The sequence below is a fragment of the Mytilus galloprovincialis genome, chromosome 1, assembly GCF_965363235.1.
Source record: "Mytilus galloprovincialis chromosome 1, xbMytGall1.hap1.1, whole genome shotgun sequence".
Taxonomy (NCBI): domain Eukaryota; kingdom Metazoa; phylum Mollusca; class Bivalvia; order Mytilida; family Mytilidae; genus Mytilus; species Mytilus galloprovincialis.
Window position 1 is genome coordinate 11081396 of NC_134838.1, and position 124949 is coordinate 11206344.

The 124949-nt window shown below is 31.4% G+C and overlaps 4 protein-coding genes across 4 annotated transcripts; 3 read left to right on the forward strand and 1 right to left on the reverse strand.

Moving 5' to 3' along the window:
* Positions 1-10013: 10013 nt before the first annotated feature.
* Positions 10014-84190, forward strand: LOC143061858 (uncharacterized). Its single transcript, XM_076233781.1, has 54 exons — positions 10014-10210; positions 10802-10974; positions 24681-24792; positions 30433-30605; positions 31011-31210; positions 31606-31956; positions 32693-32776; positions 33348-34130; positions 34805-34874; positions 39909-40174; positions 40476-40554; positions 41011-41267; positions 41653-41722; positions 42308-42570; positions 43548-43605; positions 43986-44266; positions 44726-44783; positions 45347-45621; positions 45870-45939; positions 46476-46765; positions 47643-47709; positions 48231-48493; positions 50657-50723; positions 51079-51326; positions 51738-51804; positions 54411-54682; positions 54851-54908; positions 56415-56671; positions 57204-57270; positions 58015-58280; positions 58856-58919; positions 59653-59918; positions 60561-60618; positions 63355-63641; positions 64171-64731; positions 65412-65502; positions 66398-66669; positions 67146-67221; positions 67637-67911; positions 68273-68342; positions 68725-68981; positions 69429-69489; positions 69862-70118; positions 70552-70621; positions 71781-72013; positions 72289-72346; positions 72988-73262; positions 73618-73702; positions 77169-77443; positions 77979-78051; positions 78349-78614; positions 79386-79446; positions 79669-79913; positions 83832-84190. Exons 1-54 carry the CDS (start codon positions 10163-10165, stop codon positions 84188-84190), a joined length of 10188 nt encoding a protein of 3395 aa, XP_076089896.1. The 5' UTR covers positions 10014-10162.
* A 642-nt stretch (positions 84191-84832) lies between these two features.
* LOC143065168 (uncharacterized) lies at positions 84833-98783 on the forward strand. The gene is made up of 11 exons (XM_076238576.1): positions 84833-84904; positions 85417-85658; positions 86135-86189; positions 89387-89604; positions 90030-90126; positions 90584-90822; positions 91458-91524; positions 91766-91919; positions 92259-92347; positions 93551-93591; positions 95664-98783. Exons 2-11 carry the CDS (start codon positions 85643-85645, stop codon positions 95684-95686), a joined length of 999 nt encoding a protein of 332 aa, XP_076094691.1. The 5' UTR covers positions 84833-84904; positions 85417-85642; the 3' UTR covers positions 95687-98783.
* A 4656-nt stretch (positions 98784-103439) lies between these two features.
* On the reverse strand, positions 103440-111862 carry LOC143065173 (2-oxoglutarate and iron-dependent oxygenase domain-containing protein 2-like). The gene is made up of 6 exons (XM_076238590.1): positions 111673-111862; positions 109755-109811; positions 108226-108336; positions 107507-107606; positions 106940-107064; positions 103440-104068 (listed from the first exon to the last, which is right to left on the reverse strand). Exons 1-6 carry the CDS (start codon positions 111784-111786, stop codon positions 103553-103555), a joined length of 1023 nt encoding a protein of 340 aa, XP_076094705.1. The 5' UTR covers positions 111787-111862; the 3' UTR covers positions 103440-103552.
* A 22-nt stretch (positions 111863-111884) lies between these two features.
* Positions 111885-117548, forward strand: LOC143065182 (synaptic plasticity regulator PANTS-like). Its single transcript, XM_076238601.1, has 4 exons — positions 111885-111999; positions 114481-114526; positions 115391-115509; positions 117090-117548. Exons 1-4 carry the CDS (start codon positions 111958-111960, stop codon positions 117300-117302), a joined length of 420 nt encoding a protein of 139 aa, XP_076094716.1. The 5' UTR covers positions 111885-111957; the 3' UTR covers positions 117303-117548.
* The last annotated feature ends 7401 nt before the right edge of the window (positions 117549-124949 follow it).

Below are 124949 nucleotides of genomic sequence, written 5' to 3' on the forward strand. Positions count from 1 at the left end.
TGCAAGTATTGGCTGAAATATGGGTTATTCATTGATAGGACATCATCAATATATCGGAAAGCTAAATTAAAGAATTTCGCAAGGTGCTTTTTCTGTTTGTCTTTTAGAAGGGTTGAATAAATTCTGCTTCATACGAGTACAAAAACAAATCGGCTAGTAGGGTTGCACAATTAGTTCCCATTGGAATACCGATTGTCTGTTGAAATAGGAATCCTCCAAACTCAACAAATATATTGTCGATCAAAAAGTCCAGCATTTTGATAATATCATCTTCAGTATACTTAAAATCACTGACGAGACATGTATTGTCGAAATACGCATCAGGTGCAAGACAATTGGTAACGTTAATTCTATTACTACCACTGGGTCGATACCTCTGCTGGTGGACTATTAGTCCCCGATGGTATCACCAGCCCAGTAGCCAGTACTTTGGTACTGGCATGAAAATACGGATTTTTTGTGTTATTAAAATTTGCTGTTACAAAATGATATAAATTATTATAAATTAAGGAATGTATCTCCCTCATGCAAAGCTCTGATTCCTTTCACGGATTCGGCTATACTTTTTTGGACCTTTTAGATTATAGCTCTTCATCTTTTATATAAGCTTTGGATTTCAAATATTTTGGCCACTAGCATCACTGAAGAGACATGTATTGTCGAAATGCGCATCTGGTGCAAGAACATTGGTACCGTTAATTTTATTACTACCACTGGGTCGATACCTCTGCTGGTGGACTATTAGTCCCCGAGGGTATCACCAGCCCAGTAGCCAGTACTTCGGTACTGGCATGCAAATACGGATTTTTTGTGTTATTAAAATTTGCTGTAACAAAATGATATAAATTATTATAAATTAAGGAATGTATCTCCATCATGCAAAGCTCTGATTCCTTTCACGGATTTGGCTATACTTTTTTGGACCTTTTGGATTATAGCTCTTCATCTTTTATATCAGCTTTGGATTTAAAATTATATGGCCACGAGCATCACTGAAGAGACATGTATTGTCGAAATGCGCATCTGGTGCAAGAAAATTGGTACCGTTAATTTTATTATTCTGGTAGATTCAGTGTGGTTCTTTACAAAATATGAATTATTGTAATCCAAAACAAGAAATTTGTATCTATGATTCCCATTTTTATAGAAATAGCTCTGTTTAATGAGAGGGTGGAGTCGATATTTCAACTGAGCATGGGGAATAGTAGTGTAAAGGGTCGAAAAATCAAAAGTCTTTATGTTGCAGCAAAATTGCAAAGATTGTGATCGAAGATTAAGCAGTAGATCTTTCGAATATTTGAAAATTCACATCTGGTTAACACCACTGATAGAATATATCTCATCACAATATTTTTGAAGCCCATCTTTAACTGTAGAAAGAATAGTAGTCAGTATTTTAGAAAGAGGTTTAGTCGAACATTTTGACGATCCAGCTATGTATCGTTCTTAATATGGAGTTTTGTGTAGACAACTCTCCATCAAAGTCACAATTTATAAAAGTAAACTATTATATGTCAAGGTACGGTCTTCAACACGGAGCCTTAGCTCACACCGAATAGCAAGCTATAAAGGGGCCCAAAAAATTACTAGTGTAAACCATTCAAACGGGAAAACCAACAGTCTAGTCTATATATATATCAAAACGAGAGAAAAGAGAAACGCTTATGAACCACATCAACAAAAATCAATTACTGTGAAAATCAGAACATAAACCTACTTACTGCTTGAAGTATACAACGAATTATCAGAGTCGACAAATGTGATAACTGTTTTCGATAGATGTGAACAGACATCCCTCTGATTTCAAATGTCTGGTTTTGAGCGTTCCTGATGAAGGTAAATCCAGTAAAAGCGCTTCGTTCGCATGAAATAATTAAACGTGCTGTTTTCAATTTTTTATATTACTGGGTCGATACCTCTGCTGGTGGACTATCAGTCACCGAGGGTATTATCAGCTCAGTAGTCAGTACTTCGGTACTGACATGATTTATAACAAACCTTTCTAAACTTGTCTGATTATAAATTTTAAAGAAACTAAGGTTTCAACTCCCTCGGGCAAAGTTGACCTTATATGAATTTGGCTATTGTTTTAGGTATTTTTGTCATATAGCTATTCAACTGTTTCGGTACTTATACATCCCTCGGATTTCAAATGTTTGGCTTTGAGCGTTCCTGATGAAGGTAAATCCAGAAAAGCGCTTCGTACGCATGAAATTATTAAACGTTTTGTTTTCAATTCTTTAACAAATGACTAACCAATTTTCAATTTTTTCCAAGTAGCTCGCATTTTAAATTTATGATTTTTCATGCGTATTAAGTTCGATACATTTACTATAACTTGATATTATAAAATAGTGGACCAGGATCGACGTAATCATTCGTAGCACATGAAATATCACACTGAATTAAAATGATCGTGTTTCTCAGTCTATTGTTTCCTGTGTTAAGTTGCATAAACTGTTGTTTGTCTTTTTGTTTAGCAAGAACACTAGCAATGATATTTTGAAACTTTATCTTTAAGTTCCGTCTCCTGTCGAAGCGTGTTCTGTCATAATTTTTCTAACTTCTTTTGTTTTTGGTTTTGACTCGTTAGAAAAATGTAAACATTACTATTTTGAATTTAAAAGTAGGTGTTCTATAACACAACTTCGTTAACTGACACTTTGATGTTTATAGAATTAACTCAAACACAAGAATCCATTTCTTGTATTCTAGATATACGCTTACAGATTATTGCTATATATATATTGTTATCATGTTGCTGACATGATCGAAACCAGCTTATTTAAAAAGTTCATCATAAAGAGGATGCAAATGGTGTTCAAGGATGCAATCCATGCACGCTCATAACGTATGCAATGTATTGACCTTTTTCTCCATTAGAATGTAGTCCTAGACACGTCAATGAGACGGCATTTATATTTTCCTTTACAACAAAAATTATACATAATAGTACAAAACTTTAATCTAGGACCCTCCAATGTTCAATTCGAAGAAACAGTGCCTTGCATGAAAAAAAAATCGGCGTAATGAATTAATGAAATGTATAGTCTTTTGAGTTGTCATAGGTCAGGATGATAAAAAAAAACGAACAAATATCAAACTACATCATTATTGATATGGGTATTTATTGTGTTTCTCTTTTTTCATATTGTTATGAATCTTCATTTATGAAAACTCTTTTAGAATAATATGTGCAATATGCAGTATGCCAGTATACAAGATGAACAGTTCTGATGATTCCAGTATAAATAACATTTCACAATCAAGTGATCAATAAATTGTATGGATACTTTTGTCGCTGCAAGTAGTCAAAGCCGTTTGAAATATATATTTCTGGACGTGTAAGGGAGAAACTGAGCCAGTTTAGGATAAAATTGAAATGCAGTCGCTATCTGCTCAGTTCAACCTACTATTAGCATTTGATTGCTTGAAGCTAGCCTATAAGGTCTCATTTCCTCAACACTATGTAAATAAATGATTTGGCAAACTGAGTTAGTAATTGTTTCATTCATAATCTTATATGAGTACCACTATTGTTTTTGATAGATAAATAACTTAAAGAAATGAAAACAGTTGACGTTACTTTTTGTGGATTTGTCTTTTTTATTTGCTTGTAACTTTTTAATTATCTTTCATTCATTGTTATGCGTAGGTTGTCAGTTGTGGATACAAACAAAATTACATAAGGTTTACATTAAGGTAGCACAATACAAAGATTTTTTCACTCCCAATCAGGCAACTTTAAACTGATGTAATTCATTTCATTCTTCTTTATATTTTATAAATGAGGTATTAAAAGAAAGAAGAAAGATTAATCTTTCAAATTATGATAATTTCATTATGACATTATCATTACATAATTAATTATTATGTAATTAGTTGATATATTGTGATGTCCACACTTGAATGGGTTTAGCTTCTTTGTTCTTCATAGCATCCCAAAATATTTTATAGATTCTTGTACAACACAGCTTGACCTCCAAAACTGTGTCTCAGATTTCCAAAAACATCAATAGAACAAATTTTATACCCAATTGAATTTGGTGGTCACTTATGAATTGATGTTGCAAACTTCATTGAAGATTTATGAGAGAATGAAATGCAATAGGAAAAATCTGAGACACAGTTTTGGAGGTTAAACTGTGTTGTGCAAGAATCTATAAAATATTTTGGGATGCTATGAATAACAAAGAAGCTAAATTCATTCAAGTATGGACATCACAATATGGCAACTTATTACATAACAATTAATTATGTAATAATTATGTCATAATGAAATTATCATAATTTGAAAGATTAATCCTTCTTCTTTCTTTTGGTACCTCATTTATAAAATTTAAAGAAAGATGAGTGGAATTACATCAGTTTAAAGGTGTCTGATTGGGGATGAAAAATCTTTGTATTGTGCTACCTTAAGCATCACAAATTTGGTGACCGATACGATAGTCAAACTCACTCACGGTCTTAGATCTTAAGATAATATTATAGTCGTCTGATATGTAATGTACCAAGCGTATCCTATTCCCGATTTCAACATTTCGAATGACTGTGAAATCGCATGGCGTATGATTGAAGCATATCAGAAGATAATTACCCAGTCGACGCACCTGTTCTTGACCCTTTTGGTATTCATGTGACTATGTTTAAGTTTGTTACCTTGATTTGTCTTTTCTTAATCGATTTAATAGATATGTTAATCGATCAATTACTGTCACCTTAATTATTGACATGATGCTTGTTGAGTATGGATGAATGATATTTCAACAAACAGTGAGTGCTTGGATGTCATTTATTCCCGTGAACTTGAGAATGAGGATACAACTTAAACAAGGTATTCATCATTTTTCTGTGATATTAACACAGATTGAAGAATTCAAAAGAAAATATACGACAGCCTGTATTTCAACTTTCTAATTGTCAACTTCCCTTTTTATCAGCAGTAACATACACTCTGTCTGCTCCATCGTGTTGTGAATACTGATCTCATTCTAAAATATGTTTAATACAACCGTGTGCATGTTTGCACTATAGTCTATACGGACTTTACTCACATGCCCTCCTGCCACATAAACTGGTTCAAGAGAGTTATCAGGACAAACGCACAGAAATTTATACTGCATAAGGTTAACGTTCACCATCACGAATCAATAAATAATTTTCCTGATTGTGACATTTTGTCTTGATGTAGATTCGCATCGCGAGTGATGGATGGATATTAAGTTCAAAAGACGCTTAATTGCGACCTCGAATCAAAAAACATGAAAACAATCAAAATGTTTCATGTAATTTATTCCAGTCACAGGGACTGATTTTTCAAGAGTTTCATCCGATTAATTTGTTGGTAAATGCCTGTTCCATGTCAGGAATATGACAGCTGTTACCCATTCGTTTGAGGTGATTGAGCTTTTGATTTTGGCATTTGATTATGGACTTTTCGTTATGAATTTTCCTTTGAGTGCGGAATTTTTATTATTTTACTTCTTAGGACACACCTAAGACGGTATATCCAAGCGGTGTCAGATGTCTGAATTTCCCACTGAAATAATGATCCTACACCTGAATGGAAAAGTGGCGATTACTTGTGTATTCTATACATAAACTAGAATTGAAAACAAAAGCTTAACAAATGCGACATTGTGAACTCGCATATAAACTCTATAACGACAACACTGCGGTCCAATCATAATGAAAACATGCATTCCGTGTATATAAAACACTTATATCTGGTAATACCAAATAAGACAAATTATGTTCTCCTTCGCTTGCTCATCCGAACATAAAACTTTTCTGATTACTTTAAAGACAACTAAAGACTTATGTGAATTGAGAGATGCACCAAAGCAGTTTTAATAAACTTTTTTCAACAAAACATTTAATTCATATTCAATATATTAGTCCAAATTGTATTAAATTATTTCAAAGTCCAAATTATCGTCACAATTCTGGAATCACGCAATCTACAAATATAAATAATATGATTAGAACAAGAAAAACAAAAATAATCGTCCATACAAAAACTTTGTAATAAATAATATCTAAATATAACTGTAGAACTCGCTTTGGTGTTTTCTCGATAATTAGAAAAAGGCGCCAAAAAAATTATATAAAGGTCTACTAGAACCGAATTACTTCTTATTACGCAAAGAAAGTAAATACAATTATTTTCTCAAATAAGAAATATTATGAACGTGTACGTCCAGCAGTTACAGATACATGGACATTGATTGGGACATTATAGTTTTATGTGGTCAAATTTGTAAACGACACTATAAAGAAGTAATTTATTTGTGTACGATTTCGTTAGTTTTAATATTTGACTTAAATTGTATTTTATCTTTTGTTAAGTTATGTATGTGCGTATTTTATGTTATTTGTTGGTTTTTTTTTTTTTTTTTGTTTGTTTTTTGTTTTAGACACGTTTTTTTCTAAAAAGTCAGCAGAGTAAAATGCACACCTGTCTTTCCCAAGCCTAAAATGATGACCAATTAAATCAAAGCTTGATAAAGATTGTCCTCAAATAGAGGACACCAATTTGACCAAATTGTTTTATTTTAAATTGAAATGAATGAGATAGAACATCCTTCCTATTTAGTTATCAGTTTAGATATCACAGAAGTATTTCATTTAATTGTGAACTTTGAAATCAATAACTGCCCAATATTAAAATTAAAGTATTTTTATTGTTCATACTCGCTGAACATTGACGACTTATAGTGGTGTCTCTTGGATACAGTAATGCGATTAGATAAAACTGTTCAATAAATTGTGAAGTGTACAAAGAGAGTAAATACTGTTCCACTATAATATACACTGTACAAAATATGTCAGTTAAAAAAGAAGTAATTACCACCCGAAAACTATTTTATCGAAAACAAACTAATTTTGTTTTAGTTTTGAACGTATATGTTAAACCTCATCTGTCCCGTCAAGTAAACACTAAAAGAACACAATAAACGTGTTTTGATTTATTATTTTTTTAACACCAACTATATTTAATGAACATAAAAAATTGACTATTGTAATTGTAAAAATTTGAATTACCTTAGACAAATGTAAATATGAAACGTGTGCTATAATTCTTTTAAAAGATTTTTATAATGATCCCATAAGTACTATGAAGAAAGACAATAGTTATGTTCAAAACTATTCGTAAACTATGCATAGACCTGTAGCATCATTGCTTTCTATGGCTGCAATTTTAAATATGTATAACGTTTTTGAAATAACAGTCAAAAGCGAAAAATGTGCTTGAAGTATACACTTGCTGGTGTCAAAATGAATTCAAACGTGTAGCATAGTTCACTAAATTCATGCAAGTTTTAGATAAGATCTCACATACCACTAACCCCAGCTAATCTCAGTTGACCATTGATGTGACAGGTTTGAGGATGAGATTATACAATTTGTTTTAGTTATGAAGCAATAAAAGGAAGAAATAGTTTTGTCTTTTGTACAGAACTGTGTCACGTTCTTCGTCTATTAATTATACAAATGTCATTTAAATCTCTCAAACAAATAATGGAACTCTTTGCACAAGTCAGACCATAACCAATACCTAAGGCAAAGTTTAAACGTTTTTCTAAATTGACAATTCGGATTTTAATGGTCAAGTATCGGCCAGGTCATGGCATCTTTTTTCCCAACATGAAGCTGCATAGTATATTTGTTTCACAATAATTCGATACATCGAGGTATTTGTTTTACTTCAGTATCTAACTTCTAAATTAGGACATGATAGTGTATGCTTCATATATTTACTAAATATCCTCGCAGAATGGTTTTGGGGTGTGTGCAAATGCAAAATTACGACACAATAAATTGCAAAAAAAGACATGCAAAGATCATATGCAGTCCTCAAATATTGTGCCTCAACAACTGGTTTAGCCAGCGATCAACCCGAGTGTAGATCATTTGTGAATCCTAAGCCTATCTGCCATATTTGGAGGTAAAAATTAATGGGATATGAACAAGGATAACCGCTTGCGAAGTTTGTCTTTTGGGTAAAGCATATGGTCAGTATGGTGTATACATTGTATACTAGTACTAAAATTGGTTTGATTCAGAGCAGTACTATAAGTTTTACCAAAATTTATTGCTCTTAATTCAAAAATGATAGAGACCAAACCAGTTAATACTGTAACGTATAAAATGAGCATCTTTTGATACTCTTATATGACCAATGATATCCAGTAACTCTCACATATACTAATCGCAAACCAAACAAATCCGATTGAATTGATATCCCCAGAACTTGTAAATTTGAGTGAACTGTTTATAAAACAGAGACACCTGAAATATAAACAAACAACATTTTATCAATTAATGTCTTTCATTGTGTACAAATATTGTGTCATTGAGCTTACTAATGGTGATATGATTTCTTCTTTTAATAACTTTTAGATATTCATTAAATCTAAATAAAAAAAATGGTAGTATCACGTTCAGCATCCCCATTATTGTTGTGAACACTTAATTTGAATAAGATATATACCGATTAAAGAGAACAAAGGTATTAACATCATCCTTGGTGTCTGTAATTGAGAAAAACATGTACAGTTATTAATTTTGTTAACCCGATGAAGTGAAAATCATAAGAAACGTAAATGCACACAAAAACGGCAATATGCTTTGTTGAATATCGATTTAGTCTCTTTTGCTAATTTGGCAGTCGCGATGAAAGAGAAAATTCAACATCGATAGAAGAGCTAGAAAAAAAAGTCATAGAACAAACGTGTTAGTTACTTGAAACTGTATTCGACAAATCCACGAATTTTCGAACATTTTGATAGAAAAAAATATACTTAAAAATTCATTTATGGGCATTTATGTATGCTAGAAAATGTGTGACACAAGTGATAAAAATATTAGTTGGAATTGTCATAAAATCATAAGGTAGTTTTATTAACACAGAAATAAACATGTTGAATAAATCGTTACGAAATATCCATATGTGCAGGTATCTATTATTTGTTCCTACCTTAGAAACAGTTGTATGAGTAAGGTGCAGTTCGTGGGTTTATACAACTGTTTTATGGAATTTCTAGCATGCGTAGGTGTCTTTGAAGCATTCTTATGATTAGCTCCAACTGTTAAAGGCGCTACTTGAAGATAAATGAAACGTGATATGTTTTTTTATACATATAATTTATTTTGGTCATAAAATGATTTATTTATGTATTCTGCACCACTTTTAATTCAATAATTGTAAGCCTGTACAACAACATCGTTATGTCAATATTTTCGTGTAATAATAACCTTTCGTCGTCGTAACATGGTAGTTGAAAACGGCGACTTTGCATCTTCAAGCAACAAAATATTTCAAAAAATATTCAAAAGCAAAAGGACACCTAAGCAGAAAATAAACAAACCACAGAAAAAAAAACAAAACAAAAACAAAAGAAAACACTAAAAAGTCAACAACGAAAAACAAGGACTAAGAAGTAAGTATAATTAAAAAAAAAATCAACATCAACGAGAACACAATGAAATATAAGTTATTATTATAATCAAAAAAAAGGTTGCAATATAAATTTTAAAAACCCTTACAAATAAAGAAAAAATAACAAACAGTATACTAACAAAAATAGTAATAATGTGGAAATGTATATATATTCATAACCTTCCACTCCTGAAATAAGTTGCCGAGTGTGGTTGCTTCACATTGTTCTCAACGGAAAATTTTATCAGTCTACCTTAAGCCGTATTGGACATGTAACATGCATGTACATATATATGTCACTTATGTCATTCGTGAAGGTATTGGCAAATTCTTACTATGAACAATCGTTCATGTCAATAACGAAGATTAAGAAATGACCATATATACTACGCATTGATAAAGCAGAATACAAAGTCCAGTGAATAATACATTCTGTCAGGGCGTTTAATAAAAAGCAAACAAACTGACAGAAATAAATTAAAAATTTAATGACCCCTGTAGTTCCGCCCCCGACATCCCTGCCCTACACGCCTTTCTTCTCCTTATCAGCATACCACTGATGTCAGGTAGAAACAATTTCCATTATTGATATCTTAATACAAAAGGAAATAATCATTAGTATTAGCCAGGTTCATATCAGTAGACTTTGGACAATTCTGGTGCTGGATATTTGTTAGATTCAATGTTTGGTGATATTTGTAGTTTTGGATAATTACTAAAATGATTTCGTTAAAATTTGGGATATGGTTATTGCTATTATACGTTCAGGTATTTTATTTTATCATATTTTGGATAGAAAGAAACACTTATAAACCATTCTCTTGTGGAGAGTTATCTCATTGGCAATCATACCATATCTTCTTTTTTCATTTAATTTATTCGGCAATGGTATCGCACAATTACCAGATGAGAGACCTTTTACGTGAAAAAATAGCCAAAATATAAGAGAAAATAAAAAAGAAATAAGAAAAAAAAGAGCATACAAACGACCGAAGAATTAGTAAACAATCTAGCAACATGATCTGGTATATACATGATAAATGTATTGGTTAGATTTCATTCGTCCTCCTGAATTGGGTGTGCACAGATGTACTGTGGTCAACATCTTGCGAGCGCCCCCGATTCTACGAGTCTTCTTCAACTTGTAGTGTTTTCTTAACTTTTGCTCGATTAGTGAATCGTGAGGAGCCTTGCCTTTGAAATGAAAAAAAAAAAAAAAATACAACAACATTAACAGCGCTTTTGATTTTGTCGAAACCATATATCTTAAAATTATTTGATTCTCCCTTTTCATTGTGAAGCTTTTCTCTCCATTTTAAATCCCTTGTTTAATCATGCTTTCTTCTTTTTTGAATGCAGATAAAAGACACATACTGTAAAGGAAAAATAAGTTTGAAGTTATTAGAATATACTAATCCTACAGGAACTGATGCTAAAGGAGACTGTTGTGATTCACCTGTAAATACTCCTGGTTGTACTATAGGAACATGTGATCATTGGTTTAGGATATGTTTATTAGACAATATATCTAAGTAAGTATTTTTTTAAAACAAGAAACAACAACATAGCAATCAAAAGTGTTTTGAAAAAAGCGGCGGGTTTTATCTGTTGTGAAGAGGAGCTTGCAATGTCAAGCATGAATGTCCAGCAATAACTATCTCCTTTTTTTCCAGTTTTTCTGATGGAAAGTAGTCACAATTGAGGAAAATATGCATTGATCTAAAAATAAGTAAATAAAGTTAAAACAAACTGAATACGTGACCGCAATTATCTTATTTGTCTCTGACCACAACAATAACCGTTCTTTTTCTGAGTGACGAGACGATTACCAAGTTATGTGAGGTGTAACTTCAAGTAGTTCTATTATCATACTGTATGAAGATAGATCTTTACGTCTGAAACTATTATAAAATAACTTATAGTAGTCTCAGTTTATTGCTATAAATTCAACAACACATCGTGCTTTTCTGTGGAGCTGGCATGTCAGTAACTGCTAGTCATATGAGTCTGTTGTTATTTATGTATTATTGTCATTTTGTTTATTTTCCTTTGTTACCTCTTCTGACATCGGACTCGGACTTCTATTGAACTGAATTTTACTGTGCGTATTGTTATGCTTTTACTTTTCTACATTGGCTAGAGGTATAGGGGGAGGGTTGAGATCTCAAAAAATATGTTTAACCCAGCCGCATTTTTGTGCCTGTCCCAAGTCAGGAGCCTCTGGCCTTTGTCTAGTAGTCTTAGTTTCTTGTGTATAATTCGGAGTTTAGTATGACGTCCATTATCACTGAACTAGTATAGATATGTGTTAAGGGGCCAGCTGAATGACGCCTCCGGGTGCGGGAGTTTCTCGCTGCATTGAAGACCTATTGTGACCTTCTGCTGTTGTCTAATCTATGGTCGGGTTGTTGTCTCTTCGAAGTATTCCCCATTTCCATTCTCAATTTTATTTCTGTAACTTTTAACGACGTTTGTGGTTTCTATCTTAAAATTAATGCCAGTGGCCGATTTAAAAGTAAAAAATAAGAAGACCTGATTATTTGCCCGAGATAACTCTGACGACTCGCTCTCAGTAACTGAGAAAATTCGTTATTCTGTATTCAAAAGAATTTATTTCTTATAAACATTACTTTGGTCGTCTGTGATACCTTTAAGGTAAACGAAGGGATATGCCTAAGCCAGTTATAAACGATAGAAATTGTTAACGATTTGCAAAAATGACGTTTCTATCATGCTGTTTTCAAAAATATAACAAGAAGTAAGGGTCACGAAGAAGTTTATATCAAGCAACAGAGTGTGCAAAACTGACACATTTTGTTAGATTATACATTACAATACTGCCTCATATTTTTGGTGAAGTGTTTTATTTTCTGATGATAGTTCAGTTCAGTTCAGTTTCTTGTATATTCCTCCATTAAATGTGGAGCACTACCCAAAGGGTATAGTTTGAGCAACTATTTACACCTTAAACCATAGGGAAACAATTTATTATATACAGATGACTGAATTTGGTTATAATGATCACTAAATAATAGATATCATAATTAATTCATAGGATTGTCATCATAAAGTTTTTAAAAAATATATAATGATTTATATGTGCTAGGGTGTAGGAAAATGTTAAAAAAACAACTGCATATACATGTATTTACAAGAATTAAAATGGTCAAAAGTTTAAAATTACTTATAATCATAGCTGAGGGTGCTATACATATATCAGGAATAATAATGAAAATTTCCTGTAAGACTTATGTAAAGTTGTTGGGGTTTGGACATAAAATTAAGGTATAATATATACAAAAATTTTCTTTACAGTTTCATTTCTATATGGAGATCTTGTCATTACTCTTTTTAAATTATAACTGATATCTTACAATTTTAAAGGGAAGATTTATTTTTAAAAACTTATAAGCCGTAAAATAGTTGGATGGTATACTATTTGTAAGTAACAATTTTAAGAAGTTTACTTATACTGTACTTGTGATCAGGTTTTTTATCCTTTTTGTGCGCAGCAAGTGCATCTCATAACACATATTTCTAGCCAGAGTTTCAATGTTTTCATACACAGTTGGGTAACAGTTTATGTCCTTGCTAGTACAGTCTATTATGAGCTGCAGTAAATTCCCTTGTTGTTTGATCTTCTTGTATGTTGACGTATCAATTTCATCCATTGTCTGTTCGATTTTTGAGCAGTATTTAGATCTTATTTGCTCTAGTTCTTTGCAGTGTAGAATAAAATGTTCTAGATCTTCATTTTCCTGTTCGCAAATTGTACACAAAGGGTTAACTTTTGGATCGAACTTAGCTCTTTTGGCTTGGAATATGTACGTTTGAGTACTTATTCTTGCTTTTATTTCTCCTGCCTTTACATCTTTACTATTGTTTTTTACACTTTTCCATATATTGTGAGCTTCATTTAATGGATTGTTCTGTATCTCTATGTATTTAAGTGATGTTTTTTCCATTTTTTCATTATGACATTCATTTTTCCAGTATTCCTTGATCTTTATTCCTACTAGTCTTTTCCATTCCATTTTATTCAGTGGATTTTCTATGTAGTAGCTACTGGATTTCAAATTGTATTTTGATAGAGTTTTTTCTACTCTGTTGATAAAGTCTTTTCCTCTTTGGTCTGAGAATACTATTTGTCGGCGCAGAATTTCACATTCTATGGTTCCTGGATTTCGAACAATATTCATGAAGAAGGTAAGTACATTTTTGTCTAATGTGATGGCAATAGGTTCTGCTCCTACCAGGGTATATACAGCCATATTTGCTGTATTATTTGGAAGTCCTTGAATTTGTCGGAGGATTTTTCTCTCTGCCAGTTCTAGCATATCCTTTTCTTTTGCAAGTAAGTTCATCACCTCAAGTCCGTATATGCTTCTTGGTACTGCATATGTTCTCCATAGCTTGTATGCAACCATGGGTGAGAATCCCCTTCTGACATGTAACCCAGCTCCAAGAAGGCTGTATATTGTTGCCCTTCCGGTTCTTATTCTTTCTGAGATATTTGCACGGTTTTGCTCGTTTCTTTTGATACCTAGATGTTTGGTTTCATTGGTTATATTGATGTCATTGTCTTCAAATTTCAACGTTGATATGTTTGAGCCTTTTGCATTGTATAGAACCGCTTCAGATTTAGTTGGATTGATTTTGACTAGATCTCTGCTCGTATGGTGTTGTACGATGTCTAATATTCCTTGTGCATCTGCAGTACTATTTGCCAGGACAGCAATGTCATCGGCACATGTTGGTGCAGGGACTTGTATATCACCAATACATGCTCCAAGTCCACTTTTTAATATGCTATCAAGTATGACGTTGTTGTAGCATTTATATAGCGTTGTAGATAGTTTTGCACCTTGTTGAATTCCTTGTAGAACCATGACATCTTCTGTACATTGCCCTTCCCATTTAACCTTGATGCTCATTCCTTTATACAAGTTTCTCAGTAATATCCAAAGTTTTCCTTTTATTCCATAATGGTACAGTTTGTTGAATAGTATTTCATGGTTTAGCTTGTCAAATGCCTTTTCTGCGTCAAGAGTTACTAAGATCAGCAGTATCTTTAATTTCTTACTTTCTTCGATTGCTTCTGATGTGAGGAATGCTGCACATAGTGATGATACTCCTTCTGTAAAGCCTCTTTGCAGGGAGTTTTGTATGTTGTTAAATACAGAGTCAACTCTATCCTTCAATATACTTTGTAATATTTTTGCAAAGGTTTTAGTTACAGTTATTCCTCTATAGCTAGATGGTAATGTTTTGTCTTTTTCTTTCTTTAAGATTGGTGTTAGAATCCCTGTCTTTAGGAAGATTGGTACATCCAAATAGGTTAAGATTAAATTTAGCAAATGTACTATAAAGGGAGTTAACTCTTCCATCCCATGTTTGTAGTGTTCTGCCGAAATTCCATCTTCATCGGGTGCTTTTCCTGCTTTAAGTTTTTCTATAGCTTTATTTACTTCCTTTACATTAACAAGATCTATGCCTTGACCTTTTTCCCTTTCTATGGATTCTATTATATTGTTTTGTATCTCTACTAGCTCTAGTTTTTCAGTGTCAAAATTTTCCTCTATTGTTGGAGTAGCTAGTTGTTGGAAATGTTCTTGCCAGATGTTCATTATGCTTGGTCCATCTTCTGCAGTCTTTTCGTTTAGTTTCAGTATCTTGGTATTAATAAGTGGTGTTTTTCTTTGCATGTTGATAAGCTTGTAAAAAAGTTTTGTATCTGAGTTTGAAGCTTTCATAATTTTTCCCGCTGTTGATTCTCTCTGCGAGGCATAAGCTTGTCTTTGTGCTTTTCGAAGTATTCTCTTTGCAGCTGTCATTTTGATTTTGAGCTCATTACTTCTTTCTTGAGGTGCTCCATGTTGCCTCCAAACTTTAAATGCATTTTTTGATTGCTTTGATGCCTTATCTATTTGTTCATTCCATATCGCCTTTCCCTTTGATTTGATTTTGATTTTTCTTCTATACTTTGGGATTGCTGCTTCTCCGGCTTTATGTAGCAGTTTTTCTAGATTTTTTATATCTTTCTCAATAATTCCTTTTGATTTTTGCATGAGTTTTGGTAGTTCTTTATTGATGACTTCCTTATAAATTTGATGGTCGCAGTCAGTCCATTTAGGTTTTGCTATGATAGTTGTTGCTTTTTCCCTGACTTTTTTCAGTTGGCTGTTCAGTGTCAAGATAACAGGTACATGGTCCGAGGTATTCTCTGGGTCATTATCAAGGACATCAATTTGTCTGATTTTGTTAATAATTTCTGAGTTACTTTTGAAGAGGAAGTAATCAATTTGTCCTTTCGACATACCATTCTGGTGATAAAATGTCTCTTTTACTGGGCATTTCTCAGTATTTCCTATACATTTTTCCTTGCAGAAAGTCTTTAGGATTTTATCATGAGGTGTCGAGCTTCTATCCAGGGACCCGTTCATGTCTCCACATACTATAATTTCGTGTGTGTCTTTATATTTCTCTATCATTTCATCAATTTGAGCCAATGTGTCTTTGTATTCGATGTCTGCATTTTTGCTATCTGATGGCATATATACATTTATAAGACATATTGGTTTGTCTCCTTGTTGAATATGTATGGCTTGTATTCTATTTCCACCGTCTATCAGTTCCTTTATATTTTCATTAATTTCTTTTTTCCAGATTATGGCTACTCCACCATATCCCCTTTTCATTGATATGTTGAAATCAGGATCATCATTATCATCAACACTTTTAGCTATGTATCCGCTATTTTCAGAAATTTCAGCTATGATTTTCTTTTCCGCATTGAAAAGCCAGTGTTCTTGAATGCATAGCACATGTACATCCCTTAACAAGTTTTTGATATAGAGGGCATTTGATTTCACATTTTGTACATTGAGTGTACCTATAATGATATCCTCCCTTTTATCTTGTTTGATCGGCCACTGCCTAAAAAATGGTTTGGTTTCTTTCTATTCCCATCTTCTTTTGCTTCTAGATTGTCCGCCTGAACTAGTCCCTTTAGATGCTTAGGACCACCAACATTGGCCCCCCTTTGAGAGGGGAACTTCTGATGGCAGTCCGCTTCCAGCGGGGCGTCCCCACTAGAAGCCGTTGTTATAAGACCAGTTCTGGGCATGACATCTACTTGATGGCTTACTTCTGTATGTGCTTTGGCTTCATTATTTTTGGCGGCAGCTGAATTTGTCAGATTGATGGTCATTCTAGCTTCTTTTGTTGGTTCTTTGTCTATTTGGTTAGTATTATCATCCTGGTTTGTTAGTTGTTGCAATTGATTTTGTCTTTCAAGTTCTTCTGCATGACTTTGTTTAGCTATTACTGGCATGCTTGTTCTTTGGTCATAAACTCTTTTATTGATGTTTCTTTGACTTTGTTCCTTTCTGTTTGTCTGTTGCTGACTATATCCTTGGTGTTGATCTATATTTTGTGGTATAGGTTGTGGAGTCATCCTATATTGCTGTCTGTATAAATGTGCATTTTGTATCATGTTAGTGTTGATACTGCCAGTTGGTACATGTATACTTCTATAGCCAGGATAATGGTGGCTACTTTGGCTATTTACAGGTATAGCCTGTATTCTGTTATTATAGTACATTGGCGCTTGAATATGGCCAGGATTTATTCTGCTCTGCTCTGTTGGTATTTGGCTATAGTGTGGAGGTGCCATAGGTGTCATGAATAGTGGATTGGCTTGGTTAGGAATCCTGGATTGCTGATTTATAAGCTGTGCACCAGAGTGCTGATCACTCATTTGATGTTGGTTTGAGTTCCTAGTATTGTCAATATTCTGATTATAAGGATAATATTCATGACTTCCTGTTCTTTGCCACATTCCTACTTCTTTCTGTAATTCCATTATTTGCAGTTTGTTTCTTAATTCGTTCATCTCCATTTGATGTTTTATTCTTAGGTCTCTATTTTCCATTTCTAACCTGAAGTTGTTCAGCATCATATCGACTTTGTTTATAGTCTGTTCCTGCAAGTTGTTGCTACAGTCACACTTTGGCTGGTAGGTATTTAAGTTACTTTTGTCAATAGTGCTTTCTTCTGATTGCATCCTAAGTAGATTGATTGTGTTTCTATAGTCTCTATTGGTATCTTCCATTATGACTAGTCTTGCTCTGCATTGTGCTAATTGATCTTCAAGCTGTTGGGTAGTTTCATTTACATTTTTGCACTTATATTGCCTTTTCGGTTTTGCCTTGATGTTTTTTGTCTCATCTACATTTTCTATTTGTTCATTCCTGCTGTGCTGAACCATTTGGTTTTGCTGTTTGTATGAAGCCGTTTTGTTCATTTCTACCATGTCTGGTACTTCTGTGTTAGAATTTCTTGTTTCTTCCTTCGTGATCTGCGTTCTAGTTGGACTGTTTTTAGATGTATATTCTGGCATATTTTTAACTATATGGCCTATTTCGCTATAGTCCTCTGTCACGCTTTGTTCATCTAGAAGTAACTTTGGTATTGTTTCTTCTGTATCTATAATTGAGTTATTGCTTCTTGTTGATATATTTACCACGTCCATGTCCATGATAGAGCAACTCCTACATGAATATTGTTCTTCTTCAGTTTGGCTTATTCTTGCAGGATCAATGTTTTCACATGCATAGTGAAACAGTTGACTGCATGCAATACAATCTATGGATGTTTCTGGTTGTGCTGTCTGATTGCATATGGCACAGTAGTTATGTATAGTAGACATGTTGACTGTACTTGTGTCCTGACTGGGTGTTGTTTCATCTTCTGACCATTCAATGGCTCTATTCCAGTTACTTAATAATTCTGTGTCTGTATTTTGTATGCATTCTGTCCCTTTGGATACTTGTATTCTATTTATGTGGTTGATTTTAGGTTGATTATTTGTTGTGAATGATTCATTCACTGTTCCTCTTATTTCTATATCAACTTCATTTCTCTTGATTATGTTTATCTGTTCCTCTATCTGTTTGTTGTAAATCTTATAGTTCCCTCTTGATTTCATTCTTTCTTTTATATCTTCAATGTGTGTCAAGAAGAGTTCCATACCTTGGCCATTAACCTCTACCTTTGATGTAGTATGGAATAGATTGATGCGATAGAGTTGTCTGTTATTACTTCTATTTCTGACCGAATGTGAAGTTCTGATGCATAGCCCTTGATTATCATGCTGGTGTTTGGGCAAGAGCTTGTATGTAGAGTGTTGTTCGAAGTATATGTCTATTTCCCCCTTTAAGACTTCATAAGCAGCTGCTGATAGCTCTAGGATGTAGTTTTGATGTTTCTGCTCAATTTTTATGTCCATTGCTCTATTACATGCTTCTAGTTTTTTGTCCAGGGCCCTGGTTTTATTGATACTAAAGTTTTCATATTTAGCTGGTGTATAGGGCTGAGGCTTGCTCTTGGTTCTTGCTGATGTTCTAGTCTGGATACTCATTTTTCACTTTATATATATTGTTGTTTTCTTTTAACAAAGAAGTTCTATGTAAGTTAATGTGCAATCAGCGGGGCGTCCCCACTGAAAGCTAGCTTAGATTAGAATTTTCCAGTTAACTTTTATATCTTCCGATATCCGGGTTTAATGAGTATGTAGATATATATCTCTATATTTGCAGGTTATACAATATAGACTGGTGTTATATAAAAGCTGCTTATATTTCTATATATGAATGTTATTGTATATGGAATGGATAAATATGGTTTGATATGAAGTTTATATATGTATAGTGTTCTATTCTACTCTATCTATAACATTGATGGAGAATTTTGGTTGCTATTCTTCTCATCCAGAGCTTTGCTAGTAATGAATTTGGATGTACGCCGTCAGTTCTGTATAGATTAAAGTTGTAGTATTCGTCAGTACCGCCTTTTCTTTTAGATGTTTTTCGAATGTCAAGATCAAATTTAGGTGATTTTTCTGTAGATTGATTTATTTCTTGGATGAAGGTATTTAAGAGATATAACTGGTTTTGAAGTGTTTGGTCGTCGTCACTGAAAATGTCCGGGTTTTTGTGGCCTTGAGATCTGTTCCAACGCTGAATAGAGTATGGCGGAATTTCTAAGAAGATGATTTTTGAATTTGGTTTTATTTTGGTGATGAGTTCCTTAAGTTCGATGAATTTTCTTCTTAGATATCTGACGTTTGAATCGTTTTGGTTCACAAGAGAGATGTATCTGGTAGTTCTGTTAAGTTCGGTTAAATTACAAGTTCCTAGCCAAATATAAAAAGTGATGTTTTTGTGTTGATGGCAGATTGATGGTAATTCTTTTTCAGCCCAATCAATAGCTTGCTGTACTTTTTGTCCTTTTTTTGTGATGAATTTGATGTTTAGGAAATCTTCAGTTGTTATAGCTCTTTTTATGTAGTTTCCTTTACTATCCGATATAATAATGGGTTGGCTTTGGGCTGTTTTATCCTGAATATCTCTCTTATTTACTCTGAAGTATCTGCTTGACTTTATAATTTTATTCTCAGACATGTATCAAACTTTTGAGGAACAGAATACTAGGTTTTCTATCAGCTCAAAACAGGATATTAGTTGAAACACAAGTACAGTGTGTTTAAGAAAAAATTTAATTTTAACTATTTTAAGTATTTATCTATGCAGTACAAAAAATTTAAAGATAAAAGGGGGAGGGGTCTTAAACAAAAGACTTTATTGGCGAAATTTAAGGTAGAAAATGGAAAGCAAAAATTTATTTAAATAATCGAAATGATTATCCAAAAGTATGAACAATTTATTTAGAAAATAAAAGGAGGAGGGGTCAAAGTTGTCGAATATGGAATGGAAAAGTTTATTTAAATAATCAAGATGATTGTACAAAAGTATGAATTTATTTAATCTATTTATTTATAAGTCACGGAAAAACTTTGACTTACTGTATGAAAAAATAAAATTTATTTCTCAAAATTCAGAATTCAAAAATGGCGCTGAAAATTTTGATGGCCGTCCAGCAAGGCCAGCAAATTATATTAGTTCAAAAACACCGTGCAATATACAAAAATGCCTGAAATAATTATCTAAACAAGGTATAGTGACCTATAAGATTTAAATGTGAGGAAACAAGTGCAAATAAAGACTTATAAACTCTCCGTATTTGGATCTGTGATCTGTGCAAAAACTTCGTGCTGCTATACAACGTCCATTCATCACCTCGACCTGTCAACTATCGATCAACTATTGATAAAAACTTACCCAATATTATTCAGCGTTTCCCCCGAAATTTGCTGCTATATATTTTAACATCCATATTATGTTATGTTCTATATTTCAACCGAATAAATTCTTTAAAAAATACTAGATGTATACTGTCAGAATATTTGCAGACAATTGTACGTAAATCTACGTGATGAATACTTTAAAAATACAAATTAGCGTAGTTTTCGTAAACATTTCATATTTGTTCCAGCATCGTTTTATTTAGACAAACATTTCCCGCCAAATGTCATCATAAAAAAAGAAAAAATCGTAGCAGCTGATATTTGTTGTCATTATAAAATGCGTAAAGAATGAATTATAAATAACGTATCATTTATTCATCCAGGACCATAGACGAGGTTGATAAATACATGTTGTGATCAAAATCAAGAATTAAAAACATCGCAACTTCCAAGCAAGAACGGAAGCTCATAAACTCGAATTCTATATAGTCAATTGAGCACCTGGCAAATTTGGCACCAAATGTAGTTATTTTGACATCCATGTTAATTGTTATAATTAAATTGTTCTGCAAGAAAACTATTGCTGTACGTTTCGTCAATAGGAATTGAAAAATATGGCCCTACCACTGACCACAGTCTACTATGAGTAATGAAAAACAAGGATTTGTATAGAAAAATAACATCAAAAACTACCAGAAAAAAGTGTAAACATCAAGCTATTTATTGTTTAAAATGGGAAGCAGGACAAATCACCCCAATGGCATATCGGCCCACTTTTTCACGAACTCGCCCACAACCACTTTTTTCTATCCTTTGGAAGAAGTGCCTGTGGTTAAATCCCTTAAATATTACTCCTGCAAACGTATATGTCCCCCATGTACGTAATATGGTGGAGGACTAGGGCCCCATGTACATTGTCCCTTATATATATATATATGTCTCTGGTTATTTGCATAACAAATGAAAAGAAATCTGTTAATTGTATCATAATGCAAATGAAAAAGAAACAAAAAGAAAAGAAATGCAAAAGATGTTTATCTAGGGTTTTCATAGGTATTGATTTTATATATAAGTGGCAGGAACGTATACAAGGGGAAAGCATATTTTTCCATAAGTGGGGCGAGTTGGCATTACTAAATTCATCATGGGTTATCTATTTGTCATGAGTGGGGCGAGTTGGCAGACTTTATTTCAGCAGGATTTTAACTCTTTTCTTAAGTGGGGCAAGTTATCCAACCTATTTTCAATTTGATTTTTTCTCATTTTATAAGTTGAGCGAGTTGGTAAATAAGAGTAGGTCTATTTCTTAGAAAGTGGGACGAGTTGGCTAAAAAGTTGGGCGATTTGCCTGTGGGGCGATTTGTCATGGATTCTTAAATTGAATACCACTTTTTTTTAAATTAAGAAATAATTGATGCAAGCTATACTTTATTGGTTGTTTTAACATGGGTAGGTATTATATTCGTGAATTTTTGCCTGAGCGATAGTGAGGGCTAAAATAACATGAATATAATGCCTACCCATGTTAAAACAACCAATAAAGTATAGCTTGCATCAATTATTCCGATACTGATTAGGACAATTAAGGTCATTTTTATGTCCGATGTGTATAAGGGTAAAGCGATTGTATAGGCTCTTCCATGAACTTCCCTTTTTTGTTTGTAAAGAAGCAAACAGCTGACACTGATTTTTCAGAGGGAGGAGTTTTGGAACAGCCAGCATGAATGGTTGTCATATCTAGGTCAAATATGTCAATTTCGGAATGCAACACATTACAGCCATAATAAATGAATTAGTAACAACATGTGCATCATTTAAGAGTTTGGAAGAGTTTTAAGTTTATAAAATATATTAAATGCATGCTAATTTGATAAAATTCATTATTTTGCTGTAGTCAATATACATGTGCAGAAAAAAATTTATTGGATTTAGAGCATGGGTTTATTCATAAAGCGAAAGAAGCACGTCATATAAGAATTATACGCAATCAAACTAAATGAATAAAATATCAAGAATACTTCAACCTATTTTATTAAAAAAATATATTTAGAAAACAAAAAACCTGTTCTCCCCCTAAAATAAACAAAAGGTATAACTATGTTAATTGGACATGCTTTGATACTATATATGCCCTTGAATTTTTACTAGATAACATTTTTGTTCGCTTTGGGGATTCCGTATATCGTCAGATTATCGGAATTCCAATGGGGACTAACTGTGCACCACTTATTGCGGACCTGTTTTTGTATTGTTATGAGTTACAATTTATGACAAAAATAAGCAAAGACCCATCGAAACAACATCTGATAAACAAATTTAATAATACTTTTAGATATTTGGATGATATTTTGGCTCTCAATAATGTATATTAATGAAATTTATCCTGTTGAACTTACTTTAAATAAAGCTAATACTAACAATAACCACTGCCCTTTTCTCGATCTTGATATCTATATCACTAATGGAAAGCTGAATACTAAAATTTATGATAAAAGGGATGATTTTTCATTTCCTATCGTTAATTATCCGTTTTTAGATGGTGACGTTCCCTTGTCACCATCTTACGGTGTTTATATATCTCAACTTGTACGATTCGCTCGTGTATGTAACAATGTTTTAGATTTTAACGAGAGAAATTTATGTATTACTGAAAAATTATTACACCAGGGTTTTCGATATCACAAACTAGTCAAAACATTTACTAAATTTTATCATCGGTATAAAGACATCATTCGTAAATATAGCTCAACATGCAGACTTCTAATACGTTCAGGTATTTCACATCCAATTTTTTATGGTAATATTCTTTATAAAGCACAAAGGTGTCAGTATTCACCTCAGAAACTTACAAAACCTTTGAATAGACTTATTAAGAAGGGATATAATTACGATACTGTTGTCAAGTCATTAAAGATTGCATATTTTGGCGTTAATATTGAGTCACTGATAAGGTCTTTGCATCGGAACTAAACACATTTATTCTAAAAACAGTTGTTGGCATGACACGGGTTATGTTCTTCTCATATATGTTATGATAGTATGATACTAAACCCCTAACGGGAAGGATTGTGCCTGATGTTCATATGATGAAATCATAATCTCTCAGTCAGTTTAGTTGAAGTCTGGAGCTGGCATGTCAGTTAACTGCTAGTAGTCTGTTGTTATTTATGTATTATTGTCATTTTGTTTATTTTCTTTGGTTACATCTTCTGACATCAGACTCGGATTTCTCTTGAACTGAATTTTAATGTGCGTATTGTTATGCGTTTACTTTACTACATTGGTTAGAGGTATAGGGGGAGGGTTGAGATCTCACAAACATGTTTAACCCCGCCGCATTTTTGCGCCTGTCCCAAGTCAGGAGCCTCTGGCCTTTGTTAGTCTTGTATTATTTTAATTTTAGTTTCTTGTGTACAATTTGGAAATTAGTATGGCGTTCATTATCACTGGACTAGTATATATTTGTTTAGGGGCCAGCTGAAGGACGCCTCCAGGTGCGGGAATTTCTCGCTACATTGAAGACCTGTTGGTGACCCTCTGCTGTTGTTTTTTATTTGGGCGGGTTGTTGTCTCTTTGACACATTCCCCATTTCCATTCTCAATTTTAAGAACAAGTATTAAACAATATTTAGTGCCAAATTGACTAACCAAATGCTCAAATGACTTTAGATAGATACTGATTTGACTGGATGCCTATTTGACTAAGTGCAGACTTTTAATTAGGCCATTAGTTTTCTTGTTTGAACTGTTTTACATTTGTCATTTTGGGGTCTTTCATATAGTTGACTTATATGTCTTATGGAATTTGCTGAAGACTGTACAATGACCTTTAGTTGTTAGTTTCTGTGTCATTTGGTCTCTTGTCAAGAGTTGTCCCATTTGCAAACAAACCACATCTTTCTTCTAGAAGTGTCAAATTGACCAGGTGACGATAGCACTCTTACCCATTCAATATTGCAATGAGATAAGTTTGATATACATGTATTATAGTTCTAAACTATGCCCAGAAAAATTGGGAGTCTGCATTTACAAAATGTATATAATAGCTTTTTATTTATGATGTACATATTGTATTATTTTTTTATATTTCAGTTCAAATACCAGTAATTGTTTACAGTCTACTGAAGTTACAACTTCAGATAAAAATGTTGTCAAGTTTGACCAGAATCAACAAAATGTTCAGTTTGTGTTTGACACTTGGAAGGTAGGACGTTTTTAATATTCTTTAAAAAAGTTAAGTTGTCTGAAGACTGCAAATGATTTTGCACATCTGCACAATTTGAAAATATGAAACATCTTTACATGCATGCCTTTTACAATACAGTGGACATTACAAGATCACATTGCAAATGATGTTTCATGACATCAATTATTTGTGCCCCACCAAGGGGCATTAGGTTTTTATACGACCGGTGCATGCATTTGTTTGTCCGTCTGTCTATCTGTCCCACTTCAGGTTTAAGTTTTTGGTTACAGTTTTTTGGTCAAGGTAGTTTTTAATGAATTTCTAATTTTAATGCGAAACCAGAGTTTTGACCCCAACTTTACGGTCCACACATGTATACATGTAGCTGAAGACTTTGATCTATAATGGTTTACTGTAACAAATCTTGACTTGGATGGAGAGTTGTCTTATTGGCACTCAAAGCAGATCTTCTATATCTATATTAACCTACAACAGGATTTTTTAGGAAAAATAAACACGATGTTCTTGACAGTTCTTCCTGTGATGATCTTAATGTGTGTTCTTTTATCACTAAAAAATAATTGCACAACTATTTAAAATAGATTAATGTATTTTTTTCTTTAAATAGTTTTTATTGCCTAAAACTTTTGGATAAAAAAGACTTTTTACAAGTCTTTGGATATATTCAAAATTTGTCTCTCTTTAATGGTCTTGACAATTTAAAATTATGTGTTCATTTTTGGTTGTTGAAAAGAGTTATAGTCTGAATGGATATATCAGTATAAAATTGAATAAACAAAAATATATATTAAAACTTTGAAAATTATCTATTAGTTTTAACAATAGACGTCAAATGAATATTGACAAATGTTTTTGATATGGTGATATCATCATGTATCATGGGTATTTGTAACATTTATAATAATGATATGACAAAATATAGAAACACTCCTCACAAAGTACTAAGGACCAGGAAAATCCTAAGAATTTGTCAAGTTCTGACAGTAATTGATTCTTTGAACTTTTATTAAGAAAGAAAGATTAGAATTTCAAAACTTAAGTAAACACTGCATGAACCATTTAAACCACACCTAAATCAATTTTGATTTTTTTCTTATTGAAAGATTTCTTATCAATTCCTTTTAAATCCAAGTCCTGCATTTTGTTGGACAGTAGTTTAATGTAATATTCCTAATAGTTTGACATCATAAATTCTTTGGTAACGTAAGAATAACAGATCGTCACGAGTGGAATACATTATCTTAGTTATCTTTATAGGTTCTTTGTAGGAGGTAATATCCTTGTATTGTTTCTATATTGACAAAAGTTCATTTTATTTTTTTCATTCAATTGTATTTGTCATCAAAATTCCACCCTCATTCACAGTAGGACTAATTACTTACAGAAAAAATATACTTTTGAAACACAATAAAAAGTGTATTTGTCTTTCCCAACGTGAAGCTTTCTTTCTTGTTTTAAATGAATTCCTGTAAGGAAATTACGTTACAAAGTATTAATTCTCCTATTTACTTAGATGACTCAATGTTCATTTTAGTCTAAATTGCTTGCTCATGTCAGTTATAGATTTTCAAAAAAATATAACCATGAGGCACATTAAACAAACCTTCATTATTCATAAGACACAAAGTTATAGTATTATTAAGAACCAGTTACGAATCTAATAAAGTTTTATAACAGGTGTTTTCTAATGCATGTTATGAAAGCTTTTACATGTGTTTAGAATTTAATATATTCTAAGTACAAACATATTTTAGTATTGTATATGGTCCTTCAATGGTTTTGAAATAATAAAGCATAAAGTTAAGGAGGGTATTCTTTGAGGGTATTAGTTTAAAATATTTCAAAATTTGATTTTATGCCAAATTATTCAAAATATCGACTCAAGTCTTGTATTTTCTGAATTTTGAAGGTACATTTCAGTTTTCATTCGTGAATTAGATGAAAAATTAAACACCATGTATATAATAAGAGCTGTTCTGAGCATTAAGACAAACACTATCATACATGTACATTATTAAGTTAGTTCTTGCATGCTATACATCTGAATGAATCTCAAATATTTCAATGCTGTACAAAATACTCTAAAGAAAGGTTATTTTATGTTGTGTGTTTATATACATGATATAAAAAAGAAGATATGGTACGATTGCCAATGAGACAACTTTCTACAAGAGACCAAACGACACAGAAATAAACAACTTTAGGTCAATGAAAGGCCTTCAACAATGAACAAGGCCTGTACAACATAGTCAGCTATAATTGTAAAACAATTCAAATGAGAAAACTAGCGGCATGATTTTTATACAAAATAATAATTACATTAGATGTATGTTTCATTGTAACACTTTATTCTGACTGGCTAACTGCACATCACGTGTTATTCCGTAAGCAGTTACATTGCTCAATACAACTTTTCATTCATGATAACACGTGGTCCAACAATAAAGTGCACAGGTGAATTAAATAAAAAAATTTATAAATACGTGTTTACATGATCATAGCTAAAAAATGTAATTATAAGTATTGAATGCTTCTTTTTGTAACTTTATAGGGTTGTAAAAGCGTTGACCATGCGCACATTTTTAGAATGAAGCGCTTCCGCGCTTCATACAAAATGTACTTCGGTCAACGCTTTTACACCCCAATAAATTTACAAAAGAAGCATTCAATTCTTAAATGAATGAAAAAAACAATTATGTAACACATCAAAAAACATCAAACACTGAATTACAGGCTCCTGACTTGGGACAGGCACATACAAAATGTGGGAAGGTTAAACTAGTATGAAGTCACAAACTCTCCCCCTAACTTGGGACAGTGGTGTGACAGTATAACATAAAAAAAAAACTTTTATAAATATATGCATTTATTTTGATTTTATGGCTCCTAAGGAATTTGCGTTTATTTATTAGTAGTTTTAAAGAATTTCAACTTTAATACAGACATTGATAAAAAGACCAAATCATGGAAAACTAAACAGCTTAATCGCACCTTGTCCTTCATAACTTATCCCAAAATGTTTATTTGGAGATATATATGATAGAACAAGATGTCCATATATTAACATTAAAATGAACTGTCATTGAACCTAGCTTTATGATGTTCAAAAAGATGCATGTATTGATTTTTTACAGACTTGAGCCTAACACATGAATGAATTAATTATTTGTTTCTCTCTTATCTGACTTCAAGTTTGTTTTACATGGTTAATCAAATATACCAAAAAGTATTCAGTAAATAGCAATAAATTGAAAAGTTTGACGTCAGTTTATCTTGAAAACTGTATACATTTAAAATGCATATATATATTTACACAATGTGCATTGTCATTTTACAAAAATCTGACTAAAAGTTTTTATACCAGTACATTAAACTTTTTGAAGTAAATTGATTATTTTTCACAAAAAAATTGCATAAACCAGTAACACATGTTTCATTGTTTTAAAGAGAAATAAAGTCAGAGTTTATTTTGCCATACCTGACTTTTGGTAACTCTCTCCTTTATGTTACAAAAATATTTTAAAACAGAGATGTTCTTAAAAACATTTAAAAAAGATGCAAATTTCCTGCATTTTCTTTGTTGAGCCTGCTACTTTTGTCGCAGAAAGCGCGACAGAGGGATAGTGATCAGTCGGCGGCTTCGGCGGTGGCGTTGGCTAACTTCTTAAAAGCTTTATATTTTAGAAGGTTGAAGACCTGGATGCTTTATACTTTGTATATAGATGCCTCATGTAACGAAGATTCCGTCAGTCACATGTCTAATTTCCTTGACCTCATTTTCATGGTTCAGTGACTACTTAAAAAAAAAGTTAAGATTTTTTGTAATGTTAAATTCTCTCTTATTATAAGTAATAGGGTAACTATGCCTGTCAGACAGTTTTCACTTGACCTAGACCTCATTTCATGGATCAGTGAACAAGGTTAAGTTTTGGTGGTCAGGTCCATATCTCAGATACTATAAGCAATAGGTCTAGTATATTTGGTGTTTGGAAGGACTGTAAGGTGTACATGTACAACTGGCAGGTGTCATCTGACCTTGATCTCATTTTCATGGTTCAGTGGTTATAGTTAAATTTTCTTATACTGTATGCAATAGGTCTACTACATTTGGTGTATGAAATGATTGTAAGGTGTACATGTGCAGTTGGCAGGTGTCATTTGACCTTGACCTCATTTTCATGGTTCAGTGGTCAAAGTTGAAGGTTTTTAGTTTTGGTCTTTTTTTCTAATACTATATGCAATAGGTCAACTATATTTGGTGTATGGAAATATTTTATGATCTGTATGTCCGTCGCACAGGTTTTATTTGACCTTGACCTCATTTTCACAGTTCATTGCTCAGTGTTGAATTTTTGTGTTTTGGTCTGTTTTTCTAATACTTTATGCTATAGGTCAACTATATTTGTTGTATTGAAAAATTGTTAGCTGTACTTGCCTGACTGGCATGGTTCAACTGACCTTTATTTTATTTTGACTGGTCTTAGACCAATAATTTTTATAATGCCACTACCAGACCAATCACCTAGCAGTCAATTCTAATATGACGTTCTTCAAAAGCTTTGCGTACAAAGCCATGTTCTAATTTGAATAGAACATAGGCTGCATGTGATTGACGTCACAATTGAAATTGCAACGTCAGATGAATTTTGAACAACGCCAGAGATCAAAATGGACATTTTTGTTGGTGTTGCTCGCTAGGAAATTAATTAAAAACATTCTAAAAGTAAGTTTAAATGTTTCTGTTCTTTTTTATAGATAAACTGCTGATTTTTGTAAGACGTTTTTGTTCATCAAATGAAAATGGTGGCATTTCGAGCGTCTGCTATAGGTCCACTTCGAAATACAAAAGTTCAAAATATTCTTATTAGAATCAAAATAATTCTATCATGCCATGCTCTATGCTCATTTTAACATGGGTAGGCATTAATTTGTAAACATTTAATACCTCGCTAACGCTAGGTATTCAGATATTAACAAATTTAATGCCTACCCATGTTAAAATGAGCATAGAGCATGGCATGAAAGAATTATTTCTTAAACATAATCGTAAACCTATGCTATATTCTGCTCTTTGGTCCAGTTTTTGTCCTATCCAATATTCCCCACTTTTTGGATTTTTATTATCGTAGGTGGGGCATTGGCATTATGTTTTCTGGTCTGTGGGTCCGTCTGTCTGTTTGTTTTCGTTCGTCCGTCCGTTTGTCCTGCTTCAGGTTAAAGTTTTTGGTCAAGGAAGTTTTTGATGAAGTTGAAGTCCAATCAACTTGAAACTTAGTACACATGTTCCCTATGGTTTAATCTTTTTAATTTTAATGCCAAATTAGATTTTTTACCCAATTTTACGGTCCATTGAACATGGAAAATGATAGTGCGAGTGGGGCATCCGTGTACTTTTGACACTTTCTTGTTAGTTCCTGTCTTCTTTTTATTTCCAAAGAGTTGATCTGATAAGTTCCCAATGAATCACACGATAAAAAAAAGAAATTAAATATGCCTATGCTATAGTATGGTTATGTCTCAGATTGGAAGGCATAACAAAAAGGAACTTTTTTAGTGTAATGAACTCCTACAGTTTACAACCAAGATCCCTGAAAAATAACAGACAGATTACAAGCATGTTGAATTATTTTTTTTCAGGGAGAAGCACCTATCAAGATTGAGGTATTTGACTCCAATACAGATGATAAGCAGAATGTCTTAATTGATCAGTTCCTTAATATATACAATTCAACAAAGGCAGGGTTCAACCAAACCAGCATTACAGCAGTTAATCTCAATCTTATTGGTACAAGAAGTAAAAATCCTACAAGGTAACTGTAGACCTGTAAACTCATGTCTTTCCTTTGGAACCTAAGTGATTTAGGCTCTTGCCATGAGAAGCCTGTTGTTCAAACAGCATTCTCCCTTTTAATTATTTAACTATTGCTTGGCTAAAGTCTAAACTGGAATATACAGTCACATGTATATATGTCTTTGACACATTAGTCCGCAATCATCAGAAAAAGTACTTTACTTGAACAGATATATACAGTATTTAGCCGTGTATATAAAACCCCTTTTCAATCCTCAAAAATCGTTAAAAAAAATAGTTTTTGAAAAAAGAAAAAAAAAGACAGTTAATATAAAAAAAAAGATATTGGTTATTGTGACAGTTATTAAAAAGCTCCCAAGTAAAAGGGCATCTGTCATGTCTGTATATATGTTTTATTTTTCAGTTTGAGATTTTCCCTGTCTGTTTATTGTGATCCACAGTACTATGGAGGTGATTGTTCCATCAAATGTGTTCCTACAAATAAATGTGATGGCCATTATACTTGTGATCATCAGGGAAACAAGGTCTGTCTGACTGGATGGAGGGGAACAGACTGTACAGAACAGGTTCCAGGCAGTGATGTCGACTGCAGTGTATACACAAGTAAGTTGACCTTAAGTTTAATTTGACCTTGCTGTAAGGTGTTAGCTTTTAGACTTTCTAGCGACTGTCAATATTTAGAAAGCAGAAAGTAAAAGCACTGTTTTATTTATACGTTTGTGATTTTCAGTACAATAGCAACTAATTAAACTTTATTTTAAAAAGCTTTTTCATAGATATAGGAAGATGTGGTTTGAGTGCCAAAGAGACAACTCTCCATCCAAATAACAATTTATAAAAGGAACAGCTTATTTTGCCCCAAATCTGTCAAATTTCACTTCTGACATCACTTTCAAATTTGTCACTAATGCTTAGCTGATGCTCACATTTCCTGACAAGCCTATCTTTTTGATGCTTCAAGAATTGATATTAAGTCAATTATTTCTTTTACTTTTCAGATAAAACAGAATTTTCCACAAGTGAATGGGAAGGAATGTATTCCTGCGACAATAAACAACACAGTTACCAAATTTTCTTGAATGCCACGAAACCTAAAGATACATTGAATATTGATGCAACTGTTTCTTTTAGAAACAACACAGTCAAAGTTTCTGGGACATATTCAAGTTGGAGTAAGGCATTAGCTTTGCAAGTGGACACATCACTTTTATATGAAGGTCATAATTTAACTAAGATTTCCTTAGAAACCAGAGAAATTAGTACATCGGGTATGATTGGACAGTTATCATTATATAAAGCAGATGGCGGAAAATTGACCTGTTTTGTTGATCCTCTGAATTTAAAAAAAGGTATGATAATATAATATTTAGCATGGAAATGGGAAATATGTCAAAGAGCCAACAACCCGACCAAAGAGCAGACAATAGCCACCAATGGGTATTCAACGCAGCAAAACAATCCTGCACCCAGAGGTGGTCCTCAACTGGTCGCTCAATACAATTGTGTACTAGTTCAGTGAAAATTACCGTCACACTAAACCCCAAAACATTTAAATGAACTAAAATTAATAGACATACAAGAATTAAAAAGGCCAGACTCCTGACTTGTGACAGAAGCAAAAGTGCAGCAGCAGGGTTAAACATGCTATGTGAGATCTCAACCCCCCCCCCCCTCTATAGCTTTTTTTTTACCAATTACTGATTTGATTCTATTATATCAATCTTTAACAAAAGTTGTTTCCCTTTGCTAATTGTAGACTGGTATCTGATTGGAAAAACTTTGTTGCTTCGTTGCAAAACATGATAAGTTGATAGTTATATTTAGGTGTTTATAAAAGATTTCACATATTATGAAGAGATGAATCCCTTATTCATTGGCAATGACAATTTATGTTCCTGCTTTAGGAAACAGCTCATATAAATGGATCTCTAATTACAGAATATACATATTATTGTTTCCATTTTTGTTAAAAAAAAGATATTCTATAACTAATTTTCAGTATTTCAAAGATTGGAAATTCATCTGATACCATATGATTAAAAAAATGTAAAGTTTGTGAACAATGCTTATTTTTTTTCATTTCAGCGTATTTTGACGGATGTGATTTTAAAGGAACATGTGTGAGATATGGAAAGAGTAAACAAAACTATTATTGCTGTTGTAATGATGGTAATGTATTATATTCACAAAACCAATATTTTAGTTTACATCCAAACAAGTTAGTTAAATTCATAAAAGATTTTCTTAATTTAACAGATGGTTTTCCTAAATCATGTATCATTCTTGTGCAATACTGTGGATTCATTCATTTTCGTGATTACCAATTTTTTTGTGGATTGAATAACATTTTCTTTTTTGTCTATATTTGATTTCGTGGTTTTGCCAAAGTCTGCATACATTTAAATATAAAATTTGTACTTCGTTAGACATTGAAATTTGTAACCATGAAATCAACGAAAACTGCTATCCAACCAATAATAATTAATCCACGGTATAACATGCAACACAACTTTTGATTGATATATTTGCAGTCAATTCAATGGTAGACATTATGAGTCATTGAGGACAAGCTTAATTACATTTGATATTTCTGGGATATTTTCAGTTTTATTTTAAACATTTTATTTCATTAAAAGTACAACTTTCGAAGAGTTTCAACATCTATTGCTTCAATTATCTGCTTCACATCTTAGACTGTATTAACAGAACATAGTGTCATAAATATATTTTGTTTTTGCAGGAACCATTGGTACAAGTTGTACAAAGACAACAACTCCAGTGGCAACAACAACACATACCATATTAACAACAAAATCTACTCAAAGACCAACCACAACTTCAATTGAATCAACAACTACAGAAGATACTACTCCAATTCAAACAACGATAGCTTCAACTTCAACTCCAAAACCAACCACGCAAATACCAACAACTGAACCTACTACATCACCAACAACTACACAGACAACTACTCTGCCAACGACTAAACCTACCACCATACAGACAACTACACCAAAACTAAACACCACTCCAACAACTACTGTTACTACGACTGAAACAACCACACAGACTGAAACTACATCAGAACCATCTACTACCTCTGAACCTAGAACTACACATGAACCAACAACTCCTTCTGAACCAACAACTACCTCTGAACCTAGCACTACACCAGAACAAACAACAGAACCACCAACAATGATGCCTACAACTACCCCAACAACTACTACTGCATCTACTACAGTTACAACTCGGCCAACAACTGTGAGGACAACTTTAAGACCAACTACACCAAAAACAACAACTCCAACAACAACTACTCCAAAGCCAACAACTGTGTTGACAACTACACAAAAACCAACAACTTTAATGACAACAACACCAACTACACTGAAACCAACAACTCCTGTTACAGTGTCCTTGTCAGATCCTTTTACGTTAAACTTGCTCATGGTTTCAGTTGAGTTAGATGGTTTAACTGTGGTGAATACACTACTGAACTCATGGATCATTGAAAATAAAGGTAAATGAATCTTCAAACTTTCTTCGTTATTTTCTGTATTTTTACTCTCATTTACTTAGATCATTGATAATTCTAGTTTCATTTAGTACTTACTGTATAACATTTTTTTTCTTAGACTTTCAACATAGATTCAAATATACCGGTCATATCTAGTTTTGTTTTCTTGGAATTTGGAGATACCAGTGTTAATACATATATAAGTGTAAATGTGCTGTAATATTTCAATGCTTTTATTTTAATGAAAAACAATTATGGTTAATTTGAAGTCTCTAACACAACAGGGAGATAACTCTGTAAAGTCAGCTAAACGTGTTAAGGGAATATTAAGCTTCTCAATGATGAAAATTCATGTTTGTCAAACTGCTATATAACCAGTGTAATTTTTCTGATAAATTGGTTGGTTCAAATTTTTTGAAATTTTTATAATTTTGTCAAAGGGTCAAAGAAAATACTTTGCTAAAATTTTATAAAAATTAAACGAGCCAAATTAATTTTAGTAAAGGTGTTTGGTGCCACCTTTTAATAGATCTCCAAATTTGTCAAATTTATAAACTTTGTGATTTTTAAAATCTTTATGGCCAAAAATATACCCTTTTTATACCTTCTTACTTAAACGTCTACTTACATTGGTGTTTATAGGTATCTTATTTAATGATTTTAACTTGATATTCCAGGACTGCTGAATTTAACAAAAAACAACACAGAAATAGACATTGGAGACTATGATGAAACCATTGCTGAAGGGTAAGTTATACTGGAGGTATTTTTTGCAGACTTAACTTTTATTTTCAAAAATATTTGCTGTGTTGCAGGTGATAACATTAACTTGAATGAGGCCAAAATCCTTCACAATCAATATACCTTTTATGAAGGATTTTGCATGCTTTAAGTGGACATTCTGTATGTAAGTGCCTGTCCCAGGACAGGCTATCGTTTCACAAAGAATCGTACGACAATCTTAGATCGTCAAATCGTAAGTTTTTGACCGTTTCATAAACAATCGTAAATCGAAATTTATCGCAAGTTTGATCGTAAACTTACGATTCTTAACAGGCAGTCGTAAGTCAAATCGTAGGGATTTTACCTGTCGAAAATTTGTTAAAATCAACAACATTACATTATCTTAAAGAAAAATAAGTATCATTGGATCATTAGAATACATGTATTTATGTAATATTGTCCAATCATAAGTAACTGAAACTTTAAATTTCTGAAATAATCGTATTTCTCAGATCATTTGTCCAAATATTTGACCATAAAAACATAGAAGTGAGTGAGCTAGCACAGCACTATATTTAAGTCTAACAATATAAGGAGGGGATCGGTACGTCATGCCACGGTGCATGTACATAACTGTGTACTAAAGTACAGCAAAAAAAAAAAAAAAAATAATTATAAAAGCTTATTTACTAGTTCTACAGCATTTATCACTCATGTTTTACACGGACTTTATGAAGATAACAATAAATACATATGTCAAGCTTTTTAATTACAATCCAAATTAAGACCCTCTCTAGTCTTTAATCCCCCATTTTCTCATCTATCAATGCATGTCCTGTGGTTATACACTACAGAGGAGGACGATGCTCTTTATTGATAGACAAATAATAGTCCAAAAATTGAGAAAACAATCATTTATAAGTACATGAATGTATTGGTATGAATCCATAGTTTCAATGTTATTTACTAATTACACCAGTTGCCATGCGCTCTATCAGGTTCGCGTTTTTTTTAGGTATAAAATGTATGCTTCAACCCCATACTCAATACCAGCTTGGAATTTTCTAATAATTGTAGGTTTGAAAACTATGATAATTCACTTTACCATTATGGGATTGTTTATGTCTATAAATATACTTATCAAATTTCATTTTCAAATTAAGAATATTGTAGGAATCCTAAATTTTCAAATCCTAAATATGTTTAATTTATTCATTTTCAATTTTATTTTTTTTAGGTGACGAGATTCTTATTTTTAAGTATTAAAGTGGATGGAAGGAAACATTAGAATTTCTTTGATTTTTCAAGTTCCCACCTTGATGAAAGAAAATATATTCAACTATCTTTCAAATACAAAATAAAATTCCTTCACTCCATTTCAGCTTCAGAAAAATATACTCTCCACGAAGTCAAGATCTTGTTGAAAGTTAGAATTTGGGGTCTTAAAGTCATAATAAACGAGTGACCGGGGAAAAATAATGGTATTCCAATTTTTGAACCAATGCATACAACCGTCATAAACTTAGTCTTCTGTGCACGATTTTATCATTTTTTTCGCATAAATTTCGTATAATCGTCATTTTTTTTCAATCGGTCAGTGTTGTTGTGAAAATATGGCAGTTAATTAAAGTTCGTGTTTTGAAGCTGAAGTTTAGCGATTGTCCCCTGTTTGTCAACAATCAACAACAAGCATGAATATTGAGCATGTGTTTAACATGTACGATCAGATAATAGTTTATTTTAAGAACATTCATGCGTATTGCAATCACCGGATTTTTACGAGATGGGTCACACTGAGGTTACTTTGCATACGGAAAATATGTCGGGCATTTGCTGAAAGAATTGTTTTAAGAAAAAAGTATATGTACATAAGTTTTATAATGAAAACTATCCATTGAGTTATAAAAAAAAGCATATGCATTATTTTTTTTTTAATTTGAGGTTTCTTATGACTTTAAGAAATGAGCCTGAGCGAAATTATTTTCTCTGTGTCAAAATATTACAATTTTTTATTGTATAGGCAGCGCACGGTATGTTGTCTCTTGAGTATGCATCTCCACGTAAACAATAGTGTGTTCATTGTATACAGAATTGCTAAAATATTTTGAAAACATTTCATTGCCCCTTCCCCCTCCCGCTGAAAAGAATTAAATACAAGTTTGATAGTCCTCCTTAATTCCCAAAATTTTACAAAGCCCCTTGATTTCCTTCCACTCGCACTTCGGTTACAGATCACGGGTGTCATTCGAATTATTATTGAGAGAAATGATCGTGAAAGAATACCCAACGGTGGTCAAGAATTTTGGTTCGGGATTGTGAATGTATCTAATTGAAATTTTACTTTTAAATCTGTGAAAAATCTTTTGTTTTTTTCTAAATACGGAATAAATTCGGGAAAAAAATATGTCTGTAATAATAAACTTTCTCAATGACACTGTGCAATTGGATAAATAAAATATGCAGTACTTTAGGAGAAAAAACAAAAGGCGCAACACAGGTCTATGGGATTTATTTAAATATGAACACATTTTGAGCCTATAATGACTACATTTCAAAATATAGTTATATACTTGAAACTGAATCTTTAGTGTGACCGATTAAACAATGAAATAAAAGTTGTTTTCCCTTGAAACCGTTTATTGTGTCTTTAAAAACACTGAATTTTGTTGATTTTTTATAAAAATTGACAGTGAAAGATTGGGTAACGTTTTATCTCGTTTGTGAAAGACAATGCGTGACCAGAAAAACGCAGGACGTGTGTGGGTCTGTGTGTGTGTTTTTTTTTTATACCGGTGATATATAGCCATTCTCCCCCCATGCATGGGAGATAAGTATACACATTACGTTAAGGAAAGCAACGACAACCTACATTTTTTTAGACTAAAAAATACTCTCCGAATATTATATCTGTAATTATAACAAGTTTTCGTTAAAATAATCAACTTTCTAGTCTGTATCTCGAAAAAGGCTATCATTGTCGTCTATGAGGAAATTAAATTATTTATTATAATCTATAGTTGCTCACATTCGACAAATGTTACGACATAAGTGTTAAAGTACAAATTAAAGTACACTCGTCATGTATGAACAAAACTTTTGAAGGTCTCCACCTGTATACAAGGATTTACTTACTATAAAAATCCTTGACCGAGACAAAATGCGTAATTATCATTTTTTAAAAGAATTAATATATGGCGAAGATGTATGGGATTATAAGACAAATATAATGATGAAATAGTTCTCAATACAACAAATGATATATCTCGTATTCCACAAAAGATTGTCGATGATCTTTATGATATAGTTAGTATTGATATTGATTTATTGCTGATGTTTAACGCCACGTTTCTCTATCTTTGACAGTTTTCTTCTAGTTTAGTATATTTACCACATGTATCTGCTAGCATCCGTATAATTCGAAAATGCTCAAATTAGAATATAAAAACAATTGCTAAAAAGTTTGCACTAGCTTAAGTGTGTGTAATACTTAAAGAGCATATGGTCCGAGAACACAGTTATTTCGTAAAGTATTTCTTTTAGAAAATAAATGAAAATTAAATAATTGACCCCTGCGCTTTCTCAATTATAATTTACAGTGTGTTTTACTATGTTTGAGACAAATTATATCAAAACTATAGAAACTTCATCGACTCTTACCCCAAATATGGACAATTTTATGTTAAGGGGGTCTTGAAAACTTTTCGCAGCTTCCGAAATGCTAATTTTAAACCTTTTTCAGCTGAACAAAATCTCTTCTTTACTTCAGGACTTAATTTTTGTTTACAGTGTAATTGCTATTTGAGGCATAAAACATGAAGAAATAAATTTGGAAGGAGTATAAAAATAAATGGCAACCAACACACAGTCCACACTAGGGACTATGTCATTGTTCCCGTACCATATTGATGTATAAATGTTCTATTCACCTTTATCATCCCCATTATACATGTTACGAACAAAATAACATTTCCAGTTTTAATTGTATATGCAACAAATACAAAGGTGTCATGATTTCCGACAGTTATAACATGAAAAATTAAATGAAAATGGCGACGGGTCTGAAAAAAACACCCGACCCTTAGCGCAACTTGTGGTTTTACCAAGATTTCCATACTAGTAATCAGTGTTCAATGAAATGTCTGTTTCAAGTGTGTGTGATGTTAAATTATTGGTTTTAGAAGTGCGAGCAGGGATTGGATATGGATACATATGCATAAACCGGTTCTTGTTAATGCATCGATTTATTAATTCAACATTAATGATTGGAAACAAATTGCTGACTGGTCCTGAAATTATTATTAGGATAAAAAATATATGAAGGTCTAAATGGAGTTTATAGAATAGAGAAATAAGGGGCTAACATTAAAGAAAATGGATAATAAAAATTAAAAAAACGAGAAAAAAGCCAAATTATAATAAGGATAGCGAATAACGTGCAGAATAGAGAATAATGAGCAAAATTTATAAAGTCTTAAAAGATTATAGAAAAATTATTTAACAAATTAAATAATACATATTACAAGAAAACCACAACCCTGTTATGTTCTTGATAACTCATTTTAGAGTAACACTGAATTCACGATCAAAGCGCAATCGTAAAGAAATTGAGACAAAGGGGTGTGCATCAGCAGGATTTAATTACGATTCGTCCTTTACATATACACAAATAAAAAAAAAGCATGACCCAAATGAATTACTATTTCAAAATACGATGGTATGAATGTTCTTCCTGGTTTTGAAAGAACTATTCTTTTTATAGACATGAACGCGGCTGTCAAAGAGAGCACCCCTTTTCCATTAAAATCGTAAGTCTACGTTACGTTTACGTTACGTTTGCGATCACCTTTGTGAAACACTCGTAGGTAAAATCTTACGCTTAACGTAAGTTTAATCGTAAACGTAAGTCGTACGAATCTTTGTGAAACCATAGCCAGGAGCCTGTAATTTCAGTGTTGGAATATTAGTGATAATAGAATTGGAATAATTTTAAAATGTTTTCATATATGATGTCCAATCTTTTATTCTGAAATCAAATTTTTACATGCTTATATTTTGTAGATTGCCAGTTACAGTCATTAGATATAAAGTGAAAGTAAAATCATCTGTTATAAACACTGTATCAGCAAGACGACCCAATGACAACACTTTAATACAACAGCTTAAGATCCAGTACAGTACAAACCAAATATTACTGTATACAGGATCAGGGCCTTTCTTTCAATTGAAAGATAGTCTAAAGTTTTATGTAAAGGGTCCAGGGCCAGTTGAAAGTCAGATAAAACACATGGAGGAGGCTATTGTGTCAGCTCATAACAATACTTGTGGTAAGAATGGTAGATCATCTGGTATTGAATTAAGATTTTCAAATGGTTTAAATCTATCTAACCATCTAAACAGACTTGTTTCTAGAAGAGTAACTATTTTCTGGATAGTTTCAATAGCTGCATTATACAGTTATACTTTAAATGACAACTTATGATTTAATATCCAAGGTGCCATTTCCAGAACAGTATTAGTACAACAAATTACAAAAGTTTTTATATTAATTATTAAGAGTCTGCTGCTTACTTTTACATTTGATAAAGTATCATTTAATGATGAATTCAAGGAATTTTATTATTTTAGAGAGTAATGGGAAATGTGAAGTTACTAAAGAAACCAGAGCTGTTATTAGAATGAGAGAAGAATATGTTGGAGATGATGGGTAAATATATTATACTGACAAGACCATGCTCTAATGATTAAGGGATGGCATTATAGTTATACTTAACAATATTTTAATCTGGAACTTTATATTAAACAGATGTATTTAAGTTGTGCCTCTGTTATTATGGAAAATATTCATATTTTTCATCATTGTCCTCGAACATAAGCAATTTTTCAAGATATATTTTTACATGCTGTACACCTATGATATTAGGGGGAGTCACATTGCCTTGTGGTCTGTACATTCATTAGTTTCTATGTCCATCTCTTTATCCATCAGGTTAAAGTTTTTATAGGTATGCAACCTTGACAAATAAAATTTTATGCTCTATAAGTCTTTATTCAAGACAGTTACATTTGATAAGAAAAAAGGATACATCTGTCTATGACCAAACTAACCTTATACAGTTGCTTATTATTATGCAAACTAATGACAAGTTAATCTTATTAACAGGTTGGAAATAACAGAAATCACCTACTACATTGAGATCTTTGGTGCAGTAGTTCTCCCTACAAACTACAGTGATGTTTCATCAGATAATTATACAGAGGCTTTTAAAGCAGCTGGTATACATACTGTTGTTTACAGAGGACTTAAAACACTTAGATACAGGTTCCACTATACACTTTATATTGATGGTAAAGTGAGACCTGAAGATGAGAAGGACTTTAAGGCTGCAATAGAAAATACTTGGTTCACAACATTCCCAGGTTCGCAACTTAGTTATTGAATGTACTTTACTTATAGTCAGTTTTACTGTACCACAACCCTAGGTAGCAACTGGATGTTTCTTTTATGCCATGTCCTTTACATAAAGTCAGCTTTAACATCTCCAATAAATGTATAGTCATAATTTGTTAAATATTTGAATTGCAGAAAATGCTGTCGATTCACAAAAAAAAATTCAACAAGTTTTTGAATATAGGTTTTAACAGTTTTTGTGTGCATGCCTTGGAAATTTATATTGTGACACACTAGAATTCATGATTCACATTTACTTTTAAAAGAAACCAACAAAAATGTGAACCCGACAAATGATAATGAATACACAATATTTCATGGACTTTAATTAAATGTGATTTTATTTATCTACAGGATATTACACTGGATGTAAAGACTGTTTTGTCCAGATTGTAAGACAAGAAAAGTATCTAACAGATAAAGGGTGAGGTTTGATTCAAAATTAAGGTCCCATACTTTTCTTTAGAAGTTTATAATTAGATATTTAAAAAATAATATCTTCATTTGTAGTTACAAGGAAAATGTATGTTGATTTAAAAAATATCCTTATCAAGTCTGCCTTTTGATTTTCAGAGTTTTTTTTTAATCTTTAAAGGATACATGAATATTTATTTTGCAGGAATCAAATTAATCTTTTTGTTTCATATTTAATAATAATGAGAGAAGTTGAATTATAAATGTTACATTCTAAATACATTCTCAGTTGCTAAAAAGTGTAAAGTTGCTGTTTCAGCTTATGTAATATAACAAAAGGCATTGGTTTAAATGTGTAAAAATATTTGGGTAAATCCAATGAAAAAACAACTCAACAAATCAACCAAAATAGGTATGTAAGTTTTATGAGGTAACTGCACAAAGTTAGATTCACCATAGTCACAGTTCAGATTGATTGGTTGATGGCTTCTTGTTTGTTTATGTCCAGTGAGTTTCATTTGATTTTGTTTTATGCATTCAATACATCTGAAAAGCAAAGAATATTCTAAAAAAATATATGATAATTCTTTTTTAGAAATGAAGTAACAGCCTTGATATACTACTTTTACTTCCATTCAATTCTTCAAGTACCACTAGATTTCATCCCTCCCAACAACACACTAATGGTAGATAATACACATGTGAGAGGGGTAGACAACAGTACATACATCCTATACACATCAGATGTGTATTCTAGATATAGAAACAGCTTCAGTTTGTTATTAGAAGGAGAAGAGGACATCCCTACTACATCTATAACAGATAATCTACAGGCAGCTTTCTTAAATTATAGTGATTGTAAGTATGCTTCATTTAATAGGAGTATTGATCATAATAAATGGTAAAAGGACAAAGAAAAAGAAATAAAGTTTTTTTTCAAAATACTTTCAGTTTGGTGGAAGTAGAAACATTCAATGCTTATACCTACTGAATTCTTGTACCTACTGAATTATTTAAAATGGATAAATAAGAAGGTCTAATTTTGACATGGAAACTTCTATCATAAATAGATTTTAGAAATAATTAGTTGAAAACATTGTTTTGTAAGTCTATAATTAATAGCTCTGTTTTCCAACAACAAGTTAGTGCACAATAACTTTGTCTTAGAAGACAAAGCTATAAAATATACATCTACAAAACAATGGTTTGAACTATTTATTTATAAAATCTATTTATGATAGAAGTTAGCATGTCAAAATTAGACCTTCTTATTCAGTGACTCATATTATAGTAAGTCATTTTTGTGTTTGAAACAAATGACAAAGATATCAACTAACTGGATCTGGATGGTAAGTATTACTTTTGATTTCACAGTACTCACTTCATACTAACAACATTTCACTTAAGCAATCTGCTAAAACATTTTACCAGTTGATCAGTTAGTTGGAGAAGAAATCTAACTGCAATTTGGTAAACTGTTTTGGCCATTGCTATTGTGATACCCCAAAGGTCACTGGATAAGCACTGTAACAGTTTGTCAACCTGTAAAAGAATTTTATATACTGATGCGTACCCGGTATATATACAAAATAAGAGATGTCCAAGAAATCAATGTGTATGTGTGGAATAGAGTCAAAATATACTTCTTTATACCAAAGACATAAATAATAATATTTATAAAATATATATGATACTTAAAGCTGCTGTCCAAAACCACAATTACCCATGCAATTTATATATTAAGGCCTCTCAGCCCTGGCATTCACACAAGCAAATGTTAATAATGGTACAGTCATAATAAAGATACTAAATTTCATAATTCCTCTCCTTTACAGCTTCAAAGACTATTAAAGTTGTTCTGAAAACTACAGAAAACCTTATTGATGACCAAGGGTAAGCTTTATTATGATTTTTATACATGCATTCCGCTTTTAAATGGAAGAAAAAATGGGATCAGCTAATTATTGTATACAGCAGAATGTCCACACTGCTTTCAATATACCATTTTTAATTGTTCCCATATGGACTAACTTATATTACACCATCCTGAAAATCTGTTTTGAGAAATTATAATGGAAAAAAATAGTTTATACAAGGAATTTATAAAAAAAGAAGAAGAAAAAAACCCCAGTAATGTGAATAATCCTTCCCTTCAAAATGTATTTGAACTTTTGCATTCTATAGTCAAAATCTTCATTAGATTTAATGACTGTCTGCACTTGAAAGCAACAGTTTAATATGAAGAGCATAACATTGATTTGTATTTCTTTCAGTGATCTAATAACAGATTTAGTATTTTTCCTGATGAGAGATGGAGAAATAATTGATGCTAGAATAACTGACACGCCATCATTAACCTGGCTTCGCGACTGGTTTGTAATGCAAAAAGTACTGAAGGAGAGTGGAAAGCACTACATGGTTTATAATAAGAAAGGCAGGGACATATTTAGGATGGACCAAAGCTGGCGTATAAATGTTGAAGGCTTTGTTATGATGTCAGACATGAAGACCATTGAACTGTTACTGATAGATTCAGTTAATGTTACTATTGAGAGTAAGTAGGATAATGTAGGAAAACATATGATTCATAAGGGCATTGTCAAATGTGTATGGAAAGATATTTGGTCTTTGGAATCAAAGTTGTCTAATATATCAATTCTTGTCACTAGTCCATAGTTTAGTTTTATCAAATCCTACTCCACAGTTGTTTCCAACCAACAAAACTTTGGATAAGTTCTATAAGAAAAAACATTTGAAATGGGAGTTACCATTTTCATTAGGTGAACTTTTAAAAGTATAGCACCCTTAATTCTTATGGCTTGTAAGAAATATCACTCTCTAAAATCACAAAGGAATAGAATCATACCTTAAAATAAGCAAAAAAACAATGCCATCAGTTCACTTTGAGCACGTCCCTTTTAACGTGTGTTGAAGGATATATGAGCTTGCTAACGTAATAGATCTTTCTTTATCAAATTGCTTATACCTTGATATCATATTTTTGTTTTATTAGCAGCCAATGTTGAGGTACAGATATTAAAGGCCAGAATATTCATGGAAAAGAATAGCAGGTAAATAACTTATTTAAATGGTTTGTGATTAAAAACTAAGGGCTGTGAGTTCTCTGCACTACATTAAATTTAACGCCACCAACCAAGTTACCTGATTTAACTTTAACAACAATTAACATTTAGCACAACAAAATTGATCATCATTTAGTACCTACCACTAACTACATACCAATGAGGCTAATTTATCAACTAGTCAGCAGATTAGCTGCAGTGGAGAGGGCATTAAGTATTACCTTTGTCTGTCCGTCTGAACATCTTTCTGTACATCCGTTTGTACGTCAGTCTACGTACATCCCAAAATTTGTTTCCGTTCTCTAACTTCAACCAAATGTTATACACAATGCTTATTACCCTGTTCAAATTTTGGTGGAGTCACTTTTACGTTCTTGAGTTATACCCCATTATAATGTTATATGGAAGCAAGGTCATCATCTGTGTCCCTTGAAAACTTTCTCCATTTATTTATATATCAATCACTGTATTTTAACCCTATGCTATCCCTGCTTGGTTGATAATACTCACATATCATATGATATTATTTAACATTTTTACTTTTTTAACAGGAAACTAATGACAGCTTTTTACTATGTATGGAGAGTTAATGATGCTGTACAGGAAGAATCACTGACCAGCACGCTAATCAGAGAGAACAGCATTGTTTACATAAGGAAACACCTTTCTATGTTGAATTACACATTGTATGACTCGAACACATCAGAGTCTACACTGTTTATGGACTATCACTTTGAGTTATACTTCAAGATGGAATTATCATCGATCGAATTGTTGGCAAATTTTTCATCACAGCTTATAACTGCCTTACAGGCAAAATGGAAGGGTATGACCATAATTTTATGTTAAGTTTTTACATAAAAACTGAAATTTTATTATCTTTTGTTGATGCTAATGTATCTTATTAAATGAAAACATTTTTGATATAGACTTATAAGGTTCTAGAAAAAGAACATGGTCAAAAAATTCAAAATTTAGAAACAATGAAAACAGATAGTTGATGTAGATGTATTATTCATAAGCATAAAGACACACATTTACCTAATTGTTCCACATTTATTGTTTCATATTCAGGTTATACAGGACAAGGTTTAGAAGTACATGTAGCATTCCAGGAGAAAGTCTACATTGACAGTAATCAAACGTAAGTATAGTAGACAAAAACCATGTGGTCAGATGTCTTCATGTATCATTAATTATTGTTTGTTAGTTACATAATGTCCAGAATCCACAAAGCATGCACAGTGACAAGTTTGCATTAAATCAGTAAGTAGTATTTGATAAGTGGGTTACTAGCAGTAAAATCTTTGGGAGAATGCTTGACTGTCATTGGATGACAGGGTTCAAAAACCCCCAGATTACAATTTTTCTTTATATTGAAAGTGGCCCATTCTTCATGTTATACCCTCAATCTAAAATTGCTAGAACTGTTTGGATCTTTGTGATACATACTTCTTGTTTATGGTTACTTTAAATTTTTCCACATATAGACCAATTATTTTTGTCTCTCTTTTCTTAAACTATTTAATGGACAGAATTACTTCATATTTGGTCAGCAGCTTGACTGATGAGTTCGGCTCTTATTTGCTCTGTCTGAGACGTACTTCCAGTTTGCAGAAACTTTGAATTAAGTGTTGGGGTTAGCTAAGCACAAGATCATGAATATTCTTTTTTTTTCAGAGAAGCATGGCGAGTGGTATTTTTCTTGACTGACACTGATGTAACTAATGGAAACAGAACAGTAGTAATTAAATCAGAGTTTTCCAAACCAATAACCGAGTTGTTATTGTACCAGACGTTACCATGGACTGGTTTGAATGAATTGAAGTATAAACTTTACACTGAAGCCAGATCACAGAGGATCCTGTATAAAAATCAACATTTTAATATGCTATTATCAAGAGAGGTGTCCGTGTTTGATTGGAAACATATTGAAACTGATCTCAGAGTGATATGGTGCAAACATCTAGGTATAGTTAACTAAGATTAAATTTTGTAACACATAGGTTTTAACTTTATTTCATGTTTTTTTATCGAAATGGTTTACTTGTTATTCCTAAAAACAATCTCTAATGACTGAAACACTTCTTCTTTAAATGTGATTAAATCATGAAAATTGAAATATCTAAGATGTTTACCTGAAAATTATTACTAGATTTATTTCACTTGACTGGGCGGGATTTAAGAAGTTTGCTTATTTAAGACCAGTCCATCTATAGATAGGAGTTTTGGGATAAACTCATCAATGAAGTGTCAAGTTGTTCGTCCAATATCATACACTCAAATGTTTTATATAACGATTGGTGACACTGATAGGTGATTAGATTTCAATAACAGTTATAACAGCAATCATCCTTATCACACACATCTTCAAATAGACTGTCCTTATGCAAATCAAAACATAAGCTCCACCCAATCTGTTGAAATAACATTGGTGATACAAGACCCATAGGAAAAAAGCAGACATTTAATTATATATATTTATTTTAAGAATGCTTTATTCCTATTCAAACTGATAGCAGATAAAATTGTTCTATCAAAAGTATAGAGTGAATTTCATTCTTTGGATATTGACAGGAAAAAAGGACTCGCGTCTTAATCCCAAAAACAAAAAATTTAATAGCGAGAAAATTATTTAAAAATATGGAAACTCCTAGCTAGTATAAAAATGTATTGTTGAAGCAGGTGTTAATATGGAATTTAGCAGTATGGGCTGTTATATAACTTAATCCCTGTTACTTTGATGTATATACTCATGTATCCCAACTACCTCAGTTTACTTCAAATAAATATGTCTAATGAATTAAAAGTGTCCATTTTATTTTATTTTTATTTTTTACATTGCAGGATGTAAAGATAACACTAGTATTTCTATTACAATAACAGAGCAGGAGAAATATGTGGACATTTCTGGGTAAAATTATATTTTGTTATTATATTCAAATATGCAACTACCAGAATTATAGTACTGTGGATTCATTTATTTTCGTGGGTACCAATTTTCGTGGATTAAGAAAAACTTGCATATTCGTGGATATTTAATTTCGTGGTTTTGCTGAAGTCTGCATACAAACCTATAGAAAAATTATCATTCGTTGAATATTTAATTTCGTGGTTTGACTGTGCCCACGAAATCCACGAAAATTGGTATCCAACGAATAATAATGAATCCACAGTAACAATTGAAGAATACTTTTAAGTAAAAACCATTTTGAATCCCTGAGAATATAGAGTTAGAAGTTATATTAGTACATGTAATGCATAGTAGCAAATGTTGATTACATAAGTTTAGCCTGTTGTAAATGATATTTTCAAAATAATGTCTGCTATAAAAAAACATCCATATACTATATATATTTACTACAGTAAACTATATATATTCTATAGTATTTGCATCTTGAATTTCCAGATGTAATTTGTGAATCTATTTTTCAGAAACTTTTACTGGAATCTTGTATACTTTGTGATGGAACATGGCAGTGTTATAGATTCTAGACGTTATCATAAAATATCTGTAACCAAGGATATGTTTAAATGGACCAATCAATATGGAGGATTGTATGAGGTTGTTGTTCACAGGCCTGTTACTATGTGGAAGTTTTCATATGGCTTTCATCTCTACACTGACTACCCAGTAACAAGCAATATCAATTATCTAAAAGAAGCTTTACGCAGAGTCTGGTATCTTAAAGGAATAGGTAAACTTGCTTTCAAATGCACCTTATCACTATTTGTCCACCATTACTGGATATCACACAGGTTCCTGTAAAATTTTGACGTCATAAAACAAAATATCTGACGCCACAATGGAAAAGTTATTGTTGTATGTGTCAAAAGTTCAAGCAGTTGGGTCAGCCAGGATTAGCGATAAAGTGTATTACAATGTTTCTTGTAAAAAAATCATTAGGGTGCTACCTCCTTTAACCTAGACTAATAGTTCAACACTAATTGTACTAAAAGATGAGTACTAGTTTACATTCATCATTGACCCTTGACACTTGCTTTTTGAGCTCTGTTGGGTCTAGCTGTTTTGTATTGCTATGTTTTTATACTTCCTTCATACACAGATTTAGTAATTAAGGAAATATTTTCTCTATTCTTCATGTTTAAGGGAAGATAATTTGAAATAATTCCTTCAATATTGCTACATGTTTATGGGATAATAAGTTGCAAACAGGACAGAAATGATATTGGTGAAATTATACAGTTGTGGAACACTAAACTGAGGATGTGCAAACAGGAAAATGATCCCACATGTTAAAGGGAAGAAATTATACTTACTTCAATTTTGCAATTTGCGATAATAATGTATCACAATCACAACTCATTAACATCTAGATGGATATTGATGAAACTAACAAAAAATTTAGCATATAAGAATACTATTTCTGTACATATATTACAAAAGCATCTGTCTTGAAGAAGTCTGAAAACTTGTGTTTTGCTCCATTTTTAGCTCACCTGGCCCGAAGGGCCAAGTGAGCTTTTCTCATCACTTGGCGTCCAGCGTCCGGCGTCCGGCGTCGTCGTCCGTCGTCGTTAACTTTTACAAAAATCTTCTCCTCTGAAACTACTGGTCCAAATTAAACCAAACTTGGCCACAATCATCATTGGGGTATCTAGTTTAAAAAATGTGTGGCGTGACCCGGCCAACCAACCAAGATGGCCGCCATGGCTAAAAATAGAACATAGGGGTAAAATGCTGTTTTTGGCTTATAACTCAAAAACCAAAGCATTTAGAGCAAATCTGACATGGGAGTAAAATTGTTTATCAGGTCAAGATCTATCTGCCCTGAAATTTTCAGATGAATCGAACAACCCATTGTTGGGTTGCTGCCCCTGAATTGGTAATTTTAAGGAAATTTTGCTGTGTTTGGTTATTATCTTGAATATTATTATAGATATAGATAAACTGTAAACAGCAATAATGTTCAGCAAAGTAAGATCTACAAATAAGTCAACATGACCGAAATGGTCAGTTGACCCCTTTAGGAGTTATTGCCCTTTATAGTCAATTTTTAACCATTTTTCGTAAATCTTAGTTATCTTTTACAAAAATCTTCTCCTCTGAAACTACTGGGCCAAATTAAACCAAGCTTGGCCACAATCATCATTGGGGTATCTAGTTAAAAAAATGTGTGGCGTGACCCAGCCAACCAACCAAGATGGCCACCACAGCTAAAAATAGAACATAGGGGTAAAATTCAGTTTTTGGCTTATAACTCAAAAACCAAAGCATTTAAAGTAAATCTGACAGGAAGTAAAATTGTTTATCAGGTCAAGATCTATCTGCCCTGAAATTTTCAGATGAATCGGACAACCCATTGTTGGGTTGCTGCCCCTGAATTGGTAATTTTAAGGAAATTTTGCTGTTTTTGGTTATTATCTTGAATATTATTATAGATAGAGATAAACTGTAAAAAGCAATAAATGTCGGCAAAGTAAGATCTACAAATAAGTCAACATGACCGAAATGGTCAGTTGACCCCTTCAGGAGTTATTGCCCTTTATAGTCAATTTTTAACCATTTTTCGTAAATCTTAGTTATCTTTTACAAAAATCTCCTCTGAAACTAATACTGGGCCAAGTTCATTATAGATAGAGATAATTGTAAGCAGTAAGAATGTTTAGTAAAGTAAGATATACAAACACATCACCATCACCAAAACATAATTTTGTCATGAATCCATCTTCGTCCTAAAGTTTAATATTGACATAGACCAAGGTGAGCGACACAGGCTCTTTAGAGCCTCTAGTTGTGTGTGTTAAATTGTTTATAAAAATATAATTCCACATTTCTTACATGCATATTTAAAAAAAAAAGAATTTTATGATGTTAGATATTTGTTTTAATTTTTCAGTTTCTGAAAATTGCAAGTGTTTACAGATTGACACAGTCCATCAGCGACTTGTTACTGATATTACAGGGTAAGTATGATGTAGGGATCAAATTCAATGTATTATTCAAATGGGGCTGCTCTGTAAATTATTTTTAAGTGTGTTCCAGATAGGTTTGGTAACTCATCATGACATGTTAATTTATTGGACCAAGCATTTGACATTTGTATGTTTTGGTTGGCTAGTTCATAGGTTAAAAGCAGCACAGCTAGCTGAATGCCTCACATACTTAAATAAGCAGTTGTTGTAACTTGAAAAGTTGTAAATTGAGAGGGGTACAATTGGCTGTATTCCTCACATATCTGAAAGTCATTTCCATTTTCCATATTACATGTTGTTCATGTTGTTTAATCAATTGATCTGAGTTCACTTCTTTTTATTACAGGAAAACAATGTGGGAACTGACCTACTTTATCCGCATCAATGGCCGCTTGGTTCACTCTACCACATGGCCTCGTATTGATCCAGCGTTGATTGACATCACTTCACAGAAAACATTTAAGTTCCTAACAAACATCGATACCAAACTGTTTGTCAACCTGATGTCATTCTACTCTAACTACAAGTTGTCTAAGAAAGATATAACCAAAGTGGAAAGGGAGTTAACTACCAAGTTTGTAGATAAAAATGTTGGTAGGTAATGGCTAATGATAAGTTCTGTGATATTGAACAACTTTTATAGATTTCACATTTAAGCCAAATGAAATGTGAGCAATTTTTGATCTGAGAGAATTCCTGAAATAAAATGTATCTTGTTCAGCCATTATACCTTTTAATTTTGCTGATGTATAGTATATTTTTAGTTGATAACTGTTTACTGTACACCAATTTATTTTCGGGGATACTTTATTTCACGTCAAGCCCTTTCTAGCCCATTTTGCCACATATAAGTTTTGCAATTTTTAAATTTGTTTGATGTAGACAACAAGGAAAGATCCAAATTTCACATATTTATGAAGATTATATTCGCAAAAATTTTCTATACATTGATCACTCGTGAAAATTAGTTGGTACAGTAATTAACTTTTGAATATCTTTTTTCAGAATACAAGACATGCAGATGTGTATCGGTAAAAATAACATCTCAAGAACAAGTTGTGAACAGTAAAGGGTAAGGCTCACCTTTTTTATTATTTAGAAAGCAAGGAGTTGCTGTTATTGTTAAAAGAAAAATAAGTCAAAATTATTTTCTAAAAGAAGTCCTGGTAAGGTAGTCACACCATTGTTACATTGAGTTTTTTTTTAACTGAAATAACAATAAAAGAAACATGTTTGAAAAAAGTTTATGCTCATTACCAAGAAAGAATACAGAATTCAAACTAACAACCAATTGCAAGTATACTTTCAAATCTCTATACATTCTGATAAAATGGTAAAACCCTTTCTTTTTAATTTTAAGCTTTTCTCATCACTTGGTGTCCGGCGTCCGTCATTGTCCGGCATTGTTACTTTTTACAAAAATCTTCTCCTCTGAAACTACTGGGCCAAATTTAACCAAACTTGGCCACAATCATTTTTTGGTGTCTCGTTTAAAAAATGTGTCCGGTGACCTGGCCAACCAACCAAGATGGCCGCCATGGCTAAAAATAGAACATAGGGGTAAAATGTAGATTTTGGCTTATAACTCGGAAACCAAAGCATTTAGAGCAAATCTGACATGGGGGTTTAATTGTTTATCAGGTCAATTTCTATCTGCCCTGAAATTTTCAGATGAATCGGACAACTAGTTGTTGGGTTGCTGCCCCTGAATTGGTAATTTTTAAGGAAATTTTGCTGTTTTTGGTTATTATCGTGAATATTATTTTAGATAGAGATAAACTGTAAACAGCAATAATGTTCAGCAAAGTAAGATTTACAAATAAGTCAACATGATCGAAATGGTCAGTTGACCCCTTAAGGAGTTATTGCCCTTTATAGTCAATTTTTAACAATTTTCATAAATTTTGTAAATTTTCGTAAATTTTAACAAAATATCTTCCTCAGTGACAGTTACTAATGGTTTAAGTTCATTATAGATAGAGATAATTGTAAGCAGCAAGAATGTTCAGTAAAGTAAGATCTACAAACATCACCATTACCAAAACACAATTTTGTCATTAATCCATCGGTGTCCTTTGTTTAATATGCAGATAGACCAAGGTGAGCGACACAGGCTCTTAAGAGCCTCTAGTTAGTCTTGTCGCCCCTGTTTTAAAAATATGCTATGGATTTATTACCCTCTGTGTAGCAACATCATCAAACAAACAGTGATTACTGTAGGAGTAATACCATAAGCATTGTGACACAGGATATGTACAGGAAAAACTTCAAAAATTCAGAAGTCATCTTTCGAAACTACCATAGTTTTAAATCATTATACAGTCGATTCCACTTAATTGCATACCGCTTAATAGCATAATTCGGTTAATTGCATAGTTTTCTTCTGCACAAAACCATTTCCCATTCATCTAATGTTAATTTGTCCGGTTATATGCATAGCTCTACAAGTGGCCTTTCGGTTTATTGCATAGAAAATTATTGCCGTCTAGATATGCTTAGTTAAAACTGACGAGATTTTTGACCGGAAACGGCAATTTGGTAAGTATAATTTTCTTGAATGCATCCTTATTTTCGTTATTATTTCATATTTACTTTTGTGTTATTAAAATAAAGTTTTAAAACAGTTTCTTTCATGTTTATATTATGGGAATTTGATTTAAAAATAAACCTCGATGTCTACACAGGTAAAGTTTCCCATGTTCTATTTTAAGCCTCGAGGTCATAAAAATGTCAAACAGATAATTGTTGTAAAAACACTGACCATTCTATCTCAAACTTGAAAGGGTGTTAATAATTGATTGGATTTAAACAATTGTCCATAGATTACATTTGGGGTTAATTTTAAAAACAATAACTCCTGCTAATTATCGATCATGACATAACCAATGTGAACTCTAGTAATTGGGCTTGGGGTGATCTGTATATTGATGTTAAATATTGTAGGGCATTTATATATGGTTAAAAAATTTTATACATCAATCATTTATTTTTGATATTTTATGAAAAGAGCATTCACTTTTAATTATTATATTTTCTCACTTTCAACACTTGTGTCCAGCAAATAACCCGTACAGGGCCCCATTTACTGCTTTGCATATACGAAACTAACGAGGTGTTACTTCACTGTCCAACTGCATATCAAAGGCAATTCATTACACATCTATTGATAAAATAGTTATAAACTGTGAAGGATTGTTTAAAAGTTCATTTTAATCAAAGCATAGTAATGTACATTGTACATATGGGTCATAGAAACAAATCTATTTTTAGAACAGTTTATTTTCGTATCCAAGGTAAAGGAAAAGTCGGAACGCAAATAAACTAAAACAAAATGTGTTTATAATCTTTAAAGAAACAAAATAAAATAACACATATGACACTAGACATATAAATTTTATTAGAATAAATCAACATTCAGTATGTTGTATTTGGATTACAGGCATTCATCTTTCTTCAGGGGTTTCCTGATCTGTTCTATCAATGTTATTTTACTCTGTCATTTGGCATTTCGGATATAAGCATACTCCGCTTTATTGCATAATTTTGTCTGACAAATAGGCTATGCAAATAACCGGAATCTACTGTATCATAATTTTGAAATTTCAGGGGCCAGAAACTGATTTTATCATAGTTTTTATCTTAGATTAATGCTAAAAGAAAACTACATTTTTATTGCAGGGAGATTGTTTGGAAGATAAATTACCAAGTGTTGAAAAATAAGAAGACCATTAAGCCGTCAAGCATCAAACCAATCAACTGGTCTTCATTTAATTTGAACATGACAAACATACACGGACATAAGTATCACTTCTCTTGGGGCTGGACAGACTGGCAGAAATACTTCCATTATAGTTACCTTGGGGGATTATATGTAGGGTCATGGATACAACCAACTGATTATACCAAGTTTTACAGCGCACTGATTGAATATTACAAACAGCATTACAAAGGTATGTTAGATTTTACAATCTTATCTAGACCCGAATAGTGTTTTGACAAAATTGTTTTTGAATATATAACTGGTTTTAACTGTATTATGATATGATAAATTATTCTTCTCAGGGTCTGTCTGTGTTGAAAAACCAATTGAGAATTACTTCTTTTCTTTACAATTTCAGGGCAGAAAATTCATATTGAAGGATTAAATAAAACAAAGGAATATTATACTTCAACTGGGTGAGTAATATTTATAACTGGTAAAGTGATGTTAAATAGTAATTAATATTTAACTGGGTTGATGATGATTAATTGATGTTGAATTTGGTAATTGATGTTTAACTGGGTAATTGATGTTTAACTGGGTAATTGATGTTTAATTGGGTAATTGATGTTTTATTGGGTAATTGACGTTTAACTGGGTAATTGATGTTTAACTGGGTAATTGATGTTTAACTGGGATATTGATGTTTAATTGGGTAATTGATGTTTTATTGGGTAATTGACGTTTAACTGGGTAATTGATGTTTAATTGGGTATTTGATGTTTAATTGGGTAATAGATATTTCATTTGGTAAGTGATGTTGTACTTGGCAATTGGTGTTTAACTGAGTAATTGATGTTTAACTGGGATATTGATGTTTAATTGGGTAATTGCTGTTTAATTGGGTAATTGATGTTTTATTGGGTAATTGACGTTTAACTGGGTAATTGATGTTTAATTGGGTATTTGATGTTTAATTGGGTAATAGATATTTAATTTGGTAAGTATATATCTTTATTCTCATAAACCAAAGTACAATGGTACAGAGACATATACAAATAAATTAACATAGTATAAATTTTAAATACAAATGTAAAATAGAGACATAAAGTGATTACCCAGGAGATTCTAGGCATTTAATAATAATTCTTATAAACTTGCACAGATTGTTTAGTTCAGACGGGCTGCTACTATTCATTAGACCTTGAAATTTTAAAATATTTGGTCTGTTTATAAAATGATGCTTTAGTAGCAGTAGTCTACTATCGTCTATTGCCGAGCATTCTAAAATATAATGGAACTCGTCGCCAATGTCACCGGAATTGCACAAAGTACAAATACGATTTTCTCTCTGAATGTTTTGCCATCTACCAATTTCGATAGGAATTTTTGTGTTCAACGTTCTAAATCTACAAAAAAAGCAATATTTTAAGTAAGTGATGTTGTACTTGGCAATTGGTGTTTAACTGGGTAATTGATGTTTAGCTGGGAAATTGATGTTTAACTTGGTAATTGATGTTTAACTGAAAAATTGATGTTTGATTGGGTAATTGATGTTTAATTGGGTAACTGATGTTTAACTGGGAAATTGATGTTTAATTTGGCAAACGATGTTTAATTAGGTAATTGATGGTTTACTGGGTAATTGGTGCTTAACTGGGTTAGTGCTGTTTTACTGGGTAATTGATGTTTCACTGAGTAATGGATGTTTAATTGAGTAAGGGATGTTTTACTGTGTATAGCTTTTTACTCAACAAGTGATCTTTATGATAAACACTTTTATCATTGGTATTACAAAAAGTGGTATTAAAAATGGCATGATTCTCCTATGCATTATAAAGCTTATAAAACTATTTGACAACTGTGATTTTAACAAGAAAATAAAAGGAGAAAGAAAAAGAAGAAAATCAAAAGCTTTGAATAAGTGCATAAATATAATGACAAATTTGTAGAAAATTATTATTTTTTATACATATTTTTAGAGAGAAAACTTGGAGGCTCCCTTTCATTCTTACAGTAGATGGTAAAACAGTAAACCCACCAGCACTCAACACAACAGAGTTTGAAGCAATGTTAACTTTTAACTCTACCAATGGGAAATCTTATAAACTAAAGACTGGGAGACACACAATAGATGCTACTCATATCTTCTCCTTCAACTTAAACCACAAAGTATCAACAACTGATCATGATAAAATGAAAGGTGCTGTCATTACTGCCTGGTGCACAGAACATCCTGGTTAGTATATATGTCTGCAATCAATATGTCTTGTTGCACTCAGATTGCATTTCAATGAAAAATTATGATTCAATAACTATTATAGGGAACGACTCGAACACATTTGAATAGAAAGTTTTAAAAAAAGATGTTTTTCAAAGCAAAGATGGGTTAGGATTGTTTTCTCCCTGGTTAGTATGATGTCTGCAATCCATTTGTCTCTTTGTACCTAGCATGTATCTGAATCACAGTTTAAGCTGTTATAATCATTCTAAAACTTTTATGGAATAATTTTCGGAGAAGAAAAGAAATTCATAGTAATATTTTAGTGTTCACGGTTTTTACCTGGGAAAAATATAAGTCTGAATAAGTGCACAGAAAAAACAGTAACTCAAAACAGCTAGGGTGAACTCAGGTGTTTGCAAGGAAAAGAAGTTTGAAAAAGTATTCTTGTTATGCATACACATTGAAGAAAAGAACCTATATTTTCTTTAGAATTTTATTATTCTTTTATTATACATACTTTGAACTGTTATAATATGGTATTTTCCAGGGGTAGATCCCTCCACAGTAACTGTAGACATTACAGGGCAAGAAGAACTGGTAGACAAAACAACAGGGTAAGACATGGGATTAAAAGTTAAATAGTCTTGGCTGAAGCATGAATCTGCAACCTTTCATTCTAACCCTGTATTCCTCCACATGACCTGAGAGGCTATAAAAATATGTATTGAAGAATATGGGAAAACACACAATACTCAAAACATTGCCCTTGTAATGCAAAGCTGAGTGAAGAATTATCCTTCATCAATATGTTGAGTCAAGATATTGATTATATTTTGTGGAGGATTGCTCTCTTACAATTGTTAAAAAAAATGAAACTTTGGATTTATTCTAATCTAGAGGATGTTTTCCAAAAATTAGCACATAATATGCCATGTTGAGAATGATTATGAGTTCTCATGTAGTTAACGAACACATGTATAAAAAACAACAAAAACCTTTATTGTTTTATCATTTTGACTAACATTATTCAGACATCTTGCCCTATAGGTTGCTTGTGTTTAAAGTAATTTTTTATATTTTGTGATGGTTTATAATCTTTTGTAAACATAGATAACTGTTACTTATTTTTTCTGACATCATCAAATTAAAGAAATCAATTTGAAGTTTTGACCTGTTTTGAAATACCTTCACTAGAATTTACAGTTATAATATTTTTAACAGATCCATATTTTTGTTTATTATTAAATAACTTTAATCTGCCCGTTAATGAGACAAATTTGAGTATGGTTAGAAATGAATATTGTCTCTAATAAAAAGAAAAATTTGCAATTTTCGTAAGATTATGGCTTCTTTTGTAGGAAATCGTCATGGAAACTGCTGTATACTTTGTCTGTAAATGGAACTAAGACTGACAAGTGGACTTCTTTAAGTCTAACTAATTCCCATCTTTCTTCACACCTCAACTTTACCTCTGTGACAGGTGTCCCTTATAGTACAGTAGATCTCAAAAGTTACATATCTACCAGCAGTCTTCATCATTTATACTTTAAATCATTTGTGGCCACAACTGACTTCAAGATGGTTGCCAAAAAATTGAAAACTTCATGGACTGCTAAATTGAAAGGTAACACTATTTGCATTAGTAACAACTCTTATTTTTAACCTTGAAATTCTTGATATGTAAATTGAAAACATTGGACTTTGAAAGGAATAAACAATGTTATACAGGTGGAAATGAAGTTGTTTAAAACCAAAGTGCATGTATATAACATTGATATACTTATTTCCTATGACAGATGTGGGATTTACTCACTGCATTGAAGACCCACTGGTGGCCTTTGGCTGTTATCTGCTCTTTGGTCAGATTGTTGTCTCTTTGACATATTCCCCATTTCCATTCTCAATTTTATTTAAACCCTACACGAAGATTTTGAGAAGTAGGTGGTATGAGAACATTTAATGCAATATGCAATTCTACTAATGAGGAAAGCTATAAGCCTGAAAACAAAATGAATAGCATATGTACTTTGTCTCACTCAAAGTCTAATTGCTTTCATACCCATGCCTACTTTGTCTCACTCAAAGTCTAATTGCTTTCATACCCATGCCTACTTTGTCTCACTCAAAGTCTAATTGCTTTCATACCCATGCCTGTTTTTACTGAATAAATTGAACTTAAATGAGCACCTGTTTTTGCAGGAATGGGACTAGACAACATAGATATAAAATTTATCAGACAGAGACCTATGGTTACAGAAACAGGGTAAGTCATTGGTAATTGATGGTAAGTGAAGTGAAAACCAAAAGATTTTTTCATGCATTTGACTAATTTGATACTTATAATAATGTAAAAATATAAGTCTCATCTCAGAAGAAACGGAAAGTCCCTAATTAAATGGCAAAATCAAAAGATAAAACACATCAAACAAATAGATAACAACTGTCATATTCTTCCTGACTTGATACAGGCATTTTCTTATGTAGAAAATGTTTTATTGAACCTAGCTAAACTTCTCACTTGTATGACAGTCACATAAAATTTCATTATATTAACAAAGAAATTGTAAAAACCCACCAGGGAGTGTTTAGCTGCACATGAGAAAAAAGTCAATCTGAGCTGCATTTATTCTACACTGATATTTTAAATTTTCATCTGAGATCAGATATCGTTGAAGAATTCCTTTTGAGTTTTACAGAAAAGTTCCACTTGAGTTTTACAGAGATTATACTTATGTATAAGTGACATATAATCATATGACTTGGTGGAAGGATGTATCTTAGGTAGTATATCATTGTTTTGCATACCAGTCTATGTTTCAATTGTCAGAATGCGAGTTCAAATATTATGGCAATACTCACCCAGTCACTTTATTCGCATTTATAAAAACTTTGTAATAATTTCTGAACTTACAGTACTCTTGTTTCATACTATTGTGTCATTTTACAATACTATTATGTTCCTGAAATATTAATTTTCATTTATACGTTTATTTTAGAGAGAAAATCTGGAGTTGGGAGTATGTGATAAACATGAACAACAGTGTACCTATAAATATACCTTTACCTGAGCTTTCACACACATCTTTAGTAGCAGCTTTTAAGAATGTGACATCCACCCTTGGGGCCTCACTGATATTAGTGAAACCATCTACATCTAATATTGAATACAACAGTCACTTTTCTGTGTATCTATCCAGTAAAGTAACACATAACTCATATGAGGAGTTCAAGAAAAGAATTATTCAGGCCTGGAAAACAAAAGGTAAAGTATTTGTTTCACAGCAATTTGTAAATTTACCTTTTGAAAAATATTCATTTGTTTAGAGAAAAGGGGAAAAAATCAAAGCTTAAAGACAATAACATTCAGATTCAATTTCAAATTATGATTTTGTATGGAATTGCCTTTAATGTGTAATAGCTGAATATATCAAGCAACCAAGTTAATTTATCAGCTTGAAACAAGGAAACATAGAGGAATGTTCATAATTTATTAGTTAATACATCAGCTTAGTTATGAAGGTCACCTTTACTTCCACTGTATGCACAAATGACTTTAGTTTATTGAGTTTAGGTAAAAAGGTGCAGATGGACATTTTGCAGAACATCATCATTAGGCCTTTTATTTTTGTGGGAATTGAGGATAGGACCTTTTTATTTTTTTTGTGGAAATTTGTGATTTACTTTTACAGGGACTCATTACTTTTATAGGGATCCAATCTCTATACCAATGTAATTTGGTTTGTTGAGAAATAAAGATATATATAGTAAAAAATGCTTAATTTTTTAGTGAATGTTTGATAAAATCCCTTTCTACTGCGCTGCCCCTTATCTAAGTTAGAAAAAATCTTTTTTTAGTTGATGCATCAGGTTAGTGACCTTTTTATTCTTTATTTATAAATTTCAGGAATGAATGTTACTATTGACCATATGACACAAGAAGAACTGGTGGATAAAGTTGATGGGTAAGATTTTTATATTATATAAGTTATAAATGATGTAAGTAAAGGAAGACACAAATTACAATATAACAAATATATATTTGATATAAAATCGGAAGGGAGCACATATCAAAGTTTTTTTATAACTTTTTATCCGCTTATTTTGCTTTTGATGATTTTTTTTTTAAAAGCCTTAATTTATTCATCTTTTAAAATAATTCATAGACAAGACAGTTACAGTTTAACATGTGTAATTTGATAAAATAGCTATAGACAAGTGTCCTTTCTTTATGTAAAAGATGTAACTTTATGTTTAACTACAAATTGTAACCAACTGCCTAATTAACAAAAAAAAAAATGAAAATAAGGAAAAATTAATTAAGTATAGTTTTATTGTCTGGTGGGACATAATTGACACATCCATCAATGTTTTTACAGGTGTTAATCACTACTTCCATTTTTTTAAACAAACAATGGGTGGGCTTGGGTATTAACATTTTATTGTCTTAATAACAATATAAATAAAGTTAAAAGTGGTTCATTGTCATTATTTGTTTGAAAATTTTTAATACTTGATCTAATTGAAATTAATAGAATTATTGTCAGGTGAAAACACAAAACAGTTTTGTAACTTAGGAAAGATTATACATTTCTCTTTATATTAAGGTGGTACCTAACACTACAGGGAGATAACTCTGTAAAATCAGCTAAACGTTTTAATCAGGTTGTGTTGTTAAGGGAATATTAAGCTTCTCAATGATCAAAATCAGTGTTTGTCAAACTGCTATATAACCAGTGTAATTTTTCTGATAAAAAGGTTGGTTCAAATTTTTTGAAATTTTTATATTTTTGTCACAGGGTCAAAGTAAATACTTTGTCAAAATTTCATGAAAATTAAACGAGCCAAATTAATTTTAGTGAAGGTGTTGGGTACCACCTTAAGCAACAGTTTATTGTATTGATGAAACTTCTGACGTCACCTATTGTTTACTATGCAAATTGTTTGCAATATTTATGCCATATGTATATGTTCCAGACCGTATGAGTATTTGGACCGTACGCGTACGGTCTGACTAATATAAAGAAGTTGGTGAAGTTTATTAAATACAAATGCACATAACAGATCAACATAACGTAACTCTCAAATTGTTATAAAAAAGTGCAATTGTAATTGAAATAAAAACTTTATATTTCAACTATTTAACAGATTCACGCTATTTAAATCTGTTAATCTCTTGTATAAAGTATGTCGATCAGTAATAGTTAACATGAATTGAATAAGATCACTGAAATTGAAGATATCGGAAGTAAACATAATGTGAGAGAACAACCGTTTTCGAATATTTAGCAACTTTACCAAAAAATGTAAATGCAAAGGAAAATGCATAAACTGCAAACATTTAAATGTAACACAATTTACGTTACTTGTGGAAGCAAGCGTCACCTTGGGTGAGAGTCCCAAAATATATAGGATTCAGATATACAATTAAAAAACTATTTAATTTCAATTGTTCGTTTGTTCATTTAATCCATCTAATTGTAATAATAACAATTTGTAAAACTAAAAAAAAGAGATTGTGATAAACGTTTGTTTAAATTTAACCCATATGATGACATGTATGGTTAGCTCGTACTGGACCATACGCGTATATGGTCCGGACCATACGCGTACGGTCCAAATACTCATATGGTCTGGAACATATACACTGTACATGTACAAAATGTACTTGTGTATACTGGTGAGCCTTAAGGCTAATAAAGTTAATAAAGAATAAAAATAAGAAAGTACATATTATACACGAATTTATGGAAAATAAAATTCATTCAATTTTGTCAATAAATGAAACCTGGTGTTAACTTCCATTCTGAATTAAGTGGGCTTATATATATTTATGCCGACCATCAAAATCAAATAGGAACTAAATGTTTTCTGCATTTGAATTTCAATGTATTTATGTAAAAATATTGGGTAAACTAATATGAAATTGGAGTTAATATCAGAAGTTTTCAATCAAGGAAAACAAATGCTTTCAAGGCATATTCATGTATCATAAGAGCTCAATTTCACAAAGAAATATTGGACAGTAAATTTCTTTTTGTAAACTGTTAAAACAAAATAAAACACTTGGTTATGCAAATTTGTTATATAGATGATCACATTAAACAAGGTCCCATCATTGTGATTACTAGTTTCATGATTTTTCATTCAAGCTTTACATTTTCTTATTTTCATCTTGTCTATCAAAAAGTATTTTCATATTTATACAAGATTTGTAATCATCTAGTAATCTTATGAATGTAATCTTTAAGTAATCTAAAAGTAATCATGATTACACCTGTTTTTTGCCATGTAATAGATTACATTACGATTACTTGTAATCAGAAATGGCATGATTACTGATTACATAGGATTACACTGCAAAATGTAATCGATTACAGCTGATTACGATTACCCCATGCCTGGAAGGGAGAAGTATTAGAAACCCTATTCTTGACTGGATCTTCAATATATTCTCTGCTTATTTGTCATGCCTCTGACTAAAGTCATGGAAGCAAGACATATCAATCCTATATTCCCTGGTTGGCATCAGTCTGTGATTTATTTTTTAAGGCATCCGATTCTCCTGGAATGTTACAAAACTAGCAGAGAAGATTCTTCAGGGTCAAGAAATAGCGTTTGAAGAAAATGTTTGATTTTTTTTTTATGTTTTTCAATATTTCCCTGATAAAGTGACATAAAATATTGTGTTATCTTTGCAGCCATTCTGTGTGGAGATTAGTTTACTTTGTGAAGAAAGAAGGAAAAGTGGTAGATTCCAGGACAGCTGTCAGATTAAACACTACAATATTCCATGGTATCACAGGACCTAGAGGGATATATAGAGTGTTAAACAAAGTAGATCAGGTTGACAAGTCATTCTTACCATATAAATGGACGTCTTCTGTGTTCGTCAATCATAGATTTGGATCAGAGGCTACCAAGAAAATGAGTTTACTCCTGAAACAAATGGTGGAAGAAAAATTACATCTAATTGAAGAAAACACAGGTGATTTTAAAAACCTATTTTGTATCCATTGACTTTTTAAAACTTGTGCAGATTTAGAAAAAATTCATTTTATGATAAGATTTCTAAATAATGCAAAGTTACTATATAAACTTTAATATGGATGACATATTCATACTTTATAAAGATAAGGAGAATTGATATGATTGCAATTGAGACAATCTCCACCAGAGCAAATGGCATAGAAGTTAGGAAAATGTGAGATATATTTAAACTTGCAGTGTTGAGGAATTTCAACTCATGTTTTATCTTTAAGGACAATCAGAATCATGGACTATAAAAATATAAAACACTAATCCTTGAAATAAAGAAATTTATCGCTGTGCACACCTTCTGTAATGCTGTTGTGGTTTTTCAACCTTTATATTTAATTCAAGTAATTTTTGTTTGATAAACATTTCAATTTGTGGTTAAGCAATGAAAACTTGTATACAACAAATAACATTGAAATCACAGTATCACAATTAGCTATTGACTGAAATATTAACGAATGATATTGTATTTGTTTCAGTTTGTAATGAGGTTCCAGCAGATATACAGTTTCTTTTAGATGCATCAGGAAGTGTTGGAAGTCCAAATTTTAAGAAACAAAAAGATTTTGTAGCAAGCTTCGCAGAATCTTTTACAATTGGACCTGACAATACTCAGATTGGTGTAACCACTTTCTCTAATGTTATTAAAAATAAGTTTAACATGAATAAATACTTAGTGAAAGGTGATTTACTGGCAGCAATAAAGAACATTTCATATAGTGGTGGCAAAACCTTCACTGATGTTGCATTGCAATATGTTGGAAATCATTCATTTACAAAATCTGCTGGTGATCGGGACAATGCAGCTAATGTCGTTATAGTCATGACTGACGGCAAATCAAGGGATTTTAATAAAACAAAATTGGAGGCAAGCAAACTTTATCATGCTGGCATTCAGGTGTTTGCTATTGGTATTGGTAAAGGAATTCAAGATAATGAGTTGAAGGTTATCGCCTCTGATAACGACAATGTATTCACTGTGGACGGTTTTGATGCCCTGGATACCATACAGGCAAAGCTAAAAGCAACTACTTGTAAAGGTAAGAATTTTAGTATTATAAAAATATGATCACTTTGTAAAGGAATATTTGTGGTGCTTTCTACAATTTGAATATTTTTGTTATCTTGTGTTTATACTGGTCTGAGAACACAGTTATTTTGTAGTGCAATTCTTTTAGACAATAAATGAAAATTTAAAAAATCCCACCTGCTCTTTCTCAATGATATTTCACAGTGTTTTGTACTACTTTTGGGACAAATTATATCTAAGTTATAGAAAACTTCATAAGCTCAAACTCAAAATATGGACAATATTATGCTAAGGGGGTCTTAAAGTGTTTTGACAGCTTTTAAAATGCTAATTTTAACCTTTTACAGCTTGAGCTAAATACGCTTTACTTTAAAATTCATAACCCAAATTCTTTAGTGTAATTTCGTTCCCCTTCTTGCTATTTGAGACATAAAACATGGAGAAATAAATTAGGAAGGGGTATAAAAAAAAATGGCAAGTAACACACTGTCCATACTAGGGACTTTATTCATGGACAAAAATCAAAGGACGATAACTGTGTTCCCTGACCTACTGTTATTTGTTCTGTCATTAAAAAAATAAACACCTTAGGGTATAAGTAAATATAATAGATTTTTTATATTACATAAAATACTTTTAATATTAATAAAAACAACTCTATCATAAATATTGAATTTTTTTTTTTTTTAGTATTTGTGGTAAACAAGACTGTCACAGAACAAACAGTTACAAATGTATCAGTAGAAGTTAAAAGGCAGGAAGAATATATTACATCTACAGGGTATGAAAAATATGTATATTACTTTTTCATAAATATAATTTTCAGTAATATTATGCTCCTTATTTATTAGTTTAAACATATTTATTCATCATCAATACAAATATATCATCATACAAAATACACAATAATAATAGGATTCGGAAACAAGCTATATCCTTATTTATTACACTATTTCGCAATGCATTTCTATTCATGTTCCTTCCTTTATAGTGGTGTTTTCTCTATGAAAAACACATGACTAATGCTGCAAAACAACTTATTTTTGTGAGCCATTTATTTTCACCCCTTTCATGAGTAAAAAAATGAATTGAAATCGTCTTGAATATGTAAAACTTGGATCTTAGTATATAAATTCAGCAAGAAAATTAGAAAATCTTAAAAACAATTGATTGAAAGTAGTCTAGAAAGGGCCAAAAGCAAACGGTATCCATGAAAATATACAGTATGAAATTTGCAGTACTTCAAATATATATTTTTATATCAACTCAGCATTGTCAACATAACAAAGAAAAAAAAAAAGTTAAAATTGTGCTGCTTTTCTTTCAACATTTTACTTTAAGTAATTCTATATAAAATTCATAAATTAGTTGTAGTAGGTGATCAATGGACAAGAAACAAGATTGATTGTTGGGATGTCTGGAGATGCAAAATAATATGATCAGAATTTATAATATTGAGTAGATGATGGTAGCTTACTGTACGTTGGTTTAACTTATTGTACTATTTTACATACAAAAATATATTGAAAAACAAACATGGGAAAGTTATAAGTACAATTGAGGAAAAGTTTGTAAGCTGCTATATGATTCTATTAGACTAATATATCAACCAAAAGCTTTATCATTGGTCAGGTATTTATGTTTCATGTTAATATTGACTTATGTGACTTTTACAGGGAAAGAGTATGGAAACTTGTATATTTTGTAAAAGTGAATGGTCAGTTTGTGCCAGCTACTTCTGTGCCTGGTCTAGACATTAACCAGTTGATATCCAGGTTAAACATCACTGGACCACGTGGACAAAAATACCAGATTGTTAAGACCGATAGATCCATGATATATAACTACAGAAATAGGTTTTCTGTCTTCTTCACTGGTAAAGTGTCAGAAACATCTCTCACAGCTATACAGACAGCACTGTTAGAAACTTGGAACTCAACTAGTAAAGGTACGATATATATCTTTGATCGGAACAATCTTGTAAATTAATAAAAAATTGTGTTCATTCAAAGCATCTTATAAATTCATAACAGGTTGTGTCAGAAATCAATGAAAAGTGCAATTGATAAGAAAGTTGTCTTGCATAAGACTGGTGAATATAGCATTCCATTTCCAGCATTGCCAGCATTTATTAAAGTTAATGATTTGGACTGAATATGAAATGAATATGAATTGGTTAACAAAACTACTTGTGTACAAAACGTGATTATTTTTTTTTCGGTTGTATAAATGAAGTCTCATGCATGTAATTAATGAATTGATTGGATGGTCATGAACAGGCAACATTGCTGCACTGATTTGTGAAGTCATTGCCAAATATTTTCAAGTATCTAGTCATGTCCATAATCTTGGCATATATTAAGATCGACCAAAAAATATACTAATTGCTGATAAACACATATTTAGGCTATTTTATTTTTTCAGAATATTCCTTATGTGGTTGTCTTTCCATAGCCAATATATCGAAAGAAAACATTGAAGAATTTGTTGATAAGAATGGGTAGGTATTTATTAGCTGGAGTTAAAGAAAATAATGAAAATATGAACAAGTTCCAATATCAAAATACAAAGGTCTATGCAATAAAACTGACAGATCTTGTCTTTACTAACATTGAAAAATAAGTTTTCTTACAACTTTCATATTGTTTGAGGATTGATAGGACATTAATTAACCAATTATATACAATATGTGTTGATAGTATATATTAAACTACACACACTTGTAAATATTAATCTACACATACTTAAAAGTACATTTTGCAAGTTATGACAAATAAAATGTTAGCTTTAATAGTTATTATACCTTTTTAATCATTTGCCTGTTTCTATAGCTTTAAGATATGAGTATAGATTTATTTAATAAGTATAAGAGATGATATTATTAATTCATATATTTGCATGTAATTTATTTACAGAAAATCTTATTGGAGAGTAATGTATTTCCTTAAAAAGAACCACACAGTGGTGGAGTCCATGACACATACTGGAATTGACCTTGACATTTTAAAACAAAAGGTCAAGGGCATTGTCAATCTAAGAAAGGAACAGTATGTCGTTGCCAATGTAACAGAATCAGAATTAATCAGAGCAAAATTGGCTTTCTCATTTTATCTATCTAAAGAGATGGGATATAAACAGAAAACAAAATTTGAACAAAACATTAAATCATCTTGGATAAAGAAAATGAAAGGTACTCTTTTGATATGCTATAAAACACAATTATCTAGCTTTGTCAATCATAATATAAATATTTTAGATATATTCAACTTTCTCTTTTGAATTGTTTTACATTTGTGATTAGGGGCCTTTTATAGGTGACGATGCTGTATAGGCATTTCTCATTTCTGAAGACAGTACATTGACCTATAGCTGTTTATTTCTGTGTTATTTTGTCTGTTGTGGAAAATTTCTCATGAACAATCATACCACATTTTCTATTATATTTGATTTTTATTTTTTGAAAAAGTTTATTGTATTTGTTGTAATTTGAATTTCCATTTTTACATGATGAAAAAAATGACTTACATTTGATATTTGTAATTATTCCACAGGTTCCTTAACATATAACAACACAGAAGTTACAGTTAACAGATATACCAAGTACATAGACATAGCAACAAAGTAAGTTTGAAATAAAAAAAATACTGTCCACTTGTGTAACCCTTGTCAAAATGTAAACACATTTGATCCATTGACAGATCTGGTTGCCAATCAGTTGTTGACATTAAAGGCTTTCTTAACAGCTGTGACTACCAGAATTTCTACCATCAACATTAAAATGCTTTTCCATCTACACTAAAATGTTCATCCATACACTTTAAAATGTTCTACCATCCACAGCAAAATTCTGTAGCAACAGCACCAGATAATCTACCATTCAAAATAAAAACTTTCCTAGATTCATTTCAAATTATTATATCAAATTTGCAGTTTATTTAAAAAAAGTTTTATTTTTTCCAAAATGGACATACTATAACATTTAAGGATATTTTTACATTTGCAGGAAGACAGTTTGGAAAGTTGATTATTATTTGAAAAAAGATGGCTCTCTAGTTGACCCTTCAGTGACATCTATGTTAACTGACCTTCATTTGAACTTGACTGATGCCAGTGGTCATAGCTACACCATTCTTCAACCGACTAATGTTGTTGATAGCAAAATGGGATACAAGATCTTTATAAATAGAGAAGTTAGAACAAAAGACAGAGACAAAATGAAATCTGTTCTTGTGAAATGGTGGAAGTCTACAAATAACATTGGTTAGAATTTGTGTTCTCTTATTTTATCTTTTAACAACTTCTTTTAGTAAACAGGATTCTAATTTTACGAATAAAAAAAATAATTTAAAAATCTTAAGATAAACAGTATTAAACTTGATGATACTTAATGTTCTTTCTTAAATTGACAGGTGACAAAACTTAGTAGTAGAAAAAATGCTGTTTAGAAGTAACTTCAATACTAACTTTGTTGATTGATACTACATAAGTTAAAATTTTAATTCAAAGGCTGTTTTATAGATAGATATGTATGTATTACTAAACACATGATTACTACAAGGTCTGCTTTACTGAATATTGTACTCAAATGAAACAGAAACCCAACAGAACAAATAAACACCAGGAACAAACAGGAAGTCAGCTCCATGTGAGAATTGCATCTCTAACCTTTTTCAGTCTAGGTTATTTGTGATTGACTTTTTATTTCAGATAATAAAACAGTTGTACATGTAGATATTCCTGAACAGACACAAGTTTTAAGTGGGAACAAGTAAGTGAATATGGGATATTATAAGTTTATCAAAGATATAAATCTTTTAAATGACATTCATTTTTATAATTCTATTTTTTTACCATCACCTTTGGTATTGGTGAACATTAAGTTTTCCAGTCTTTTATTCCATATCAGGTTAAAAGTTTAGTATAAAGGTAGCTTGTCATAAAGGTAGCTTGTCATAAAGTTGTAGTCACATTAACTTGATGTTAAGATTCATATTTTCAGCAAATGAATTCCTTTGAATACATATTCTTGTTTTTCTTATAATTTGGACTGATCATACTGAATATATCGCGTTTATATATATCATCTAAGTGCAGTATATAATCTCCTCAATCTTTTTATATGGAAATATGTTATTTGCAGGAAATACAACATGTTAAGCATATTTGTCAAGAAAGAAAAAACTTATGTTGATTCTAGAGAGACTAAGGACTTGAATACAACAAAGATACAATCTATGATTAATTTTAATGGTGTTAACAATGACAAATATACAGTAAATACAGTGACAAGCTACAAGAGATTAGATACTGCTTTCTCTATGTACCTCAGCAGAGCCATCAAAAGAACTGAAGTTACCTCAGTCATAAATGAGATCAAAAAGACATGGAAGGAAAAAGGTCAGTGGATATCATAGGGCCATGTTAAATGTTTTCGATTTATAGAACTTTATACCTTAAATTCTCTGTATTGCTTTTGTAGAAAATTCAAACAATACATACAATAAAATGATAGAAAATGGTTATTATAAAAACTGACTGACAAAAAAATATTTTAAAAACTAACAGATATCAACCATTTAGCCAACAATCAGTCAATCAATCATTCAAATCTTGTAGCATAACTTAGCAGAGAATTAAAAGTTAACATGGGTGTTACAAAATTAAAACTGTGTAAATGAATTATAAAGTAGATTTATGATGGACAGATATGCTGATGTAAAATAGATATTAAATCCAACAAACAATACCTGTTAAATATCTAAATGTTTTTACTTCGTGAAATTGATCTCATTTGGCATCAATATTTTCAAAAATATTTTATTATTTTCAGTTTTTATTGATTCCAAGTCGAATGTTAGTGTCACGATTGGAAGTCAGGATTGGTATTTGTACAAATCAATGTAAGTAGTACATTTCATTTTACTGTTATGGCCCATTACTTATGTCACTGGTCTTTACTGTTAGGGACGACATCAAAAAATCAATGAAGGATAAAAAATTTAATTCAAATAGTTTAGGGGTGGGGTGTCAAATTGCTGCAAGTTTTGTATAAATTGACATCAATTTTACATATATCCTTATTGGTCAATCAATTTTTCCCAAATAAAGTTAAGAGAGGGGTAGGAGAGTCGGTGAAAAAACTAGATGAACAAAGTTTTTTATCCTTCATTGAACTTTTGATGTTGTCCCTTATGGTGCATTACAAATGTGACTTGTCTTTTCTGTTATGGCGCATTACAAATGTGACTTGTCTTTTCTGTTATGGTGCATTACAAATGTGACTCGTCTTTTTTGTTATGGTGCATTACAAATGTGACTTGTCTTTTCTGTTATTGCGCATTACAAATGTGACTTGTCTTTTCTGTTATGGCGCATTACAAATGTGACTTGTCTTTTCTGTTATGGTGCATTACAAATGTGACTTGTCTTTTCTGTTATGGCGCATTACAAATGTGACTTGTCCTATCTGTTATGGTGCATTACAAATGTGACTTGTCTTTTCTGTTATGGTGCATTACAAATGTGACTCGTCTTTTCTGTTATGGTGCATTACAAATGTGACTTGTCTTTTCTGTTATGGCGCATAACAAATGTGACTTGTCTTTACTGTTATGGCGCATTACAAATGTGACTTGTCTTTTCTGGTATGGCGCATTACAAATGTGAGTTGTCTTTTCTGTAATGGTGCATTACAAATGTGACTTGTCTTTTCTGTAATGGCGCATTACAAATGTGACTTGTCTTTTCTGTTATGGTGCATTACAAATGTGACTTGTCTTTACTGTTATGGTGCAGTACAAATGTGAGTTGGCAAGTTGTATAAGTAAACTTTAATACCTACTTTTTTTTCCAATAAAAATATAAAATATAAGTATAAAGATGGCTTTAGACAAAATCTTGGAAATCGAGTTTGGATTTTTGGTGTGTTATTTCCTTCAACAGAAATGGTACATGTTGCAGAAAATACTTGTATCAAATTTTAACATTTGTTTGTACGATGAAATTGCTTGGGAGCTCTTTTTTTTTTCATTAAAAGTTTAATGTATTGAATATTTCAAGGTCTAAGAAGAAAGTAAGCAAATTAAGCTATTATCTTACTGTTGATGGAAAAGCAATTCATCCTGACCAGGTACCAGAACAAGACATTAAGGTCCCAGGTAGAATATCTCCTGGACCAGGATTATACAGCTACAAAAGTCTTTTCCATGTAGATTTTACATTACCAGTACTCAAAACAGATATTGTCAATATGGAAATAGGACTAAAGGCAGCTTGGGCAGCGTTTAGAACAGGTAAGTGATTCCACAAATAGTCAGTCAAGTTGAAGGGAAAGTAATTATGATCTGCAGATCTTTATTATTCATGTACTGTGGTTTCATTCATTTTCATGGGTACTCATTTCAAAGATTCATAGAGAATTGTCTTTTTTGTTGATACTTGATTTTGTTGTTTTGACCAAAGTCTGCATTCATTCATTTAGAAAATGTGCACTTCATTCAAAATTTTTATTCATGGGTTTCTTACAAATTCAACGAAACTTATCATATCTATACACTATACATTTCAGATTTGAAACAAACTAAAACAGTAATTGTTCATCAAGAAGAAATGGTTTCAAGTTCCAGGTATGTAATGCAAGTTAGTCTTAAATGGGAAGATACATTAGAGATAGAAATTCACCACCATTCCCAATAGATAAAATGTTCCATGTTCTTCAAAATTGGCTTTAAAATTCCCAAGGACATTAAGTTGGTGAATATCTATAATGATTCATTAATTTCTGATGTTTTTTGGTAATTTTCTGATACAGAATTTTGTTTTTCATAGTCCATTCTTCTTGGTGCTTATAGAAAACCATTTTACAATGTTTCTAGTGTCATAAAATCTTGATATTGGAAACACTTTGCCAAAAAATACTAAGATATGACAGACAGGGGTCTCAGCAAATGGAATAAAAAAAACAAGAAAAAAAAGTTTATGGCAGCCTGTAAGATCTAGTCAAATATGCATATGTTTACACTTAACATCTGAAGATTGTTATTCTCTAACTGCAGACATGTTTTTTTTTCAGCTGAAAAAATGTGGAATTTGAAACTTCAAACCTCATAATTTTTTTTTACAAATCTCCATTATACATATGTCACCATTTCTTGTCATAAAAACACTCTTTTATGTTTCACCAGCCTCTTTTTCAGGGCAGAATTTAAACTTATACTGGAGTTAAATGTTGCTTAACTTTGAACTTTTACATGTTAATTATTTTTAGATTATCATCGTGGAGATTATGGTATAGAATTACAGCCAACAATACAGCAGTGAGTCCAGTTCAAGAAGATAGTGTTAAAAGTAGCACTTTACAAACACACTTAAACGTAACCAGAAGAGGAAGTAATATGCTTTATGGGAAATTAGTCAAATCCACAACAGAGGCTGTTTTTGAATATGATAATTTGTTGAGCATACATTTTGCTCAGAGAGTTGCAGACTCTGATTTCAATAAAGTGCAAGATAAGCTTCTTGTGTTATGGAAGAAAAAAATAGGTAATAGTTTGGTATTTGTAGAGATATCTTTGTTTGATACAAAGAAGAAATCTCAAGAAACTATCATTCATTGGAAGTTTTTTGCAATATCTTAATAGTTTTCTGGTTTACAAATTAAATGTGTTATGGCAGAACAATAATAACTTGTCAATATTTAGGTTTTCAATTTGAATATCCAAGTTTATAGACACCTGATTCAGCATGAATCAGTAAAACTGGATTTTTACATTAACAATAAGATAACTTTGATATTGATGTTAAGATTGAACATAGAATCTTATTAAATTCTAATTAATAAGAGTGGCCAACTGAATTCTTATCGATAAGAGTGGACAACTGAATTCTTATCAATAAGAGGGGTCATTCTATTATATTCCAGGTATAAAGGTAAAACATGTTACAGTTTTGAAGCAAGAAGAAACAATTCAAAAATCCTACAGGTAAATTATGACATTTTTACAAAATTATTATCATCCAACTGTTGTTTCAATGTTGAAAAACCACTCATTGAGTTTGCTTTTTTTTTATGGGAAATTTACTTCCATCAGTAGATATAGATATACAATGTTTAGGTGAGATAGAGTAAAACTAAATGGTAAGGACAATTTGATCATACATGTGTGTTAGTTTTTCCCATACATGTTAATTTTAAATGTTTGTTATAGAGTAAAAGAAAAAAAAGAAAGAAAAAAAAAACTGATTTTGGTGCTTGTTAGTTAAAAGTGTTTTAAGTGAATGACCCTTTGAAACAGTTTTTGAAAGGATTTTACCTATTAAGTATTAATTGTAACTGCATTTTACATAACTAAATAAAAACAAGTAGTGTATGTACTAACTTAGGTGTGATATACATAATGATTCTATTCAAGATTTCAATACTGATAAAATTGAGAAAGGAAATGGTGAATATGTCAAAGCGACAACCACCCGACCATAGAGCAAACAACAGCCGAAGGCAACCAATGGGTCTTCAATGTAGCGAGAATTCCCGCACCCGTAGGTGTCCTTCAGCTGGCCCCTAAAATATGCATAATAGTACAGTGATAATGGACGTCATACTAAACTCCGAATTATACACAAGAAACTAAAATTTAAAATCATACAAGACTAACAAAGGCCAGAGGCTCCTGACTTGGGACAGGCGCAAAATTGCGGCGGGGTTAAACATGTTTATGAGATCTCAACCCTACCCCTATACCTCTAGCCAATGTAGAAAAGTAAAAGAATAACAATACGCACATTAAAATTCAGTTCAAGAGAAGTCCGAGTCTGATGTCAAAAGATGTAACAAAAGAAAATAAATAAAATGACAATAATACATAAATAACAACAGACTACTAGCAGTTAACTGACATGCCAGCTCCAGACCTCAATTAAACTGATTGAAAGATTATGTCTTCATCATATGAATATCAGGTACAATCCCTCCCGTTAGGGGTTTAGTATCATACTATCATAAAATATATGAGAAGAACATAACCCGTGTCATGCCAACAACTGTTTTTTTAGAAGTAAATGTGTTTAGTTCCGATGCAAAGACCCTATCAGTGAATCAATGTTAAAGCCAAAATATGCAATCTTTAATGACCTGACAACAGTATCGTAACTATATCCCCTTTTAATAAGTCTATTTAAAGGTTTTGTTAGTTTCTGAGGAGAATACTGACATTTTTGTGCTTTATAAAGAATATTTCCATAAAATTTTGGATGTGAAATACCTGAACGTATAAGATGTCTGCATGTTGAGTTATATTTACGAATTATTTCCTTATACCGGTGATAAAATTTAGTAAATGTTTTGACCAGTTTGTGATATCGAAAACATACATTTAACATAAATGGATAAAAATTTGCATTGCTGCCAATAGAGCAGTCTCCCTTAAACTTTTAGTTTTACTAGAACACACCGGAGAAATCTCGGGCATTCAGAGCGTAGTTTAAAGTATGTAAAGTGTTGTTGGAAGAATTTTGTAAAATATTGAATGACGCAGAATTTCAGCAAAAGTATCATAAGTCATAGGTTATTGGGGACAGGAAAATGTTTTTTTTATCCCTCCTCTTTTATTTTCAAAATTCCCAATTTTTGGTTTTCTATCAGTTTCAATATGAACATACATTTAGTACGTTATGGACATTTTAAGTAAGGAGCCTGTACTTCAGTGGTTGTCGTTTGTTTATGTGTTATATATTTGTTTTTCGTTCATGTTTTGTACATAAATAAGGCTGTTAGTTTTCTGGTTTGAATTATTTTACATTGTCAGTTCGGGGCCTTTTAAAGCTGAGTATGCAGTATGGGCTTTGCTCGTTGTTGAAGGTCGTACGGTGACCTATAGTTGTTAATTTCTGTGTCATATTGGTCTCTCGTGGAGAGTTGTCTCAACATGGCAATCATACCACATCTTCTTTCTTTTTGTAATCAATGAATTTTGTAAAAGATTTAATGACTGGAGAATTTCAGAAAAGGTATCAAAAGTTCACATGAATATTGTTAGCGCTTATCTGTATATTATGAACATTCATTACTATATAAATATAGTGTATTTACTTTCAATTCTAAGTTTACTAATCGATCCATGGTGGTCATTGATATGATATTATTACGTAAGTATTTCTGTATTGGCCTTGTTATTGGTCCTCGTCCAGCTGTATTGGCCTAAGGCTAAGTATTGGCCTTGTTATTGGTCCGAGGCCTGCTGTATTGGCCTAAGGCTAAGCCGAAGGCCAATACAGCTGGACGAGGACCAATAACAAGGCCAATACAGAAATACACATAATAATATCTTTATTAATTAAATACAGTGTTGCAATATTTTTTTAATTTCATTTCAAAAGATGTAATTACCTTGAAGTGGAACTATCTAAATCTCAGTTTGTTTCTTTTTATTAGATGCAATACATAATGATCTGGTGCTGTTTCCAGGTGTCTTCAGCATTTTCTCATCTGATGAGTTTTTCTACCCTTTTCAGTCACTATAAAGTGTTACAACTTAAATTTAGATGCAACACATAAATAGTAATTGGAAAGGTACTGCCATTGCATGTGTTATGCAGAAACTATGTGCAAATTATTGTGAAATTATGAGGTCGTCAAGAAATGAACTTTGTGATAATCTACTCCTTCTCCAAACCTGAAATAGTTCTATCGTCTGCTTTCAAAATACCTTTTAAATGAATGTGACCGTCTTTTGCCTGAAATGTATGCCATACTGACATTTTCAGCATGTTTAAGATAACTCAATCCTCAACTAAATGACAACTGCGTCTTCAAAACAACTGTTTACTTTCAGTTTGTGTTTATCGTGACTTTCAATGTAAAATCTAGAGACGTTCCGAAATCTTGCACTTATGTCAACTCAGCCAATATAGAATAACTCGGCCAATACAGAAAAAAAAATATATATTGGCCGAGTTATTCTGTATTGGACTAGTTTACACATTATATTGCATACGCAGTTTTCATTATATTAAGTCCAATAACAGTGTAGTTAATTAATAATATAGCTATACAGACTCTGTTTAATAAGCTCTGTGACCACCGTGGATAGTAAACTTGAAAATGTTAGCAGATAGAATTCTGAAAATACGCTTTATTCTTTGTATATGTATGTTCAAAGTATACAGAAAAACGCAAACCGGGGAAGTCTAATCTGACCTAAAATTTCGTCCAATGACGGGACAATATCCGGATGCCTTTTTTCTTGTTTTTCTCCCAAAATAACTCAATATGAATAATCATATGAATGGATGACAAATGCGACTCTGCACTGTACCTAAAGGACACAGAGGCGTGTTGATTAATTTATTGTGGAAAGAAGAGAAGCGACACACAAAATGAGGTCTTCTCGTTTAATAGTATAGATAAATTTTGGATAAAGGTCTTTTAATTTATTGTATAAATTATTGCAGTGAAACAGTTTGGAAGCTTTCATACCATATAACAACAACGGATGGTACAACAGTAAACAGCCAGCTTGATGCTACTCCATCATATAAGGAATACACAGCCATGGGCGTTGTCTCTAATCCATTATTAGAGCCATATTTTATGACGGATGTGGATGCCTTTCAAACTTACAGATTAACCCAGGCTTTTAAAGTGATGCTCAACAGAAGAATTTATAATGTGGATAAAAAGAAATTTGATAGTGTTGTGAAACAAACTTTAGCCAAGAAAGTTAAAGGTAATTTAGCAGAAATAATATTTCATTGTATTTGACATGTGACTTTGATTTACATTTATAAATGCATCTTATTTCTCCTATCAGTGGACAATATATTTGTTATTCATATTTGCTTCATAAAGGTTTTTTAAAATGGAAACCAGTTGGTAATTTAGATGCCAATTATTTTCGAAAGTACACAGCTTGAAAGGTGTGGATAATTGTAATAGTGAAAAAGATGCAGTAAATGTGGATTTTTTTTTGCTAAAATGTTAAACTTTTTTCATTATTTTTTTGTTTAGATTATAGATGGTCATGACTTTAAGTGAACACAAATTTTGAAAATCAAACTTACTGTTACTAGACAATGATACTGGAGTGTAAATTTCGAGAGAAAAAGTTATGATGATACTTTCTATTATATATTTTTTAAGAAGAGAACTTTTTAACTTTCAGTCTAGATTTGTGTGTTGACTGTTCTTCCTTTCAGTATATGGACTAGAGATCTACGCAAATATAAAAATGATTATATCATGTTTAAATGATTTATTTACAGCTTCCAATGTTAGTGATGTTAAACTAATAGTGTTCAACGAACAGGAAGTTGTTACAACAGTATCAAATTCAAGGTAGATAGATACACATACTTGAAATAAGTAGTACAATGTTGACTCAATAAATAAGTAGTTCAACTTTTACAGAAAATTTTAACAATTATATATGTTCGTACAAGCTTAGATTCCAAATCTTTATTCATAGACAAAAATTTTGAATGATTTCTTTGTTGTAATTTAAAAATTACTTATATTTCAAACTATTATTATTTTTTTTTAATTTTTAAATCATTTGAAAAAATATCAGTGTATCTTATAACATTTCGTATTAGTGATTTCAAACTATAAAATTTTATTGTTATTTATTTTAAGCAAAACAGTATGGAGATATAATTACATTGTGGATGTCAGTGGAAATATATTGAATGCTGCTGAGGAAGGGGGCATAACTCAGGAAGATCTACAGCAGGAAATCAACTTTACTTCACCAAGGCAACAAAAGTACACAGTTATTAAATCGGACATCAGTACTGTGGCATACTCAGATTTGTTTCAAGTTCATTTCTTTGGAATCATTCCAAACGATAAAAAGTTATCATTGATGAACCATGTAAAGTTATACTGGGAAAATGTAACAGGTAAAGATGTGTATTGTTATTTGTCATATATATATGATATCCTAATATATTTATAGAAATCTATTGGGTTTACCCCTACTTTAAAAAAATGAGGGTATTCTGTTTTTCCTCTGTCTGTCCATTGGTCAGTCTATCCATCCATTCATCAGTCCGTCCTTCTGACCCATGAATATTTTTGTCACAGTTTTCTCAGTAACTACAATACAAGGATTTCTGAAATTTTGTTTCAAGGTTTATATAAGTCAGCTATACCGTGTGATTGGTTTCCAGATTCATCCATCAACAACTTCCTATTAAACAAAATATTTTGGCAGGGTGTCATCAGTGAGCCTTTTCCATCTCCTTGATTCATGTATATATTGTCAGTTGGTTACAGATTTTATCCTGCATGCAGAATGCAAATTTTACTGGAAGAAAAAAGTTTGGTAAACAGTTTTACCTTATTGTTTGTCAAGCAAAATATTTAAAATTTGTCTCCAAGGCCCAATATTTCCCATATAAATTTGAGTAGCAATGAATTTAGGCACAATCTATGAAAACAGCATTTTAAACAGTAAACACTGAAATGTTTTCTTAATATTCTGAAAGAATGAATACAAATATATTGTAGATATATTTGTTATTTATTATATATAATTCTGAAGGGACTGGTTCACTGTTCATATAAAGCAGAATGGTATTTGTGTGGCAGGAATTTTTATAATAATTTTGTGGAAGGTTTTTCATAGATAGGAGATATAGTTATTAATTTTATTTATTTTTTATTTGCAGCTTATAGCAGTGTAGAATTATCTTCAGTATCGAGAGAAGATACCTTCGAGGATATTACTGGGTAAGTTTATTTACTTTCCTTGGGAAATAAACTTCTTGGCAAAACTCGGACTTCTGGTCTGATGAGTTTTTAAAGAATTAACTATGAATAATTGATTCAGAAAATTTATTGTCCAAAGAAAAAAAATGTCTATCAATATGAATTGGTATTGGTAAAATTGTCTTATCTTGCTTTATTTTGATAACATATGACAGATTTAGAAATTTTATTTTATGTTTTTAGAAAATCATTGACAACCTTCACCTTTATCCTTACTGCCAATGGGAAAATGATGTACCCTTCTCTGACAGAAGGTGTCAATTACACTAAGATGGTGGTACCTGAGGTACAGGTGTTCCCAGGGAAGACACTCAATGTGACTAGGTACAGTTGGTGTTTCAAGTTGGTACTACAGTCTCAACATAAACCTATCAACAAGACAATTATAAAGACACTACTGGAGAATGTGTGGAATGCCTCAAAACAGGGTAATACTCTTATTATTGGCCAAAAATATATAAATTTGAAAATTAAGGGAGTGGATCATTTCTATCTGTTTAAAAACCTTGTGAACAAAAAAAATTAGGTCAAAGTTGTGTTTTTTGTCGAGCCTGCGACTTTTGTCACAGAAAGCTTGACATAGGGATAGTGATCCTGCAGCGGCGTTAGCTAACTTCTTAATAGATTTATATATTAGAAGGTGGAAGACCTGGATGCTTCATACTTTGTATATAGATGCCTCATATTAAGAAGTTTCCGTCAGTTACATGTCCAATGTCCTTGACCTCATTTTCATGGTTCAGTGGCAACTTGAAAAAAAGGTTTAGATTTGTTTTTAGCTCACCTGGCCCAAAGGGCCAAGTGAGCTTTTCTCATCACTTTGCGTCCGGCGTCCGGCGTTAGCTTTTACAAAAATCTTCTCCTCTGAAACTACTGGGCCAAATCAAACCAAACTTGGCCACAAGCATCATTGGGGTATCTAGTTTAAAAAATGTGTGGCGTGACCCGGTCAACCAACAAAGATGGCCGCCACGGCTAAAAATAGAACATAGGGGTAAAATGCAGTTTTTGGCTTATAACTCAAAAACCAAAGCATTTAGAGCAAATCTGACATGTTTATCAGGTCAAGATCTATCTGCCCTGAAATTTTCAGATGAATCGGTCAATCGGTTGTTGGGTTGCTGCCCCTGAATTGGTAATTTTGAGGAAATTTTGCTGTTTTTGGTTATTATCTTGAATATTATTATAGATAGAGATAAACTGTAAACAGCAATAATGTTCAGCAAAGTAAGATCTACAAATAAGTCAACATGATCAAAATGGTCAGTTGACCCGTTTAGGAGTTATTGCCCTTTATAGTCAATTTTTAACCATTTTTCATTAATTAAATTTATCTTTTACAAAAATCTTCTCCTCTGAAACTACTGGGCCAAATTAATCCAAACTTGGCCACAATCATCTTTGGGGTATCTAGTTTGAAAATGTGTGGTGTGACCTGGTCAACCAACCAATATGGCCGCCACGGCTAAAAATAGAACAAAGGGGTAAAATGCAGTTTTTGGCTTATAACTCAAAAACCAAAGCATTTTGAGGAAATCTGACATGGGATAAAAATGTTTATCAGGTCAAGATCTATCTGCCCTGAAATTTTCAGATGAATCGGTCAATCGGTTGTTGGGTTGCTGCCCCTGAATTGGTAATTTTTAGGAAAGTTTGCTGTTTTTGGTTATTATCTTGAATATTATTATAGATAGAAATAAGTTGTAAACAGCAATAATGTTCAGCAAAGTAAGATCTACAAATAAGTCAACATGACCAAAATGGTCAGTTGACCCACTTAGGAGTTATTGCCCTTTATAGTCAATTTTTAACCATTTTTCGTAAATTAAAGTAATCTTTTACAAAAATCTTCTCCTCTGAAACTACTGGGCCAAATTAATCCAAACTTGGCCACAATCATCTTTGGGGTATCTAGTTTAAAAAATGTGTGGCGTGACCTGGTCAACCAACCAAGATGGCTGCCACCGCTAAAAATAGAACATAGGGGTAAAATGCAGTTTTTGGCTTATAACTCAAAAACCAAAGCATTTTGAGGAAATCTGACAGGGATAAAAATGTTTATCAGGTCAAGATCTATCTGCCCTGAAATTTTCAGATGAATCGGTCAATCGGTTGTTGGGTTGCTGCCCCTGAATTGGTAATTTTGAGGAAATTTTGCTGTTTTTGGTTATTATCTTGAATATTATTATAGATAGAGATAAATTGTAAACAGCAATAATGTTCAGCAAAGTAAGATCTACAAATAAGTCAACATGACCAAAATGGTCAGTTGACCCCTTTAGGAGTTATTGCCCTTTATAGTCAATCTTTAACCATTTTTCATAAATCTAAGTAATCTTTTACAAAATCTCCACTGAAACTACTAGGCCACAATCATCTTTGGGGTGTCTAGTTTGAAAAATGTGTCCGATGACCTGACCATTCAACCAAGATGGCCGCCACGGCTAAAAATAGAACATAGGGGTAAAATGCAGTTTTTGGCTTATAACTATGAAACCAAAGCATCTAGAGCAAATCTGACAAGAAGTTAAATTGTTAATCAAGTCAATATCTATCTGCCCTGAATTTTTCAGATGAATTGGGCAACTGGCTGTTGGGTTGCTGCCCTCCAATTGGTAATTTTTAAAGAAATTTTGCCGATTTTGGTTATCTTGAATACTATTATAGATAGCGATAAACTGTAAACAGCAATAATGTTCAGCAAAGTAAGATCTACAAATAAGTCAACATGACCTAAATGGTCAATTGACCCCTTAAGGAGTTATTGCCCTTTATAGTAAATTTTTAACAATTTTCATTAATTTGGTAAATTTATGTAAATTTTTACCAAATATAGTTCTCTGTTACTAATGGGCAAAGTTCATTATAGATATAATTGTAAGAAGCAAAATCGTTCAGTAAAGTAAGAACTTCAAACACATCACCATCACCAAAATACAATTTTGTCATGAATCCATTTGTGTCCTTTGTTTAATATGCACATAGACCAAGGTGAGCGACACAGGCTCTTTAGAGCCTCTAGTTTAATGTTAAATTTTCTCTTATTATAAGTAACAGGATACCTATATTTAGTATGTGTGTACCTTGCAAGGTCCTCATACCCATCAGACAGTTTTCACTTGACCTCAACCTCATTTCATGGATCAGTGAACAAGGTTAAGTTTTGGTGGTCAAGTCCATATCTCAGATACTATTTTTAATTAAGCTTTATATTTAGAACTATTAACATAATATCAATGATTTGTAAAGAAGGAGAGACATTTCAGCATGAACTCTTGTTTTTCTTTTTCACCAGCTTGATGGTAGTTTTTAATGATTTAAGGTAAAAGAAACAATTGCAAGTAAAATTTCAGATGCTCTTTTGAATATGAAAAAATATGATTATTAAGGGGATATTTAAACTCCTGTGTTATGTGTGTCCCAAAATGTCTACTTTTGATTTTTCTTTAAAATGTGTACTGATAGGTAGTCTGTTAGATCATATTTAACAAGAATATTATTTTTTATCTGAAATTTCGCATCTAATACTGAGTTCACACGTAATTCGAATTTGATTTGCATTAACTAATTCGAATTAGTTTAATTCGTATTCGAAACGTTTTACGTCCTAACGTCACTTTTAATTCGAATTGGAATGCGCGTTGAATATGCTTTACTTGTCCTAACGACGTTAACTTTTAATTCGTATTAACAAAAAGCGTATTTCTAATGGGAATTGGTTAATTCGAATTAGCCAATTCGAATCAATTTGAATTAAAAAAGAAGAGTGTGTGATCGCAATTAGCGAATTCGATTCGCATTCGATTCGAATTCAATTCGAATTAAATGTACCTGTGAATGAGGCATTATTGTAGCAAATTAAATTCTATAAATGATAATCAGCACTGCTTTAAATAGAAAAATGTGATTAATACCTACGCTACAAACATTATTATTAGCTTATCCTGTATAATGATGATCATGAAGACACTTGATGAACTTCAATAGTGCAGGGATACAGGTGGTCCCCTCTACCTGGTAAATGACATCTCAAAGGCACACATAATTGACAAACTTTTCCTGTGAAGGACAAAACTCAAAAGTGGTCTATTGGATCAAACAAAACTAGTTTTAGTAATATGTGTATGAAAATAAATAGCAATACCTGTATTTACACATAAGAAAGGTAACTTGTAACTAACAATATCTGGTCCTCAACCAGTATGTATGATGAAATGGATATCTATATTTGTTTTGTGTTTATCTTCATTCCTAGCTGGTAAGTTTAGAAAATTTGATTTGACACAAAACAGAATACAAACACAGCCATACATCTTTAATATAATGAAAATCATTTTATCTTTCAGGATACAGTTTACGTGTAATATCAACAGAACCATCTGTAGGTGACCTTGGTATTCATTTGACCTCTGTCCTATATGATCAGAAAATAGGAGAGGAGGCAGTAGTAACTCCTGACATGGAGATGGAACCAGATACCAAAGTAATGAAGAAAGAGGCAGAAAAACTGAAAATTCAGGGAAAACCATATTCTGCAGCAGAATATAGAATTAATACATTGTTCACTGCCAGTGTCAGATATGAGAACACAATGACAGTTACTGATAATCAGAATGTTGAGAATGTGCTGAATCTTGCCGTAGCTAATGCAACAAAATGTGAGCTATTTAAAGTTTTTTCTCTTCATCATTATGTTTGCACATGAATAGGTATATTGCTTTGCATTGATGAAGTGTGAGATGATGCACAAACGAATTATCAGTGTAGATTCATATAATTTACTCACACATAACTCAATAATCTTGAAGCACAACTTTTTGTGCAGAAAATAGTTTTTAATCTGATATAGCTTTCAAAATACACCCACAGACCTGGGAAAATCAATGAAGAAGGTTATATCTCTGAAACTTACATTTTTTTTAAGTCAGACATTTTTCTGTAAATAGAATAGCAGTTTTGTAAAAAAACAAACAAAACAAGACTGTGTCCTCAGTACATGGATCTGCACTATTATTTGCTATGGTCAGTGGGCCGTGAAAATGGTGTAATAACTCTAATTTGGTTTTAAAATTAGAAAGATCATATCATAGGGAACATGTATACTAAGTTTCAAGTTGATTGAACTTCAACTTCATCAAACTACCTCGACCAAAAACTTTAATCTGAAGAGGGATAGACGGACGAAAGGACGGAGGAACAAACAGACTGACGCACAGACCAGAAAACACAATGCCCACAAATGGGGCATAAAAAATCTTATACATTAAATTTTACTGTGTTCTGTCAAATAAAAGGTAGTTTTCACAAATAATAATATAAAAATAGTAAAATTTTGATTTTATTTTTTTTCAGATCAACTAAAGAGTATTAAAACACATGTATTACTGAAAAAGGACTATGTATCCTCTTCAAACACCAGGTAAGAAATGTATTATAATTGACTAAATATAGAGTTTCATTCTTTTGTGTATATTTGTTAGCTTTCTTTGATATTCTATGACTGTTGTGTAAGTTGGCGCTTGATAAACCTTTCTTTAATCACTTTCAAATTTTATGAACTTTGTTATTTTCTTAGAAGTTCAAACAAGTGTATGGGATTTTGTCAATACAAGAATGAATGTCCTATATTTTACAAATAATGTCTTATCATTGAAGCTTACACTATACAGTTGGTTGCATAGAACTCACTTTTATACTTTCTTTCAAAATATTTTTGACATATAAAACAAAATGCCATCATTTAAACTTTATTAGACATTTTGATTGTAACTCTTAAAAACTCTCAGAAATGCCTAACTGATTAATTTGATTTCTTCATTTGAATTTACCAATTAAATTGTGAGTTTTATTTATGGCAATGGTCATCTGGCATTGATAAAATATTGCATTGATTTCTGAACTAACAATTTATTTATGCATGTCTAATTTCAGTGTAAAGATTGCAAAGCTATACTTTAAGCTAGAAATAAATAACACCACTAGAAAACTATGGGAGACATCATTAGCTACACTGAAATATAAGCTGGACAATCAACTAGACCCTAAGGTACAGACAGATACCACAAGTATTCCACAGAGGAAGGTTTATGTCTTATACCTCAAGGGGAAGGTCCAGAAAACTGACAAACTTCTGCTATCTGCTTTGAAAATTAATTGGATGGCTGTTGCACCAAGTAAGTTATGATATTATTTATACAAATGAAATTATATGCTTTGTTATTAACAAGATTTAAAATGAATAAGTTATCAATCAGTTTTCAGATTAAATTGAAATGACTGGAATGAGACCAACAGCAAATACTGCTGAAGGTACAAAACAGGACAGATTATAACTGAATTCGAAGTATTTTAAAACTCTGAGGTTTAATCCGTTAAAGATAACCTTACTCAAGGGAAGCAAGTCTTAGAAAAAGAATTTTATATAATGTTCTGTTGAAATAGATTTATTAAAAATTCAACTAATCAAATGCACTTATTCCATTTAATAATTCTTTGAAAGGATAGCAGACAAAACAATTCAGCAGTGAAATGCAATTCTTCACCTACACATAAATTCACTTGCCACACACAATCACTTTTAACCTATGAATTTCATGAATAGCTGGAAGTTGTGATTCTTTTTTTTTTATACTGTTTTGTTTTTCTTCAGATAAAACAGTTATAGTTAAAATTATTGATACCAGCATATATGTAGATGTCAGTTGGTAAGTTATTTAAATCATTTCATTCTTTAATTTTAATGTTAGTAGTAGTTCATTGTCTTTTACTAAGTGTCACTACATTTTTATGGCCCCGCAACAAAGTTGTCCAGGCCATATAGTTTTTGTCATTCTGTCGTTCCACAACAAACCATTATACAGACTTTTTAGCTCACCTTGCCCGAAGCGCCAAGTGAGCTTTTCTCAATACTTGGCGTCCATTGACTGTCGTCGTCGTTAACATTTATTTTGAACTTCTTCTAGAGAACCACTGAATGGAGTGAAACCAAACATGGCATGAATGTTCCTTATGAGGTGCTGACCAAGTGTTTTTACTTTCTAGCCGATCCATCATCCAAGATGGCCTCTAGCAGGGGACTTAGTTTAACATAGGACCCTATGGGAAATGCATACAAATGACTTCTTTTAGAGAACCACCAAATCGAATGAAACCAAACATGGCATGAATATATCTTATGAGGTGCTGACCAAGTGTTGTTACTTTGTAGCTGATCCATCATCCAAGATGGCCCTCAGCGGGGGGTTTAGTTTAACATAGGACCCTATGGGAAAACCATACAAAAGTCTTCTTTTAGGGAACCACTGAATAGAATGAAACCCAACATAGCATGAATGTTCCTTCGTTATGTGGTGCTGACCAAGTTTTGTAACTTTGTAGCCAAATTTTATCTTTTTTTATATGATTTCAAAAACCCAAGTAGAGTCAGGTGAGCGATACAGTCTCTTGAGAGCCTCTAGTTTTCTTAACGCCTTCAGAAATTGGGCTGATTTTTGGTATGTGAGTTAACTATGATGAGTTACAGATCAAGTTTAAATTTGGTTCCTCTCCGCTCTGCTAATTTTTGCCAAATTTACGGGCTTTGGACTTTGATAAATTGTTAAAAATCACAGTTATACATACTTTTTTTCTAAACGCCTGCAGATATTGAGCTGATATTGGTATGTGAGTTAACCATGATGAGTTACAGATCAAGTTTATGTATGTTTCAGTCCGCTTCGCTAATTTTTGCCAAAAATGTCTTTGGACTTTGAAAATCACAGTTACTGTTATACAGATTTTTTTCTGTACGCCTTCTGATTTTTATTACTTTTTATATGTGAGACTACCATCATATTTGTGTCCACATGTGTTGTTGAAATTGCAGATTTTTCAACTTTAAGACGGGGCCATTCGTGTCATTCAGACACATCTAGTTGATTTTAGGACCACTCCACTCATAATTGTAAATTGCATAATACAATTATCCAATACACATAATACTGGTGCAGAAAAGGAAGCTTTTTCTTATTTTGTTGTTATTCGAATGTATGATACTACATGTGATTTAAATGAAACAGTTGAGATAATCAAGATCAAGCACCTGAACAGAATAGCCAATACCATATAAGGGAAAGTTTTTGGGGAAAGACGGCTTCAAGCCGTCAATTCCCTAATGGGGTTGGCCAGAGTATCATTCCCTCACGTCAATCATTTTGTTTTGATAGTTTGGAAACCCCCTCAAAATGTCATACTGAAATTAATGACAAGAAGAACAGATTGACTTTAAATACATTTTTCAAACATTTCTCTTCTGTTTCTCATGAAATTATCGTATATTGAGCTTTCCCTTACACTATATACGTTTCTTTTACAGTCCGGATAAATCAGTATTACGAAATATTCTAAATATATCTAACCTAGTGACGTCATTGTTGGAATGCCACACTACACAGGGATATCCTTTATTCATTATAAAAATCATTCACACTACTTGTATACTAATTTAAAATCCGTATTTGTTAAATATAAACCTAATGATGTTTGCTGTAGTGTAGATGATTCACACACCAACATGAAATGCTTGAATCTGAGACTATAATCAGATAATATGTAGGTCAACTTTCGCGGTAAACAATGTCAATGGGGATACATAAGATTGGGGAGAGAAACGGCAGTTTTCATTGTTTCTGTAAAGTTCTGTTTTTAGAATCTTCCTCCAATTCAGGAGCACCTCAATTGATGAGTAATTTTACACTAAAATCAAAGTAAATGTTTCTGAACATTTAAAATGTGACATTTAGTATATGATAAGTAGTCTTCTATATAAAAAAAAATGTGTACCAACATAATTATTGAAATGGTTACTTTTTGTAGTTTATACCTATTGAGATTGGAGAGAGCAACTGCAGTTTTCATTCTTTCTGTAAAGTTATGTTTTTAGAATCTTTCTCCAATTAAGGAGCACCTCAATTGATGAGTAATTACCCACTAAAATGAAAGTTAATGTATATGAACACTAAAAATGTCACATTAAGTATATATATGATAAGTAGTCATCAATTAAAAAATAATTTTGCGTACCAACATAATTATTGTAGTGGCCATTTTTTTTTCTCATTTTTTTTTAAATATTGCTTTTTGTAGTTTAAAGCTATTTATTCATGAATTTTACAGATATATCAAAATGTGGGATCTGGAAACAAACTTCACACATGATATCAATCATATTTGATTTTATAAGTACATGTATCCCTGTGATGAGAGTTGTAACTGGGAACTTTATCAATGGGAAATTAAAACTGAATAGATATTTCAGTCCTCACTTTTTTGAGAATATTGTCACAAAAAATTGAGAATAGTCTTAGCCTGCCTTGCAGTTGTACATAATTAAAATTTTAAAATATAATGTAGTAGTTGTTAAATTCAATTGAATTTTAGATAATTAACTCCCAACTTAAATCAAATGTTTTGATTTAGAAGGTGCAGATCTCATTGGTCCAAATTGTCTCTATGATGAATTCTTGACTAAGGAAATGAAATAACAATAAACAACAATTAGTTTCATTATTGTCAGCCTTTCTATATGTTCTAGCTGTTCTTTTGCTCATTCTTTGTATGTAGACTATCAAAAGATACACCCTAAAAATTGGAACAATGGCCGTCTTTTCCCTTCAGAGCTCTTCAGCTCTTAGATTTTAGGAGGGAGGGAGTGAGGGGGGAGTTGCATTTTTCTTCTTTTTAGAGATATGAAAATTTAGTCAAGCATCTATTCAAGCATGCAAAATTCCTAATGGCATGAAAATTGTTCAAGTGTGAAAGAATTTCAACTTATTTAGTAATCTGATTTCAAATTTCAAGAATATTGATTAGAAAATATGTAAATTGTGTTTAATCTAAAAACTGTTTCTAAATTCTTTTATAGGAAGTTAGTGACTAAAGTGAGATACATAGTTAGCATCAATGATACAGACCCAGAATCAAAGGGCATTAACCCTCCAAAATATACTGCTCTAAATGCTAACCTGTCACAGTGTGGCTGTAGTGCTACTAGTCCAAAGAAACATTATGTATACTCTAAAACTATCAACTCAACACGAGTTAGAACTGCTATTAGTACAGTGTGGAATGGTGCCAACAAAGGTAAGTAAATGTTTATGGTGGTCAAGATACTTAGAACTATTTGTAAGGGGGAGGTGTTATAAATTTGGGTTTCTGTTTGTGCTGTAGCTCTTTGTTGATAACTAAAAATATAAATTGATGTTAAAACAACTGCTGTTAAAACATACAAAAGTGTGAATAAAAAATGGTGTCAGTGATACAGAAACCTAAGAACACTAAATACTAAAACACATCTAGAGATTAACATATTACATGGGTATGTACGATTATATTCATTACAAAATAAATTATTTATTTTTTATTTTCATTATTAAGCAGCATTCGAAAAAGTTTTTCAACTTTTTTCTAATGTTTATGTCTAAAGACATGAAGTTATCATGCAAAAGAAGTTTCAATCATATCAAAAGTACAAAATAGCACTTAATGCATAATTTGTATATTTTCAGGGCTGTCCAGTACAGCATTATCTGTTAGAGTAAAGCAACAGTCCAGGAGACAGAAGAGAGATACTCATACATCACATAAACTGGTGGATGGAAATGGGTATTAACTTTATTTAATGATATGCTTTGTCTTGAGTGATGTTCTACATTTTGTCTTTAAAACATGAAATCTCCCAATTTCAAATCCAAATACATATTTAAGAACATTTTCTGCCGATTGTGTGTGCTTTCTATACAAGTGAACACCTATTTTGAAAAAAATAAACAATGATATTTCAGAAAATAAAACAGATAGATGCAAACTTATATTTTGGATTTTCAGTTATAATAAGTTAAAGTTGTATGAAAATTTTACCAAAATCCGAGACATACCCCATTTACTGTAACTCAACCTTAATCAGAATTCCAGTAATTTATCTTTGATTGATTGATTGTTTGTTGCTTTACGCCGCATTAGCACAATTTATCTTTAAAAGGATACCTATAAAGTAGGATTTCACTGTCTGAAACATTTGAAATATAACTGACGACTAAACTATAGTTTAATAATTTTACAGAAGGGAAGTAACTCCTATGGAGTATACAGTGGCAGTTGAAGATGAAGAACCACAACCATTATTTGTGAATATACCAAGTAATAATGATATAAAAGCACCATTAAAACAGGCAGGATCAGAACCTTGTCTATGTAAACCAAAACTGGCAGGATCTCTACAACTGGACGGTCAAACACAGGATGCAGATAAACCTAAAATTGTAGATGCCATCAAAGATGCATTTGTCAAAGAAAATCCTGGTAAATATTTTAAAAGACATTTTTTTTGTTTAGAGTGTTAAAATTACTAAAGGCTTTGCTTGAATATATTTTAAAACAGTTTTTCTTATCCTCCAAAATATTGACACAGTATTGTGTTCATTTGACTGTTAGTCTAATTGTTCTGCAACTCTGTCTATATACTGGAGACTGGATTTTCAATGAAAATTGAACAGAATATTTAGTATCTTGGAAATATTTCATCTCTTTTATTTCCAACCCAAAAGATGTGAAAAAGTTTCTCGTAGCAATAAACATGCAAAAGGGTAGACGTCTTGTACTTAAAACTCCTCCTGAAATGGTTACCTTATTTCAATGAAACTTTGATAGAATATGTATTACAAATGACATTGGGCATCTTCTATTCAGTCTATTCAGAACAATTTTTGCAGTTTTACACAGCAAAGCATACAATTTTTACCATTAATAAATAAGTAGCAGGAACTTGACTGTTAGCAGAGTTAAGCTCACAGATCTTTTAGTTTTATATTTGATATGTTTGTAATTACTTATAAATTTTCATTAGACATTGTTTTTTAAAAGGCTGATGGTTGGAAACTATTCTTTTGGGACATAAAAATAAATGGTTTCTCTAAATTCTTCTCTCCTTCTTTCAGATGTGACCAAACCAGACTTAGATGTGACTGTCACTGGTATTAACAATAAAGCTAAAGACAAAGATGGGTAAGGAATTGCTTACAGATGAGAAAATGACATTACAAACCACATTATCTGTTTTCTTAGTTTAGCAACTCATAAAAAGTTAAATAATGATAACAAAATGGATAACTTTATAATCTTAAAAGGCAGAAAGAGTTATGTTTTCCTGATATTATTCCTTGTTTTCGTCTTTACATTTTTCATTGGGCACATTTATCATATAATGATAAAATGTAGTCATGCTGTAATTTATATTTGATTATAGAAATCCTGTGTCAGAAGTAAATTATAGAGTGGGACGTAAGAGTGAGGATGTCGAGGACTTAAAATCTCCCTCTACAGCACATCTACAACAGTCTCTAGCAACAGCAGGGAAAACATTACATTCTAGAGCACCAAAAGATGAGGACAATGATAAGGTATAGTGTAGGCACTTTTGAGTATCCCTCTTATAAACAAAGAAAATGATTATATCCATTTAACTTTTGTAAACAAAAAAATGAAATATACTTTAGATTGCAAGAGATGATTTAATTTTTTTGAATTACAAAATCTATTGGTCAAACATCATTAATTACTATTCATACATTTTTCAATTGAAATGGTTTTAAATTGTGTACATGTATATCTATGATTAATTAAGTTAATAAACTACAGTAGTTCTCAATAATGTTTGGTACACCATATTTTGTTCTTCACAGACTGAAGGATCAGATATATGATAGATACTTGGAAGATTTTTTTTAATTTATTTACAGAAATGGACGTTACCACTAGCTATAGCTTTGGGAATATTGGCTGCTGTCATAGTGATTGCCATAATTTGCTGTTGTATACACAAAAGAAGGTCAGTATTAAATCACTTTGTTTATACCTTTGAGTAAGTGAAGGTTTGAAGATAGTCTATATATATATAATGCTCCTATTCCCATTTTTGCAATCACTGCTTTATCTGTTAACACTCATAATCACTGTGTTTAAATGGTGGGACATATGTGTGTATATTTCTCTATATTGATAAACCAATGGCAAAGAAGGATAATATCAGCACAGAATTGTAGCTCCCAATACCATTTTACCCATCATCTTTCTAATAATAATTTTTAAAATCATTTCTGTTGAAGAGGACAGTTTGCTTTGATTGATATTTGATATACAAATTTTCGAAGGCCAAATATTGTACACAACTTTTTAATGGACTTTGATGTGCTTAAGGTGGTACCCAACACTTTAACTAAAATTAATTTGGCTCGTTTAATTTTCTTAAAATTTTGACAAAGTATTTACTTTGACCCTTTTACAAAAATATAAAAATTTCAAAAAATTGGAACCAACCGTTTTATCAGAAAAATTACACTGGTTATATAGCAATTTGACAAACACCAATTTTAATCATTGAGAAGCTTAATATTCCCTTTACAACACAACGTAATTAAAACGTTTAGCTGACTTTACAGAGTTATCTCCCTGTAGTGTTAGGTACCACCTTAACATTGTTAAAGTTACTCACATGATTTAATATTTCTGAAACACCACAAGTCTGTCTGCAAGTCAAAAGTAAATACTTTCATTTTGCTCACTATGAAATTTCATCTTTGCTGCATTTTGATTACCATTGTTTTATAATTGTAATAAGATGTACACAACAAATTATGTACCCCATTGAAGCACAGTGATGATTATTTCACAACACAATGTTTTTAAGCACTGTTTTCAGATTTGTTGTCATGTCTTGATTATAATATATTCTATATCTGGATTGCTAAGTTAGATATCATTTTGCACAAAGAGTTTGCAAATTGCACCTAGTGATTTTCAAAAATATTATAGGAGTGAGGTGCTTTTTTTTTTAGTATAAAGATTTATCATCATAATTTGCAAATTAGTAGGTTCTTTTAATGCAACAACTGTATGATATAAAAGGAATCAGGGCAGAATTTATTTTTCTAGGATTTAAAAACTGCTTTCAAATGGTACTTTTAATACATGTACTGAAATAAAACCAAGATTTTACATTGTACAAGAATCAAGAGGTTACATTTTCTTGTAGGTTGGAAAAGAAATATGAAGTTGAAAAGTTACAAATATCAAGTAAAAAGCATTTATCATTGAAATATATTTGATATCTTATGTGTAGCGCATTTTATCAGCATATGATTTTAGCATGTAGTTGCATGAATTTTACTCAATGAATGGCTGTATTGCATTTTGGTTGTTTCCAAAGATTGTAGTTAGTGAGAAAAAATAAACAATAAATGTAAATTTTTCATGCCCAGGTAATAAAAAAAAAAGCTACTGTCTCCACATCATTTGCAATCTGGTGGATAAGTTAACTGTTTTTAAAATTTCAACAAATTTAACAAAATGTTTCAAAATTCAACAAATTTAACAAAATGTTTCAAGATCTTCTTTTGAGAACTTGAAAATTGTTTTAATATGTTTTTAAAAAAATTATATTTTGAAATTTATTATATTTGGCATGCAGAATGATGATAATCAAAAAGATTTATAATTTGTTAATATGACATATTTTCTAAAGCAATATAGTCATTTATGTTTGTTTTTTTTTTTTTTTTTGTTGTTGTTTTTTTTTTTTTTCTTTCCAAACAGTGGATTTTAAGTTATATTAGAAAGTCACCTGAGATGAGTTTCCTGTAGTGTCGCAGTTAAGACTTGCATGCTTGTCTGTATTCATGCTAATCTTTCTGCTTGTGATGAGGAATTATAGATTGTAGTGTTGTCAGTTGTATTTCAAAATTAAAAAAAAAAAGTTAGTAACATCCATCTGACAAAATTAAGGAATAATGTTAAAAAAAATCCTGTTATATTTGTTAGTTGTCTAATTGTAAGCTAAATTGTTTTAGGTGTCAAAAAGTTTTAATTATTTGCTAGATATTTGTAATTGAACAGTTGAAGCTAAATGTTGGTCTCTCCAGTTGTATTTACATTCCCTTGTCCTAAAACATTTCATGTTCTTGGTCTACAAATCAGTTTGTGATCCCACTGGCGGTTGAAGTTAGGGGACAATATACATATTCTTCTTTTAGTATATCATGTATATAGATACATTCAAGTTTGCATAAATGTTGAGAAAAGATAAAAAGTGAGATGTAATAAAAGGTTCATCTTCAATTAGGTCACTTTGACCTTCATAAATTGCATGACATACAGTGGTGGAAGTTCTGTTTAATATCTTAATTTGCAACAACTTTATACAGATATAGAATTTGAGTTTTCAATATGATGTCATTATTTTGTTGCACTAGATCCTGATGGAATCTGTTTCAGATTTACCAGAAAATGTGCTGAACTTTAAACAGAATTTACACTTTATGATATGAAATCAAATGCTATTTTAGAATTGGTCATAATAAAAGTAAACTGTACTCAAGTCTCAACATGCTAAAATTGAATGCTATTTTATCAAAATTATATTCCATAAATAATGCTTTAATTATTATACCAGCTGTGATTCTACATAATCAGATCATATGAAACACACTTCAAAGAATATATTTAAAATACTTTGATTAAATGATATATTTTTAGGTACTTCTATTTATTGTAATATTCCTTGATTTTGTATTTTATATGAAAAGTATTTTTACTCAACAATGCCTTAACTGTTATGCCCCTCCACAAATTGACCTATGTAATAATGATACTTCATCCTTCTGTGTAAATAGTTCCAGTTAAGTTTCTTATAATGTAGTACTGATATTCTCCTGCTATGTTACATCTGTTCAACAAAACTAGGTCACTATGATTTATGTATAATGTCAGATTATTAATGTTTATGTCCATCTTCAGGCTCATGTGCTAAAATTAATGATGATATAACTAGTCTTCTTATACAAAACACAGAAAAAGAAACAGCCATGATAGCTGAAAGTGGTGCTAATCCAGAACAATCAATCAGAAACCTTCAATAATTATTGGTAGATTGTTTATTATTTTGAATCTGTACTTTTAGATTTGTATTTTTTCTCCAGAATGGCCTATATAATTTATATGCTTGTCAAATGTACTCCTTTGTATAGATGTTAAATAATTTTAAAAATCAGAAGATACTACATGATCAAAGCATAGGTAATATAATCTTGAGGTGACATGTTTAATTTAGTCAAAGAAGTTAAATATATGTTGTTTAACTTATATTTCAGACACAGAAAGAGAGAGGATTTAGTTAAAAGAGAACACAATGTGAAGAAAAACAATTTGTATGATCAGGAACATTTCAGTGATCCAGCTGCTTATGATAATAATACCTATGAAGGACATGATTTCCAAAAGGTCTCTTTGTAATAGGCACACAAACATGTAAAGGATATACATGTATCATTCAGTTCCATCATTGTTATACACACATTGATTAAGATGTATTGGATATACATTTCTCATTCAGTTCCATCATTGATCATAGTATAGACTTCATTTATTACATTGAGAGTTTGTTTAGAGATTTGGAATAAGACATGATTGTTGTTGCATGGTTTCATGTTTCTGTTAAACCATTTTATGAATGGTCTGATAGACATTTTTGATCTTATAATTATATCATTTTGTGATGGCCAACTATATTTAAAGCATACTGGCTCATCTGACCTGTATATGTCCAGCTCATGTTGGCACCAGTTCTTCTGCAAATGTCTAGCTCTTGTCCGTCTATCTGTCCTAAAGTATGTACCATTGGACATTTTTTTTTAAAAGAAAAAAAAGAATCTCAGAAAACACAGGTCCAATTTAGACCAAAGTTTGAACTTAAGGATGTACTTAGATGAGGTTTTGGAAATTGGTGTCAGATGTTCGGACTACTTGGTTTTTTTCCATCAATACAGGGTAAAATATTTTGCCCCATAACGCCCATTTTTCTTTTCATAAAAGACTTCAATATCTCATAAAAGGCCATTTTTCAAATTTTTGGCAGATTCTTGATTTTTGTTCTTACTATTTGAGACCCAAATAATACCAATGCAAATGTAAGGTTAAAAGTCAGAGTCGGCCTTTTCCAACCATTTTTTAGAACTCAAATATCTTGATTGGAGCTTCATGACCTATCAATATTTTAAGCTTATTTCCTTCCTTTACTGGTGCTCTTTTTACATGTAATATCAATTTTAATTTCTTGATTTTTTAAATTTCACCTAAGTACATCCTTCAGCTGAATCATCTTTAGAGCTTCTCTTTTATATAATTGTCCAACCAATATGGCTACCAATATTATTATCATCGTTTACCTTTTATTTAGTAAATGTTTCAGTTATGAGCAGAAATGACTCATTGTGTCCTTAAAGTGTAGAACTGCAATATTAGTATGGTGGTTTTGCTTAAAGTTTTACCCTGGGGTATGCTTAGAAAGACCTGTGCATTTTGTAAATCTTTATTTGTCACTTGTTTGATTTTATGTGGTAGAAAGATATATTTAATACCTCCAATGTTTGACTAGTGCTGATACACTTTCGCTTTATTTTTTATTAAGTAATGATGTAAATATTTGTTAATTATGACCCCCATTTGTTAAGAGTTCTTCAGGAATCTTGACTGGAAAATTTACTGAATTAACTTATATTGTCCTATGAATTTATGCAATACATTTGATGTTCTATTTTTCATATCTCTAAAAGATATAGGTCAAATTTTGAAATAATTTTGACCACAAAATTCTGTTTGATAATCTAACGTTTAAAATTTGTCCTTGATGGTTTTACAGTGGTTTGATGGGTATCTTATGAATACAATCTTCCTTAATATCAAAAAGTCAAGATTTATACAGCATACAAAATATTGTTTCAAAACTTGAGACACGATATACATGTACTGATATGTGATATTATACTTTTTATTTTTTAAACAGGGTGATAATTTTTACATGTTTTACTCAATTCTATTTTTAATGACTAGGGTCATTTCATTAATTGTTTTAATTTATAATTTTCTAAATTTCATGATTTACCTAAGTTTTTTTCCAAATCAAATAAAGTATGATAAAAAAATAAAAATTAAAAAAAATGTATGCATAAAGATCTAAAGTATTTGGGTTGATATTGATAGAATGTTGTATAATCATACTTTGGACATGTACTAAATACTTTAAAATGAATGCCATAATCACAAGCTATAAACCTACTAAATTACTAATGATTTGGGGCACAGGACGTTTGCGCTTTTTTACCTGTAAAACAATAGGACATTTGCGCTTCAAATACTATGGACATTTGCGCTTTTAATTTTGATTCACCTGTATTAATTTGACCGGACATTTGCACTTTTTACCTATGGTAGTTGTACTCGAATCATCCTGCTATATTTTTATCTTTTTGAAGAGTATCATAGACAATCAGTCGGTGACTTACATTAAGATTCGTTATATTGATGAACAGCACCCCAGTAAAGAATTGAGAAAGAGAAACTTGATTATTTATTTGAAATGAGGGCGAAATACCAGTCTGAACAGATAACAATAGCTAAATTTGTTCACTCCTTGGGCTTCAGTTATCAAGCTAAACTGACATGTGATGACTTTTAGCTTTATATGAACTTTAAAACATGTATCAATGTGCTATGAAATTAGGAGATAACTGTATTGTATTTTAAGCTCCGACGGCATCAATTGGGGATTTGATGGTCGCAAATTAAGTTTACTGGCGACGCGTTAGCAGAGACAGTAAACGGGTATTTGCAACCATCAAATCCCAAATTGATGCCGTCTGAGCTTAAAATACAATATAGTTATCTCCATTCTAATGAAACTGACAGAAAACAACGTTAAAACATGTATTTAAAATCTGTCATATGCCGTCTGCACTTGCGCGTACGTCCAATAGCATCAATTGTCAATTCATGTAAGAAAGTGACGTTATCCAATCAAAATGAACGTTACAAACGTTGTTGCATTAGAATGTGCTATGAAACTATTGTTTTTAACTTTTTGACATAAAGAACAATATGACTTTAACTCTTCAAGGTCAAACCTGCTGGTCCCAAGCCCTGATAAAAGGGGAGGGTAGTCATAACAATCAAATATTGCAAAAGCGCAAATGTCCTATGTAAAAAGCAGAAATGTCCTTTTTTAAAAAGCGCAAGTGTCCAAAATAAAAAGCGCAAATGTCCTATGAAAAAGCGCAAACGTCCTGCACCGTGATTTATTTAGTAACATCATTAAATTTTGTTTAAAAAAAAATGTATATATATTCATCTGTTACAGAAAATACTGTATATAAATGTATTTATTTGAAATTATTTTTATACAAATATTTGTAGTACTAATAAATACTTATTTTTAATATGTCTTTTTATTTTGTTAGATATTTGCACATATTGGTTAAGGTGGCTCGGGCCTATTCAAAGTTTCTATCAGAAGTGCCATATTTTTTGTTATTTCATTCTTTACAGAAAGTGAATCAAATTGGTCCAAAAAAAATAGGGGGTCACGGATCATTTAAGCTCAAAATTTTAGTTTTAAATGGGTATGTAAAAGGGACCATTTTTCAATGAAATGATAGGGAAAATAGAGGTGTTGACATATTTTTATCGGAATATCAAAAAAACGTTCTATGACATTGGGTCCAAAACTGTAATATAAAAAGCTGAAATATATCTTCAAAGAATGAGCCAATAAAAAACATAGGTCACCCATAAGGAAAAAAAATTATTTTGCTTAAAACCCAAATTTTGACGGGGAAATGGTGAAATTGGGTGAAATGTCATTTTGAGCCTTTCACAGATACACATAATAATTATACCCCCGCTTTAAAAAAGGGGGGGTATACTGTTTTACCTCTGTCTGTCAGTCCGTCCGTCCGTCAGTCAGTCAGTCCGTCAGTCAGTCCGTCCCATGAAACTTTCGTCACATTTTTCTCAGGAACTACACATCCACCCTTTCTGTAATTTGGTATCAACATTTATATATGTCAGCCATACTGTGTGATGCATTTTCAGATTCATCACTTGACAACTTCCTGTTTACCGAACACTTGTCTGATTTTACACATGATAGCCAAGTTGAAAATTTTCGTCACATTTTTCTCAGGAACTACAATACAAGGATTTCTGAAATTTGGTTTCAGGATTTATATAAGTCAGCTATACCGTGTGATGCGTTTTCAGATTCATCACTTGACAACTTCCTGTTTACCGAACACTTGTATGATTTTACACATGATAGCCAAGTTGAAAATTTTCGTCACATTTTTCTCAGGAACTACCATACAAGGATTTCTGAAATTTGGTTTCAGGATTTATATAAGTCAGCTATACCGTGTGATGCGTTTTCAGATTCATCACTCGACTACTTCCTGTTTACCGAACACTTGTATGATTTTACACATGATAACCAAGTTAAAAATTTTCGTCACATTTTTCTCAGGAACTACAATACAAGGATTTCTGAAATTTGGTTTCAGGATTTTTATAAGTCAGCTATACCGTGTGATGCGTTTTCAGATTCATCGCTCGACAACTTCCTGTTTACCGAACACTTGCATATTTTTACACTATTAATATTATCCACTTGCGGCGGGGGTATCATCAGTGAGCAGTAGCTCGCAGTTTCACTTGTTTAACATTCTTTTAGTGACATAACTACAATGATTTAACATTTCTAATCAATCAAAATATTTTAAAAAATAATATTGATTTACGACACATACTTTTCGTGTGTATTGTAATTCATGCGTGAAATTATGTGCAGTCGAATAGTCCCGATCCAACTTAAATCCAGCTGCATGATTATTTACCTGATCCAAGTCGGTTGTTATCTTTGTTGTATCTTAATAATTTCGTTGGAGAATTTGGTGTTGATGCAGTTAGCAGATCTTCGGTATACTGTGGTCTGTGGATTCATTTATTTTTGTTGGCACAACATGAATTTAGGAAAAATTATATTTCGGGGATATTTGATTTCCTGGTGTGGCCAAAGTCTGCATAAAATATCATAGAAAAAAATGTATCCAAATTTCTGGCTCACCTTAACCAATGAAATCCACGAAAAAAGTATCACACAAATAATAATGAACCCACGTTAGCATTTTCTGTGTAAGAAGATCTGTAACTCAACAACACAAATATATAACCTACAGTGTCACAAGTGCACACACTGAAGTATCTCGCCTCATTTACTTATTCTCTGATTGAACTTATGTTGAAGGTAAGTATCTTGCCTCATTTACTTATTCTCTGATTGAACTTATGGTGAAGGTCTGTAATATGAAGGTTAAACTTCAAATTTCACGTAAACTTAACATTATCAGTGATCCTTTTAAATGAGGTAAAGGTCAGATGGATCCAACCAGACAGACATATTCACCTTGCAGTCTTTCCATACATCATATATAGTTAGCCTATTGCATACATAATATATGGTTAGCCTATTGCATACATAATATACAGTTAGCCTATTTCTAATAGTATCTAAGAAACAGACCTAATTACTCATACTGAACATTGACCAATGAAGCATGAAAATAAGGCCTAGGTCATATAAACCCTGCCAGACAGACATGTACACCTTTCAATCATTCAAAACACTAAATATGGTTGACCTTATGTAGATAGTTTTGGATAAACTGACAAAACCTTGAGAAATTAACAACCACTTAACCATGAAAATGAGGTCACGGTCAGATGAAATTTGAGACGTGTTCACCCCACTATCATTCCATACATAAAATATATTTAGTTAGACTTAGAAATGGGTGGAATCTCAGACTTAAAATTGACCACTGAATCAAGAAAATTAGGTAAAGATTGAATGGTAGCTGCCAGTCTGACAGACATGTACACCTTACAACCATTCCATACCCAAATATGATTAACTTATTGCTTATAGAACCTTAATACATACTAGATCACAAAATCTTGACCTTGATCCCAGATCCATAACGAGGTTGAGGTTAGGTAAACTATGTCTGACGGACATGTAGACCTTGCAAAGATCCCATAACCAAATATAGTTGTCCCATAATGGCCATTACTCATAACATGGAAGTACTATATGGACAGGAACTACAACGATTAATTAGCATTTATTTATAACCCGGGTAGCCCTGTAGAAAAGATATGGAACATTGAAAATTGTTTGTTAATTCAAAGTCACTGGGACATGATTTAGGGGCAGGGGCTCAAAATAGTCGTCAAATTTATATGCACTGATAATAATGCAACTTCACATTATATTTCAATGATCTATCACAAGTAGTTCTTTTCATCTAACTCAAGCAGAAAACATAACTATTGATGACGCCACTGTCAGAAAAGCAATCCAAACGTCTGTTTCAGTTACTTTGGTCAATGGAGGAGACTTTTCATTTAGTTACTGAACCATGAAAATGAGGTCAAGGACAAAAAACATATGAGACAAAAAAGTTCATAAAATAGGCATCTGCATTCAAAGTATGAAACATCTAGTTCTACTTTCTGAAAGTTAAAACTTTTTATAAATATTCTATGATGTTGCTGCTGGATTGCAATCACTACATTTTGCAATCTGCATATTTTGCCACAGGCAAGACAAAAATGTGCCATAACAGTTATAACACATCAGAATTTTTATTCAAAATATTTAGCATACAAAATCACCAGGTAATATCACAGATAATTGATAACATTGAAATTTGTCAGCATCATGTAGACATTTAAAACAAATTTAACATTCAATTCATTACAAACAAATTATGTAAGAATATTGACTTAAAATACATCACTATTAAAAGTACCCCTAAACTTTACTAGTTGGTAGTTTCTAAATAACACACTGATCAGGGTAAATAATTTGAAGAAAAATGTAATGGAAAACTGGGATTCATTATGCTCCCTGAAAAAAAAACTAAGAGGATATGATATTTTTCTAAATATACTTTTTTTTATAAGTATATCACAGACGACACAAAGGTGAACAACCTGATAAAATTTCTAAACAATTTTAAGATGTACCTATCAATTACTAATGTACATTTCCTTAGGAACTATCATTTGCTTTTTTTTTTAATTTTCCTATTACATGTACCTTCTGTTATGTGTTTTTTGTTATCTCTACACATAAATACTTCTTAGTAAGTCAGTCAACCATGTTTATCAAAGTTTCATATAATTACTCGCAGAAACCTAATACTAAAAATAAATTAAGGACTGAAAGTGTATATACATAATATTTATGTTATACGGATTTAAGGCGCAATTACAGCATAACGGTAAGTCACCTACCAAAACCAATAACAACAACATCCAATTCATTATAAACAAATCATGTAAGAATACTGACTATAATAAGTACACCCCTTAATTTTACCAGTTGGTAGTTCCTAAATAACAAACTGATTAAAGTAAATAATTTGAAGAAAATGTAACAAAAAACTGGGATTCACTATGCTCCCTGAAAAAAAAACTATAAGGATAAGATAGTCTCCACTTTGTGATTTACCATGCCAGAGTTGTGCAATAATTTATCTCAAAACTGAAAAAGATTTCTATATTATTAATTGAAATTTGCTTTGCCGGAGGACCATGATATTTTTTGAAACATTCCATCTAGCTCAAAATGTATATTTAAATTAGAATCTTTTAATAATTAATCCCAGAGGTAATGATTTATAATTTGAAGGCTGAAAAATCAGCTATATCATCATGTACCACAATTCTTAATTCTTTTTAAATTAAACTTTGACAAGAATAAAATACAAAACTTAAGATAATTATCAAAAAGGTTTAACCAATAAATATAAATGATTGAATGAAACATACAATAATAAATCTTGAATACAAATAACTTCTGCATTGAATACATTTGTGAAAATTACCTCACTTGGCCAAATCACTAATTAAAATTGAAGTTTTCAATTTAGGAATGTCACAAATATAAAAACAAGTGCATTTCCAGGAAAAAATTTATAATTTTTCTTTGTAAATTTTAACTTTTTAAATTAGTTTTAAATTCGATCAGATAAATACACTATGGTCCAAATTAACAACACCAATTGATATTGTCATTAATCATCTAAACATCAATCCTAGCACCATTTCACCCATAACAATTGAATAATGTTTAACAAAGTAAAGGTCATATTGCACAAATATTAATAACTTCTTCCTGTTTGGTGAAACCATCACCAAAGCCTACAGTTTCATCAAGTTCTGGTTCATTGTCACACATTGGGCATAGTTTATTTCTTATTTTTGAGGACCTCATCCAAATAATCAGATTATAGCGTTCTCCAGATTGTATTGGTTTAGCCCCATGCATATGTTGCCCTCTGTGAAGTAACCCTGTATATTTGACATGTTGATATTCTTTGTATTGTGATTGGGCATTGTGTTTTGTTCTCATGTCACCAAAATACAGGTCACCACCTGTAAAACCCTTGCCTAGTGCTACATTTATTGTGACTTCAGCATTGTCATAGTGAAAATTGAGGTCAAGGTCTTCTCCCATCTTGTACTTGACAACAAAGGCTTTATGTGAGTCAAGGTCATCACCACCACATTCAGGAAACAGATGAGCTGTTATTGGTTGAAGATACTTTTCTCGTAATGGTATCAAAAACTCTTCATCAAATCCAATTTCATTCAATAGTAGCTATTAAAAAAAACACATTTTACTAGATTTTAATCAAATTAAGAAAATATTAAGGTAAAAGTTGATTTCACAATCAATGGGCAAATGATGTATACATGGTAGCTATTAACTCATTGACCTATAAATATAGTTTACGATATGTCTTTTATGATGTAAGTCTTTATAGTATCCAATAGCTTTTCAATTTTTGGTAGCTATATGCTGTTGGATGGCTGTTTTAATGACAATTTTTAAAGGCAGTGCTTTAAGGCCTGACTTTCAAGTCATGAGGTTCATCTTTCCTTACGCAAATCTTTGCTGGGGGTCATTTTGCAAGAAATAGATCCGGAAATGTTTAAATTTCTCCTCTACTTTTTGTGGTATGTATTGGTTTTTGTTCCTTTCATTTACATTGGGAAATAAAGAAACGATCAGTGTGTATTGTTCGTTTTAAAAATCAGTTTATTAATGTGTCTTTTGCATTATAAGCAGTCAATCTGATTACAAACTATCATTATTCGAATTCCGTGTGGAAAGAGGTCCGTTCAATTTCGAGTACTATTTGCGATCTAAAGATATTTTAAAATCATTTCACTCGTTGATATAACATGATATTATAATTAAAAGTCGACTGACCGTGAATTATATTGCATAATATACAATTTAAAGTATTTCTGTACGTGAAGCCGTATGACGTTATAGTTATTTTGGTCTCAGTTATGTAAAATATGAAATTATAGTTCCTGAATAGGGTTCCACTAATTAAAGACAAGAAGCGTCAAAAAGTGATAACAATATAATTAATTTAGCGAGAAGAAGCGTCAAGAAGACTATATAGCGACTATACATAAATAAAAAAAATGTCATTGCAACAACTTATTCCCCATAGATATTAAAAAAAACATGCATTATTTTTTATTATAGGGGCGGTTATAAAACATTTTTTATATTACTGTACATTGATAGATAAAAATATGTTTTTATTAAGAAGAAAGGGATTAGTTTTTATTAGATATAAAAAAAAATATATTTTATGCACACGCTAAAAATTGGCCATCAAAACAAAAAAATTTCAATTTCCTTTTAAAGAATTTATTGAATCAAAACCATGCAATATCATTTCCTTTCTAACAGTGAAATTCTTCTTCTTCATAGGGACATATTTGATAGGTGTAGCTTCACCCTATCACATCAAATGAGAATAGCCTCGTGAGAGAATTACGATTCGCTTGTCCCTTGTTAGTTATTGTCGCTTCGTCACTAAATTAAACTTCTTGTCGCTGTTTGTCTCTAAAATTCTTCTTGTCTCTTATTAGTGAGACCAGTCAGTTCCGTCCTTAACTTCCGTTTTTGCACTGCAAAACAATCACACAATTAACGATGCCTAGTCCTTGTTGGTGTGTACCTGAGTGTCATTTAAGAGGAGGACTTGCATTTCTAAATGACTTAATAAGAAGGAAAAGTTGGATCAACGCCATGGCTCAAACGTAGATTGTCATGTGCGATGCAATCGTAGAACCCATATCAATCAGCTGTTGTTTGCAAGGCACATTTTACTGAAAACGACTACGTTCAGGAAACTATTCATGGTAAAACTTTATTTTCTTTAAGAAATATATACTGTTATTTATATAATCGCCATGCAAGTAAACCAAAGTCTGTTTGCAACCGCAATTATCGTTTTAGAATAAAAAGGGGGTGAATTCAAGACGTCATAACTTTTGGGATTACGATTCAATATCATCTGTTTGACATTTTTTGGTTAATACTACAATTGTATGGTTTTTCTACAAGAGATATATTATACTGATAATTATTTTAGCAGTAATTCTGTAAATTTCGGTTGTAATGACAAGAATTCATGAGCTATGCCTCGGGCTTTCTTGAAAAATATCAATGACAATGTAAACAGGAACAAAACATTGACATGAATGATGCTCTCCACCTATGTTATAGTTATTAAGGTATGTGTGTTGCACAAGTCTTTCACAAGTTTCAAAAAAGCTAATGTTATAAAACTTTTTTCAGGGCACATACCCACTTTATAGAGACTTGTCTACTGCCATGCATTCCCATCCTATTTTCATGCACCATTTGTAAGCAAGAGACTGAATGGTTTACAAAATTAAAAATCAGGACGGTGTCCCGTTGGTATATATTGAGTTTGTTAACAGTAAAATTAATCAAACTTAACATCATTTTTATATACATATGCACAGTCAAGGTTCTACAATCTGTCAATAACTGTATCTTGGCATTGCACTAAGTCATTTTTTTTTTTAATTTTTGTAAATGATTCAAACAAATAAATACACATTTTAACATTTGAAATTTTTGAATGTATGAAAAACTTAATTCAAATGTGTTTAAAAGAAAAGAAACATCCAATTCCAATATTTTCACTGAGAATATTAGTGATGACAAATGTTTAGTGATAATTTTGTAAGACTTATTATCTCCCCTACCAGATTTTAGCAATTTAGTTTTGATTATCTCCCCTTAAATTTTTTATCACCAAACCATCAAACAATTATTGTTACCAGTCTTGTATTACAACTCCAGTTTCCGGTGCATGTCAAAACATGGAAGGAAACAAAATAGTCCATTTTTTTCTGATTTTTTTTGTTTGATTATAGGTTTATGCTGAATTGAAACATATATATAGATGTAAAAAATATCTTGCATTTTTTTGGGGATATCAATCCAGGAAAGTGGATCCTTTTTCAAAGATCAGCTGTTTTGCATGTAAGCCTATGGAGCAGTCAATTACAAGACTGCAACCCAAATAGGTTTCAATAGGTCTTGTGCTTACAAGATAGATATATTTAAAAACAAATTATTCCCTTTATAGATCTATAATTTTTATAAAATTTGTATTATAATTACAGTTACCCCATAGTTATTCATGGTGTTTGGTCTGGCTTTTGGACAATCACTGTCTTCAAAATGCTCAAGTTCTTCCATCATAAGTTTACAGTATTCTTCAGTAAAGACAGGTAATGTATAACATTTCTCAGCTAAAATCATACATGTTATATGTAAAAACTTGTAAGCAATACACATACTTGGTAGTAAAGGTGAAAGAGAGAGACTACCAGCTTTAAACCTAAGGAATTAAATTATGTGATGAAATGAATCCTTTTTATATGAGATATAGTCTCATTATCTGTAAACATGATCTTCCTGAATATGCATGAAAAATTTGCCACTGAACTTTAAAATTGCAATTGTTACCAATTATGATGTATTATAATGATGACATTGTATTTATATCTTACATGTATGTTATGTATATATGTTTTAATTTTTTGAAAAAAAAATTAAAAAAAATAAAAATTGTAATTTATCAATATATACCATGTTTACCTTATCATGTCATGCACTCCTTATCATCCAAGTAAAATATCTAAAAAAATTAAAGTTATACTCCATAAATTCTGCAAAGCATTTTGTTCTCACCTGGTCCATTCTGGATCTTTTCAATAACATCAGGACAAGTAGTTTTGGATTCCTTACAAAACTTCACTAAGCTGATAAAATCTTGAGATAAAAATTCTTCCTAGAAAATAATGATTTAATTAATAATATGGAACATATGTAACAGTGAATCTTTTCAATGGAAAAAAAACTAGAATGAAGAAGGAATACACTAGTGTATTTCATATTATGGAAATATTACACTACAGATTGAAAGTACACTTACATATAAACAGTAAAACCTTTGAATTCAAAAAGAATTTGAGAAGTTTATTCATAATTAAAAACATTGATTTGCATTCACAATTTTAGGTTTAAACTAAAAGTAAATGAATTGTGTAAAACAAATTTTATAGTCTAGTCTACAGACCATAATTATATTGACCCCTAGATGTCTATAGGTTTCTCTATCTTTAAACTTCTAAACATCTGTTAAATTTCCTATTCTTAATACTTTTGCTCCTTCTTATGTAGAATACATGTTACTTTACAAATCAAAGCACTGAAACACATACTCTGGATGAAATGCATAGTTTCTTATGCAACAGTATATCAAATACCAATAACAAGCAAAATTTCCTCGTTATGAACACACCTTGTAAAAGAAAACATGATTCAACAGTAAAAAAAATATTGTGGAAGAATTCATTGAAGCAGAAATTTTGACAATTTTAAATAGCAATTCCAAATATATCTCATACCTTTAACTTAAATATCTGAGGATGCTTGGGAATATATTTTTCTTGTATAAGTTTCCTTCTTTCCAAGTAAGCTTGACCAAGAGTTTCTCTTCTATGCAATTCTTTCTTAACCTACAAGAGCAAACAGTAAAGAATACTGTCTAAACATTATTGTTGAGAGATCAATTATAAATGTATTAATCTGCCAAGGTAGCAGTGTATAGTTTTTATACAGCCATGATTAAAGGCATGCAATAACAAGAATGTGTCCATAGTACACAGATGTCCCGCTCACACTATTATTTTCTATGTTCAATGGAATTGTGAAATTGGGATCAAAACTCTAATTTGGCATTATAATATATATAATATAAATTTGTTTATTAAAGTGTCACATATTGATTGCCATAAAACATATACAACAATTATAATATTTACACATAAAACAATCAATATCCAGCCATAAATACTGACTTATGAGACACTAACATTATAAAACTTTATACAATTACTGATCAATAGTTAAAACAACTAAACATTACTCATTAAAATTGTTTCTTATACTTATAAAATTTTCCTATATCGTAGTTCTTATACTTGTAAAATTTTCTTATATTAAAGTTTTTAAAAACAAATTAAAAATCTGAATATATAATAATTTCTTGACTATGATTAAAATTGACGTAAACAATGTAATATAAAGCTTAAAAATTATTGCCTGTATTAAAATTTTCTACTGGTAAAAATACAATTAGAGAGATCATATCATAGGGAACATGTGTACTATGTTTCAATTTGATTGGATTTCAACTTAATTAAAAACAGGAATGATCAAACAAACAGATGCACAGAATTAAAATCATTATACCCTAGTAGGTGGTGCATAAAATACTCTAATGAACATTAGTATTCTCATGATTCAATATGAGGATTAAAATGCTTGACATATATATGGAGTGCCAATAGAAATGCAACTCTGTATTTATCTTAGGAAATTTAGACCATATTAATATTATAAAATTCCACTTTTAAAAAAACAAATTTCAACTTCCCACTGCAAATTCCCACCAAAATGAACCCCTGTGAGTACAGCAAAGATTATCTTTTTTAAGTTAATGAACTTATACTATAACTTTACCTTGGAATTTGTTTAATACTGATTTTGACCCCTTAAGAGACTAATCTCAAGATTCTGGACCGTAAAGAAAGTTGATACAAGACCAAACTGTTACACATGTGGAATGCCTTGAAAGAACATTGTAGTTTTTTAAATAATAAAAGAAACCAAAGGGGGCATGGAATAATCAATATGAAGTGTTGCATTTCTACAAACACTTAGTATGTATGATAGCCTTGGATATATAGATAAATGTTTTAACGGTCTAGAAAAAAATCATTTTGATTTTCATTAAACAATTATTTAAATCATTCAAACAAGGATTGTAATGATGTCAGCTGATAGCAGATGTTTTTTTTTTATTTTAATTGTTAGATTTCTAAGCTCTCTTCTTTTGTTACAAAATTCATTTATATATTACTGATAACAATACCTCACTCAAAACTTCCTTGATCTGATCTTCTGTCACACATCCTTTATTTTTTAATGTCTAAAAAAAAAAATCAGTTACAACATTCAAAATTGAATAAAAATGTCACATTTATGTATCAAAACATGCTTTTTTCCATACCAGCTATTTCATGCAAAGTTAAACTCTATGTAAATGATGTATATTGCCAAATTGATGTTGAGGTAGAGCCAACAACACAAATGTACAGGAAAATGCAAAATATATGATATTCACTTATATTTGGAAGTCAATTGGATCCAACATATCACTGGTCCCCTTATGAATGGGGTTATAACAGTGCAAAAAAAAAGGTTTTCATATAAAAGGATAAGAATCCTCATATCGGGCACAGGACGTTTGCGCTTTTTTACCTGTAAAACGATAGGACATTTGCGCTTCAAATACTATGGACATTTGCGCTTTTAATTTTGATTCACCTGTATTAAATTCACCAGACATTTGCGCTTTTTACCTATAGTCGACTACCTGTAATCTTAATGAGAAGTAAATCATTACATAAATAAATTTAACTTATATTTGTCATTAGTTAGTTCACATTTACACAGTGAACATGGATTTTAAAGTTATAGTGACTAGTAAAGAAAAAAAATGAATATGTCTTGATGGATTTTTATATCGTTTCGACCAAGCCCTAAAAATTGGAGACCTTTCAAGGAGATGTACCGTTGAAAAGGAGAAACTCGATCATTTATTTGAGATGTGGGCTAAGTACCAATCAGGACAGTTAACAAGAGCAAATTTGTTCACTCATTGGGCTTCAAATATCAAGCTAAAACTGACCTGTAATTGTGATGACAGTACTTGATTTTATTTCTGTACATACACTTTAAACATATATCAACAATGTGCTATGACATATGAAGGTGCTATGAATTTTAAACTTTTAACCATAAAGAATGACTTTAACTCTGCCAGGTCAAACCTACCGGTCCCAAGCCCGGATAAAAGAGGAGGCTGGGAAGTTATAGATATATATATATAAAAAAAGCGCAAATGTCCTATGTAAAAAGCGCAAATGTCCATTTTTAAAAAGCGCAAATGTCCTATGTTTTGAAGCGCAAGTGTCCACAAAAAAAAGCGCAAATGTCCTATGAAAAAGCGCAAACGTCCCGTGCCGCTCATATCATGGGTTTTAAATCTATTAATACATTGTGACGTCAAAATGTTGTTCAACATATATATTTGAACCGCCTAACAGAAGTTATAATAATGTCATAATATCTGTTCCTGTTGGAATAAATATTCCATACAATGTATTACGTTAGGAACATTTACTGTAATACTTATTCCAGTGGAAATAATATTCCAGAATATTTTTTTCCATTTAGAACTATTTTGTGACAACAATTTCCATTAAACATGGGTACGAATACACATGAGGTATAAACACATATAATCTGACATCTATGATCTGACAAAGCCATCTTTCCATATACTCATAGAAACCTGAAGGTCCTTATATTAGGGTTGTAAATTAAGTAATGCCCTTTACTGTTAGGCATCAAACAGCCATTTTCGACTACTGTTAGCGTCAAATCGATTTAAAATTTTTTATGGTGATTCGTCAAAATATCCTTGTCGTGATACAGGTCTCAAATAATTGTTGTATTGTTGTCACCGTTATTTTTGGAAAAAAATTAACATGATTCGTCAAAATCTTGCATATTTTATCGTCATGCACCAAAAATTACCGTTAAGTTCGTCACTTGGCAAGAAATTTTAACGGTATTTGTCATTCCCCCATAACCACCCTCTTTTAAGTTATAAATATTTCATTATTGCAAGGATTTGTATACAAATTCTTCATTTCTTGATATCTCTGTTAAAATTTGATACAATCAAAAATAAGTGTGTAAACGATTACGGTGTGCATTTTTACTTTTAAATATTGGTCCAAAAGCTGTTGTTCTGATGTAAACACTACGTGGGTGTTGTATTTCTTTAAGAAAAAGTTGTGAGAGTAAAAGCAACTGCAGACGAAAAATCTCTTCATTGCAGAAGATGCTTTTTTATTCAATGCAATGTTTGGCCTTGTAATGAAAATATTCTGTGGGACAAAACGTTTGAAAGATTTTGTAATTCTTCCTTCTCTAGACTTTCCGTTACTTATACCGACGAGTGCCGGTATCACGAATGGAAATAAAATGTCTGCGCCCATGTAAAAATGACACAAAACTCTGAAAATTTACCTGATGATGTTTGGCTGGTAAACAATTACAATTGAACAATAAGATTTAGTAACCTGAAACATAAAGTTCTCCATGACATGTTTTTGTTGTCATTCTTTTAGTTCATTCAAAAGGATCCTATGATTTTTTTATCTTCATGACATTGACAGATTTGACTCTTAGAAACACACCAAATAATCTGTCTCTTGACCAATGAGTTGGTGCATGTGGCAGTTGCTATCGAATCCAATCTCAATTCACTAAGATTGTCAGTTTTACTGCTGAATGTTGGTGGTTTTCTCAAGGCGCTGCAGCTTCCTCCACAAGTAAAAACTGACAGCCACAAAAAAGCTGAAAGTGGTGTTAAACACCAATTAGCCAATCAGAAGTGGGTGTAAGCTAGCATCTAACTATAATGTATACTTGTATAGGGAAATAGATGTGGCACTAAAATCTTAAACATACACATACAAATGAACCAACATTACCAAAACTAAGACAAAAAAGGTTAGAGGTTCCTTATTTGGGACAGGTACGAAAATGGGCATGGTTCAACTTATTTTGTGAGATGTCAACTCTCCCCTATAACTGTATTTAAGTGGAATAAACACACACATGTATATATAGTATCATGATTAATAATTGTAAATGCCTCCTATTGGACCCTGATTGGAAATATAAAATATTTGATTTGATTTGATATAGTAATGATACCAATCAATGTTAGTCCATTTGTAAACATTTTGTATAATTACTCAAATTTTCTAAAACCAATCTCATGTACAGTAATTTTAACACAACCTCTAAGGATTGATGGACGGAAGCTCCCATTTTACAAAAAAAAAACATGTGTTTGTTGTCCATAGATACAGGTAATTGAAAATTTGAATGAAAACAATTTTCGCAGGATGTCTTGATTGGTTTCCTCAGAACTCTGTAGTATTGGTAGGATGTCTACAAAGTTTACTTTCATTTCTTTGTTTATTTTTTTGGAAAGATTGGAACTTGTTCTAAATCTTTCTTAAGGCACTGGCCTCCCTAACAACACGACAGGTTAGCTACTAAATGTATTCACTGCACTGAAATATAGTTCCCTATAGTTCTCATGTATTTGCACATAATACACATATAAACTGTGAAAAAATGGTATATTTTTGGAGCAGTTCATTCAAGAATGTATGTCATTAAGATGTGTGCATGTGCAGGCTTTTTTAATGAGTTTGATTGAGTATTGATAAAATACTAGTATGATTGACAACTGTCATTATCACCAAACAATCAGAGACAAGGTGGACCTTTAATTACAATGCCCCACCTCCTTAACTGCCAATCAAATTGACCACATTACTTATCAATCTCAGTCTTACATAATTATACAGACCAATATACAAATATTTGACTTCATAATTGAATACACAAATGCATGTATATATATTAGGTGTTTGTATACATATAAGGATGATAGATTTATCCATTGCCCATTACTTTTGATCTACACTACATAAAGTGAATTTACAAAAGTGACTCTGTAAACTATGTCTGAAAGATAAATGATTAATTTAGAATTAACAAGATCTTTAAAAAAAATGTAAAGGTATTCAAGTAACGTCTATAATTTACTTGATAAATTTCCAATAATCATCTGTAATCAACAATTTAGGTTAGTTCACTTATATTTTTTTTTTATCAGTAATTGGCTTGAAACAGTTAGTAAAATTTGAAAAGTTTTAATTTATACATGTATAACAAAAAATTTATTTTTTAAATTTTATTCCCCTTGACAAATGTCTATTAACAATTTTAGTCAGATGAATATATAGAAGAAGTGAATATATAATTTTGCAATCACGAAAGATTTAATCCACATTTCAATAGAATAAGTTTTTTTAATTTGTTTACGTTGAAAAGTACATAAATAAATGTAATTTTCAGTATTAGTGCTTTATTTAAATGTTCTTTTTTTGTCCCCACCATACCTTGATATGAAATTATTCAAACTACTCTTCCAATCTTTCCATGAGTGATATCCATCACTTTGATTTCATCTGTTTCTCAGAGTTGCATGATTTTAAATAACCATTTGAATTAAGGCAATTTTTTACATATTGCACATAATGACATTAACTCTAGTATGCCTTTCATGTTGTTGGGATTGATTAAAGGAAATTCTGATTTGATATAAATATATGTATAGAAATTCTTAATTTTATTAATATAAATGCAGCGGAATTAAAGTTTTATAGGATTGTAGATCTGCTTTGTTTAATCACCTTAGTCCTTTCAAAACTAAACTATATTGTTTTCAATAGCAGTTGGTTAAAATTTCTGACCAGTTGTACAGCTTGTTTTGATAAAAAAAATTGTAATTTATTCAAAATTTTGATAAAAGGCTATAGGTGGAGAGCAACACTTACATCAAGTCACAGACACTGTAAAATTTTCAAAATGTTCCAAATTACAATTTTAACAGTTTAGTATAAATCAAGCTATATTATAATCATGGTATTTCTGTTTTACAGATAAGGGAATGTGACATCTATAAAGAAGAATTTGACACTTGTAAAAGTAAGTAAATAAGGGGGCCTGGAACTAAACAGAGGTAAATGGATACTCAATACATTTGGTTTAAGTGTTCAAAAACCATTCCAAAATTGTCATGTATGCTGTCTAAAATGGGAGGTAGGATGGAACAGGAATAGCTTAGTCAATAGTAAATATAACTACATAATTAACAAACAAGTTAAGTAACACACCATAAAATTATGCATTCATTCATAATTCAGTCAGATCTATTTAATGTATGAACAGAAGTTTGGTATGGTTTCTTAAAATTCATGGTATTTTAAAAGATATTCAATTAACTACTTCTTGTACTATAGCTATACTGAGATCATCAGAATGGATAGCAATGCATACTTAGAATTGAAGACAAGGAAAAGGACATCCTAAATATAAAAAAAGAAGATGTAGTATGATTGCCAATATAAAGACAACTCACAAGAGACCAAATGACACAGTTATTAACAACTACAGGTCGACCTTCAACAATGAGCAAAGCCCATATCACATATTCAGCTATAAAAGGCACAGAAATGATAAATGATAAATGTAAAATAATTGAAACAATAAATATAACGGTCTAATTATTAAAATGAACAAAAAAAAATAATGAAAAATATGTAACACAGCATAATACAAGAACCACTGAATTACAAAATCCTGACTTAGTACAGGCAAATACAGAATATGGCTGGGTTAAAGTCTAATGTCTGTCTTTCATGTCTACCCTGGCACTCTTACTGTCTTACATGTTTTTAAGGCTTGAAAGCACTCTTTATAGACGATCATATATCTAAATTTTAACTTAAAAGTCCCATGATATTTCTTATTAGTATTAGTTAGTTATTTGAATTTTTTATTTTATTACAGGTCGTAAAGGTAGGAGACACCAATGGTATACATTAGGATGTAAATTAGATTGTTCAAAATGGGAAGATGATTACAAGAACTGTTTACTGTATACAAAGTCCAATGATGTTGAAGCTGCTGTAAGTTTATTATTCTGGTTTGATTGACTGGTTGATTTGTATTATGTTTACCATGTGACGATGTCTACTGGCAACTACCTCATAGATATAAGAAGATGTGGTATGAGTACAAATGAGACAACTCTCCATCCAAGTCACAATTTGTAAATATCATTATATAATTCATTATAGTTAAAAGAATGGTCTTCAACATGCAGGGTTGGCAAAAACCCGGGTTTTATGAGTATCGCCCAGCCCAGTGGGAAATACTGGGAAAACCCAGGTTTTACTGGGTTTTAGTGGGTAATACTGGGCAATACTGGGTAATAAAAAATTGGTCTGAATTTTAAAGAGGATTCAGTGATAAACACAAATGCAATACATTTAATAAATATTTATACCCTATTTTGTTTCTTTAGCATTTGCCTAGATTGGCAAACTGTAAATAGAAAGCAAATAAATCATTTTTTTCAAATGAATATAGCTCCTATTAAGAATTAACAATTACATGTATTAAAGAAATATCACATTTAAATAATGAATATGTACTGTCACTAATTAATAAGTAATTATTCAGATTAGAACACAGGTTTGTTTATGTAACAATAATCAGTCCTTTCAATTTTATAAGTGTTAATGGCATGACCCTGTAGGGTGTTTATTTAGCAATATGAATGTATAACAATTAAAATTAACAATTCACTTAAACACTGCAATAAAATGCATTTTTCAAAGTTTGGATTATTGAAACAATACTTAGTAATTAAAAGGTATCTTTAAATGTTCAAATCTTGCATTCTGCCTACATATAAAATTAATAGAGAAGAGAATGAAATTGAATTTTTCATTCTTCAGAAATGACTGTCAATGGTTATCTGTATAAAAAGTATATATTTAGCTGTTATACTATGAAACTATAACAAGTCTTTACTATTATGTGTTAAAATAAGCTTAAAAAATCATATTGCCCAGTAATGCCCACTATAACCTATTTCTGGGAGTATTGCCCAGCCCGGGAAAACCCGGGAATTCCCGGGTGGGTAATACTTTGCCAACCCTGTCAACATGGAGCCTAGGCCCACACTGAACAAACTATAAAAAGGCAGGTTATTTAGACTGTCACTAGAAAATAAGGATATGTGTGATAGGGTCCAAAATTTTGCCAAGCAACATGTCACTTCAGGACCTCTCAGATGGTTGTTTCAGGGTTTCTTTAAGCTAGAATTTCACTATCTCTTCACAAAGGCATAGGATTTAATGTCATATCCCTGATGAGAAGAGGCTGCATATTTATATATTCCACACTGCAAAACAAATGTGCCACTTTAGGAAAGGTTGAACTGCAGAAACATAAGAAGACAAATGATGACTTAATTCTATACAATTGGGTTTTATTCTTGGTGTTTATTCTTGTTATGAACTAAATTGTTGTAATATATGTTCCCTTTGAAAAAGTAATACCCATAGTAGTGTAAATCATGCTAAAGCAAGAAAAACTCAACAAATTATAGTTGAACATTGTATGCTATATCTCTTTTTATATATGTATCTGTAGGTATAATATTTCTTACACTTTAACATCTTCTATTTATTCATTTCAGAATAAGATAATTGAAAATGAAAAAGAAAGGTATTTTGCAAGAAGAAAAGCATCATTAGCAAACAATATGTGGGAATATAGAGACAGTCCACCTGAAGATTGGAACAAACCAGTACCAGGCTGGGAGAACAAAGTTTCATTGTTTAAAGCTTATAATATGGGCAAAAAACCTATACCTCAAGAGGAAGAGACGTCTTCATGTACAATATTATGATAGAGGATATGATTAGGATTTTAAAATTGTATAGCAGTTGTTTTGTGGATTTGTTTACCAAAAGTGAAACTTGATAGTTGTGTGTTTTTTAAACTGTGAAATTCATGTAGTCTGAAGGAAGACTTATTTTTTAAAACGGTTGTCACATACCAGTACCTGGCTGATCAGCTCATTATAACATCTTTCCAGTTGACATCTATGTAATATAGAACAAATATTATACAAATTACAGGAGAGATAAATTTATTGTGGTTTATTTTGTACATATTTATTGCCATCATTGCTTTGCTGACAGATGAAATGCATTTTCACCGCATCTCCAAAGACACACAAGATTCACTGTAGATTGAGCTTTTGATTTTGCCATTTGATTAGGGACTTTCCACTTTGAATTTTCCAAGGAGTTCAGTAATTTTGTTATTTTACTTTTGGCCTGACTTATTTTCCAACCATTTTTATTTGATTTGCTGAAGTTTTATTGTATTTTTTTGTCAGTTATAACTGAATTGCATTATGATCTTGTAACATCAAATCAAAATGTTCAGCATTATGAAATTTTATCAATTAGCCTGAAATGATCCATCAAGTTCTCCATGTTCATAGTGCAAGACAGAGCGCACAATGTTTGAAATCTTCTGTCTGTATGAATTCTTCATTACAGTAAAAACTCAAAACAGCAGTGAATCCAAAATCATACATTTTCTATTTTCTCCTTCAAATATGCACAATAATCCTTTCAGGGTTTTTGGGATATGATTGCTTTTAAGCAATCTGTAGACTTATACAATTGACTCAGGGCACTCACGTCAACCGTTTTATTCTAAACATCAAGGAACATCTCAGATTCTTGAGATTGTCTTGCTTTAAATGGTATAAAAACAAAAGGATTGAATTTAAACAACTGTCCTCATATCCTTCATGTTTCGATATTTCCCTTGACTTGTATGCATGTTTTTTACAACACAGAAAATCAGAATTAAGAAGTATTTATATTTAGTGTTTTTATAAATTTAGAAACATGTCCAAGGGAATTCCCCAGATTTGATAACATGTGAGAGTTCTCCGCATTCCAATCGATAAATCTATTTCTGTCATATAAGAACTGAAGTGGAGTTTTCTTATATGTCACCGTTATAAAACTGATATTTGATATTGTACTTCCATAAAGAAATGAAGGTCTTTTAATTAACATTTAATATACATCCTTGCTACAAATCACAAGTCTAGGGTCTACATTGGCTAGAGGTATAGGGGGAGGGTTGAGTTGAGATCTCATAAACATGTTTAACCCCGCCGCATTTTTGCGCCTGTCCCAAGTCAGGAGCCTCTGGCCTTTGTTAGTCTTGTATTATTTCAATTTTAGTGTCTTGTGTACAATTTGGAAATTAGTATGGCCTTAATTATCACTGAACTAGTATATATTTGTTTAGGGGCCAGCTGAGGGACGCCTCCAGGTGCAGGAATTTCTCACTACATTGAAGACCTGTTGGTGACCTTCCGCTGTTGTTTTTTCTATGGTCGAGTTGTTGTCTCTTTGACACATTCCCCATTTCCATTCTTAATTTTATTTATTTAGGTTATTATGCGCATGCGTATAGTTTTCTTGACTTGAAGGGGTCAGACTTGGGGTAATTGTAATTGTAATCGTTAATCAGCTGTAATTGATTACAATTTTTCAAGTAATCACTGTAATCATTAATCAGCCAAATATCTGATTACATGTAATTTAATTTAATCAATTACTTTTCAAAATACCCTGTAATCCTGATTACTATTTGATAACATTCTGATTACAATGAAAAAAATCTAAAATTGTGTTTTTGGTCATTAAATGAACCTCTTTGTTATTCATATTTGATAAATATTTAACATGCTAAAATGGTTTGGTTTACTGTAAGCATGTTTTCTTCAGTAAAAAAATAAACTGTCACAGTATTGAAAAGTCATCATTAGCCTAAGCAGAGACATGTAATACAATTATGTACCTTTTGTCTTAGTAAAAGATATTGTAGATATTATATTCATCATTTAATGATCTTCATATTAATATTTGATAATAACTGTTATATATTCAAGTAATACTTTTCTTTAACACTAAATTATAATCTTTTGTTAATTTTTGTGATTTTTGTCAACTTTGAATTGACAGGTAGGAGACTAATTAAGGTTTGTTTTTATTGCAATTACCAATTGAGTATAGCTGTAGGGAAATATATATGATAAAAGATAAATCAGACATGAAAATTTGTCTAATTAGCACAAACTAAATTAAAAGTTGGACAAATATGTTGTTTAAATTTTTTTTTAAATGTATTTGGACTGGACATGTAAAATGCAATGATTTTTAGTACTTATATATTGTTTAAAATTTGATTAGACATTTCTATTAAAATTTAACAAAGTTTTAACTGGTAACTTTATTTCATCCATATTTTAACTTCCATAAACTGCACCTTGGAATACATATAAACAGAGACATATAATACAAGAGATTGGCAACTCGGCGAAATCCCGTAATATCACACGGCCACATTTAAACCTCGCAAGATCTCTTTGGGTAATAGAGTTATTATCAAAGTATTAAAAGTACTCGAGGTAATGGTGAATGTTTAAGCATAAATTAACTGTTTCAGTGTTAAATTTAACATAATTAATTAAATAATTTGAGTTCATACATTCATAATTATTTATTTCAATGTCCTTTTAATTTTTATTTGTATTATTTGTATTATTGAAAAAGAGACATAATTTGATATTGAATTAAAAAAAAACAATATTAAATAATTAACACTTAATAAATTGTATCAGAGTTCATTTTATTTGATACTTTCACAATGGGTTTCTATTAAATATACACCTGTCTCGGAGACATAATTTCACAGTGTAACATGTATATTAGGCTTGAATTATTCGATGGTCAGGTAAATCACAACCTGTTAAAACTGAAGAGTTTTATTTGACACCTGGTACACAAGAAGTTGTTACACCACAGGTGTCCACACTATTTCCGAAAATACTATTTACAAAATATATAAAATTAATTAATGTGTAGAAAAAAAATAATTAATTTGTTTGTTTATCGTTAATCATAATCGACTTCGTCTTATATTCATAATTTGTATAGATCATTAAAAATTGAATACTTATTGTGTTCATTTTTAATTTGGCTGATTAAGTTTTTTTCTATGATTGTCGGTAAATTGTTTTCTAAGTGTGTTTTTTTTTCAAAATTTACATTATGAGCTTGCATTGAGTTTTTTTTTATGATTGTCGGTTTATTTATGGTTTCTCCTTTTCACGGATTGTGTATTTAGGACTTACATTTAATGATCATTTAATAGAAAATGGCAATATAAGTCTCACTTTTGACCTCGAATAGAAAGAGATTAAACCATATTTTAAGTGATTGATATCTAAATGTTTCGAAATGTACACGTTTCCCTTCTTTCTTTCTTTTTAACTTTTGGACTAGTTAAAATCTCCTTTTAGTTTTGAAACGGACATGCACATGTGTAAATAGTTTTACAACTATTTGACTTGATTTGTAAGTCAAAACCTTTTTGTTTTACTTTATACAAACTGTACGAAAATGCGCCTACCTTTGTTGTTGATCAGGCTGATTTAATTGATGGTTGCCTAACGTCCAGTGGAAAATATTTCATGGCATATTTTTAATATATTGATGTGCGAGTGTATGACATTTCTTTTCTGTACAGTATATGCAATATAATATTGAACTCTCCACAAGAAACCAAATGATACAGACATTAACAACTGTAGGTAACCATAAGGCTCTTAGCAATGAGTAAAATTCATACTGCACTGCAAACTATACAAGGTCTATTTACATGTATGAAAAAGGTTTAACAATTCAAACAAGAAAACTAACCGCCCGATTTATGTACAAAAAAATCCAAATATGATATACAGCAACAAACCACAAGTGAATTACAGGCTTCTTACTTTGGAAAGACACAAAGATAATAAAGGCATGATAATATATTTCACCATTATCACAAGCAGTACAATTTTATGTTTTCGTTTGTTTTTTGTTTGTTATGTTTCCCCCCCCCCCCCCCACAGTAAGCATCTACAAATCATATAAACCAATTAATGTATTATATGTCTCTGATATAAAGTATGAAAGAGGTCAGAAGACAAACAAAAAACTCTTTATAAATCTTTATTTAATTTAATTCAAAATAATTCAGAGATCATTGGTGATAAAGTGTAATGTATAATAACCAGTGACACAATGTTCATGTATGTATATGTAGGGAAATTTGGTGTTTATTAAATAGATGAAGTTTGAAGTTATCATTTTATAATGTATCAAATAAAATACTTTCTCAAAAACGCTATAGATATATTGAACGTTTATTCATTCACATCATTCAAAATGTTTTGTTTTTAAATTCATTGTAATCAGATGTAATCATGATTACTTTGCCAATGTAATCATTAATTTAATCAGATACTTTCAGAAATGATGTAATCATTAATTTAATTTAATCGTACAAATGACCAAGTAATTGTAATTTAATCAATTACATTGCAAGTAATCAGACCCATCTCTGGAAGGGGTATCAGATTGAATGGTTGCTCTGGATTCCCCACTTCATTGATTAATTTGAAACTCACAAGATCCTTTATATGTCTGTTTGCTATTGAGGGTTATTGCTGTTGCATAATTTTAAATCATATGCATCATTTAAAATAAAATAAATGTAGTCCACAACGTAAAGGTGCAACTAGTACACCCCTCAGCCAAATGGAGTCTTTCGTATTATCGCTTCAAGTTGTCTCCCTTCCGTAATTTACTTTCGTCAAACGATGATACGTCAACAAAAATCAACTCTTTCTGTCGATAGACGTTGTTTGATATTAAAACCAATCACAATTTAAACAGAGGAATGTGTACGGAAAGGAGTCATGCCCACTGACCCAAAGGAAATTAAATATTTAAAGAGTTAGGAATGGGGTTCCACCTAGAATTCACGTAGGAAAATAGGTGATAAGGTACGAAGTGATATACCTTCTCTCACTCTCAGTGACTACTGTGGAAAGTCAACTTGGAATTGATAGTACAAAAATAAAACACAATAAGTACATTGTTCATACACTTGTATCGAGGATTGGCTATTTTTAAAGTTGATTAACTATTCAGATTATGTAAATTACATTTTACGAGCATTTTACACGTGCAGTTGAATTATTTTTTTAAATAATACTAATACATGTATCAATGAAAACAATGGCAATCGTATCCCTCAGAGCAATCGCTCTTTGATTATTGATTAATTTTTCATTGCTTAACGTCCTTCTGGATTTTGAAAGAGCTGCCATCTTGTTGTTATAAAAACAGGATGTTTCCTATTTCTAAAGGACATACACTTTCAGATGCAAATTTTGAAATCTTTTTCAGTTCGTTGTTTAGAAACAGATGGTTTGCACTAAAAAAATGGGTCAATTTGGTATTTCTGATTACTAGGTACCAAAATTATGACTAATGGATATACACTTGTGAGACTTCTTCCTCATTCAAATGTACCATCTCCTTATAAACGACCACAGAATTGAAATTAATTTACTATCTGTCAAATATAACACCAACTCTGTCCAAACCAAATTGGTTTTTCTAAATACCAAAATTAAAACAGTCACACTAGTAAAACATATTACTTCCACTTTCATGGGCAGTACCTGCCTCGTATAAATGAAAATATAAATCAAAAGTTGTCAGTCAGAAATGACTGATAGAATGGAGATATTTGGAGCTTGAATTTTTGCAGACAGACATTTTAAACTTGTTAGTGATGCACCATCTGGTAGTTACAAAGTTAGGGTTCTGAACTTAACACCAATTTGCAAATCAAATTTGTTAATGGGTGGCATAACTAGAAAAAAGAGTTGTGAACAAATAGCAGAGGGACATTCAAACTCGCAAGTCAAACTGACAATGTCATGGCTAAAAATGAAAAAGACCCAATAGCCAAACAATAGCATACAAAACAGCAAAGAAAACCAAAAACTGAGCAAAATGAACCCCAATAAAAACCTGGGGTGACCTAGAAAGTTTATACCTTATCTCATACCATGACAGCCTCTAGCATCTACCTTCTCAGCAAAATAATCCAATCAAAAACTGTGAAAAAGCTGGTTTGGACTGTGCTGCATCTAGACAATAAGGGCTTTCTATGAGACAAATAATAAGTTTAAATCATCAATTTATTGTTTGTTATAAATTTCAATAAATAAGCCATATGTTTATACAAATTGCCATTTTAAAATCTGAAAATATAAAAAACTTTAAATAGATATAAATGAAATTGAAGAAATTATTAGGAAATAGTTGATTGAAATTTCAACATAGTTAATGGTTTAGATGTGACTTTGAACCATTATTATTTAACCTATAAAACATGTTTATTTTTCAAAATTTCTTGATCATGTACTCTCCTTACATGACATTTTTTTGGGATGTGTATTGCCAAATACGCTCTAAGAAATTATCTTTACATAGGGAAAAACTTAATAATTCAAATTTGATATGTCCAAAATATCTCAATTGGCCAAAGGAACAATTAGTTCAATTAAAAGCATTTTAATTACTGTATCATATGTTTAAGGTGGTACATAACACTACAGGGAGATAACTCTGTAAAGTCAGCTAAACGTTTTAATTACATTATGCTGTAAAAGGATTATTAAGCTTCTCAATAATCAAAATTGGTGTTTGTCAAATTGCTATATAACCAGTGTAATTTTTCTGGCAAAACGGTTGGTTCAAAATTTTTGAAATTTTTTTATTTTTGTTAAAGGGACAAAGTAAATACTTTGACAAAATTTCATGAAAATTAAACGAGCCAAATTAATTTTAGTGAAAGTGTTGGGTACCACCTTAATACAAAGAAGAGGAAATAATTAATGTTATTTTGTGAGATTCTTGTAAATGGTTAGGTGTATTACACAGATAAAATGTTTTTTTATATTTTCATTGATAATAAACAATGTAAAAGGGACTTTAAAATCTTTAACATCTATAATAAAAATATACATTTTGTAAAAATATATCTATATATATACAGTGCATATGCATTAAAGACTATCACAAAAATGTAACAAGTAATCTTGCATTCCTATAACAAGTGCAATGAACACAATACCAGACTAGAACACAACATACAACATGCATCTATCACTCAATGAATTTACATCTATAAATATATTTAGATAAAAACTGTCATGAATAATAAATAGTGATAATTTTATATTCAGCAAGAAAACAAATAAACATAAGAAAGCTGGAATGTGCCTTAAACAAATAGCAGGAACATGATAACCCAACTTTACTGTACCATTTATGAGTGATTGTTAATGAAATTTGTATGGTTATTGCTTGCCTCTAATTATGAACCAAGCTGTGACTGAAAACAGTAGAATCACTGATACATTTTAAAGATAAAAGTAGACTAGAAAGATGAAGCAAAGTTTTTGGGACAAAATGTGTCATCTGCTGCAGCCATTCATTCAAAAGCATTACATATCTTCAGCAGACTATATCTAATTAAGCAAACAAGGTGCAATACTTTCTGCCATTGATCCAGGAATTTGGAATATTATATTCCATCCAGCTAGTGAGTAGTA

Coding starts and splice junctions, on each gene's coding strand:
- LOC143065173 (XM_076238590.1), bottom strand. CDS start 111,786: ATGAAGAGATTTTTCGTCTGCAGTTGCTTTTACTCTCACAACTTTTTC. Junction 107,607..108,225: donor CTCAGATATTTAAGTTAAAG/GTATGAGATATA, acceptor ATTATTTTCTAG/GAAGAATTTTTATCTCAAGA. Junction 107,065..107,506: donor AAAGATCCAGAATGGACCAG/GTGAGAACAAAA, acceptor GTATGATTTTAG/CTGAGAAATGTTATACATTA.
- LOC143065168 (XM_076238576.1), top strand. Junction 91,920..92,258: donor AAGATGAGGACAATGATAAG/GTATAGTGTAGG, acceptor ATTTATTTACAG/AAATGGACGTTACCACTAGC. Junction 92,348..93,550: donor TGTTGTATACACAAAAGAAG/GTCAGTATTAAA, acceptor ATTTTCTTGTAG/GTTGGAAAAGAAATATGAAG.
- LOC143061858 (XM_076233781.1), top strand. CDS start 10,163: ATGATTTCGTTAAAATTTGGGATATGGTTATTGCTATTATACGTTCAG. Junction 31,211..31,605: donor CGACTGCAGTGTATACACAA/GTAAGTTGACCT, acceptor TTTACTTTTCAG/ATAAAACAGAATTTTCCACA. Junction 78,615..79,385: donor ATACTGGGAAAATGTAACAG/GTAAAGATGTGT, acceptor TTTTATTTGCAG/CTTATAGCAGTGTAGAATTA.
- LOC143065182 (XM_076238601.1), top strand. CDS start 111,958: ATGACACAAAACTCTGAAAATTTACCTGATGATGTTTGGCTG. Junction 112,000..114,480: donor TACCTGATGATGTTTGGCTG/GTAAACAATTAC, acceptor TCTGTTTTACAG/ATAAGGGAATGTGACATCTA. Junction 114,527..115,390: donor AGAATTTGACACTTGTAAAA/GTAAGTAAATAA, acceptor ATTTTATTACAG/GTCGTAAAGGTAGGAGACAC.